Source organism: Lepisosteus platostomus, chromosome 14, assembly GCF_059453375.1.
Source record: "Lepisosteus platostomus isolate fLepPlt1 chromosome 14, fLepPlt1.hap1, whole genome shotgun sequence".
Taxonomy (NCBI): Eukaryota; Metazoa; Chordata; class Actinopteri; order Semionotiformes; family Lepisosteidae; genus Lepisosteus; species Lepisosteus platostomus.
The window spans coordinates 40,854,994-40,958,171 of NC_142624.1; the positions used below are offsets into that span (position 1 = coordinate 40,854,994).

Below are 103,178 nucleotides of genomic sequence, written 5' to 3' on the forward strand. Positions count from 1 at the left end.
GACCCATTGATTCAATCCTGTAGATGTTAAATGACGCCATTGTAAATGTAAGAATAAAAGTTTAAAGCAAACTGAATTTCATAGAATCTGTAAAGGAATCTGATTAAGGTGACTTTGACCTACATCAAGACCCAATTCTGGGTCAATGTTGAAATGATGCAGTCATTTCAGCTTTTCATCATTTTAATTGCTTCCAATCACTCATCGAACTAATCCCCTAGGGCTGGCTAATTACTCCCTTGCCAAAGGAAAAGACTAAAGGCCTTGCAAGAAATAAGGACTCATATCAGCTTTCATATATTGCATTTGTTGCTCTTGTGCCTCCCTTGCTTGGACAAACTACCAACCATGTGCCTCTGATATTCATTCTACCTGTTATTCTGTTTCAGCTGAAGGAAATGTCCCATCTGGAAAGGCTTATTAAATGTCCACCAGCCGCAGCTTTTGAAATGCTTCTGTTTCCAAAACACAAACCTAACATCAAAGGCTGAAGGAAATGTTTTTGTATCACTACAGTTAGCATAACCATTCACAGCAGCAATTGCAAGGAAGCCCAAGCTCATTTTATGATAAGCATAAACAAAACCAATGTAGTTTTGCCATTTCTTATTGAGTTATCTGAAATGATTAGATTTTTCTAACAAGAGATAATAGATTCAAGACAGCTGGGGGAGAGTTTGGGTTAGTTGGTCTTACAACTTCCAGTGAAGCAGAGACTCCTATAAGATCAGGGAAATCTGCAAGCTTGAGGTAATGACATAAGTATTGTGTCCATCAGTGCCGAACCTGTTATGTTATACCAATATTGTGTAATGCACTAGGAAGGCCTCATTTAGAAGAGAGCATACAATTTTGTCTGCCATGTTATAGGAAAGATATTTCTGCTGTGGAATCAGCCCAGATACAGTACGTTATAGGATTTAAAAGGGAACTGCAGTCCCAATTTCTCAGACCAGTTTTAAATCTTGGTAACAAAATAAATTAATTGACGGTATCACAGAATTTGACTAATTCAGAATAAGCACAAAATTGTGGACTTTGGAAGGGTACTGTATGGTCGTCATTTTGTCTTAAACCACTGGTCTCGCTAGAGGTGAGAGAGAGAGCTCATGAGAATTATTACATAAAACCAGCCCTTCCTGCTCACTTGTAATGACTAAGGTGCTGCGATGTACAAGCAAATAAGTACAGGTTGTGTGTCAGACATTTCACTGCAGAAATGTTTCAATGTAATCTGCATGCAGAGTTAACAAGTAGTATTTGTCTGTAAAACCATCTCAAAGTCGATTAATATGTTGAATTCAATTAAATTGCACAAATTGGCAGTCTAGTTAAAGTATCTAAAAAATGTGTCCCTTGTATAACATGAATAACATTCTATATAAATAAATACAGTAGCAAAATTTTCTTGGTCTAAAGCATGTGCTGTATTGCAACAGAAATAGATTGTTTTCAAATATTGTTAATTTGGGATAGGACATGTGTATTGAAATTACTCTGCTTTGGTGTTTATATGATTATGAAGTTTCACAGTTCATAATATGAAATATATTTTCATTTCAGATACCAAACCAAAACTTGTGCTCAAAACAAGTGCCATTTCTACCATTTTTGTAATCGATGAAAAGAGGATGATATCAGTGGGTAATAGATAAATAGAAAAAAATCTGTCTTCACGATTTAATGGATCCTTTTTATCATAATTATGTTTAAGACCTAAGCTAGGGTGTGTATTAAATATGGTTTTATGACAAAGATCAATATCCAAATTCCTATTTGGTTGAAAGAGATGTCTTCACAAGCCTGCTTGATTACAGTGTAATAAGGCCGGTACGTGTCACTGGAAGTTTTGTTGCCTTGTTCTAAATTGCAGACAATGACAGAAATATGATGCTGCGCATACCCAAAATGTTAATCTATTTTGTGATGTAAATTTACTGTGTTTTGTGTACATTTTACTTCCATTTTGGTTTGAAATTCTTTCTTACCCCAAAATATAAAAATAGCGCTGAAGTTCCTCTTTAAGGGAATGTCGTACACTGATAGACTGAAGAATTTGAACCTTTTTAGTCTTGAACATAAGAGACTATGAGTGGACCTGATACTGGTAATCAGTATTGTCAGTCATTGATCAAGTCAACCCAGGACTGTTTCAGAATAAACCACGCAACACAAACTAGAGGACACAAGCAGAAACCATGTGGAAGTTCGTTTAAACCAAGGACAGGAGGGACTTCTTTACCCAAAGCATTGTGCTCATCAGGAACAAGCTACCCAGCTACAGTATGTTGTCAAAGTCAATATCTTGACTTCCTACAGGCAATGGCTGCATAAGACCTTTGGATCAACTAGCCTCTAACTAAAAACCAACCTAGATTAGACAAAGGGACTCTTTTTTGTAATATATTCTCCTGTTCTCAGGGGACATCGCTATGAGCCAAGTGCAAAGACACAAAACCTAGACAGAATGTTGTTCCTGCTGTTCTCCCTTCACTCTCTTGAGACCTCTAACACACAAATCCCAGCTGACCAACTGAATACAAGCAGCACAAAATGTTGCTCAGTGACATTTTGTCAAAATTCATTTGAGGGTTTTGTGACAGCTTCATTTGCACAAATAGTTGTTTATTCAGTTAGAGCCAAATAATAAAAGTGAACAGCACTCAATCATTTTTTTTACGTTGGCAATAGAAACCCATGAGAAAACACTTTTTTTTCCTGCACATGAAGAAATTAAAAGAATATAGTTTTTTTATATCAAGTCTGCCACACAATTACTTTATCCATGAAATTATGCATTGCTGGGAGTAATCCTAAAGGTTTATCTCATATAAAGTTATCAGAATCCAGCTAACGTTTCACAGGGAGAAATATATCCTTTCATCACCTGCCGAGAATACATTCCCTGTGAAGTTCAAGCAAGCAGAAAGGAAAAAGAAAACAAGAGGAGTCCCTTGTCAACGGATCTCAGCATCAGAAAGTCTGTTCAGGATACAGACTATTCAAATGCATGTCTGTAGCTATCAGGGTCTTATTATTCTACAAAGATGACATTTATCTGAGTACAAAGGCAATGCCATGGCAAAGCAGTCTAGTTTAAAATAAATTAGTAGAGACGTACTTTTCAACTCTTATTTAGCTTCCTTTATACAGCATCAGTTTGTGCAGGGAACAGAGCTTCAACAATGTCTGTTTTTATACTGCAATTTCTAAAAACAGAGGACAAAATTACAAGACAAAGCTTCAAATAAAAGGAACACATAAATAACTAATTGAGAAAGTAACACCTGTACATTCAGACAATAATTATGTCCCTTTGTTGTGAAAATCTCTTAGATGTTCCCTTAGGTTCCATGTAGTTAAATGTAAAATTACCGTGCACTGAGTTATGTAAAAATAGATTGTGTTTACTAAATAGTCAGATAGCTGCATTTTAATAAGAAATGTACAATTTGGGAAGATCACTAAGGTGTCTCAATCATAATACACCCTTCTGGGGGTATAAAATCCACATGTTCTTGTAATCTCTTGCCATTGTTTTTGTCCTGTTTGTACTTTGGGTGGTGATGTAAATTGGATGAATGTTTCCCAACAGTTAGCCATGTTTCAGTCACGAATTATTTAGGTAGTGAGAAAAAGGCTGTAAGGCTTCCTAGTTCACCAGTGATTTATAACTTATTCCTCCTGTAGTTGGGAGCTGTGAAAGGCCTTAGCAGAATGACAAACACATAAGAAAACAAATGACTTGGGCAATCAAAGAACAAGCCCATTTAAAAGCTTCGAGACATTTAAAAGCACGTCAATTTCAGTTTTATCGCAATGTAATTATTTTCACTTTAATTTATTAAAGGGAGTACGGCTTTAGATGTAGAAGATAAACTGACAGCTGAAAAGCAAATTCTTTTTATTCAAGCACAGGGGAATTCTAGGAATTTGTATTATTCCTGTTCCTGCCAAAAATGCAAAAGAAATGGCCTGCTGGGTTAAACACCACTGATCATATAGTTGCAATTGATTTTAATTGGCTTTTAGAACAGGAAAATGCTAATGCTAATGGATTTGCCACCATTCATTTGAGAGGACCAGATATGAGCTTTTTAAGGGCAAACTCCTCCCAGCCTTGATCCAAAAACATCGTTTTGAAAAGATTACCTTACATTTTAAGTAATGCACTTTTAAATAATCCTAAGAGCAGCAATGTTATTTTATTCATGGAGATCATTTACAAGACTCTTTGCAGATTCGTCTAGAGAGGCTACCATCACATCTGAGACCTCTGTGGAAACTTGAGTGACAATTATTAATTGTCAGGGAACAGGATTTCTTTTTAATTAGAGATCCTATATTGGAACTTAGATGATGAGAAGTCTTGGTGTGCACTCGCTGGTGACAAATTCAAAAACTCAAGCTTGCAGTTTTTCAGCAGCACCAATAGAGTTTGTACAGTAAACTGTGAATTAATTGTAAATTAGAGACAGGCCATTTAATATAAATAAATACATACTTTTGATAATCTAGTAAGCAAAGGTTTCAGACTAAAAATATTATTTTTACAGTATTTTGTTTGACATGAAGGGAAAATTTAGAAAGTATTGTATAATCCTTTTAAAAATATATATTTAGAATACCATTTAAAATAAACTCCTTACTGCATGACAATGTGCAAAATGTGTTTCTTCATACATCTCAGATGTATAAATTGTTGGAATGTTAGAGCTCTTCCATTAAATTTATTGTGGAGTAGGTGGCATATCCTTGACTCTCTGCTGCTTTTCCATAGTGCTCCAAAAATAAATGTCTCACACTTACATATTGCTACTGTATATACAGTACCATTCCGTGTCCTTACAGTAACCTTAACTTTGTTGACTGAACTTAACTGTTGTTTAAGTGAGTTTATTTTACTGAAAGATGTGCATTATCATGTGAAATTGCATAATGTAAAACTTAATGATATTGTTTATAGCCACTTTGATACTTTAAACTTTCAGATTACAACTAAACTTTTATAGTTCTAACATGACCCATTACCACCATGAATTTTTCTCAATTCTAAAATTTATAAAGGATAACATTCCATGCTTAAAGTGTTGTGAGAGATAAAAATGATTTAATGATTACATTAAAATGGTAATCATTTCATTAACATATCATCACTAGAGAATATAAATAAAGAAAAGAAAAGGACCCAAGATAGAGCCTTGTGGGACCCCCTTAATAAATGATTTTACACACTGTATAGAGGTTATACATATGAAACTATGCAGGAGTTTCAGAGCAAGACCAATACTTCAAGACTATGTTAAAGGGACTGAGTGATCCACAGTATCAACAAGTGGAGTAAAAGTGTGATGGTGATTCTCTGGAACCAAAATCAGTATATGAATGTAAGGTATTATTATTACTACTGTATAAGGGAAATAATTTAGGATGGAGAACAAATGGTGCATCTTTGAAGAGCAAGTTATGGGTTTGTGGAACAAACTTTCCAGCAACAAGGTTGAAATATAAGCTCTGGGAAACGTCAAGCTATGGATGAGTGAAATCTTAGATTCACTTAGCTGCTAAAAAAAACTACAGTATCAATGGAGGGCTGAATGGCTTTCTCTCATCAGCAGATGTTCTTGTGTTATGTATTTAGAGATACTGACATGTTTATTACTGATGGTTAGAAATGAATGTGCCAGATATGATTTGCATTAGCTCTTCAAACCTTTAGATTGTTTGACATGTTGTGAGTAAAACTATTTAATTAAAATTTGACAGAACATCATTAGATATTTGCTTTTTGGAACAGGGTTATCTTATTGTGTTTGTTCAGAACACAAAAAAATATATATTTGCCTGTGGGACATGGTGCAGACTGAGTTTCACATGTTTAAAGCTAGGCTACCATTATTACGGTACTGAAACAAAAGTTTTTTTTTTGTTTATCAGCCAATGTAAATGCCAGATGAGGTCCCTTTGGCTGACAGTGTGCCTGTGATGTTAAGGGATATAAGTAAATCCGCATATAAATCCTACTTAATTCCACTGTATAATCAATACTTCGTGAAGCTTGTTTCCATCCAAATTCTGTTCTCTGTTCTGTTAATCCCTTAATACGTATTAAACATCTCACAAGTAAAACTCCTTGCTCTTTCATATGTGGATTGCATAAGCAATAGACTTTCAAATGAAATAAATCTTTAACTTTATGTGGATATCACACTAGATACCTGCAATATTTCCAAATCACTCCGATTCAGAAACACTACCAAGATAATGCATTTAAAAAAAAAAAAGAACGCACTCAAATTATATATTATCCAGTGTATGATCTGTAAAACATTCACATTTATTGTCAAAACAAAAAAACCCTGCTGTGGAACTGTACTTGTCACAGGTAAAGGTGTATTTCATGCTGAAAGGAAAAGAAAAGAGAATTTCATTTCGGCTCTGGAGCCTTCTTCAGGTTTGAGGGAGGGAGAGAAAAGAGCAGATAAAGGAAGCTAGGGAGAACAAAAGACAGTAGTTACAGAAGGGACAGGGAGCTTATGGTCATAAAGCAGGTGAGAATGAGTATTTTAATGCTCCTTGTCTTCCCTGATGCAGTTGGACAGTTTTCACAGTGAACTGTTTGATTAAAGATGGTATAACTCAATTTAATAAAAAGGAAATTGTATCAATTTGCATTAGATGTCTGTCTTATTTTTGTAATTAAACAACATCTTACAAATTATATATGTAAACAGTATAATAATGACACAATATACAGGTATTGTATGTCTCACTTTATAAGCAAAATGTTTTTACATACTTTTTCTTTAATTGTCTTCTGAATTTGTAAACAAAATTACTTACACGAAAACTATTACTTAGACATTGAATAAGAAATTGCTTTTACCAGTATAGTTAAGGAAGAAATTGATATGCCTGATAATGTAATGTGATCTTTAATGTTGTAATGACCAAGGAGTCCGGACCTAAATGTATCTTCCAATGCAAGGTACTGGACCTCAACAGTGTGGTGTCCCTGATCACTATACTGGGGCATTGGATTACAAATTCTGACCCAGAATCAAAAGCATCATCTACTGATCCACCAGTATCACCAGGAAACGGTCATCCCTTACAGATCTCCTATTCAAGTGCTTGCTTACATCCGGGATTTGATTACTTCAGGCAGCAGGCTAATTGGCTATAGCACCTGCTATCTGAATACTAGTAACATCCCTAATCCTGACTACAGTCTGAATCTTATAATATGAAATTAATTCATAGTAAATAATGCAACTGTTTTTATAGCTGACCAGTACCATTACTAGATGCTTTATAGACTAGCCAACCAATGCTTTTTTAGGATTACTGTATAACATTGAGAATTTGTTGTTAGCATTTTTTAGTAAACATGTAGCTATAGCCTTGCAAAGGCAGTTAAAAATACTCAACATTATCATTTTTTCAGTGACTTTTGAGAAAGAAGGTGATAGGTTGCTCTCTACAAGCAGCATTCCACAATTCAGAGCAGCCTTGCACAATTCAGAATTGTTCCCAAGAAGCAAATAAAGATGTTTTGCTAACTTCTGCAATGCTGTATAAACAGTACACACAAGAAACATCTGAGTAATCTCATAAGTACTGTATGATCAAGTATGAAAAGCTTTTGCATTTGTTATGTCCTCTTTTTTGTAAAGGATAACATTTATAATTTGATTTAAATGTTTTACTTCCTTCTTATTTTTTCCAATTACAATCTTCATTACAGAAGCATCATCACAGCACATACTGTACATTTTATTTCCCAATGCACATTTTCAAAAAAAAAACACAGCCTCACTGTAATTTCTCTGTCTCATAAAATACTGGCAAATGGCTGTGCTCTTTTATTAATTAATGACTATTTAATTAGGCAACTAGACTCCACCATAAGATCTCTTCAAAAGCTCATCTCTAAGGCACAATTTGTACACCACATTCTTCATGTACCAGAGAACAGCTTTTCTGTAACAACCATGTATTATTTGAGACAGGACTTGTAAAATATAAAACAAAGGGATGGGTGTCTAAGAGAAATATTTATGCTATTTCAGTTCTTTCTGCTCTCCTGAGTACATCTGTCTTGAAAGTGAGTGCTATTCTACTAATTTAACTGTCCACAGCAAGATGTATCAACTATTTAAGATGCATGTAAATTGTAAAGAACAACCGGAAAACTCACAGAAATTCCTTTATTAGACTAAGGATTTCTTCACGGGCCAGTGCATGGGCACTTGATCAGCATTCACACAAAACTGCTCTTTTCATTTTGATTTCAGTTTTTTGTGCCATTCCTGCTTTACTAAATGGAGTTTAAACATGTCTCGGCTCTACTGCCATTAAATCAAACATACATATCAGGCACTTCCAGGGTGTGAGAGAGGAATTTGGGTGAATCAAAGTCAATATCTGTCACTCAGATTGCAGATTTAGTTTATTCTGAAAAGTGGCCAGCCCTGCCCCATTGTGGGTTTTCCTGTCTGTCTCTGACAACGATCCACAAGTACAACGATCCACATGGCCCTCAGACAGCAAGTGATAAATTAGCGGCATGCCATTCCTGATGGCGTAGCCTCCCACGTCTATGCTTCCCACAATGCCTGGCTCACGAGCGTGCTGCCCTGCCAGGCAGCACACTGTGTTCATTGGCTTGGTTAATTTCAGTCAACCCTCCCAACACGCACAGCACCCAGCCCCCAGCTTTAGGAACTTAAAATGAGATCCAAACTATTTCAGTTTGCACACAAGAAAAGGGCTATCATCTTTTATGCATTAATCCAATAGAGCTCGCAGTGTTATTATACAGAGATTTCAGGGGATTACTGAAGCGGACATTTTAAATTAATGATTCAATTGCAAACCCATCTGTGACCTGAAAGCATTCCAAGAAGATGTATTCCTAAAAGACGGGGAAAGGACAGAGTTACTTCGCTGCATGGCTGGTGGAATTCCAGGCTGTCTTTGCTTGATGAACATGTGTTTTAAAATGCCTTGGAGCAAAACAGACCATGTGCTTCACAAATCTCCTTTCTAATCTTCCCATTGTATCTGTTTCCCTTAAATATAACATAACAGATACCATGTCTTGGAAATACAGGTGGTAGGTTTTATTGAGATTTCAAGAGAGTTATATTTAGACATCCTCCACCAGAATTAATATAGTCAAGAAATTCCTAAATGATAATAGTCAGAAACACAATGTCTAATCACTCCTTAAAAGAAACACGAATGTCAATGAACTATACTATATTATTATAGTAGGTTTACTATATAATATAAGAAGGTACTGTAGCTGCCTCAGCATGCGTAAGCTGCAAAGGAATTTTCAGCATGGATAAACCTTTTACCTATTCCTATACTATATTATTGTTCAGTACTTATGGAGTTTGTACTTATATGATTAATATCACAGAATATTTCCATCATTTTAATTGCAGCAGCAATAAAAGCAACTATGCTCAGATTCGGCTGCATGCTGGAGCAGTGGTTAGCATTACTGTGCTGCAGTGATTTCCTCTGGGTGCTCCTGTTTCCCCACAGTCCAAAGACATACTGGTACTGTAGGTTATGGCTTGTGGGAAAGATGGCCCTGGTGTGAGTGTGCGTGTGTCTGTGCGTGCCTCGTGAATAGACCGACAGCCAGTCCAGGGTGTATCCTGCCTTGCGCCCGTTGTTGGCCGGGATAGGCCCCAGCTCCACCACAGCCCTGAATTGGATGGAGCAGTAAGAAAATGGGTGGATGGATTTGCCGAGTGTAAATTAAGAAAAAGCAACATCTGGGATTACCTGGAGACGACCAGACTCATTCCATCCGCCTTGTCCTTTCCTGTAGCACATCGTTTTCACGTGTCCACTCTCTGCACGGCCCATGACTTCCCCAGACTTACAGTATTGCCCTCTGCGGGGACCTGACTGGAGTGCTCTTGAGACATGGCTTCAAATCATTAATGGCAGGGACACTGGGCACAGTATGTTGGTTTAGTGAATTGTTTTTATCGCAGTGGCCACAGTTGCAGTATTTCTTCCCCAGCCCGAGTCCTCTCGGTGTCTGCCAGAGTGTGTACAGCATATGGGAGTACATAAGCTTTGTTTGCTGGTTTTCAGTAAGCTGCTGATGCTAATCGCCATGGGTGTGAGCACAAGGATAAGTTCTCTCTGCCACTGTCCAAAAACATGCTGAATAAAAGACGCATAGGTATCCTAGCTGTGATTTCCATGCTACGTGTACAATACAAATTGCAACACCCTTCTCCAAAAAGCTTTTACATTTTGTGTAAACGCTAGTAGTGCATATACAGTATATGGCCAATAATAAGGTTAAAAACAAGTCTAGTATATAATAATGAAAAGCCTGCTTAGAACCAAATTCTCTATATGCCACACCGGACCTCTTGAGTTCATTTGTTTTCGATAAACCGTTCTTGATGCCGGTCTCTAATTTTGCTGCAGAATTTAGAGTCTAAAATAGCAACAGGTTCTCAACAGGCTTGTGTTGCAGATGTAAGGAAGGCTCCAAAACTTTTGTGGTGCCGTCACTCTAGCGACTGTGAGCTCTTATTACACAGGGTACAACTACTAATTCAGATAATTAGCGCCTAGGGAAACAACGCGCTTTTATTTTCTGTCCGGGGCTGTCTGCGGTCTGTTCTGGGCATTATCAAACAGAGGGGCTTCAAATTCCTACAAACTAAACTTATAATAATATGCAAAAGGAAACATCCACAGCGCTCTGCAGGATAGCAGCACACCGCTAATACCACACAAGCATTGTGCGCAGACCGTGCGGGTTCTCTGACTTTTTAAAAAAAATAAGTTTCAAATGGGACACTATACTTTCAATCAACGCATGTCATCAGTAAATAAAAACTAAAAAAGTCGTATAATGGAACAACATCTTTCTGACTTGTTGCGGTTTTTACTTTTTGGATATTCATGCATTTTGCGGATATTTTGGATGCAAATAAATACGTCGCAGGCACAGCTGGGTAAGTATTTGAATTACAACACTATCCTGTAGACACGAAACCGGTAATGCAGGGGATCAATTATTTTATTGTTGCTTTCATTTCAAGATTATCCTGAACTCTTGCGAGTTAAATATGCATGGAACTGGACAATGTTTCAGTTTCTTGGCAAAATGGCTAAGTTATGATTGAGATCTCACAGGGAAAGATTTGGAAATTTATTTTATGGAGAAGGACTGTGCTCAATATTGTCTGTTTACTTAAGTAACTGAGTACGGCGAGTTCCAGCTTCTCTCAAGTGCTGTTGCACTCATTGCCAAATGGCGATTCCCCCCAAATTCTACCACGACACTAAAACATAATTTTACATTTTCATTGCTGTACTTACGCTGGTGTATTAGCTCCGTTTCACTGTGCTATACTGGACACGACACCTAATTATATAGATATAAGCAATTTCGTAATTAATCGGTCCACAGGTGAATGGTAAATGAGTATTTGCCTAAATCTGTTAATTGATAACACGTGTAGTTCGGTCAGGTGTATGCGTTCTGAATGGCAGAATTCAGGTGAAACGCGTGACATCATTAAGATGCGGAACAAGCATTCACAGTATCTGCATTTCAAACAAAACCAGCTCACTCGCCGGAGTCAAGGCGGCGTGGCGGTTTCAAAGCTTTTGGGTCCTTTTTCCACAATCATGTAGTATTAGAAACGGAGGCATTAATATTACTGTAACTCCTTAAAACATAAATGCGTTATACCGTGTTAGTATCATTAACTTTTACCAGAAAAGGGATAGAATACTGTGGCGAGGGCTGTTGCACCTCGATACAGTTGGCTCAGGCGGTGAGCTGCAGAAACAAATAGGCTCTTCGTCTGTTTTTATTACAGTGATGTCTCATGGAGTTATCCTGCTGAATTCCTTATTATTTCCACCGCTGACCTGTGTCAATTTCCTACAAGGCTGGTCTGAACGGCATTCAAAGAATAATAAACTAAGCGTAATGAGCGATCTTAAAAGGATGTACAGTACAGTCTATTCTTCGGCTGCCATCAAGGGGTAATCTGCCATCCTACTGTTCATAAACAGCTGTATACCTCTCACAGTGAGAACGTTTTAACTCAATAAAGCCCACTTTCCCGCGGTGCTGTCCCCCCACAGACACTTTGAAAAGCAGGAGCAGAACAAGCGGGCAGCCCCGGAAACGGATGCCGATGTGCCAGGGGCATTATTAGGGGTAGTGAGGCACGCAGGGTGCGCCTGATTAGTGGCGCTGCGCTAATGTCAAGCAGGCACGGTTTCCCAGATTGAAACATCAAACGCGGTGGAGCAAAAGGTTTGTGGTGGAGGTGGTACTGACCACAACCTGCTGCGCTAAAATAAATTGCTGCAGGATCTCTGCAAACTGCTGATGCCGAAGAATTGCTGAGAATCAGTGTACTTTAGCTACATTTTTAAATTGAATTACGAAAACCTACACCAGTTCTCACATTTTTATGCTATTCAAAAAGCAATTATTTTTGCTGCTTATTGCTCATACCAATTAAATTAATAACGAAGACCCGACAAAAAAAATAACCATGAAAAAAATCATCGCAGAGGAATTTGTATTACTTTTAATTAAAGCCTATCCCTTATCTTGCGTTTTAGCTGGTGGAACAGGAAATTTATTTTCTTTCCGCTGTGGAAGGCTATTGAAACAGCGCACTAGAAACTCCCCATACTGACCTCTCATGCTGTTCTCTAAAGTCTTTACTTTATTTTTAGTTATTTGCTATAATCTTTTTAACTCTAAACTCGATTTATAAACTTACTGTAGAAACATTAGTAAAATCCTTTATCCTGATATACTTTTTTAGGACAACAATAACACTTTATTTTGCGTAAAATTGCTTATTTCCCCTTTTTCTTGCTAAGTAAGATGGTACTAATTACAGTACATGCAGGGGAAATAAAGAGCGGGAAGAGTTGAGTCAGAAAGGTATTAGCTCTGCCCTTTGACGAAAGGGGAAACATGCTGCCTTTAAAAAAACTGATCTTTTTAACTTTGACATTCACCAGCAACTACAGCAACTCTTGAACACGGTCTGATAGGAACCACAGGCTGTTTTTTGTTTTAAAAAAAGGCATTTCCCTTTCTATTATTATCTACATCTGATTCCAGGCAGATTCAGTTTGTCTGACAAGAAAAAAGAAGCTTAACTAATGAATATTGGAGTTAGGTCTACATGTACAGTATATTAATAAATATATATATTTTATATCTTCTAGAGATCTCAAAATAATGATGCAGCATTCCAGACCTTGACAACTACATGTTCTTGGTGTAAATATATTCATTTCATTCAGTAAATCGGTATTACTTGACTGCAGTGCCAGTATGTTGAGCTTCAAGAAAACCTTGATAAGCTTTATGGTTGAAACAGAAGGGCTATGTCATGTGAAACGTGTCTGAACGACTCTGGTCAGTGCAGACTGGACCAAGGACAAGAATGTTTCCCATTTTTATTAAATGATTGTTAAAAAATTAAAAGTGTGAACCTGTCAAGAGACATCGTAGGTTTAGAGAAACAGAAATGGGGAGACCTTCAAACACATATACACTTCTTCAGCGGGATACTGTCTGGAAAGAAACACTGGAGTAGCATGTACACTAAAAGCCATCAAACGTCTTTGTTATTGTAGCTCTGACGCTCCTATCCCCAGGCCAGGGGTCTGATATGGATTTATAGCCTGTAGAGAAACAGAGGCACCTTATTCCCAACTTTGCCATTTCAGCAGTAACTGGCTTCACATCACAAGCCCAGGCCTGCTCTGTCCTGAGGTGAGATTAAGTTCTGAAAACCTGGTTAATTTATTTACAACTGCCAGCATACTGCCAGGAAAACAGTTTTTGTGTGTGTGTGTGTTTGAGATCGTGATGATAATGACTAATTAAAATTTTTGCTTCCTTTAGAGTACTGTGGGGAGAAAAGCAAAATAAGGGACTGATTCATATTACACAGTTATTTCCATTTTTTAATTTGCGTTAAATTCTCATGGCATTTTCTGTTTCTTATGATTACCTTAGAATGTGGCAACGATGATCTCGGGTACAGGCAACACTGACAGTCTTAACGGTCGCAGAAGTTGGGGAAATGTGCTTGCAAGTAGATGTCTGTGCTCGGGTGACAGGCTGAGATTCAGTGCAGGTGTGCTGTTGCTCTGTTGTTTTGAAGCTGTGTGGTTGAAGTGCCAGAGAACGACTGGGGGTGAATTTCCCTTCAGCAATGCAGACCTAAGGCTGTTCAGTTCCCACTGAAAAATGCAAACAGACCTTGCCAAATCTCAGCATAATATTGCTGGCTGCCAGGAGAAGATAACGTGATTAATTTTACAAAGGGGGGAAATTAAAGCATTATTGCATAATTTTACATATGGTTTTCTTTTGGATAGTAAAATACAGCTTTGTAAGTTGGCTGAAGTCATACAAATCAATTAAAGCACCCCCTTGTTTAGATGTGCAAATGTTTTGTACAGTTTAATTTTTGCAAGACCGCATAAATGCATAGTTGTTTGAGATCTTTATTTAAGTATTGGGGGGCGAGGGGGCGAGGGGGCGATGGATAATACAGCAACAAGAAAAATGCAAAAAAAACAATCACATTATCTCCCCTCCCGTCTCCTGTGCTCCTCGAAAGCTTCCCCAGGAGGTAATTTATCCCCTCCGTCACGACTCACACTGGACCTCTGAGTCCTCAGGCTCCCCCCTCAGGGGGGGTTTGATAACCTCCCCCATCAGGCTCGGACAGCCCAGCCCCAGGTTCCGCAGTGATGCGCAGTGAAGAGTCTTGGTGTATATGGCAGCGAGAAAGGAAAGAGTCCACCAGGACGCTGTCCTCATGTTTGTCTAGTGTTTTTGCAGTGCGTCTTTAATTAGTCACACCATGGCATTCAGGATCTCCCAAAATAATTAGTTACACACATCCGTGCTTTAGAGAGGAACCTTATGTTAGAGAACTTATTAAGGTTTATTTGTTTTATTCACGAATGTCAAACATGATATAATCAGCATGGTAATTGTTTTGGCGTAAAAACTCATGTTGCAACAGTACTAGCGGACAGAGTGTTTAGGATTATCGACACACACGGCTCCAGAGTCGTATTACCACACAACTTCAAATCATCTTTCAGCATAGATGTGAACAGAGTTCTTGCACAGTGTGCTGACAGCTGAACTGCAATTGTTTTTCTCAAGATGAATCAAATATAACTGAAATTATCTGAAGATACTCTCATTGAAGGTGAGAAAGAGACGGAGTGAGACCGGCCGAACGGAAACAACTGGGTGAGGAGCTTCTACTGGTTTGGGGGCTGTAACGGGAGTTAAACGGGCAGAAGAAGAAAGATCACTGGGGAGTCTAGGGACAGTAACATCGGGGTAGTTCCCTGGGCCTTTTAATCTCCCTTACCATTGGGTTGGGTTTATGTGCAGATCTCCTTGCTATGCTACCATCAAGGGGACTCTGTTACAGAGGGATAACGATAGACAAAGCCAATCCCACCCAGCTGTTTTAAAGCACAATCATTACTGACTTTTGCTTCATACTATATATATTTCTTGCACACACGTCTTCTTGCATCTTTGTCCCACTCATCCCACCTCCACCCCATGTCCACTGTAGCTGCTCCCCCTTGGTTAATTCCTCTATGTGAGTGGGGGTGGAGGCTCCTTGATCCTGAGGCCTGGAGGCTGCCTCTTAGCTAAGTGGGTCAAGCCAGAACTTAATGTACTTAAATACTCAATAAACATTCCCAGAATATCAGATTCTTGAATGTTTTTATTGCTCGTGAAGTGCGTTTTGCGAAAATTCTAAAATTGTCTGGAGTGGGACCTCTGGGATATTGTTGCAATTGGATCAGGATGACAACGTGCTTAAATCTAAAGAACACTATTCACATTTAAAGAATGAATTCTGAGGAAATCAGTCTGGTCAGTTTTGAGTGAATACAAATATTTTGCATTTCACCTTTTGTATCACACATATAAAATCAAAATGATCATCTAAATGGCATTAGTAAATGATAATAGAAAATCTCTAATACAGTAGTCGCACATTTCAAACTTTTGTTGGATAACTTTTGTTCAACAGAAGTCTGTAATAGAAGACAGATATTCACCAATTGCGGTATCTTCTGTTTTGACACAAAGCGGAAAATGTTGCTCTCCTAAAGCATGCAAACAGCAATGGAGATATGAAACACGTGGGCAAGTAATTCAAGGATACGTTCAAGTACATAGAAACTTGCAACCGCTGTTTTTTTGTTCACATCTGAAATCCACAAACCTCTCTTCCAGGAGTTTGTTCATCCTTGAACATGTTCTCTGACCAAGCTGTCAAGGCAGAGATGATCAATACAAAGTTATCGCCTCGAGTCAGTTCTTTTTTTCCCTTTAGACTTGTTTCCCAAACCCACGAAGTACACCAGACAGAGGTCCTGTCTTCTGTACAGGAGAAGGACTGTTTCAGGTCATTCCACACCCACTCAGCCAGAAAGGAACATTTCTTTGCCTGACTATCTCAGCTTTTGCTAGAAAAAAACACCTGTATGTTTTTAGGGGTGCCAAGTCTGGAAACGCTAGACACTATGTTCTGAAAATAATCCCATCAGCTCCTGACCTGGCAAAGGTCAGCATAAAGTAAGAAGGTCATCTTGACCACAAAATTCACCCTGGTCTTAGTGTAGATGCTGCCATCATACTGTATGTAACACCTCGTTAAACCTGAAATGACCCTTAACTCTCATTTGTTAAGTTGCCAGAGAGTATTCTCAGTCTGAGACGGCTGGGCTACAACTCTTCCTGAATTAGTTTGAAGTGATTCAAAACAGAATTGAAGTGTTTATTTTCTGAATTAATGCTCAGGGGTTCTGTATCCCTGTATGCTTTTAACATGATGGATTTCTTGTGATAGTGCTATTGCTATTAACAACAACACAATACACCTCTGGACCAAATTCTTAAAAAGGCACAGAATTTCACATTTTTTAAAATATTTTTTAAATACTTGCTTCCACCTGTGACGTCATTATAGTCATATTTCTGTGAATACATACTGTACCTTTCATGTATTTTTTTATCAGGAACTAAATGCTTGCTTTCATCAGGTAGAGAAACATGCCATGAAGGACCCCCAGCAGGTACCTGCGCTGGTACTGTAATAGTGCCTCTGATGCAGTGCTCGGTGCAGTCTGCCCTACACCGCTTCAATACAAGACAGCTCATTATGGTTCCATTCTGTTCAACATATGCACTATACTTTGTGTCTTCATCACCTCCCCTCAGCTGAAACCAGAGATTTGCCATTGTCTAGATTCAATTTAAAAACAGCATAATCTTCGTGTTTTATACAAGTAAGGAAGTTAGACATCTCAGTGTGGGAAGAACTGTAAATATTGTATTTTATTTTCAGTATTCAAATCAATCTTGACAGGTTTTCATCAACTGCCGTCTATTGTTCTTACTTATACAGGGCACCAGTTCCAGATAGTGTTGAAAGGACATGTCCATGAGATGGCTGTCCCTCCAATGCCACTCATATAAACTGGAAAAGCAGCAATTGCAGGTACTTCTGTTGATTCAGATGAGAGAGAGCTAACAGAAAGCAGCCTTAAATGACAAGCCCTGCTGTTCTGGCTTTCTGAATAAACAGGAGATAAAAAGGTCAAGCATGTCCCACAATTAGATGATTCATAAATCTGTCATTTTTCTTATCAGAAAAATATGCCCCAATCCTATAAAATCTCTACAATATGCTGGTAATTCTATTCCAGAACTATTAATAAATATTTATTATGTTTAGGAAAAAATATTATTGTGCGAATTATATTATTATATAATTTATATTATTTATCAAAATGTTGAAAAATCTTTTGAGTACGTATCCATGTCATGGAGTCCAACTTATTAATAATTTTCCACAAACTGTAAATATGAGTTTTTTAAACAATTTTTAGTTGTTGTTAATGATGGAACTGATCTCCACAGCATTTATTTTAAAAGACTTGTGATTTAAGACATTACCCATTTTCCAGCTGTTTTGATGATTGAAAGTCTTTAAAACATTTCCTCATAGCTTACCTCTGGCTTGCTTGAATCCCGGATCTCAGCTTGATTGAATTAACCTTGATTCAGAGCCTTCATGTGTTTATATCAAAACTGGATGTAAATAGGTTATTGTATGTTTTATAAACATTTTATACTTCCAAATTAATGTTGGTGGGATCATATCTAAGTGACATTGGCAGGACAGTTATTTTCCAGGGGACTTTATGTTAATTTTGTTTTGTTAAAATACCTTGGAAACTTTAGAAAACGAGACAATTCTGCTTCATACTGTAGAAAGTTTTGTAGCATGGATGAGACAAAAACAAAATCAGTATTTCAGTTTCAGTTTTAATTAGTAACGTAGTCATCGAATTTAATGTCTCAAGTATTTAAATGCATCAAGGAACATTCGATGAAAAGTTTATTAAAATAAAATATTGGAAACATATAAGAACACTTTTGACCAAGTCAGATGGGAAATAATGTTTGAAATTCCACAAGTTAAGTAATGGAGCACTAAATATTCAACGTTGCTGAATTACACGTAACTTGCAATTTTGGATTAATTTGACAAAATACAACAGACTGCTCCGGGCCTGTAGTTACATGGTAATGTTTTTGGCAGGAAGAAACATCTTGTAGAATTTTTTGCATCCTGCAACACAATGTAGCTGTAAGAACATGCAGGATCACTTTGGATCAAGTAATTTTTTGTTTCTGAATTGCGGATTAGTACCCAATTACTGCACATTGTTCTCATCCGAAGTGTATACCGTTTGTAGTAACTTCTGTTTTATATAGTATACTTCTGTGTTACTCTCTTCCTGTGTTTCTGACAGCAGTGGTCTGGCCGTGCCTAATGACAGACCTGTTGTGCGCTGGTCACGTAGCTACAAAGTTTTAGAAACATGCACTTTCACAATATTTATTTAATCAGTTTTTCCTCTGAAGTCAGACTGCCAAAATGTTTTCTAATGTATTAATATGTTTTAATTTAAAAATACAGTATGATTTCTTCCTTCTTTATTCCTATATTCTTTGCATTGTTTTTTTTTCAGTTGCAGGAATTTATGCCAGTGCATTTGTGTATGGCCTATCTTTGCATTTTATAAAGGAAAAAAGCATATCTGGGACATGGAAATCTGTGTCTAAAGGTTCTTATATTAGTGAAAGAATCTGGATTCTGGATTACATCATCCAGTTCTAATGTGTGGTTCATGTCTGTTGCTTTCTGTCAGTTGCTCTTGTCTCATATTGCTGTGAGCCATTCTCCTCTATGATGTTGAGCTTGTAGCACCGACAGGTGCTCAGCCCCTTCCCACAGGCTCCAGTCGAGTGCACCAAGTGCACTGAGGAGCTGCAGAAACAGCAGAGCCTTAGAGGAACTTTAAATAATTACTGTCTTGTCATATATAGATTTGTGTCTTGGCATCCATTAAACATGAAGTGCAAACATATCATATAGGTTCAACAATAAAAATAAATCATATCCCAGAGAACAAAAGCACAGAAATGCTTTTTAAAGAAAAATAATTTCCTTGTGGAACTTTTAGTAGTATAGAGTTGTGTTTCACTGTTGTAATGGTAAATTCAGATTACCATTCAGATTGTAATGTGCAATTACAGATCCACATTAAATAGCATTTAGCAAGTATTCAAGGGGACTGTGGTTACTAGAGAGTATTATTTTTCTACAGTTTCTTGATCTGTCTGATCTGTGATTATTTGTGACAAGGTTCTACAAAGTTGGCAAACTGTATCCTCTGAAAAGTAAGCGACGTTATAAGGCTCGGTTTTATTCTCGCCAATCCACAACCTCTTAAACTGTGTACAAACTGTTTGCACTATCACATCATAGATTCATATCTGCCCCAGATTCTGCACTGAAACCTCACCAGTTGAAATATAAGAGCAATGACAAGTCACACCTCTCACCACCAGGGTTTAGAATATTTTGTCAACATATGAAAAGTAATTAACACTTCTTGTGGAATTCTGTTTTTCTTCTAACTCATATTGCATATCACCCATACATCCATATTCTGTATAATAAGCAAATCACAAGGGATTATACGGGCACAAGAAGCATTCTTAATGAGAATTCATTCATTAGTGAGATAAATAAACTACCACAATCTGTTCCAAATGTTTTGAAATTCCACTGTGATATCATGGCTAAATACTTAAACATCATCCCTCTCATTTTGGCAGTTTTCATGAGGGGAAGTACAATTCAGTACTGTACATGTTGTCAAATTATGGGTCCTGATATAAGGCACATTTAGTAGGTACTGTACAGTAGATAATACCTGAACTACTGTAGCTTTTAAAGCAAAATGAAACAAAAGTACTTGTTATGATTCTCATGGGATATTTCAAAGACTACTTGGAGTGTTGAATCCGGGAAGGTATTTTAATGTGCGATTAGAATATGTAGATAGGGGGTCTTGAGTTGATGATTACTAGTTAGAAGCTTACTGTTTAAAAAGTTTAAAGCTTGTATTGTGGTTCCCTCTTTCCTGTGCCTTGGCACACGATCACAAGCGGCAAGACAAATGGCCTCCAACTACCTTGTTACTGCACTACATCAGTGGATAACAGGACAGCAGCATCTAATGTCTTGGAAATCTGTTTGATTATACAATAGAATTCCCTGAAGACTAGCTGAATTATGTATAAAGGTAACTCCTGACTGAGGCCAATGATTTTGAGTAAAAGGTGTTCGGCCCAGTATTTTGACATACACTTCTAGAGGAAGTGACAAGCAAGAAAGGCTTTTGTCTGTAAAATCAGGTTTCTATTTTTGGTCTTATTCCTTCAGTGAGTCTCATAAGGAAAACGTCATACACCACTGCCTATGGTGACCTTTGCTGAGAGCAGCTTCAGGGAAGAAGGGGTTATCTGTATGTATTGTACTGTTCAACAGCTCATTCCAGAGTCCTCCTTCTCAGTGTTGACTTCATCATCGTCTCTGCCTGAATGGAACTAATGACAGTTGGCAGAGTTTAACTTCATGCTTCCGCAGTCTTTGTGCTTATTAGCATTTTTTAATCTGTGGTTTATTTTCCAAGTCTCTATTTTTATCACACATTTGAATCCAGCAAAAGTTAAGACACTCGATGAGTTAATTTTAGAAAATAATTAGAATAATTTGAGAAGATAGAATTCTACTTCAGAGTGTTTCTAAAAATAGCAATAAAAGATTGTGTGCCGGGGTGTTCAGATTGTAACTGTAGAATTAGCGGTTGCAGCTTTCTTTGAAGAGAAAGGTATTTTCAAGATTTAAAAACTATTTTTAGTGTTACATTTCACAATTGATACACAGTCAAATAAATTGGATATTTATTACTCCTGTCTGTACTAGAAAATAACTTATTGTTTCATATGTTTTAGTAAAAAAAATATTTGTTTAATAATGTAAAAGCCCCTCTTATATTTTTTGTGTTTGTCCTGCTAGGAGCTAGGAGCTTTCTTATGAGACATTGCTGTGCTGAGAGATGTTTCCATGTGGGAAGACTTCCTGTGTTGTTCTTTTGGAATTTCTGCTGGCTCTTCACTCAGTTCATCCACACATTGAGGAGTCAGAACTAGGTGGAAAACCAGGGAACTGTATTCCTTAAATCTCTCTTATTTTGGCCCTTGAAGCAACACACTTTCAATTCACCCTCTGTTTCCTGAAAAAATTATTATAGAACAGACACACACTCATCTCCATTCCTCTTCATGTTGCCTCTGCTGCTGTTGTTAATGATACTATTTGTTCATCAGAACCCATTATCTCAGCATTTCTGTTACTGTGGGTTTCATTTTTCTATCACAAGAACAGCAAGGCAAATTCTTTTAGCAATAATGTACAGTATGTTTTGTTTAGCTCAGATGAACTAGGTTCAGATGTTTAGATACACCAAAATTATTAAAATAGGGAAATAGTTTCTGTTCAAGTCCTACATTTATTCCCCTATGCAAATAGAGAGGAAATTAAAACATTTTGTTTAATTTTAGTAGCTGTTGTCTTTGTATTACCATATACTGAATGATATTAACTCAGTTAAACGCAGGGTTTCAGATCCCTGGAGCAATATTTTGTTAATAATTGTAACAAAGTGTTTCATAATCATTTTAGAAGTATTGTTAAACAAATAGGCAATAACAGAACAGATAATATATTAGATTAAAGATCAAATGGTACCTTTAACACAAACGTAAAGAAATTATGTTGTATCTTCAGAGATGACTGATTTTAAAACCTTTTTACACTGATTTAATCAAAAGAATAACAATCCCATTAAGGCTATTAAGAATGAGCAATAAAACTGTTTTTCATTAAGAAGAACAGAATGGTTGGGAAGTCAGCTCTCTTTCAGTGATCATGGAATGAAGATGCAAGATGCTTTGTCATTATAGGCAATTTATAAACATAATGGTCTTCCTTTTTAATGTCTTTACTGTAGGGATGTGCCATTGTGTGTGTGAACATTATACACATCTAGGTATCTACACATGTAGGGTACAATTTTAACATTTCACACTAAAGATTTACAGCGTTATATGCACTCTTGCATGTCTTTTTTCTGCAGTTGCATATTAAATGTTTATAATGTTTAGTTTGTCATATTCTGCCGCTCTCTGTTTTAGTTCTGAATAAGTGACACAGGTTGCTCATTCCCAGGATTTCACTGTGAATCATTGTAGTGTGTTTTGAATTGTTTTCCAGATTAAAGCTAAAGTTCTGTATTAAAGAACACAGTTAAAAAAACATGATATACACTGTAACCAAACTTTATTTTACTATTCAATGGCAGTTAGCTGTAGGAGTATGTCAGCAGCTTTTATAATTTTATTTGAAGTTTGACATTTTATTTGGAAAACATACATTTTCTATAACCTGCTGGTACAGTATATATTCACTTTTTTCAGTGAATAATTGCATTTAGCAATTTACATTACCAGCTTGAAAAATGATCACATTAGGGCAGTTTGGCATGAGCGATTTTGAAGGATGTAGCCGAGAGTTGAGAGATCACAGGTGCCGTCTAACAGATGAGTCTCATGCAGGTGCTGAAAGGAGGTCAAGGTCTGAGCAGTTCTGATTTCTGACGGTAGATATTTGACCCCTGAGTGGCACTGGTGGGGAATGGATGTACTGTGGAAGAGTGAGAGGGTGAGAGGGAGTGCAGGGAAAGAGAAAGACAAGACAGACTGACTGAGAAAATGGTAGGAGATATCTAGGATCTTGATGTGGACAGGACAGAGGAAAACAAGAGACAAGCAAGGAAGACAAGGCAGGGTCATCATAGATAGTATCATTAGGGGTCCAGTAAAGAGTAGGGTTCAATAGTCTGGGTGGAAGAGTACCAGGGCCTGCATTAGGAGTTGTGTAGAATAGCTGGTAGGGAAGGGCTGGCTTCTGGGAATGTGGCTCAGGAAGAAGTGGCTGGATCATGCCGTAGTAGAAATGTGCTGGAACTGGGGGAGAAAGAAGTCAGGAGAGAGGAATACAAACAGAGAGATGTCCACAGAGGGGAGCAAAGAGGAAGTTCAGTATACAAATGCAGTTCAATGATGTGTGCCCTTGAAGCAGTATGACATTTCTGGAGACAATTATATACAATATGACAATCTGTTTATGCAGATTTTTGTTTTGGATGTAACATTATTTTCCTTTTTTTTGAAAGCTATATCAGTATATGCGAATGTAGTATGAAATAAACCCAGCAGGAACGGTTTAACATGTGAACTTCACTGAATTTAGAGCACTGCCAGCCAGACTACAGTACATAACAGCGTGAGGCTGAATCTAGGTGTACTTCCTGTAGAGAAAACATGTGATTGATTGTTTTTTGAATCATTACAGATGCATAAACGTATAAAGGCACACTCAACAGACTTTACAGATATTATATTCAAGTACAATCAGCATTTCTGAACCAAACATTTTACCCCTGTTAATCCACAAGATTGTTTATTCAGGCACTAAAACACATGTATTGTACAATATATTCAATTACAATAGTAAAAAGTCTTAATCCTGTTCTGCTTATTATTTTTTTTTAAGATAAAGTTGTAGGAATGTTGTGACTGTTTTTAAACTTCACGTGTGGTTAACAATTAGTAAAATAAAAGTTCCCTACAATGTTTATCAGAGCAGAACTGTTTTTTTTCTGTAAATATTAAAATTGATTTATAAAATAGCACTGATTTTCTCTTAAGAGCAAAATATAAACCTCCCACAAGTACCTCTTGAAATGAGAAAAGAGGAGTGTGCGAGACCATTAATCAAAACCAAGCTTGAGTTAACGAATCATTTCTACAAAAAGCAATAATTTCACGAAACGATGTCCTTATTTAGAGAAGGCCCGTGATTGCAGTTTTAACCGAGTGTTTTCTATGGTTTGCACTTCAGCTCCAGAGTGTTACCCAAGTGGCCATCAGGTCTTGGAGAACCCCTACCGCAGCGTCAGCTTTGATTCCGTTCAGCTCCAGCGCACTGCGATCCAGGACCTGATCTGTGACCACTCTCTGTCAGCTGGGTGGTACCGTTTCATGATCGATAAGAGGCCGGCAGAGATGCCAACTACATGTGTAGAAGTAAGTTCAGAATCCCAAGACGTTTTCCAGAAGAGATGTGCAGAAGTCCAAGGTGTCAATCTGTCCTTGAAACTCCATTCAGCAGCAAAGGCCCACCATGGCCTCCTGTCATTGTTTTCTGCTTATTAGGCTATTTAATCCCCAATTATTTAATTATTTAATTGGAATTCCATAGATAGGCACACTCCACACTTTTACAGAATACCATTATTGTCTTGCATCATTTTGGCCAGTCACTGTATCTGCCTTAATTAGGCCCCTAGACCTGCTGGAGGGTTTTTTAAATGAAATAAATCATTTAATAGTGTTCAGAAATTTTTAATGCTTGGAAAGTACAGTTCACTCCAGGACTTTGTCTGTCATCTCGGTTAAACTTAAAGGCCTGTTATGATTGTGGAAACCTACATCACCTACCTAACCAATCACTCAAATGCTTGAGGCGAGGGGGGGTTTAGTGTTAAAAACCAATGTTGTCCAAAAATAGAGGATGTTAGAAAGGTACCTTAGGACAATATATGTGCATATTTAAACTTGAAGGAATCGCTGATTTATTTTCTTTGAGAAACTGGATTCCCTCTAGAGAATTTCTAGATATAGAGTGTGGTCTTGGAGTAACTTTGAGGTGAGGAAGTCTCAGATTTTGTGTCTGGCTTATGAATAAATTACTCAGTAATGCATTATAGTGTGATCACTGTTGGGGTTTAAATCTTTCCAGTGACTGCACTTTGCTGATGGTTAAAATGAAAATACACTTCTCAAAAAGAGCCATGACCTGAAGTGGTCTGATATATAATGAGCAGCTTACACAGTCATTCTGTGCTGCTTTTTAACTACATAAAACTGGTGTGGTAAGAAGTGTTAATGTGATTGTTAATTATGAAATAACTTTTGATCATTTGTATTTTCCACTGTCTGTTAGCTTGCCTTCTGCCTGACGTTTTTGAAAGGATTAATAAACTTGGTTATTAGTAGAAAGGTGTGGAATGGAGTATTCTCTTCTTCTCAGATGAACAAGTGTGGGACACAGGCACCTGTGTGGCTTTCAGCCCAGGAAGCTTCCCTGCCTCGCCGAGGGGAAGTGAAACAGCTGTCTGCCTGTGGCACCTGGCAGTTTTTTCTGGGGAGCAAGAAAGACTGTTGTCTGTTCAGAATCCCGGTGTCGGTCCGAAACTGTGGGGATTTCTTTGTTTACTATTTACAGCCAACTCAAGGATGCATGGGTTACTGCGCTAAAGGTAAGGCCATTCAACCTGATGAGACACTAGACATTTTATATTCGAGTGGTTAGAACTAACTTTCTACTATCTGCTTAGAATGGAATGCAAAGTAAATTTTTCCTTTGATTTTTTTCATTTGATACCTATTTGAAATACTGTATAACATAATCACATAAAAAAAACACATACAAATGTAAACACCACAGGCACTATAGTTAAAACATGCAAACATTTAAAACTCCTCAGGGAGCAGTGTAAGCACATGAGTCAGAAAATAACCACCATCCTTTTGGCTTATTCTGTTCTTATTCACAACACAATTGCTTTCAAGACCAGGTGTGACAGTGTGGGAAAGTTGTAGAGGCACGTTTATTAACCATATTAAGAACTGAACTCCACAATTGCAAAAAACAACATTTGCATGTAATAGTCGAATATCCTAGGAAAGTTTTATACTTTATTTCATTTTCATATTCGATTAATTTGCACTCCAATATTCTTTTTCCTTGTTCTCAAATATACATTTTGTATGTATAAAAGCACAATCAGTAAAAGTGTTTTGTGTATGTCTTAGGGAATTAAATAGAATTACATACAGTACCTGAAAGACACCCAACAGTGTTAATATTTATGAACTGAGATGCTGTGGCGGCCTTCGTTACCAGATTTATAATTTCCAAGTGGCTGTCATTAACAGAAGGACAGAAAATGTTTTCTGACAGGTGCGAAGATCCTTAAGACGGTGTAGCTGATTTGAAAGGAAGAAAAGGGCAGTTACATACTGTAAAACTGAACTGCTGATTTCCTAATATAAAATTGCAAGTACCATGATACTGGAATCATCTTCAGAACACAGAGATTAGACAAAGATTATTAAACATTTAATGCAACACAAAGCATAACTAGTGCATTGTCCCTTTATGTATAAGACACAATTGGATTTGAAGAAGCTATACTACTTAAAGTGAAAGCTTCTGAGGCATCCCTAGGAGTGGGATATAAACTTTTGTTTAAAGCATTATTTCATAATCTTACAAATCTCAACCTTTTTTATGCAAGCAGCAACACTAATGGACTCGCACAGAGGATACTATATAGTGTATTTAGATTTTAAGAAGATTTTTGATGAAGGGGGTAGTGAAAATGTTCACATTGAGAACTGGTTAATAGAAAATGGCGAAAACAGAGAAGGGGTGAAGACTTTGTAGAGTACAGTAATTATTAGTGAAGTACCACAGGAGTCTGTACTAGGACCACTCTTCCTGATTTATATCGGCAGTCTAGATTCTGGTATAGTTAGCTTATACCAAAATATGAAGATTTGCAAATACTATAGAATCATAAAATGAAATTCAAAAGGATTTAGAAAAAATCTAGACTGGGCAAACAGCTGGCAGATAACATTTTATGTAGACAAGTGCAGTGTATTATATGCAGATAGCAATGCAAGAAGGTAAAGATATGAGGCATCAATATAGTTTGGGAAACACTGATATTGGGAGAGAAAACTTGTGTAGAAAAATTGTGCATACTGGCACATTCTTCTAGACAATATGGGAAAGCAATGAAAAGAAATGTTAGGATTTGTAGAGTAAAACATACAATTTATATCAAGAGATGTTGTGTTGAAACTGGACAAGTGCAATGGAGCACCTGTCTCTCTGAGTGGTCTTTTTTGATTTAGTGGTCTAGGGAGCAGCTTAAAGGTTATGCTATGGATGATTTAAAGAGAAAGTGGTCTGTTTGAACGCAAGTTGAGTGCAGGTGTTTGTTTGAGGTGATGACAGAGTGATCTACTGCAGCTGGTTTTAATAAAAGTTCTCTTTAAACATTTTAAAGAAACCTTGGGTTAGATCATTGTTCATTCAGCCTTTGGTAAGGAGTTGGTTTATATTAGAGAAATGTATTTGGAGAAGCACATTTCACTTTCCCTGGGTAGACTCCATGGTTTGGAGTGATAGTAATTTCCTTTATGTTACTGCTGGTGGTAGACTGGTGTTTCCAGTATAGTTTGTTCTTTTAGGAGGGAAGTCTAAGATGGTGAGAAGCAAGGTTCACTCTCTCAGGGAACGCTAAGAAGTTAGGAGTGTTGGTATGTTGTCGTGTCCCAGGGGAAGATAGACATCGGTGCACTGGTCTATCATCAGTCTAGAAAACAGCAACCGGGTGCTTTTTGGTGCTTAACGCATGTCCTGCACTAAGAGGATCAAGGAAATCAACCTTTTTTAGTTTAAAACAGATAATACAAGAGGTTTTGATACATTTATTCAAAATAATGAAAGGCATTGACAAAGTCAACACAATAGACTTTAAATCAAAACAGTGTGTTAAAAACTGAGTACAGTTTTAGTTATGTCTGACACTTAAAATTTCAAAATGTTGAAAGAGAAATTGCTGCTATACTGAGTGTAACAGCACAGAAACATTAAATTTTTTAAATCATGAATAATTATATACTGTAATTACAACATTTTGTGTTAAGTTTAAAATAAAACAACTCTTTTGTCACTCTAGTGTGACAGTATAGAGGACATACTAGCTGCCTCTACTAATATTGTGTATGAAAAGTAAAACTATAGAAATATAGTTAAAAATATATAATATATAATAATTTGTTCTGCCTTACTTTATCAACTGCCAGTTTTCCTCTCTCTCTCACACCTAAAGAAGGCTCCACAGCCAATGAAATAAACCCTTACTTGTTCCTTTGCAGCCTACGCATGCAAATGCAGCTCCCTACTTCATTTTAAAAATGTAGAACTGTTCAGGCAATAGATGTAACCAGAAGAATGATTACACTTGATTGATCATGAGAATCATTTCATCCCGTGAGCTACAGAAACCTGCCATGTGACTTTCCCGTCAGCTCCACAGCCCAGAAGGAGGGGATCCCAGATCACAGGGATCAGTCACTGGCGAACACTGGAGACAAGCAGGCATCTTGTCTTTACAGACAAGCTTAACAGATGACTCTGCATTGGAATGTACAGACATACAATAAACTAATGTACAGACAATAAGTTTCCCTGGGTCAGAATCAAAGTCATGAAGGTACTAAAGAATAATGAATTTAACTTCGGCTTCCATAATGGGACTGAAACAAGAAGCACTTTACAAATTCACAAAGGAATTCTAAAATGATAGCAATTTCACTATGCATATACTGTAATATCACCTGCAATTTTCATTGCTCGCCTTGTTGTGCAGTGTGTTAAGGAATGCAGAAAATGGAAAATTCACATTCATCAGACACTGTAGAATTCTGCTAACAATTTTAACAGGTTCATACTCATGTTCAAAATACTATTGCAACTGGTTAGAAAAAAGCATGTATTATGTACAGCCAAAGCAGAGATTTAATAAAATGTGGAATTAATTTGAGTCTGTTATTTTAATCTGAGTTTACCCCCCAGCCTGCTGTACTGTCCTGCAATATTCTGTCAGCAGAGAGCAGGGAAAGTGTGTCTGCTCATTAGCAGAAAATGCTTAATAGTTTATTGTAGGAGCCAGATTTGTTTGGACATCACATCCTATTCATCTTATACTGAAGGTTCACCGCCTGGGTGTGTATAACATCAGGATATGGTTGCTTTATGTGTAAGGTATAAAAAATGTTTTGAAATGTTGCTGTTATTAAAAAAAAAACAGTGTACCTGAAAACAATGAATCTCTTCTTATTTTACCAACATTAAAGATGACATATTTTCAGTTCTAAGATAAGGAAGTATCTTGAATGTATTATTATTATTGTCTTTAGTGGTAACTGAATTAAAACCCAAAGGATGCCTTGCCAGCGAGGTGGAGGTTAACGGCATATGTCAAGGTAAAACAGCAAATCTTTATTCCCTGTTCTTTCCCATTCACTCCAAGTTCACTTTTGTAATAGGGATTTATTTTCAGTAAAGCACATGTGGATGCTTAATGCAAAGCACCCAAGAAATGCCTGTTTTGTAGTTCATGTACTGTATATCTGTCGAATTAATGGTAAATATTGTTTGCACAGGTTTTAGAAGATAAGTTAAAAGTAATCTTGGAGTGTCTGACAAAAACTTATTAGGTCATGTTTTCAAAACACTTAGGTTGGTTCTTATGGGGATTTTAAGCTCTTGAGTATTTCAAATACTAGGACCCCTTTGATTTTATCAGAGCTGTAAAATAATGTATCTATCATGATTTCATTTGCAGTGAGTTTTGTTTTCATGCCTCAATAGTTCACGCACACTGTTTTCATTTTATAGAAAGACTTGCAGCCATACCTTTGAAGCCAGCCATTACCCCCGAGCTAATGGGCAACACTGTTCACCTGAAATGTACCTATGAAAGTGTGATACACGCTTCGCCCCTGGCCTACCTGGTGACCTGGTCACGGCACCTGTCTCTAAATAGGAAGGAGGAAATCAGAAGAGACTCATCCCTGCAGACGTTCTCCCTTGTTGAGATGGATGGAGTGTATTTTAAACTTGGGGACACGGTATGCTCAAACATTCTGAAGGAGTGAGATATAGTACAGGGCAGACTGGTTATGGCTTTCATTAGCCTTCACGATTTACAGATCTACAGGTATATTAAACGAAAGAGTACACAAAACTTAAAAAGTGACAAGTTGGGTCAAGTAAAAGGTACTTATGTTTCCTTAAATTCAATGAGATTATAGGTTCTTCAGGTTTATGACTTGTTTTCTTTTGGTGTGAGTAATTTAACATTTTAAATGTGAGTATTATTAATTTGGTGAAACTTAATACAGTATTTGTCTCAGTGGCTTTAGCTACATATTGCTAGTCTTTGTGTTAAATTCATAGTCTTCAGTTTCATATTTCTCCACTTTTTAAGAATCAACAAGCAAGCAACAATACCAGCTATCACGTAGTGGAAAAAAGTGAAAAACATTGTTTTTCTTATTTGAAGAGATTCACGTGGATTTCTTTTGAAGACAGAAAAAGTCAAATGAGCGTATTTCATAGTGCAGCCAAAGCTTTCGAAATGTTTTTGATATTTAATTCTAGTAAATCTTTGATCACCAGCAACCTTCAAGGTTTTATAATAATGCAGTGCTGCAGATACCTTTAGAATTTGCTGTCTTTGCAAAGTGTGCCAACAATACCAAGTTCACATTTTTGTTTACATGCAAGTGTGTTTTTGCAAACGAAAGGGAGATTCAGAGTATATACAGTATACAGTATATGAGAATACAGTATATACTGTGTGGTAACTGGAGTACTGGACACTGTGATGATTGGGGTTCTGTACACTGTGTGTATTGACAAGAGTACTCTATTTGGGGATACCATATTCTGTATGTGGTGACAGCAGTACCGCATGTAGTAATATACAGTGTATTGTATGTGATGACATGACTGACAGCTCACAATAATGGTAAAACGCCCGTTATATCTTGCAAGTACCTGTGGGTCTGACTTTTTCATACTTATCTGTTAAACCTCAGCATATAGAAAATCAGTAATCATGAGTAAAAAATTTCCACTGTCCCTTTAGAAAATACTACACCTTGTTCATCTGGAAATAATTGACATTAGTCTCTTTGAATTAATTTAATATGATTATGCAAGTCATAGACTTCAGAGACTAACATGAAAATATGTCTAATAACACAGGGGTAAAGATTAAAAATGTACTTTCGTGGTACTGTATTACATCTGTTATTTTTTAGTTAAAGTTAATACAAAGTATTACACAGTACAGAATATTCACCAAGAGACATCCTGATACAGCTGGGTCCTACAGAGTCTGGCCAGGGTAGGGTGCTTTTGGTGACCCCTGTGTTTCTAGAAGGTGCGTGTGTCTGTGGGTTCTCCCCCTCTCAGTGTTGTACGGGAGTCATTATCAGAAAGACAAGTCTTAAACAGCTGGCAAATAAGAAAACAAATATCTGATGACTCCCAGCAAAAAATGAGATGGTCCCATTGTTCTATTGTTTCATGAAACAATTTACTACTGACTTATGAAAATGTAAATGTGACAGGACTATCACTAATGTACACACACATTGCTGTGTGCATGTCAGATTTCTGCACAATGTATACGTAATTCTTTATTAATAACTAGGCTCATCTCTTAGGGCTGGATCATATCTACTGTATGAGTTGCCATGCATGTCAATGAATCAAGTCAAGCATAGAGTGTTTAGTTTGGAGTGAAGTGCAACTTTGTTAGCTTGTGCTCCATCAAATGTAAAATACATTTCAGAGTAGGAATCGCAGCCTGCAGTTAGTGTATTAGGACATATCGTACTCTGAATGATTTAATGTAACTTACTTATTACAGTATATACTGTAGCTCAGAACACCACAGGTGCAGTATCTGCTACAGAAATGCAGTTGAGTAAATATATAAAAAGATATTAACATGTTTCTTAATTTATATTAAACTAATTTTTAGTTTTATATAAAAAACAAAAGCATATTATTATTTCTCCAGATATTGTTAGACAAGCTTGGCTTATGTCTTGGATTGGGATTTCGAACATCTGTGTAGTTAATAAAATGTCTGCATTCATTCATAGATTTCCTGTAGTGTCTCCAGATTTTTAAGAGATCATCCTGAAATGCAATCTCTACCCCGAGAAAGTGATGTGTTCTTTGCTGGGATTAAGGTATGTATGAAGTATTATTATATATATAATATAATGTTATACATTAGTGTTATTGTTATAAATTGTGATCGTAAATAAATATTTTAAAGCATTTGCCTTTCAATTTCATGGATCTACGGCTTCACATGGGATTTCTGTGTCTGTACCTTGATGTGTACTGCACGAATATAGGACTGTTTTTAAATTAACTGTGCTTAAAAATCTAGGATGTCCATTCCTGTTTGTAAATATGCATTATGTCGATTTTTTCTTCTGTCCCTAGTTTGTGCCGGAGTCTTTGCAGATTGCGGAGGACAGTCGGGAGCACCTGGTGACGATTCACAGCACTGTGCCCATCCCCTGTCCCACCAGCAGGGGGCCCCTGGAGTGCCGAGTCAGACTCCACCTGAGCACAGACGGTTCAGGTCGGGTTTCCATCATGCGATCAGTCTCTGTGTGGCCAAGTGTGAATGGGCTTTTATATTGGACTTTATTTTTAATAAGAAGCATGGGAAAAGGATGGAAACTGAAAAAAGAATTCTCACAGAACTGTTTTTAGTTTTTAGTTTGTACTTTACTTTTGGGCGGAACGGTGGCACTGCGGATCTGCGCCTGTGGCTGGGAGGTTGCCAGTTCAAATCTCGTAGCCAGCAGAGGAATCCTATTCCGTTGGGCCCCTGAGCAAGGCCCTTAACCCCAGTTGCTCCCGGGGCACCCTTAATAAATGGCTGTCCGTGCACTCTGACCCCAAGCTTCTCTCCCTGTCTGTGTGTCTCATGGAGAGCAAGCTGGGATATGCGAAAAGACAAATTCCTAATGCAAGAAATTGTATATGGCTAATAAAGTGATCTTATCTCATCTCTTATGCATGTGTTACTTTAACAAATATCTAAATTTGTTTTGTAAGTGAAAAAATACTTTTCACTACCTCTTCTTTGGTTTTAAAATTGGTTCATAGTAAAATTGGCAGTGAGGCTTTATGATAACTGTAAATTGCATGCGTTCTTATTTTTATCATCTTTAAAAAATCATTCTGGTGCTTTTTACAGCTGTTATACTGAGTGCAAAACTATTCAACAAGTTGCCAAGCACACCACAAGACCGTGACGCGGATTTGTTCTTGTGAGCCCTCACAACTGGAGCTGGGGTTCCTGCAGGGTAGGTTGCCTTCAGCTGTTTTGTGTCTCTTAACAAGGTCTGTGCTGCTGATGTTTCAGACAGCCTGGGTCTGGAAGCCCCAAACATTGCTCTCTCAGCGTGCCAGGTGGATCTGGAGCAAACCCCATGTAAGGCCGACAGCTGTGCTCGTGCCTCTCTGCTGCTGACGGCTGTGACAGACTTCACTCGAGACGGGAACTGCGCCAGTCATGTCAGAGCAGAGCCTGACCAGAGAAGTCCCGATCTCTGGAGGAACTACACTCCAAACCCTTTGAAGGTCAAATTACCAGCATTGTCTGGGCTGCTTTTTTGTGGTTTTCCTGTAATGACAGTGTTCCTTTAGGTTTGTGTTCTGTTCATGCAGTTGTTTAGTATGTGATAATGAAGAGAATCATATACTGGGGAAAAGCTGACAGGGAAATACAGCAGGGTGAGTCATGTACTGTACCTGATTTCCCAATGCGTTCTTTACGCCGGTGAAAACCCATTCATTACCACGTAACAAATAGCTGGCACAGATTTAAAAGTGTCTTGTCCTGTGTTACAGCTGTTTAGCACTGCTTAAAAGCTCATTTACTGTGCTTCTGCCAATGTTTTCCCATCACCTGTTTCAATTGAACAAGAACAAACCGCTGTCAACCTCTGATTAATCAGCCCCATTATCTTCCGTGTGTTTCTTATCCTGTAATGAGGAAACACTTCTCTCTGCAACACTAATTGAAAAACACATCCCAGTGCAAGGAATGAAATACGGTACCAAGTCTGAATTACATCCCACCACATGTCAGTTGATCACACCTGTATTTTGTGAAAACATTAAAGCCTTTGAGTAGCCACAGCCTGTCCTTTAATCTTGACAGTGATGTTATGTTAAGCTGTGTTTTTCTCCTTCTCAGGTAATGGTCCAGGACATTCCAACTGGAAATTGCTACTCTTTAACTGATCCCCATATCATTACGTTTGATGGCAGGTAATGTGAGGCTACTGGCTAAAGTATTATAGGCTTTAGATGTATAGGGTTTGTCCACAATATATATGTGTTTGTTTATTTATCGGCTTTCCCTTGAGTGATTGCTTTACTGCAATCGATTTATAATACTAATCACATGAGAATATAATTCACTCTACAGCTGAACTGTCCCCATAAAAATGGATAGAGCTCAGTGGTTTAAAGTAATAAACATCAGAACCTAGAGATTTTCCTTATCGTTAAGTCTATCATTAATAATTCCACCATTAATAATAAGTCCACCATTCTTTGTTTTTTCATAAATAGTACAATAAATCTAAATAAATTTGATCATGTATGTTCCTGAGTCACACCCATGTGAAATTTAAACTTTCACATATCCACCAATAACAAATTGTGAGCCCGCGCCTTGGTTATGGTCTTGGTTATGGTCTCCATTCTGCCCAAATTAATTCCAAAGGTTAGTTTCATAGTCAGGTACAGTATCAGTTTTGACTTCTTCCAGAGCTGCATGTGCCCCCAGAACAAAGCTTTAGGTAATCCATCATTTTGAGTACTAGCCGTGCTCAGTGTTCCCATCCTTCTCCCAGATTTACTGTACATTTGACAGGTTGCCAACTTGGGTTTTGGGTCATTCACTATTTTTACAATTACCTTTTACAATTAATTTTTTCAGGAACACTATGCTAAAATAACTCTTTTAGGGAGGTATTTACTGTGCCTTTCAAAGGTATTCATTCACCCTTTCAACAGATTTGTTGATTGTAAATTATATATACAGTACACATTTTTCTAAAGTGAAACTTTTACATCAAAACCTGAAAGCTCAAACTGAAAACTCCTATGTGTGAAAGAACTTAAATGTCAGTAATAGCTAGAAAGTAAAAAAAAAACTACAATATATTAATTGATTAAGTATTGACCTCCATGAGTGAATATTTGGTGGTGAGACTTTTGGCTACAAGTCTTTGTGGATAAGGTTGTGTCACCTTTGCACAGTGGGATGGTATAATTGGTTCCAATATATTTTTGAAAACTTGCACAAACTGTCAGATGGTTTAGGGATTGTTGATGGATGGACAGCATTTTTTAAGTTTTGCCACAGCTTTTCTATTGGATTCAAAGCCAGGACTTTGACTGGGCTGCTCAAGGTTATTCACATTCTTCCTGTGAAGCCACTCCAGTGTGGATTTGGTCTTGTGCTTTGAGTCATAGTCCTGTTGAACGGTGAATTTTTATCTCTGTTTTAGGTATGTAGCGCACTAAAGATTTGCCTGTACTTTGCTCCTTCTGTTTTGCCTTTACTTTGCTTCCCAGTCCCTTCTGATGTGAAGCAACCACATATTATGCTACTATAATACTGGATTTGATGTTAGCAGATGTTACACTTTGCATTTAGATCCTTACTTTTGGTATGATGTTATTGTATAGTAACCTGAATATAAAGAGTAAAGGAGAAATGGCCAGAATGGTTTATATTCCTAGCAAAGTAATTAGTCAAACACAGAAACAGCTTATTACACTGGAGTTCAAAGGTTAATTCAGCTTATTGTTGTATTCTTCATTCCCATTTCCACCTGCTACCTTTAGGGGGGCAGTTTAGAAAGCCTGTGGTCAAGAAAAATGTCTATAAGATTGTTCGCTCTGCAATAAGTATATTAAACACAGCTACAGTATGTGACTGTTTCCTATATGGAGCTTTCTGATTATGCGTAATGGTAGTATAATATGGGCCTAGCGAGTGTGCACATATGTAAGGTTGTATGTCTAGGACTATTATTTGTTTTTAATGTGTATTTATTTCATGGTGTGTTATTTGTTTTTTGTAGTTTTGTATGGTGACGCCAAAGACAAATTTCTACCCTTTTGGATGGGCGATAAGTTTATTTCTTATATAGGTCACCTTTGTGGAGTAACCGGGATGTTGGTGACTCATTTACTTTTTTTCCTATCTTAGCTGCTGAGCTCCATGGTTCTTTCATAGAGGCCTCCCTAACCAGTTTTTCTTCTTGCCTGGGTGTCTGAATGGTTTGATACACTTCTTAATGATCTTCACCAAGCTCAAAAGGGTGTTCATTATCTTTGAATGTTTTCATATACTGTTCTCCTAACTTTCTCCTGATCTCTGCCTTTCTGCAACTTTACTTCTGAGCTGGTTTGAAAACTCCTTGATCTTCATGGTTGAAGGTTGAGTTCAAGTTTATTGTTACATGTACTGTACCCGAGTACAATGAAATGCTTACTTGCGTGTTTTCCTCACATGACAAATGACATAACAGATGACATAAAATATTACACAACATTGATAAAGAAAATGAATAAGAAATTACATCACAATTCTTTGAGTCAGGAACAGGGTGGTAGCAATAATTTTAACCAGCATTAAGACAGCAGCTTTGTGCAAAATTCAGCAATGGCAGTATTTTCAGTTCAGTGCAAAACAGAGGGGTGTCAGTGGGGGCGGGAGGATTTAAGAGGTGGAGTTTAGGAGATATATGGCTGCGGAGTAGAATCTTTCTTTGAACCTAGAGGTCTGGGCTTTTATACTCCTACAGTACATCATCTGCCAGAGGAAGAAGAGAAAGGTGCATTCCCAGGGTGCTTTTGGTCTTTGATGATATTGTTTTCCCTTCTAAACAAGCGTGTGTTGATGGAAAGGAGTTCTGTACCAGTGATGGGCTCAGCTGTCTCCACCACATTCTGTATGACAATTGACTATTTAACTTCAACGGCCCTTACAGAGACATCATGTAAATCGCTATTGTTTCTCATAGACGCAATTCAACGTATTGTGTGATTTATCAAAGTCATTGTATTCACCTGAACTATTTAAGGTTTGTCACTTTTTTTAGTTTTTGAATTTTCTTTTCAGTTTTTGCTGATTTATTCCAAAAACGATAAAAGATAAGAGATGAAAAGATACTCCCCTTCCGGGGGTGGCCCTGCTCGTCCCGTCGGGGGGTGTCCAGTGTGCCTTTATAGGACCCCCCCAGCTGGGGCTCATCCTCTCGGAGCCGGGACAGCTGGGGCCACACAGGCGAGGCGTCGCCCTGCCTCCAGGGCTCCGCCTCCACACTGGACACGCCCCCGCGTGATGTCACACCTCCCATAAGTGTTCACTTTGAGCATTCAGGTTTTCCTTAAAAATATTTTCATCATTCGGAACTTAACAAACTAGGACATCTTTGGAATGTTGTGTGTAATTTTGAAAGGCACTGTATATTTTGTAATATATGCATTTCTAAAATATTCTACAGTAAGTGGATCAGTGAATCTTAGCCTTCCTTATGATAATATTAATGTCCTGTTTTCTTGCAAACCTGAGATGGACTGCATCTGATTTAATGGTCTGGAAAAAATAACTTAAAGCAAGTCCCCTTTAATGTTAACACCCCTTTTACACTTGCAATACAGTTAAAGCTAATTTGCATTTTCAGCTGTGCTATTGTATTAATTATAATTTTTTGTGGCCTTGGAGTTCAAGTATTCCTGTCAGATAACATTTCCGGCATAGTGATAATATTCCTTGATATAGTGTTTCATCTGAGGTCACCGTTTAGAGCTGTTTCAGCTAAATCACGCTTAATTTTTTTCCTTTTCTAATCAAAGTAAAGACCATCCAGACAAAGTTAATGAACACTTTTCCTACCTGTCTTGCAGTCAACGATTTTTGGCAGAAATTGCTGGTTAAGATTTGTTTAATGAGCCTGTGGTTAAAAAAATAAAAAAATTTAGCACACTAACTTAAGTTGACATAAATAAAAAAAATGTTCAGCACATCTTGCTCGCAAAATTGCATTGTGGGAGTTCTGTAAAAAACATACAGTGAAGCCTAAAATGTGAATGTACAGCCTGGAATCATGCATTTGCTGTTTCAATATCTTAGTAATGTTTGTCTGTGAGACTGGCTTGTTAATTATATATTCTTCTATGAATGTATAAACAAACAAGTGTACGGGTTAGTAAGAGCTCATTAACAGAGAAGTAATTCAGAGTAACATCTGAGGCATATATTTCAACAGAAAATGGATGTTAGGAAAGAAAATTTGTCATCTGAATTCTTATATTGATTCTTATAAATCTAAAACTGGATTAATTTTAACAAGTATGAAATATTAATTTACACAATTTCTATGTGAAAAATATTTGTTTTTTTAACTAGTCTGTTCAGCCCCCCTGACACACTCAACAAGGACTAAGTAATACATGAGAAGGTTTTTTAACAGTGTAATTATTCATACAGCTCTCTGGTAACATTTTGAAACTTGACTCTTTCTGCAGCCTTTGAAGACTTGTGTTTTTTTTTTCCTACTGTAAGTTTGAATGGACCTTTCTCAAGCCTTTATGACATTTGAATACAGAAAACAAGAGGGAATGCTGCAGAAATGTTTCATCACTGATTGAATTTCCTCTGCTTTTCTTTCTGGATATTATTATTGACTGTTTTCAGAAAGAAGGGATCTTTCTACAGATGCAATAATAGACCAAAAAAATGACATTTGAAAAGCACTTGTGGAGCATCAGAAGAGAAAAGGCTCTATCATTTAGCTTCCCTCACTGTAGGTCAATATTACAATGCAAAGAGATCTCTGACCCTTGGGTTCTTATCTCAGCTAAACAAATATGAGCTTTTGATTATTATATTTTTGTTAATACCATGAGATGGACCTATGTCAGATTTCTATAACAGATTTTTAAAAAATCAAGCAACATTTCATGCCATATATCTGGAAAACTTGAGTATAAGTCTTTCTAAACACCCTGTCATTTTGTTTGTTTCTGCAAGGAAAACTTGATTGGGCTGAGCAGTGTGACTTTTATCTTTTGTTTCGGCTAAGCTTAGATTCTAAAGGGAGAGTAATACTGTACCTTCAGATCAAGTCATTCTGAAGTATTCATGTATTTTCTAAAATATATACACAGCATCAAAAACAGAAGTCATAACTGCAAATGGCATAATTCACATATATATTATCAGGAAAATAAGAAATTATTTTAGTGAGGTGTACTGACATTTTAAAAAACAGACAAGACATAAGTAAATCCATTATATAGTTTAGCTTATGTCATCACCAGGGCTGACTAACAAGGAGTCCTACTGTGAAAGTCATAGGCCGGTAGTGTTCATGGCCATTATTGGAAGTAATACAAACTTCCAAGAAGGATTGTTGATGTACAGAAAGCTGGATATGTGCAATGTATGATTTACCTCAGGATGTCTTGTAGGATTCTGCCCCTTTCCTCTCATAAAGCCTGGACGAGCATGTGAGTGTTCACTGGTATCTGAGCCTTACACGCCACATGTTATCCCAGCTCATCTTATGAATGTTCAGCAGAGCTCGTGTCTGGCAGGTAGGGCTTCCATGACATACAGTATTATAACTATCACGTTCCTGTCTCACAAAAAATACCTTCTTTCACTTGCAGCACAAGGATGTGCCCAACATACTGGTAGCACAAAAGCATTATTCTCCTGATATACTGGGCATATTGGCTGAAATACTTCTGTGGCTTTTCTTAATTCTTACCAGGGTTGACTCAGCAGATCACCTTTGTCAAATCATGTCACTCACTAATGATTGGTTTAGTAATTATGGTCAGTCACTGGTCAGTCATGAATGAGGTGGGACCCAGAGTGTGATCCAGGCATGTCAGAGAACCCAAGTGCTAGGCGAGAGGTAGCTGAGTTGGGGAGCCTGCAAACAGCATGCAGGGAATCGCCCAGAGTTGTGCGTTACTGAGACCGGAGGGAGCAAGGATCATACGCTCTAGAGATGGGGAGCAGGCTACTTGGAGACTTCCGAGAAGCCACGCACACAGGCAAATGTGGTCCTGCAGCTAGCAGGGGAACCAGAGCATGGTGCAGGCAAACAGATTAAATATTCCTAGTCCAAGACAGGCAAAGCTTCGTGGCTCCATTCCAGTGACAAAGCACAGGGCTTATCTGGGAGTAGTGATCAAGTTCCATTCCGAGTTCAAAGCCAGAGAGACACACAGTTAACAAAGCCAAGGGAGCGATCCCGGAACATGCCCGGGAAACAAAGCATGGGTCCAAGAACAAGCAAGGTGTGATGTTTTCAGGGCTTACTGGGTAACAACTAACTGGGATCTCAACGTTGTACTACCAGAGAAGACAATGTTGCATGGCAGGCGAAATACATCTGTAATGAGAACAAAAACTGCGGAAAAACAAAAAAGCGCCACTCGCGGGGTCAGAAGGAGGCTCAGCGTTCTGCCACGGATGTCAGAAGGGCCGAACCGTGGAATAGCAGGAGAGCGGAAAAAGAACTTATGCGTAGCGGCGGAACGGGGGTTTAGCCCGGGCTCAGCAGTTCAGGAGACGTATAGAAACCAATGGACTCAGGCAGTAGATGTGGGGCGACCTGGATGTTAGGTGGGTCTTAGGACATCCGAACGTCAATGCTGAGCGAAGAGGAATGAGTGACCTGGAAATATATAGCCCCAGAGAGAGAGACACCAGAAGGACAGCAAAGCACAGGAAACTAGGGACAGGACAGAGTAGGACCGCCCTCTGGCTGAAGAGGGTGTGATAGTGGCCTTGCAATGCTGTGATGAATTCAAACACTGCATTTGGTCCTGCTATTTACACCAATTAAGAGGAGACTCTTCGCCTTGTTATATCCCTCTCAATTCTAAATAGGCATCTAAAAATAATCCTGTTTTGTGGATTTCGTGGTTGCATGGGGAATACATTGTTATAGAAAAGGTTAAAATAATGAATGTATCAGTGTTAATAGCGCACGGCCTGCTTCCAGAGTGTTGACAGGGTCCCATCTGAGTGAAGTTACCTGCGGTTGCCTTGGGGTTAGTGCCTCTAACCACACTGATCGGCAATGACTCAATTACAGGGTGTGGTTTTCACATGTTTGCAGTTATGAATGATGGCCCTCTCTTGAGAATACCTGTCTGTTGCCCTAGACTAAATCATATTTACCAGTTCTTTATTTTTTTATTGGAATTAGTTAAACTTTCATTTTTCTTATCAAAGGAGAACATTGCTCGGACTTGTCATTGCATTTAATTTGGTCTGAAGATGTCACATCACATGTCCTCTTTGCAGGCGCTATGACAACTACAAGACAGGAACATTTGTGCTGTACAGAAGTTTGGCCCGTGAGTTTGAAGTTCAGGCCCGCCAGTGGGACTGTGGGAGTCGCCATTATGCTGTGTCCTGTAACTGTGGAGTGGTGGCAAGAGAAGGCAATGACATCGTGGTTTTCGACATGTGCAATGGACAGCTGCAAGAGAGCAGGCCTCACCTGTCAGTGAAGAGGGCAGGTGCAGCCGCGTCCGACAAAATCAAGATCCTGGAGGCTCATCAGGGGAAAAAAATAACTGTATGTACTTAGCTGAAGATTGTATAGATATATAGTACTAAGATGTATTTCAGAAAAACATGACTGAAGCTTATAAAAGAGGTCTATGTGAAAGCTACGTGGTAGTTACCCATTTTAATTTTTTAAATAATCTGATAAATGCAGAAACAAAGATCACATTCTGAAATGTCACAACTAATAGCACAGTATTTTTTCTATTATCATTGATCTTACCTGACTAGTCCCTTTCACAGTAGCCATTACTTAGATCACTGAGGTTAATGAAAGTTGGTCATAATCTTTTTATGTAGGAGTTTACAAATAAGTTTTGATGAGGAGATAATTTATTTTTGTGTACATATATTACAGTACACATCCATTCAAAGCAAACATGGAGTAAGTTACCAGTTAAATGCCCAGGACATTGTAAAATGTGTTACTTATGGTGTCCTTATTAAACCCATAAGAAGCTTGACATCATTGCACCAAAAACATTTTGAATGATATCTGTGTTTTGTTGATTTGTTATAGGGATAAATATTGAGAAACATTTTCAACATAGATTTTTTCTGAATCTATGACAGTTATAATGAAAGATGTTGAAGACATTTTAAAGTTATCAGCATTTACCTAAAACTAAAGTTTTATGTCCAGAGGTGTCAAACATGAACACATATGGTGCAGTACTAGTTATAGCCTTATTGTACATAGCTTTTGTGGTTTTAAATCATGGACATTTTATGTGTAAAGTTCAGAGAGAAATGCAGCTTTCATAGCTATGGAATTAACATTTGAAATTCTCAACTTTGAAGATATTCCTTTGGTAATCAATATGAAAAGTTTATTTTAATGAACTATTAAAATAACTATTTATTTTTAATAATCTGCTGCATTATTATTGCTTGTGAAAAACATGGCATGCTTACAATGATGGGTATTGTGTTTAGTTCCATTGATAGATATTCTTTACACTCCGTGTTTCCAATTGCTATACACGTGCTATCTTTGTGTTCCCGTGTCCAGATTGTCTTCCCCTCTGGTGCCTTTGTCCGGGCAGATGTGAGTGACTGGGGCATGAGCCTGTCACTGAGAGCTCCCAGCCTGGACTTCAACAATACCAGAGGCCTGTGTGGCATCTTTGACAGAAACAGTCAGAATGACTTCCACAGTATTCATGGCACTACATTCCCAGGTTCACATAGAAGTAAATACCCTGAGGAATTCATAGAGGAATGGAGGTAATTGACTCTCATAAGTAATAAAAGTGAGTTTGGATACACAGTAGGAAATCACAAATCATCGCATCTAAAAAGATCCACAGCAATAGGAAGTGGTGAATTGCTGGTCACCCGCTGCTGTCTGACCTTCTGATGGAGCTGTGTCTTTGAGTTTAAGCTGCCAAGAGGAAGACATCATGAAAAACACAGAAACTATTTGTCTAAGATTAAGAACAAAACCTTGTGTAATAGCAGGCTGTGGTAGCAGTTTGCCGAGCAAACACTCCTATTTGTTTGTATTGCTCTTTTGTTTATGTGAAGTTCTGGAGAATCTGAAAAAGCAGGAGATGTTAAGAGCAGTGATGGAATTGCTATCAAAAGTGGAGCAGTAAGGTTTCATTTTGAGCATAAAATCTCATGTATACTATTAAAAACTATTATTGTTTTTTTACCAGCTATAAGCTATCAATATGAAATATTAACAATAAAATGAGTAACTGAAAATCTGCCATTTGTAGAATCCTGAAACAATGGATGAGATGTCTCTATATTTATGTTAGAAGCTCATGTAGTGGCTTACTTTTTGAAATCTAATTCACGTTGTGCTTTTGTCAGGATACCGCCTGGAGAGAGCTTATTTGACATGATGCCACAAGCTGTTGAAGCAGAGATAAAGAAAAATTTCTGCAAGTGTCAGAAGGAAAACAGCATGTCTCTCCATGCCGTGAATACAACAGCTGGTCTAAATGACCGCTCACCTGTAGCATCCTGCTTCTCTAATGATAATGTGGATTACACATCAGTCTTTCCCTCTCTCGATGTTTCCTCAGAGTACATCTTTAGCCCTAACAGGGAGCGTAGCCTCAAGAAGCGTGGGACACTGCAGACTGTGAAAGAGCCTGGGAACCAAATGCAGGTCCCTGAAAGTCAAAAGAGTCAAGGTGAACTTTTAACCCCAAAGGTTGACAGCCTAGATTTTTCTTCCGAGAAGGCTCAGCTGTACTTCAAAAGAGACTTCAAACAATCAGCGACAATCAGCAGTGCTCAGGAAAATCAAACATTCAGCAGACAGAGGAGACAAGGCTATCAGGAGCATTTGCCAATCTTCACATTCCAAAGTCTGAGCCAAGCAGATTTGCAGGGCCTCACATATTTCTTTCCAGAGGATCACTTATCACAGAGCCGGCCTGAGGTGCAGCCGTTGTGGCCGACTCCCAGTGGTCTGACATCTGTTAAAGCCTTAGAAATCTGCCAGGAAGTCCTTGGCAACTCCACCATCGGTGTTGTTTGTAAAGACCTCCTGGGAAGAAGACTAGAGGAGGCCATTGACATGTGCATTTCAGACCTGCAGCTGAAAGATGACCTTGCATGGGAAGCTGGCATGTTACCTTTTCTCGAAAATGAGTGCGAGAGAAGGGTTCTGGAGAACAGGACGAGAAAATCCCAGATCTCAGGGCAATACACAGGCCATCCGGAAGAAATCATCACTGCACTGAGGTGCCCTAATTTCTGCAGTGGAAATGGACATTGCACTGAATGGGGCTGCAAGTGTTTCTTTGGCCACACTTTTCATGACTGCAGTCTTACTATTAGTAAGTATTAAAGGCCTTTCTATCCTTCTACACTGACAGTTGTGATTGAAATCTTATTCCTAACAATATCACTTAATTGTTCTAGTTGTTTAAAAAAGCTACATAACAGAATATTGCTTCTAAACACATTTTGCCTTTTAGTGATTTATATCAGTATGAACATATTATATCAAGAAATGTACTGTACTGTATATCCAAGACCTTGCTGTTACAGTGGTGATATTAGTGCATGGCTAACATTAGTGCAACTGTACAGTATATTTCTGATTTAGATGAATAGGGATATACTTCAGAAACTTTATTAAACAGCATATGTGGTGTCACTGCTTTTGTGTGCCATGGATCAAGACTTTATGGGATACCATTTGCTTGGCTGAAGGTCCTTTTATTTTTAAATACTTAATTCAATTAAACCCATTTTTAGTATAGCACATCATAAGACCATAACTGCCATTTCTATGTAATTATCTGTAGAAGCGAAGCCAAATACTACTTTTTCATGCTGTCACATTTGTGTATACTATGTAATGTCCCACAGCATGTTTTCTGTCTTGAGAGGAAACAGATGTGATAATATATTGTTCTTCACAGGTTCTAACTTTAGTTAGAATTTAGCTTCTTGTGGAAGTTGTAATTCAGGTTGAACAAATCTGGCTCTCAGCCCAATGAATTCAATCATCTGCTTATTAGCATTAAATAAAGTGGAAACAAGCTCTGAGCTTGCATCCTTTTCAAGGTGTTAACTGCCTGAGGTGCATCTCTGCTGACTATAGTTTAACACATATCAAAGATGAGATTAACACTACTGTAGCTTTGAGTTTGGTTTATCATTGTGTTCTCATGTATGACCTTTCTATGGTTTATGATTTATGCAAGCTACTGTATATAGAGATCAGAACTGGGGACTGAACAAGAGGCACATGCATAAATCTGCATAATACCTTAACACATCAGAAGCTAACAGTGATTTCAATTTTCTGGCTAGGTTTGGCAGAGATCTCTGTTAAATCGCCAAAAGGACGTTAGTGTCTCTCTTTCTTTGCATTTTTCTGTATTTTAAATTATATCTGTATTAAACTTGCTTTCACTACAAAATATTTTTCATTTTCTCAGTACTGCATGGCTTGTATGGCTAATATTGATTCAAGTATACAGAACAGTCCTAGTGCTGATTTCTGTCTGGTAGCACCACCTATTGATATATCCAAATACATCAATGTTTTGAAACCTACAGGAAGAGAAATAAATATTTTTCATCCTCTCAAATTCTGATTTGAAAAATGTGGAGTTAATTTTCTAATATGCAGAAGGATTAATTGATTTAGTTATTCTATGTGTACTGTAATCTCCCTGGTACAAGGGATGCATGAAATATACAAATATATGACCACACTGAAGAGTGAAAAGAAAGAACAGAAAAGAGAAGCCTCCACAACCTGAGGAAGGTTCCTCAGCTGAATCATTGTGTTTATATTATTATATAATTTTTTAATAATATGCAATTATTTTTTCTATAAAAACCCAGTCTAGAGGACAAACTATATAAACTATAGTGGACTATAATTTTTAGGGTGATATACAGTATATATGTCACCCTATCACTCTATAGTTAAATACTGTACTGTATACAGTATAACCCTATAACCGTATAGTGGATGTGACAGTGTCTGGCAGGGCATTATGCTGGAGCCTAGCACAGCAGGCAAAGGTCACTGGGCAGAACTATAGCCAGTCCATTGCACAGTGAACACATACAGTACATATACAGGCTACCATTAACCTACTGTGTCTAGCTTCTTTTTAGAAAGAAACCAGAGCACTGAGGGAAAATCCATATGAGCATGTTGAGAACACACAAACTCAGTTTGAACCTAGGACCCAAGAGCTGTGAGGTGGCAGCGCTAACTGCAATGCCACCATGTGGCTTCCTTGAAAATTAGTGGCCCAAATTTACAGACATCTCGTTATCAAAATTCTAAGGACATTATGGCTAATGCAGCCATTGTACTATTGAAAAACCGCCTCAGTAGCAACCAAGGGCTTATGGCCATTTGCAATTCTGTATGACTTCTTACTGAGAAGGACATGTTTGAATCTGTAGAATGTGTAACATGTCCTTCGATCTCAGAGCAAATGCAGGTATCATTGTTTTTTATCATCAGACAGCAAGACATCTCTCTCTACTGTCTGATAGTAGAAAACTGTGTGCTGGCTTGTAGAGATATGGAAATGTGATGGTCAAACATCAGCAGCTTTGGGGCCTTCCTTGTAAATACATAGAAACCCTCTTCACAGCTTCACAGGCATTTATCTGCGTATAGTTAAAACCCTAACACATATAGGTCAACACTTTAAACTCTGTGGGAAAGGAAACTGTGATAGGAGGCAGATCTTGTTACAGTGCTTAATGGTGTAAAGAAGTGAGACACGGAATGCATGGAAAATGTTACAGGGAGTGAGGCTGAGAATTACAATTGCAGCCTCTTTTCACTATCTGCCTCCCAGCAGCCCTGATTCTTTAAATGAGAAGCTGGTGAGGAGACTCTGCGTCTTCATATCAGATGCCACTTTTCTTGAAGGTCTGTTCCACCATTCCTACTCTTTCTCTTTTTTTCTGGAGATAAGAACTTCTGAATGAAGGTTTCTTTCAAAACGTCAGTGTTTCACGGTTTAACAGGAAAAGGTGGTTTTAAGTGTGTGAAGCATGCAATTTCCTGACTGTGGCGCAACATTATAGAATGAAACAGTTACCCCTGGCATTGACAAAGTTAGCCTCATTCTCACACAGCTGCCCAGCACTGGACAAAGGTCTCTGAAAATCCCTATATTAGAAATTAGGTTGGATGGCAATGGTTATTTGGGAAAATATGAAAACAATAAAAAATATTTTGTTCATCTGACAAATGAGGAGTTATGCAATTTCATTTGGATGCCATATTCTTCATCAGAGAGGAAACTGTTTTTGCTTATTTATTTCCTAGATGTCCTTGGCTGTCACATTAAAAACCCAACAGTCATTATGTGCATGTATTCTGTCTCACCTTGGAACAGAGGTGGAGAAACAATACTTGCCTCTTCACACAGTGTGAAATACCACACAGTGATGTTCTGGAGAGCACTGCTTTATGACCCTGGTTTGATGATATGACTTGACTCAGATGTTCTCACTGCTTGAGCAGAAAGTTCTGTTTTTTATTTCCTTTTGTTATTGAACACATGTGCTCTAAGTCTGCCTTTTACATTTATTTTAATAGGGAGATGCACTTAGAATACAAATAACACTTAGAGTAAGAATAACAATGAGGACACTTTACTGTTGTAGAAAATGGAAATGTTTAAAAGAAGTATAATGATATCCTTGACAACTTTAAAACTACTTACATTTACAATAACGCTGACATCACTTCATTTAAGTCATGCATGGAAGTAATTGCCTCTTTAATCTTTTTCTTTGTATAGGATATTGCAGAATAAATTAGGAGTTTTATGTCAATTTAAAGCCATTGAAGAACATATCCAGCAAAATATGCCTATGAAAATCCTATAATCCTGTGTATTATTTATGTCAGGTGGATAGCTGCGTCAGCATGCGTAGGCTGCAAAGGAACAAGTAATAGGTTTATTCCATGCTGGGTAAATGGAATAAACTCTTTTTTTCAGCATGGAATAAACCTATTACTTATTATTTATGTCATCTTGTTGATTTTAAATTTAGCCACTTTGACTAATCTGCGTATGGTGTTACTTTTTATGGTGTTATTGACCAAGTGCACAAGGAGGAGAGGAAAACAACTCCCAGTGGGAGTGAAGAAACCTCCGTGGAACAGGCCTGATGGTTGCTCCCCCTCCAGGCAATGAGTTCATGGTTCATCAATCATAACAATCTCTGTAAAGCTTTGGATCCCTGCTGTCCTATGTCTACCATCAGGGGTAGCTGAATAAAGTAGCTGAGGTTCTGTGGATCTGCCATCTTGGATTCAGTGTTCCAGGTTCTGATGTCGCATACCATTGAGACCTGCATGATCAATGTTGGATCCTAGTTCTGGGGTCTGAGCAATAGGAGTAACTGTGTTACAGTAACTGGGTGGAAGATCATAGTTTCGGGTGAATACAATTATATAACCCAATCTGAACGTTGGCAGCTCTTTCAAGAAATTCCTATGAAAAAAACAGAGACTAAAGAATTATCCTACATGTTTTGGGAAGTTGATTTGCAATTTTTGGGTCCTGTAGCCAAATGCCCTGCCCCCAGCAGTTGTTTTGGTGATTCTTGGGACTACTAGCTGATTGCCATCCTTAAATTGGAGTGCTCTGCTTGGTGTGTATGTTGTCAGCAGTTCATTTAAATATAGAGGAGACAGACTTTGTAGGTCAGAAGCAATAGTTTGTAGTCTGTCACATTACAAACTGGAAGCTATTGTAAAAAATCTAAAATTGGAGTTCTATGCTCCATTTGTTTTTGTTTTGTTAAGTGATATGCAGCAGCATTTTGAAGAAACCGAAGTCTGGATAAGGTGCAGATAGTAGCCCATTAGAATAGTCCATTCTGGATATACAGTAACAAATGTGTTTAGCAGTTTTGGAAATATGTCTGAGATAGAGAAAAACTGTTTTAGACAAGTTTTTTATGTGTGAATCAAAAAGGAGTTCTTGATAAAACTGTATGCCTATATTACTGTACATATTGAGGCATTGGGGCTGAACCTACTGTAGAGCCATCTATGTGCAGATGGATCAGGCCAAGTTCTTGTTTCCTGAATTTCAGACTAATGATCCAATCTTTAACATCGGTAAGGCAGGAGAATAAATTATTTATAATGACATGGATTTCCAGAACCAAACACTCAAGATGTATTATTTTTTCATCAACATAGGATACCCCACCCATGTTACCGATAGGGCCCTCACCCGGGTCAAAAACCGCCCTCGGATCATCAACTCGACCAGTATCTCCCGGTTTCACAACCGCATTCCTTTGTTGCTTCCCTACCACTCTAACACACTTTCTATCCCCAGGACCATTATTAACAACTACTCCATTTTACAGGGCAATTCCTCCATCGGTGCCCTTTTTTCTGACCGCCCAATCATCTCTTACCACCAACCACCCAGTCTACGTAAACTTCTGGTTCAAAGCTCCCTTGACTGCACTCTGGCAATCATCCCCACCAGGCACTTCCCTTGCAACAGAGTTTGCTGCATCACCTGCAAATACATATCTAACAACATGCTCATTCAGGGCCCCTCAGGTCAATTCCAGATCACCCAGACGACATCCTGTATCTCTAGCAACTTGTTTACTGTATCTCCTACAAAAAATGCCCAGCTATCTACGTTGGGGAAACCAGAAGACTGGGGAGACTAGGAGACCACTTCAGAGAACATGCTAGGGCTGTGAGGATTAAAGATTTCTCCAAGCCCTTAGTTTCTAATTTCACCTCAGACAGCCATGATCACATTGATCTCTCTGTCTCTGTTCTCAAAGAAGGGTTTTTCAACACCCATAGCAGAAAGACAACGAACCTCATCCTGAAACTAGGTTCACACCGTCCCCCTTCTCTCAATGATCAACTTATTTTGGTGTAATCTTCTCTACTCTCATGCAGGTTTTGACTTCACACCTTTCTTCACCCCTCTCCACTTTGTACTACCTGAGTGGCCTCTCTGCCTCTCTGTCCCTCCTACCTCCTCCCCTCTCCCAGCTTTTGCTCTTCTGTGCTACTTAATCTTTGCTATCTGCCCGGTCTTTCTCACACCTGAAGAAGGCTTCACAGCCGAAACATTGTTTTTTCTCTCTTCTCTTTTCAGCATGGGATAAACCTATTACTTGTTCCTTTGCAGACTACGCATGCTGACGCAGCTACCCACCTAAACTAAATTATTTATAGCTGAGGAATCTTGGGGTTTTATAGACAAATACAGCTGTGTGCCCGGACATGTAACTAGTGATAAATATGAAGATGCTTCAGTTCTTTAAATGTATCGGGGTACAATTTGACCCAGGAGAGGACACAAACCTGGGTGATATTTATTTTCATTCATTGTGCTTGTGCATCGCGATGTAGCACCATTTGGTTTGGACTGAATTATACTTTGTTTGAAATAGATATGATCTTGACACATTGTGTTGTGCCTCTACCAAGAAGACACCATACTGTAATTGTCTATTTAATTTTATTTCCACTCACTTATAGTACATAGCCGCTTATATTGTGATAGGCTACAATTAACTTGTATACTGTATACTGGCAATACATACAGTACTTTCAGCGTTACTGCTAGATTCAGACAAAAATCTTTGTCTTTCTCTAACCCAAAGATCTTAAATGGATAGAATGAGGACTGAATATGTGATGAAAAACATGTTTTAAGATGAGGCTCTGTAGCCACAGTTGCTTTGTGTATTAATCATCCCTAACACTGACAGGCTGCTGTAATTTCCATGCTATCGGTAAAACTCAGGAATACATTTTGCTTTCAATGGCCCTAGAGTAGTAGAGGAATCCCTTTCGGATTCACATTACCCAATATGTAATGCAAAATTACAGACAAAGAAAACCCACATTTTTCAAAGTATACAAGTAATAACTATATGCAGAAGATGTGTTATTTGATTACTTGATTACAGAGGTTCTAAAACAAATTGCTGTGCTAGAAATTATTTGCCAAAACAAAGTATCAAATTTACACTTTTCATTGTTTTGTTAATTTTATGCTATTTTTGTATAATTTCCTTTTTATTTTTTGGAATTGAAAACCCATATACAACGGAATACAACATCAGGAATGCTATTATTCCTGAATACATCGGGTATAATATTGAATTTGGGTCTATTTCATTACCAATTAAACTTTCGTGAATTAGGGTCTGTTTCAATTGTGAATATTGTACTGATTCATGTCTTATATGCAGAAACTATCCTACATTTTAGCTTTATATTGCTTCCCAGTAGGGACTTTGTTGGTTTAGTTTACTTTTGGTTGCTTACTGGTGTTAGATAACTAATTCCCTCTAGTTATCAGAGTATAAGTAGGGCAATTAAATACACTCCCTATTAGAGAACCCTTTCTCACTTGCCTGAAGGAAGAGCAATTTGTTACCACGCATTCCCTAAGGTTAGACCACTCAGAAATCAATTTTGATTCAATATTACTTGTTTTTTCTTTTGCATACTAAAATCTACGTAACTGTGAAAAAAAGGCTTCCATGGGTCAAATGATATTTTACTGCACCTGAATCATTCTGACACCCTCCAATTAATGCTCTGAAGCACTTTAAAATATTACATGATTTGCAAAAGGTGAGGAATGATGGAACTGGTTTCCTGTTGGCGCATAGCATCAGAAAATAATTATCTTTTCTGATTGCTGTTCCGCTAATTAAACATGCTTGTTCCTCTGCACAGATGCTTCTCTGGTGAAACATGAGTTCTGTTTTAACCAGCGGCCACATCTGCAGCAGGTAAATTATGTTGGCAATTCAATGAATCAGGTGATTTTTAAGCTCCAGGCTTATATGCAACCTTTACAACCGCATTTTTGTGGCGACACCTGAGTCTTTACAAAATGGCCAGCTGATCCAGTCTATCCTAGCCTAAGGTATGCTCATTTAGGAATAAAAACAAATACGAATTTTTTTAAAATTAAATGATTTAATTTTTAAACTGCTGTTTAAATATTATATGTGCTATATATAAATGCCTATTGAAAGCTTTTGATTTATTTTAATAATTAAGGAATGTTTTTGATTAAAGGTCAGCCTCCTGAGATAACAGACCTGGAGAACAGTGGCCTCTGTGATATACGAGCTTATGAATGCAACAATATTCGAGCTTTTGGACTGGGCTTCATAGACACCCCAGACCTGCACTGTCAAGTTACTAGATTGATGGTAAGGTCCTTTAAGGCGTGGCATTCATTATATTCATATACTCTGTATCCACTATTTTAAATATTGTAAAACATTTACTGGTCCACACTGAAGCTTTTCCTTTAACATAATGGTTTAACATAATGTGTGTAAAAATATACATCTGTTTATATGTAGTTATAGCAAAACTCAATCATTTATGCAAAGAAATTGGACATTTTTGGCTGCATGTCCCACTCTATTAATAATAATCCCATATGCACACTAAAGCACATTACCACTGTAGAATTGCATGAGAATTCATTATACAGAATTATACACATTTGTTACATTAAATCTTTTTAGAATTCTAGAATGAGATTGTACCATTGTTCGTTCTGTAATCTTCTGTGCCTTCCATATGCTCAGTCACATAATTAAGAGTGTATTAAAATATAACTTTCTTTAAACAAATGTAGAATTTTACAAAAAATGAACTCCTAATGAATACTGCAAATATGGATCATACAGGGGTGTCATTACAATAGTTTCACTCTTTCGTGTTTAACAGAATCATGTTTCTGAGGGGATGGTGGTCATTTAAACTGCATTTTCTCATTTACAACTATTTAATTCTGCCCCTGTGGTGATCTTCAATACTAAAAAGCATTTTCCATGTCTCAGCAGCTTCCTGGTGGCACATATAGACATTTCGTACAGAAGCCCTGTGGTGAACCTGTAGTTCACCAGCTTGGTGCAGGCATTTAGTTAGTGTGGGGCACTCATACAGCCTTCAGAGGCTCTGACTTCACTTCAACACTTTACAGGCAGCAAGCTTTCAATTAAAAGTATTCTCTGAACTTTGCAGTGGCACTGCCCTGTTGAATTTCCAATGCTGCTTCTTGAGGCTTATGTCTGGCAACAATGTCAGATAATCTTGTTGCTCTGAAACGTTCATTTTCCCCTCTGCAAAATAATTTAATGGATTGCATTGGGATATCTGTAAGTTTTTTTTAACTCTTGAGATCATTTACCCATAATCAGGAAATTCATACAACAACAGTATACTACAGTATATGCTTTACCGTCCTTTGCTGATTTTATCTGCCGCTTTTCATGTCATCAGAAAACTGCAGTTATAGTTCTGTAGCAGTCTTCCGCTTTCAATAGATGTTCTTTGTCGTACACAGTATACCAACAGTGAGTGGGTACATGGAGGTCGAGAGGTGACAAAAGCTACATTCCTCAGCTCTAAGGCAGTGGACTGTGTGGTTCCTCCTTTGCACAGCATGACCATGGAAACGGTGGACTTTATGGTAGATGACAAGCCTTTTGCAAGATGGGAAATACAGGTAAATATTGTGTTGCTCTAAAGGAGATTTAATTTGGGGGGAATTGGTTCACAAAGTAAAAAAAGTGGTAACACAAATGTGGGTTATACTGTATAGCATCAGTCAAACCTAAATCATTTTCCAATATCCCATTTTAGCTTTTCACCCCTTATCACTTACAGTAAGTTGCTCTTTTGGCCTGAATAAGATGAATGACAGTAAATGATGACTCATTTTCTGTGTTCTTGAAAAAAGTTTAATAAAATATGACAATAAAAAACAATAGAAAGACCATTATAGTAAACCTGAGTTTTTCTAAATCTACACTCAAATCCCACAAGCCCCAAAACAAGCTATAATATTTTTCTTTATATTTCTTGATGTTGCGGTGGTATTAAAACTTACTTAGCAATGACTGATGTTTGTGAGTCTCACCTTTACAGAGTATAAAATAAGGTTGTTTGTGGAGATGATTACTCACAGTTCTTTTCCCAGGAACCAGTGTTCACTATTAAAGATTTAAGAGGGTCTCCTTCCCTATTAGAATGTGGACCTCATTGTACTAAAGTAATGGCATAATCAGCACAATCAAAGAATCTTTTTCTGTTCTTTAATTTTCTAGTTCCATTTCTACATGCTTACACTTGCCAGTGGTGTTATCCATTCCACGCTGTCCATTATGGCCTTTATCAGCATTGTAGGTTTATCTCAATGAAGGCGTTATCACCCAGAAGAATTCTGATCTAGAAGGTGACCTCATTATTTGTGAGTGAAGAAGTATTTAATAAAACTAGATAAAATATGAAAGTATTTTTCTTCTTTGCATAGTACTCTCGAGTTTTAAAGTCAAATGTTTAGTTTTTTTTCACTGATACTTTAGTACTTTTAACTAGACTGATGCTATGCTATTAATTTATTTTAAGGGGTACTTACACTTAAAGAAAAAGGTAGATCTTAAATATGTTTGAATCTGGTATTGTTTACCTTACTGCATTGTCTTGAAAAGATCAGTTTACATTCTTCCTTTTAACTAGCAACAGGAGAATCCTGGCAAGCCCTTGCAACAGGAGAAAGCAGTAGCCATTAGAATGCTCTTTCTGTGCTTGACACCCTCTTTTGCATCAATACGTGCTGCATGTTTATCGAATGTAAACTTGGGCGGCAGAGAGCTTTCCTGATAGTAAAACTCATTAACATAAATCTCAGGGCTGTACTGCAAAAAACTATACAGCATACCTCAAGGTTATCTGAAGGTAAAATCAGACTGCCTTGCAAAAGTGATTATGTGAGCTTTACATTTGCGTCCTGTCTGTGAGACCAATTTCATATCTACTCCTGCTTAATCTGAAAAGCATGTGGACTTGCACGCCATAAAATATTTCCAGTCCATGCATAAAGAAGAAAGATAAATCATCTGCTAGACCTCTGTATACTGTTGTTGTATGGTTGAATGGTAAATGTATTTTTATGACTTATTTTTCTGTTTCAATCCTTTTATTAATATTGTTCTGCTTTTGCAGCTGGTGACAAAAGAGCATTTCAGTGTCTTGACTTTCAAATGCCTCATTCAAACTCAAGGGTCTTGAATTACTGTATCTCAAACAAACATTAACCCAACTGGTCCAAAAATATTAGAATGTCTTAACAACCAGCACTTTTCAGTTAAGGAAGATCCTTAAGCATTAAGAGTTGAACACATTACTTTATTGATCATGACATTTATGGATTTTCTTTATAAAGTACAACAATAGATCATTACATCTTTCTCTTATTGTCCAATTGAAAAATTAAAAGAATAAGTGCTAGCACCTATTCTTATTGTATCTCGATAGCTTCTACTGCAGATCCCAGTTTTGAATTTTGTATATTCTGTGATATTCTTTTTAATTGCATATAATTTACATTTTTGTTTATTGCACAATATCTTATTACACAACATATTTTCTAAAAACACCATCATGCTTTGATAATTACCTTTGTGATATTATCAGAATATCTTATTATATCATTTTATATTATCATTATTTCTGTTTCTTTTATATTTGAATAGAACGTTAAATCACACTTGGATGACTTTCTAAAATACCATCCAAATTACCTGTTTGTTTCTGTCATGTTTTATGGGTTGCATTTTGGGTATTTAGTGGGTGTTAGTTTGCCCTGAATAATGTACAAATGTGTCCTTTTTCATAAGCAGCTCAGCTCAGCTCGGTATGTATCGAATATCCAAGCTTAACCTTCTACTGTACACTGTGTTTGTATGGAAATTCTGACCTCAATACAAGGTTTTTCTGTTGTTGTCTTTTTAGATAACTAATGATGGTTCCTTGTACAGCGACCCTAAGGTTTTGACTTTATATGATGGTGTGTGCCAAGTCTGCGAGTCCTCTCTCAATGGGCTTTGTAAGTTAAAGGTAATTTAAAAGGGAGAAGATAAAACCACTGGCTGTTTTTGCCCTTTCATGTTAGAAGGATTGTGCATACAATATGCAGTAAGTGTGTCTTGTTTGTCTTTTGTCTGTTTTCAGGATCACACTAAACATGTATATCACATTAAAACTGTAACTGCTGCATTCCATTTCCTAAGGGATGTCAAAGGCAATAGTGCAGTGAAGCTGCTGGTATCGGTTTCTCATCCCTTGTTCCAGGGTGGCCTTAGAATCAAACTAAATGTCTTGCTAGCTATTACAGGAAGGGGCTTGCACTACTAAGCATGAAAGTAGTGTAGAGAAAAGCATGTGAAAAACTGGACTTTGTTGTCAAAGCTGTTGTCTTACAGCTGCATACCAAATGACATAAGTGTTTCAGAGCATCTGTTTGTACTTGCCAGAATACAGTATGTACATATAGCATATGAGAAACTGGGGAAAGCAAAAAAAAGCCATTTCCTGTTTCACTAAAAAAACATCAGTTCTAAAGATTTTAACAGGTCCCTTGGTTACAGTCTGTTTATAAAACACAAAAGGCTGAAGATGCTTTTTGGTACAAGTCATTCAGCCAGGGAGCTTAAACAAGAGGATGAGGCCTCTGCACTTGTTCCCAGCCCAGATGATCTTTGGGTCAATATTAACTGAATCTGGAGCAGTATTTTGTTGTTGTTCATACATGTTTTTTATCACTGGTATTTTTCCAGAAGAAATCAAAGAGAGAGGTATTATTCATAGAATGAGAAAGAGAAAACCCAAAACCTGTCCTGGCCTAATCATTCCTGTAGATTATTACCCTATTTTCCTATCTTCCGATGAAGAAGTTGTGTCCCAAAGCTCTTAGGTGATTGTAAGGGGTGAGTCCCTGTTATTTTGAATGTTTGTGAACAACCTCTTTCCTTCCCTGCAGGAGAAAACCTGCAACATTGATGGGTTGTGTTTTGTGGAAGGGGATTCCAGTCCCAGCAGCCCTTGCCTGCGGTGTGACCCCAGAAGTTCAAAGTTCACATGGTCTGTAAATGAAAGTAAGGCAACTTTATTGTCTCCTTGTCTCCCCGCAGTTCCTGATCCCAAGGGCTACTTGTGTCTTCTCTTTTGTTATTCTGGCTTTGGAAGTCAGACACGTTTCTCCTCAGTTTGCAAAAATCAGCTGTTTGGATCCCAAAAGTTCAGAATCGATTGAAAGATTTATACAGAATTGTCATTACCCTTTGGGAAACTGTAATTTACAATTAGTTTTTACTGTAGAATGAGTGGTTTTTGTGACAGTCTCAAGATTATGAAGCAATATGTTTGCAAAGAACATGAATAAATACGTCAAAGATTTTTTATAGTTAAAATAGACAGAATCTGATAGAATACAGTATGACCCCCCAAGGCACAAACTCGGTTTTCCTGCTTTTAGCATCATTTCATGAATCATCTAAATAGCGACCGTTTAAAGTGATTTCCTAAATGAGTTTTCCATATGTAATAATAAATCTTAATGGTTCAGTTTCTTTTTAGCAGCTTGTACATAAAGGCAAAGTACACACATGAGTTTTAATATACTTCACTTCATGTATTAACTGCTCACTACAAAAATATAATTTTATTTCATAGTAAAATGTGTGAATTAAAATAATATCTGTGTCTATTTATCATTGCTCTGTACAGCATAATTATTAGTAGTAGTATTATTACAAAGGTTATAAATATTTAATATAAAATTATTTTTGTATTTTATGTATCCTGATTAATATATTTAAATATAATTGTAGAAGCTGAAATGTATATAAATCTTTTTTTATATATTTATGCTTAACAACAATCTCTGTGATAAACTGCAGTATGTGTTAGGCAGCCAGTTATCAAATTTCACAGTGCCTGGAATAATGAATTATTTCTGACTGAGAAATAGCTCTTAGCATCATGGGATGTCATCAATAGAGTTGACACAACAAAGTCTTGTTTGTAATGAATAAAAAGATGAAAAACAGTATGAAAATGCATTGCAGCTGTTAAGACGTCTTGTGTTTTTGCAATACTGTTATAATAATTTGTGTCTCTTTTTGTCTCTAAATAAGATGCTTGATTTCACTGTAGCTGCTTGTTTTCTCAGCCTGTACACAATTGATGATGTCAGCTATGCCAATAGTGTCTCTTTTTCTCTAATGAAAGCCTTTGACAAGTTTTGAATGCCATGTGAACAACATTCATTAAACTGAATGCGCTTAAAAAGCTACAAAGCAATTCAGCCACACATATAAATCCAGGCCAAGATTAAGAAAGGTAGAGTTAGTGCACATCTGGCTCTTTATTGGGAATTGTAATGTACTGCAGACTGGACTCACTTTGATTGTAAACTATAGCAAATAACTGATACCGTAAAATATAAATGATATATTTTAAAAATATAAACATATAATTCTGTGGATATTTCTTCCATTAGCTAACAGGGTGGTTTGAACAATTAAAAATAAATGTGTTTTTACTCTGGCACTAAATGGCAAGACGAATTTAAATAAAGATCCCTTAGGATACCTTGATATTTTTGTTAAACACTGCATCATTTTAATGTTCCACATTCATGTTTTGAATACTTGCCTCCTAGTCATACTAAATAGTTTCCTCTATTTTTCATCAGCTGCTTTCTGGGGTGTCTCAGTCACCTCGCATCTTATTCTGCGCACAGTAATAATTCTCATTCCCTATCACCAATGTGGTGCAGCTTGGGAACAACTGGCATTGTTGTATCTCATCTGTCTCTGACATATCAGGGCTGTCAGGGTGTATTTGTTGTTTATTATCTCCGTGCTATACCAGGTATTTCTGTTGTAATCACTGCTGCTCTGATTCTTCTTAAGTTGTAATAATTTTATTTGTCCAGGTAAGTTAATGATTTTGATTTAATAATTGGATTTTTCTTATATATTTTGTATATGTATTTGATGGAGAAAACGCAAGCAGATCATTAGGTATAATATGTATGATTCATGTAGGACCTGACACCATTATGGCAACAGTGTTTACAGTAACTTATGTATCATGTATTAATAGTGCCTCATAAATATGATAATAACCCAAAATCCCTGTAGATTAATATCAATATGGTGTATTGTTTGAACACAAATTCTGTAACATATATAATTGTTAGGGTTGTACTGTGTGTGTTTTCATTTTTTTTCTAACTGTTTGTAACATCATTAAAAATCTTGCTATTATTTTGAGATCTTAACCACAGTGTGACCATGTTTCCTGTATTGTGCTTAAGTTCTGAATTGGTTTATATGTACAGGCATGTGTGTTGGTTGGACAATAGAGCCAGGTCACTAGTACTACTGTACATAGCCAGTTTCTCTGATAGCTTTATATTTTGGCTTGAGTTTCCATACACTTCAAAAAGATTTTACTCAGTACAATATTTCAAATAATATATTTTTTCCACAAACCGTATTTATATATTTTCTGATGATAGTCACAGTGCAATATTTATTTATCCTCACATGATCTAACATTCAACATCCATGCATGACAAGGTACAGTATGTAAACCTTTAGATTTAGTACATGGGGAACAGCAATGACTGCAACTACATGTTTCCTGTAACATGGATTAGTTCAGTTTCGAGGACCTTTGGCCCATTCCTGCTTGCAGAACTCCTCTGTGACATTTGAGGGCTGCTGTACATGCATGCCTGTTACAATATTTCGATGGGATTTACTTTGGTAAAACATGGCATTCCTTTGGTATTCTGTGGTATGCTGGCTTGTGTCATTGTCCCGCTATTAAACCCATTTTGAGTCCAGCTTCAGGTCCCCCATGGATGGCCTGACATTCTCCTCTAGAATCTTCTGCTACAATGTAGAACCCATGGTTGTGTCAATCAAGACATGCCTTCCAGGTCCTGAGGCTGCAAAGCAGCTCCAAACCTTCACACTCCCTCTACAACGATGGAAGTCCTTCAGTTCATAAACTATATTTGATTTGTGCCAAAGATTATGTTTTTCATTAATGCCAAAGAGTTCTACCTTTGACTCATCTGTTAAGAGGATATTATTTCAAATGCTCTGTAGATTATGTTTGTGCTTTTTGGCAAATATTAGACAGACGGTAACATTATTTTAGGAAAGCAGTGATTTTCTCCATGTTATCCTTTAATTAACAGCTTTCTGTTTTAATCAGTTTGTGATAGTTGACAGTCACATTAACATAGGCAAGAGTGGCCTGCGGTTCCTTGGATGTTACTTTCAGTGTTTTTGTAACTTCCTTGATGACTTTCTGGTTTGTTTCTGGAGAGACTTTGGTTGGACTACCACCCCTCTGAAACAGTTTCGTAACCCTTTTCATGCTGATGAGCATCAATATCTCTTTTTCAGATGTCCTCGAAGACTTCCTTTGATTGTGGCATGACTTGTTTCCACACACTTGTATCGTGAAGACCAAACTAACAATGTTTATGATCTTTATACTGTGTGTGTCCTTCCAACCTCAGTCCCCAAGATCTGTTTTTTTAAACACCTGATTCTAGTTATCCCCTTAATCAAGCTAATGAAACTTACTTTTTCACATCCCCTGTACCTAAATTACTCATTGTTTGTTTAATTCAAACATAATTTTGTTTTAAAAAAATGGACTTGGTTACTATAAACCCTATTGTGTATTTACATAATAAAGAGTAGTTTTGATGCAAGAAGGCTATTGTGGTAAAACTTTGAAATTTCTAGTACTGTATGTTCTTGGCATTGTAGCTTTGCAATCTGTAGTTTATTATATTTAATTATTTCTTTGTGTGATGTGTGTTCTCCAACACTAGTTTCCTAATGTGAATATTTATTCCAGATCTGCCGGTGTTCATTTCACACTCATTGCATTGCACTTGAGCATCTATAGGAGCAGCATATAGTCTGAGCTATGAGACTGAACTTTCCCATTTAGGCAATCAGATATACTTTGGTAATATGAAGATGAAAGTTTTTTTTTTCTTGAGGCTGGTCTACAATGTTTCATCTCTTTCTTCTTCTTAGACAATCAGCCCCCTGTGCTGCAGGAACCAACTGGCAAACTGCAGACATTCTCTGGCGAGAATTTCATCTACCAGTTCTCGGCAGTGGACCCTGAGGGCTCTGCCATGCTGTTCCTGCTGGAGTCAGGCCCACGGGATGCGTCTCTCTCTCCAGCAGGTCTTCTCATCTGGAAAGTCCATTCAGAAGAAGCCCAAACCTTTGAATTTACAGTATCAGATGAATGTAACGCACAAAACAGATATATAGTGGAGGTAAAAGCAGAGTGTGTTTTATATATCTCCTTATGGAAAACTTTCTATATGGCTGGCAGCCTGGTTTTTCGCCCCACACTGAAAAATAGTTGCTTTGTTACGTTAATCATTAGGACATCATAGTACTGAACTGAAAAACAAAAAACTTTTCTCCATTTTTCTTTTTAAAACTAATTTTAAATGGTCTTTAATTTTATTTTTAATTTTTCAGATATCCTTTATATATCAATTTAAGAAATGAAAATTGGAAAACTGCAGGAGTTTCTACCCGCTTTCCAAAAACATGCTGCTTAGGCTAACTGGTGTCTCTAAGTAATCTGTGTGTTTGTATATTTGCCCTGTGATGGACTGGTATCGTGTCCGTGCTGAATGCATGACTTGTGTTTTATGCCTCTGTAATAGGAAGAATAGGTGGCTTTCACCTTTAATTGGAATAAATACACATATTTTCGTATGTGCATTTATGTTATTTTTTTTGTAACTGATTTTTTAAATTGCATACATTGTATAGTTTACCTCCAGGTACACCATACTGTATCTTTGATCATTTGCACAAGTATACATCCTCCTTAAGAATGTGTTTTGTTGCATGTTTTTGTACCTGTCCTGAGTATCTCTGAGTGCTTAAGTACCAAGGTATATTGAAGTGACTAGAACATAATTTGTTTGACTGTATTTGCAGATTTAATTGTACTGGTATTTGATGAATAACAATAGATGTAGTGTAGTGTTATACTGTAAGTAAGGTGTAAGTTACATTTTAATACTATTATCATGTGATTTGTTGTTCCAAGTTAATGATATCATAAAATACAGTTTATTTGTTCTTATTTATTGAGCAGGATTTGTTTTCATTGAAAATGGAACATTTAAAGAAAAGACACCTCTTAAAATTTTGTCAGAACAATTGTAAAATAGTGCCCATCTAATCATATATTCAAATGTGCATTATATTTATACAAAAAAATCATATACCATTTAAATTTGTAAGGATGTCCTTATATTGTACATGCATGCAAATATATGAAGGTGTTAATCTTACAGTGTTTAAGGAATAAAAATTCACAATACAATTTCACATCACACATGGTAAATGTCACTATGCAGCAAGATTTATTTTATCATAGACAAGAGTCACTGTTAATACAAAGATGGATGCTTGCATTTACTCTCACTTTAGCCTCCAGATGGGAGGCAAGCAGCTGCTTTAAGCCTACTAACAATTATTAGATGGGATTCAGTTATAATATTCCCAGTGATGTTGGGAGGTGAACATGTCGGGAAAGAGTAATTATCAACATTAGATCAGTTCATTTTTTTTACAGTCAAGTGAGTCCGGGGTTAATGAGATGAATTTTTGGGTTTTATTGCCTGGCTTCTGATTTAATGACCTAAACATTATACGAATTAACAACCACCACTTTTAAATCTTACATGAAACCTGCTGTTTTCTTGCCACAGGGAATTAATTACCTTAAGAAAGCACCCTGAGATTAACAATAGAATTCTATGACAGGGATGCTGAGACACAGAGGGATTAAGCCTGTTGTGGCAGATCATTCAGGTGGACTCAATGTAGAACTATAGGATGTTGGACTGGCAGCTCAATGGTATTTGTTGTTTCGTTCTGTATTGCAGGTTTCAGTGAAGCCTTGTGGTTGTCACAATGGAGGGACTTGTGTTACAAACATCAACTTTCCCCCGGGAAGTGGCAGATATCTGTGTGTGTGTGCCCCTGGCTTCAAAGGAGATCTTTGCCAAGAAAACGTCGATGAGTGTCAATCAAACCCTTGCGGTGCAGGCATTTGTGTTGATGGAGTCAACGGCTTCTCGTGTCAGTGCCCAGTTGGTCTCAGAGGTACTGCACCTTTTCCTCCATACTAGGATGTTAGTAATCTTAAAGGGTCAGCTGGGTAGAGGATGAGCTATACTTTACTTTCCAAAGGCATTTCATACAGTATGTGAACCAGGCCTAGATTTGACTCATTTACTAATCATTCCAAATTGCATAGCCTTTTTTATTATGTTTCTAGAATTGACAGCCATGTGTAAATCTAACATGTCTAGGTAAACAGTCACTTTCTGTTAACTTTATTCTGTTACTGTAAAATAGGATTTTTTACAGTATTATAACGGTCACTTCTGAATCACTGGTTTAAAAGACATATCTTCAGTATTGCAAAAGTATATGAACTTCAATGATTTTTGTATTTTGTGGCGCTCACTCCTGTGTCTTTCTCCAGGATAACAGGCGTATACTGTAGCAGGAGTTTAAGAAAACTGCTTTCAAATCTCATTCAAATCTCTCAACATCCCTGCTACAGCTCAGTTAATAAGTACCATTAAGCTGAAGTGAATTCTTTCCTTGATTTTAATTTTATGATGTAAGGTAAACTGTAATGGTCTTCAGAAAATCAGAAAGACATGGAAAGTCTTTTTGATATTGTTGTCAGGATTTCAGTGCCAGTAAGTTCAGAAAATAAACAATTTTTAAAAACTTTTTAGTAAAAGTATCAGTTTTATGTTAAGCAAATGTAAAATCTATTTCTTAGATTTCCAGAATAGGTGATATTTATACTGTAGTACTGTATATACACTAGAGACCACAGCTGGTTAAATATTGAGAAAATAAAAACACATGTGTTGTCCCTCATAGGCAAGTTCATCACCATGCAGAGAAATTGCCCCCAGCCTAGATAATATTTCAGTTCAGTCTCATTTATTATTTGATCATTTAAGGCATTAACTCTCATTTTTTCATTGTTACATGGAAAGAAAAAGATTCTTCTGCTCAGAGCAATATTTCTTTCTGATGGTACTTACCTGTGTTAGACTCCTTCAGCACTTGAAATTCAAGCAGCATTCTGATTTTTCGCATGAAGGGAACTAGACATACAATACAGCCCACAGCAGAAACTCAGTTATTAATCTGCATCATAAATCCCTACAAGGGAGGATTCTTCTAGTTATCTGGCTCCTGGTTTCAGAGAGCTGTCACTTGTCCTCTAAAACTGCCAGAGGTTGCATACATCCATAGCCTGGTTTAACTCTACACAGTGATATACAAAATGCCTATAAATGGGTAGATGGTTTTCATTGAATATAAACGGCCTGATTTTTGTTCCAGTGTAGGGAAGACGTTCATACCATTTGAGAGCAGGCTTGCAATGGCCATATTAAAGGAAGAACACTTATATTGTAAATATGGTGTCTCTTTTGATTGTGATTTAATATTCTGTACATGCAATCCATGGATGACCACTTATCAAAATGTGGGCATGTTTGGATTTATTAATAATTAGAAATATAGGAATGTTTTTCTTGTAAATTGTAAACAAAAATTATATTGTTTATTTCCTTTTTAAAAGGTTTTTTGCAGTGTGCAGAGGACCTCATTAATTGGTGTGAAATTTTGAATAACCAGCAAAGTAATTTCCATCTCCAGAGACAGCCTGCCCTTTGACTCTGTTTTGCATTTTTAAAACGAAAAGGCTGTCTTACTGTATCACTATGTTACAGTACAGAGGAGCTAAGAAAAGAAAAACCACAATAAAGTGATCAGTTGTTTGTTTGCTTGAAATGGATTTATGTGTTGCAAAGTAATCACACAGTAAAGATGGTGTGCTTCACTGAGGCTGACCACTGTTTTGAAGAAAGTGTGTTGGAAACAAAATGGAGATCCAGCTGACTACCTCTTCCTACAGGTACCACATGCCACGAGGATTTGAATGAGTGTGAGAAGACGCCATGCTTTCCAGGAGCTCCCTGCATCAACAGCTTTGGCTCCTTCAGATGTGGAAGCTGTCCACCAGGCATGCTGGGAGATGGGAGGTCATGTGAATGTCAGTGTTATATACAGAACTTTTTTATGGGCACCCAGCTGGGGTACACAGAATACATAGAGCTCTTCCAGCTAAACCTCCCCTGCACCAGACACGCCCACACAAAATAAACTAATATTCTTAAGTACACTATGTCTCAGTTCCCCTGATTGTTTTCACCTGCTACTTTGTTAGTTTATTTTTGTTCAACTCCAATTTCAATAGTTTACAAAATATGCAAATTTGTCTGCCTAATGTAATTTGAGTTTGTACTTAAAAGGTTAGAAATGTCCTATGCACTTCTCTTGGCAGGATGAATATTTACCCCTGTATGTTCATCTGAATGTTAAAATACATCACTCTCATGATCTCTTTAATCCCTATGATTTAGTTACACCACCTGTGAGAAGCTACAGTAGTTGTTTTAAGTGAAAGTAGATGAGCTGAGCAGTTTCAGATTACAGCAGACTGGCACAGAGAACTGGAGATTCTGTGGTTTGAGTTTCAGCAATGCCAATGCAATTAGAGAAAGTAGAGTGATGTGGTACAGTTGCTAAAGTAAGCCTCCTTCAGAATGGGCCCTGGGAGGTGGACGTTCATGAGTTAGTTTCACAATGATGCTCAGTTTTTGTTGTGTTGCAACTGTTTATTCACTACATGTCCACATTTCACTTCACAGGTCGTGCCATTCCTCTGCTTAAAGCACCCACATTGCTGAAAAGATTAAATAATGACTCTCTGTAGGAGATCACTAATTTAAAGACTTTGATTGACATACATTTTTGCTGTGTTGGAGGCTTCCTTGAATAACACAGAATTATCTCTTGCTCACAATTTTTAATACACGAAAATGTAAACTGATGTTGTGAGTTTTTTTCTATCAAAAATGCAATCCTGTTGTCATTTGACAGAGAACTCTAGATTCAGACTCTAAAATGATACATGCTTCACGGTGTACACAGCGGTCACTTGTTTGTTGATGAAACAGAAAGCAGGCTATAATATGAAACCATGCTCAATTAAATGATTGGAGCTCCAGAGCAGTGCTACTCTGATTGATTTGTGCAAGACTTGCTTTGTCATTACTTTATTTTCAAGTAGCTGGGGTGCATGTTCATATTATCTGCAGCTTTGCTTCTGTTTTTTTTTTTGTACTTTAGACCTCCGTGGTTTCTGATGAGTTTCAGCTGACTGATTTTGTGCTTTGCTTATTTCAGTTTCATGGTTGGTTTCCAACACATACACTTTCAGGTTTATTTGAGTTGCCATTTTTGCTGGTTGCTGTCATCAATCACAGCTTCACTCCATCTTCGTGGATTCCTGCATTTCAGTTTCGCTCCCTAAAACCCTATTGTGGAGCTGTGAGTGCAAAACACACTCCTCTATCCTGGAAACTGTTTTCTCGGTTCCTAAAAGCCACAAGGGAATTACACTTATGTATTTTTTCTCTATGAAGCTGTATAACAAATTCCCAGTTAAAGTACAGTATAACACAACAAACATCTGATCTTTCATTTCAGTTCAGTAACGTCACACATTTGTAATGATCAACTACATTTTTAATAAACTGGAAAAATAGCTATCCGTTTGCCCTGTGTGTATAATGCAACAGGAAAGTGATATTATGATGGACATAGTGGCTGATTTGTTTTGTATTAAAATAAAAGCTCTGTATGGAAAGAACTTGTGCATATGGTACAGAATGGTATGAACACCACCAGGTGGCCAAGAGGTGTAATTTGTAATAGAGAAATGAAAGACAAGTCTTTGTGAAACACACCTATGTACTGCAGGGGTAGTTTCCTATTATTTTTTAGATGCAGGGGTAAAAAAGGTTTCTATAACACCTCCAAGGAAACCACATTTCCACATTCCTACATTTTCAGTGTGGAATTAACTTAATCTTGTCTATATTTCTATGTTTGTTTAACCTGTGTTGTAAATTACAAAATGTTCAGGACAACATATCTACAGTATTAACTGTATCATCAAATGCTTGCAGGTAAAGGCCCAGTGATGACAAGGAAGTTATTATTACCAATTAATTCACACTTTGGATATACTTATAACTTTTTTGAGAGGTTTTACAGTATATATATATATTTCTTTAAAATTATTTTGTTATTTATGTTCAGCTAATATTTCAATCTAGTCATTGAAAAACTAGACAATTTTGCCGCAATGTTACCATAACACAATCATGTGCTTTACATGAAAATATACATTCTTATACAGTACATGCTGTATACTATACAGTATATTATAGAGTGCTGCACATACAGTATGTTTGTGAATGGGCTAAAGTAGATCATTATATTGTAGAAGGTGTAGGGATAAAATGTATCTGAAGTGCAATTTCAGATTAATAGTTGTAAAGCTCATATCCTAGTTCTGCTTCTTTTTCTCTTCTCTATTACCCTGGGCAGTTCATAGCTTTCTGCTGCGTATTCCATGTTTTCTGAATTGACTGGGTAGTTAAGCTAAGCTCAGTTCTGTCAGCAGTCCGGAGTGCCACATGCTCGATGAATAATTGAGTTGCTGCTGCACCTTTTTCTGTCTTTGTTGCCTTATTTCAGCTCAGAGACGTGTGGACATCATAGACACGGCTGCTCCTGACACTCAGAGTGTGCCAGATCAGTTATCCAGGATGGAAAGTGTCAGGCTTCAGCCTCCAGAGACCCCAAAAGAGGCTGAAAAAGGTCCATTTGTAGTTAATGCACTCAGCGATAGTGGAAATACAGGCAAGTACATCCCAAGTGTTATCATTATTTTGAACAAAATGTTTATGTGGGATTTCAAATATACTTACTGTAAGCTAAAAACAAAGGGTTGGAGATACAGAATAGTAAAACATAATTGCCCTTTTTCTTTGACAATGACACTCCTTAAACTCATTGTTCAAAACCAGCTCCTTATTTATTTTTCCCTGTGGAAATATAGATATATTCCCCTACAGTTTCAACCATGTTTGATTTTATGTAGTAACTTTAATGATTAAAACTGGCTGTATTTTTAAAATTGCACTAGTTAATTGGACAGAGCAGTCTCTTCCCAAAACTGACCTCAATATAATAAGGTTAAGTAAAGGACAACTTGCTCTTAGAAAATGATTAAGGCTTTCTAATTTGCCATTGACATCTCTGCCTTTTTGTGTGAGCTCAGTTCACTATTAAATACACAGACTAGTTAATCAGTGTCCTCCATAACAATACTGCAAGCTTACTCATGAAATAAAAAATATGTTCCATATTATTACGCTATTATAAGGTTTCAGTTTGCACAGAATATATGGAAATTCATTCCAAGCCTCTGCAGTATGTTCTTTCCTACTGTAGAAAATAAAATGCATATTCGTATGTGTTGGGAAAACCGTCTCACAGTCGATGAATGTGTTGAATTCAATTCAATTGCACTTATTCAAATCAACAGTCTAGTTAAAGTATCTAAAACATGTCCCAGTTTAATAACATAATATTTAAATTAATACAGTTACAAAACTTGCTTGGTCTAAAGCATGTACTTTATTTCAACAGAAATAGAATAGTTTTCAAATATTGTCAATTCAGGAAAGAACATGTGTATTGACATTTCTTTGGTTTGGAGAAAACCAGGTGCCATTCCTACCATTTTTGCCAATAAAAGGCAACAGATGAAAAGAGAATGCAGTGAGAGAGTGATATCAGTGGCTGATAAAAAAAATAGAAAAAAATCAATCTTCACAATTTAAGTGGTCCTTTCTGTCATAATTATGTTTAAGACCTAAGTTAAAATGTGTGTTAAATATGGTTTTACAACGAATAGCAGTATTTCTATTGGATTAAAAGAGATGTATTCACAAACCTGCTTGTTTACAATGTAATAGGGCCGTTTTCAAGTCACCAGAAGTTTTGTTGCCTTGTTCTGAATTGCAGACAATGACGGCAAATTGGCACCAATTTAATCTATTTTGTGATGTAAATTGTGGTTTCAAATGCACTCATCAACGCCAATTCTTTATAACTCTGTAATGTACAAATAGTGCTGCAGTTCCCCTTAAAGGAGGTCCAGAAGCAGATAGCTTAAATGGACTTGATGAGTGCGTGTTTTTCCCAAGGTGTAGCGTGAGTGTTGAGTCTATTTTCAGATGTGATTGTGTGCTGACACCCCCAGTGCCACAATCTTTAGAAAACCCGATTCTAAGTGGTATTACAGGATTTCTGCGGTACAAAATGTTGTCTATAAGCAACAATAATAATAATATAGACTTATTTTTAACTGAGAAACAATTTGAAAATTATTAGGAATGGTTGATTTTTTTAAATTCTTGTGCCATAATAAATCCATATACTAAGCATTGCATCCTTTGGCGGTGGTCCCCTGCCCTACAGTATATCATCCTATCAACATTGTAGTGTTTTCCAATGTTTCACAGGAGCTATTAGAAGTGCCAACAGCCAACTTCCAGAGACACAGTGAGGGCTCAAGGGTGTGTGATGAGATGTCCTATATGCTGACCGTCAGAGTTTACTGAATTCTTTATTCATATCAGTAGCAATATTAATATAGACGCTCATCCCCACAAATTGCCTGTCATCACACTCAGAAGTCTAGATGAAATGTAAATGCAGATAACACAATATGTCATTCCTCCGCTCCATAAATCTGCCGGTTTTCTGGAGTATTTGTGCTGACCTTGTTGAAATGGCACAAAAATCAGTTTTAAATGTGTAATTATAAGCTCAATAAATCTCTTTTTAATAAAAAAACAGCTGTTAGGAAATTGTCTTGCCACAGGCAGCCTTTGCGTTTGCCGTAAAGCAAAATGAATTGTCTTTTGCAATAGAAGTGACTGCTATGAAAAACACATCAGTGTTTACATCTGTTTGTTTCAGCTACACGCAGGCAAATATGTGTCTGAAGTTTGAGTTTTAATTCTCCAAAACAGATGCTGAAGTGGAGCCTTTTATAATGTAGGACGGACATGATGACTGTTATCTTAGATCTGATGTATTAAAGCATGAATTGATAAGGGGAAGTGAACAGAGTTACAAAAGTCTTAGCTCAGTTTTTCTGACAGCACTCCAAATCAAAAAACCATCAGTGCAGTTGTCTCTAATGGACATTTCATGATTTTTGAGTAATGAGGCAATTTACCTAATTTTTCACTCTTGTCTCTGATGCCCCTAAAAGGAAAGGAGGATTTTTTAGAGGAGATGGGATGCTGAAACAGCAGGTTGTTCAGCAGAGGTTAAGCTAGAGGTGAAATACAGAAGAGCTGTTGGAATTCTTCACATCCATTCCTCTTAGGAGCTAACCTTCATTGCCCCTCCATTATTGTATCTGGAATTCAGTCCTGCAGTAGCATAATTAGCATTCCCCCAAAAAAGTAAAAAATATATCAAAAAGTATACTTTTTTTTATTGTTTTTTGGTATTTAAAAAACATACCAAGAGGACAGTTATTACTACATGCAGTATGTCATCTGAAGCTCCTTCATAATTAGTATGTGCAGCTATGCCTTTAATTCAGCATTTTCTGAAGAGTTTCAGGAGCATTGAGGTCATAGGGAGTATGATTTAAATGCACAGATCTACTCTGTTTGAATGAATGTAAATTATGTTGTCATAAAAAATAATTATACAGGAATAATCTAAAAAAATGGTCTACCTCTGAAAATGTAAAATAATTGTATTTTATTAAAAAGCAGAAGTGTTTTTTAATGGTTTGACATTCAAAGAACTGTCATTCAAAGTGTATGGTATCTTGATATTTATAGATTCCTAATTTCTAAGGGTGAGTGGCATGAATAGCTAATAAATTCCACTTACTTTGCATCAGAATCTCGCACAAATGGACTGTTAATGTGCTTATTGTAGCTTAAAATGATTAATCTGACTCTTTAATGATGTTTGTCATAATAGCAATTTTGCTAAACGTCTGACATGGTATTTTCTGAGATTCGAGATCAGTGAGAGCGAAGAGATAAAAAGTTACTGCACTTCCGTTAACCTAACAGCCATTTCCCTTCCTCTTGTTCTGCATATATATTTTCTCAATTATGGCACTTTCAAATCAGTGCAATATGATCAAAGCAATATGGATATCCATATGTTTAGATAATTCAGATGTTAAGATTTTTCAGACACTCTCTGCTACAAACTTGTAGAATGTGATTTATAAAAATGCATAGGAATCAGTAAATAGAGCAGTAGTTGAACAATAGCAGCAACACTTCCCATTAATGTGGTTTATTTTATATGCCTGAATTGCTATTGCCTAAAATGTTGTTTTCCTTAAAATGCACAGAAAATGTTCTCAAGCAAATAAATACAGTTATTCAGGTGGGTAGCTGCAAAGGAACAAGTAATAGGTTTATTCCATGGTGAAAAGAGAAGAAAGAAAACTCAATGTTTCAGCCGTGGAGCCTTCTTCAGGTGTGAGCCTCCAGCACCAGCTTGCTGCCTACCTGGTGCCATTTCTATGTCTAAAGAGATGAGCCAATCACATCCCTCTGAGGGCCTTATGTTGTGTTTACTGTATGTGCAGTAATGTAGTATTATAATTAAGTAATCTAAACATTTTATGCTGATATTCATGTTTTTGACAATATGTGAATCAGTAATAATAACCCCATTCATTCTTCTGACAAAAGTGCTGGGTGAGGACTGGACTTCAAGGGCCACCATAGTATTGATTCTCAATCTGTCCTCAATGTGTCCTGTGACGAAGTCAGAGTGATACTGTAGAGATTAGAACAGGAGGCGTTACTTTGGAAAACATTGGTCGCACCCTCAGAGGGATGTGATTGACTCATCTCCTTAGACATAGAAATAGACATAGGTAGACTGCAAGCTAGTGCTGGAGCTATATGTAATTGTTTTTACATAAAAAGTCAAGAACTGTAATAACACTGGCTACATCTTATATTGCTTCCACAAACTTTGAATATAGCAACTTTTTTACGCCACTTAAAGGTGACCTTGAAATCTTTGTGAATTAATGTGTGTGAGATGAGTGCAAAACTCCACGTATTTATAGAAGCAATAACATTCTCATTTACAGAAATGAAAACACTGTAATCATACAGTCAAGTTAAAATGTAATCTCCTAGGTCCAGTGGCAGCTGTGCACATGATTTAATTGCTGCCCACTCTGCATTTTGGAACTACAACGTGTGTTAAAAATGGCGCTGTTGGCTGCAGGTTTTGTGCTACTGTGCATATTGTGATCCTTTCCTCCTAATGAAAACCCTTGCTCTCCCAGGGCCCTCCCCTCCAGTGGACAGCAAGACCAGGTGTGCGAGCAGGCCGTGTTTCCCAGGTGTGCAGTGCATTGACCGGAGGCCTCCATACGGTGGCTATGTTTGTGGCCGCTGTCCTCCAGGGCTCTTTGGTAATGGCCACACGTGTGTGAAGCCCAGTGGAGCAGGTGAGAGTGTATTCACTGTTTTTTTTGTGATTCTTCAGGGAATTGTGGAGAAGTGTTCGTTTACAAAAAGGAAAATCAGATTCCATCTCCTGATGGGCATCTTTCCTGTTTGCACTGAAAAGAATCGACACTAAAGTATTTAAAGTACATTTTCTTGTAAACCTTTTTTTTATTGAAGGGTAAAAATAACGCAGAGGGTACTTTTAGTGGAAATAAGTGATGAATCGTGACCAAAAATCAGCTGTAAACCTTAAGTAAAGATAAGGAAAAAATAAGCAGGATGATACATAAAGCAGGGCTTGAGCAGATCTTATGATAGCCTGGTACAGCCTGGTAATCCATATTCACCCATACATTTTTTTCCCTGACCCTAAATGTGCTATACTGAATAGTGAATATAAAACGTGTTATTTTATGGTTCAGGTTCCACATTGAAAAAAATATTACTTGCAGACACATTAAATATAATAATAATAATTGATAATTGCTTACACTTATGTAGCGGTTTTCTGGACACTCCACTCAAAGCGCATTACAGGTCATGGGGATGCCCTCCACCACCACCAATGTGCAGCATCCACCTGGATGCTCAAATATGTACCATACGATCTGCTCAAATATGTACACCACTATCATTATCACAGATCCTACCTAGAAATAACATATCATGGATATGCAAATTCAGTATAACAGCTCTAAATACGGTACTCTTGTACAGTATAAATGGGAATACCAAGTGCTTTAAGCTCTTTGGGACCGCTCAGAAATGTAAATCTTAAAAAAGATGAAAAACTCGTTATCACTTTACATTCTGGATTTTATCAGAAGTACAGTAAAATATTCACGTGGGATTATCACCAGTGGGCTTATATTGTCAGAACCTTCCTGGAATGTACATTGCCTATTTTTAGTCCTGTAACATACTGTTCCAGATGATAAATTAGTCCTGTAAAAAATATATTCAGTTTATTTTTCGCGACCTGAAAAAAGCTAAAGTATTATTCCAGCTTAGTTGAGATGGCCACTTCCCTTCAGTCACACAGCTGTTAAGACTGTCCCGGCCAGTAAATGCTCATGCAGTTTGAGATTAAATATGCATTAAATTAAAGGACATTATGTTTGGGCCTATTTACTTTTGTGTAGTGTTTATTTCATTGTTAAAATACAAGCTGGTGATTCTTTCATCTGCTTTCCTGTATTATAAAATAGTTTGTGACATGCATAGCTTGCTGTGCTGCTATGTGTTATCATTCTATTCTAAGTTCTATTTCTCAAACATATAATTTCATAACCATGTCCTATTTATTTCTTCAACAATGATCCCTGTCCATTTCTGTGTGAATGGTACTTGGTATAATACCAGTGACACTCTCAAAAGGGACTTTTTCTAATGCTGTAAATGCATTGTAATGTGGGGAATAGAGCATCTTCGTTTTTCTCAAAGTTTGAACATGCCCAAAATAATCATGCTAAAGTGCGTGGCTCTTTTTTTCAGCCATTTCTATACAATTCTAATGCCTATATTGTGAAGAAACATGATTATAGAAGACATATTTGTTTTCATTTACAAAGCTGTTATTCCTTATGTTTAATGTGTTTGTTTGCTACGGTTTAGACACCCTTTCTTATATCAGTGATGGCAAATAAATCACAGCCTGTTAGCTGGCTATTGAATAGCCTTTGCATCTGTTTTCAAAACCATTGCTTTTCCATGTGTTTACTCAGCCTATGCCGAACTGAAGCAATTTCACTCAAATTGCTTTGAATGCGTGATTAAGAAAAAGCTCTGCATTTCCAAAGATTAAACAACTTTGTTTGGCAGACTTACAGATTTTTTGTTCTCATTGTTAAAACTGCAGTAGTAATTTTAGAAGTAAAACTCTAAAGAAATGTTTAGCAGATTATGAAATGACAACGGGCAACATTCTGCTAAGCTTTTACATGATGCAAGGATCTCCTTATTTCCTTCAGAATGGAATCTAAAACTCCCATTGACATTCTGATTACAAAGCTATTCAAATGCAAAAAACTAGTTTAGCATCAATATATCTCCATTTAATAAATGACCTTTTTATGTGATGTTGAAAAATGGTGAAAACTTTTCTTGGGAAAGAATTTACCATTTTGTTTTTGTTTTTGCACTGTATATTTTAGTTAACTCTCCAATGTATACATTTCTTGCAGTTCCTCCTCATCATGCCACAAGACTAACACAGCTAAAGAATTCTCAAATACACTACATCACGAATAAAGTTTCTCAACCTCTTTTACCTGTTGTACCCTCAAGAAATGTGGAAAAGAAAGTTTCCAGGCCTAAAATGATGACAAATAATGCCACAACAAGATATCTCCAAGCTCAGGATCCTGGATATAAGAATGAGAATAAAGAGACAATTGTTCTACCAGAACAACTTGTTACACAAACTAACTCTCCAGACAAACCTCATCATTATTATGACCAGCTCCCAACTCCCACTCATTTTCCAAACACCACCCTTAGGACAAACACTAAAAGCAACAGTTCTTCTCAAGATACAAAATATCTTCATGTGACAGCTAGAAGTCAACAGCACAATGATTCCTCCTGGAGATTTGTCGGTATTACAATACAGCCCTTGCAGGAACATACACCTGCGCACAGCGGAGATGTCAGGATAACAAAGCCTCAGAATTCTGCTAAACATGCCAGAACCAGGTCTTCAGCAACTTTAAGAAAATACACTGAAATTTCATTAACTAGAACAAGAGCACAGTCCTCTACAAAGTCATACCTCCAATGGTCATCTGCTCTGACCGCTGCTCTTACATCTTCATCCTCTGCCATGTCAGAAACAGAATTTGCAGATGATAGTGTCTTTGGAAAGCAGATATCCAAGACCTCTGTTCATCATGTGCCTAAGACCCAGACCACAACAGCTAGAAGACCTTACACCTCTTCCTTTAATGTAGCGACCCCTCTGCACACATACCTCACCTCTCAGATAAGCAACCACCTTTTCATGGTGGAAAAGAAGCTCACCTGCGCTGACATGCCATGCTTCAATGGAGTCCAGTGTGAACCCACCCAAGATGGAGGCTTTAAGTGCGGGCGATGTCCTAATGGATACACTGGAGATGGAAGAGTGTGTAAAGGTACAGCACTTGTTTCTTGAACCAAATACTTTCAAGGTCTTTGTCAAAAAGCAAGTTTGCAAATGCTATCCTCAATGTAACTAGGATACAAGGTATAATGTAAATGGGCCAAGTAACCTGTTTTTAAATAGGTGTAGCTTTGAGTAATAAATATCTCATTTGTGTCTACTAGCTGTTTGTAGACACCCTTGCGGAAGGAACATGGAGTGTGCTGCTCCGAACACATGCCGCTGTAAACCGGGGTACACTGGTCACATCTGTCATCTGGGTAAGAGTCTGCAGTAACAACAAAGGGTTTGCATTGTTATTGAAGGCTAGTTCTTTATGAACAGATGCCAAACCATTGCCAATAAAAACAAATGCTTTGTCAGCCAGGGCAAGTTTATGACAAATACTTAAATATTAAGTATGCCATGCCTTTATATTATATTCATTGCCTTGTCTCATCATGTAACCAAGCTACTAAAGTAATTGATAATCACATATACAGGACTCAACTGTCTTCATGTGCTGTATTACTTGATTTAACAAAGAATGGGAACAAATTCCCACAACTGTGTCACAAACTGCACGCAGGCACGCAGACACCGCTGCATTCCCACAAGCACCCGATCACTCACTAATTAACTTCACTCCCCTTGTCTATTTAAACTTCCGCTCTGCAACCTGTCCTCACTCACTATTGAGCTTTCCTCAGCCTGAGCTACGTGTCCAGTTAGAGACTTGCTCCGACTCCTCGTTCGTTATTGTGACCACCTGGATTTCTGACCCACCATTTCCGATCTCCGACCTCGCTCTAGCCTCATGATTTGGAATACATTCGCTTGGGAATTCAGTTTTCTCTCTCTGACTCCGCACAGGGTCTTTATTCCTCAGCATACATGACAAACTGATTGCAGTCTACCAATTATTTGTGTAATTTCAGCAATCTGCAGACCAGACTGTAAAAATGGTGGAAAGTGTATTGCACCAGATGTCTGTGACTGTCCAAAAGGATACCATGGAGAGACGTGTGAAGCTGGTAATTTGCTTTTCCTTGGTACAAATACTTGTGGATAAGTGTATTGTTATACAACTGACTTCAACAAGGACATACTACTGTAGTTTTACAAAACAAAGTCTGCTCCTTCATGTGTAGGAACAGACCCATAAAATACCAAAACTACTCTGTTAAGAAAAAAGCGGTAAAAGACAGACTTCCTGAAAGTTTAAGGAGTATAATATTGAGGTGAGCTGGGCTGTCAACAAAGTGACCCCAAAGTGAAAGAATGTGTTTCTGTAGCAGGTGTGTAGGAGTGGAAAATAACATGACAGATCACTGAAGCAAAGCTAACATGTGACTTGATGACCCATCATATTATTCTACACTATATCTCTGGGAGTTTTTCTCAACATTTGTAAAATAGTAGTGCCATCTAGAGTAGAGTCTCAGTGTCTGTATTCAGAACAGCAGTCAAAGGCATTGCCCTGCAATGAGTGGGGTTCACTACATATTATGGTTATTTCAAATATTGTATTTGCTGAGCAATGTCAGAAAACAGCTGTCAAAAGACATGTCGTGCTTCACCCAGATTAACAGGATGAGAGCAGTTACAGATACCAAACACCAGAACAATTTTGTTCAATTTTCAAGAACTTCCCAACACGACCTTTAACATAATAATGAACTTTACCAACCAATTCTTATTTACTGTAAATCTACTTAAGGAATACATTAATAATGCATTTCAATGATGTATCAGGAATTTGCATATCATGCATGTGATAGGAACAGAAATGATCATTTCTGGCCTTTATTCAGCTCTGTGCAGTCTGCCCTGTGAACACGGAGGCACATGTGTGGCCCAGAACACCTGCTCCTGCCCATATGGATTCGTTGGTCCAAGATGTGAAACCAGTATGTTTCTGGGTTTTTTTCTAAAAGCTGAGTAAACGGAAATGTTAATTAACAATTTTTATACTAAAACACTGTATGTGTTTCATTGTATGGCTTTTGTGTTTTGTGCCCCTGCACTGGATCATTATCCTTAATGAGAGTAGGTTCTCAATGGGCTTATCTGGTTTCATAAAAGATTATACTGTAATTATAATTATAATGGGTGTCCTTTCCCCTGTCAGTGGTGTGTAACAGGCATTGTCAGAATGGAGGCATGTGTGTTTCACCAGATGAGTGCCAGTGCAGGCCAGGTTGGAGTGGTCCATCCTGCGAGACAGGTAACTTCGCCCAGTCATTAATTAAAACACAGTAAAATGTGCTGTATGAATGCACACATGTGAAAAAGGTGTAATAAGAATATAAGCAACCTCAAAATGTGAACCACTGTATTTCTCAGCTTGATGGTGAGATATGGCTTTTTTCTGCTTGTTCTTTGAAGTCAGAAAGCATTTGTCTGTTTCTGATGACATATTCATATTTTTTTGCTGCTGTATGTGTTTTCTGCAGCCACCTGTAGTCCTGTCTGTCTAAATGGAGGCACCTGCATTCGCCCAAATACCTGCTCCTGTCCTCATGGATTTTACGGATCACAGTGCCAGAATGGTGAATGGAAATGCAGACTTTGTTTATCGTTGACACCATACATAGGCTGCAAAGGACACCTGACACCTGAAGAAGGCTCCACAGCTGAAACACTGCGTCTCTTTTCTTTTCAGCATGGAATAAACCTTTACTTGTTCCTTTAAATAATTAAGCAGACATCTTTATCCAGGGTGACTTATATGAAATAATAACAGTTTATGCAACAAGTGTCACAAATGTATAATCAACTGTAACCAAGTCTACTTACTAGTAGACAACTGACAACTGTAATACAATAAAACTAATATAAGATAACATTCTAAAATATGAGATATAACTCATAACAACTTATATAATATAAGAACTTGCAAGGGCATTAATTTAAAGATGTACAGGCAAGATTAAGAAGGGATTGAAAAAGTGAGTAGGATTGGGAAGGATCAAAGATAATGCCAAGGTTTTGAGCTGAGTTAATGAAGATGATGAGAAGGAAACAGATCAGTACAGGGATAGAACGGAAGGGAGCAGAGTTATTTGATTACTCAGTTTGAGATAATGTACCTGTATACAGGACAAGAAGGATGAGAAGCAGAGTTATATATTTGTGAGAAAATATCATAGATATATTAGAGGAAAAGGAGGAAATCTGTGTTTCATCAGTATAGATGCCATAAGAAAATACATGAAGGGAATTTAGGTGGTGGTTCAGAGAGAAGAGAACTACAAGTACTGACCCTTGCTGAACATCTATAATAAAGTAAACGAAGTGAAGTGAGAAAAGAGTCTTACCAAAAAGATCAATGAGATGGAAAAGGCATCAGGCAAAAATAGTACCAGAATTCACAAGCTCAGAGAGAGAACAGAGAACTGTGGTGTGGTTATCATTGTCAAAGCTGATGAAGATCCGAGGAGAATTAGGATGACGGAGAGTGAGTCAGTAAGTCAGTATGAACAGAATGAATGTCTGTAAGTGGTTTCTGTGTAATATACAAGATAAAAACCAGACTGCAAAGAATTAGTTTAGTGAAAAAGATAAAACACCTGACATTTAATTGTTCTCTCTGGAGCTTTGGAGAGAAAAGGAAGTAAATAAGTAGAGATTTTTTAACAGAAGGATGAAAGGAGAACATTTTGAAAATGGACATTCTGTTATCCTTTGTAAACTCAAAAGGAAAATAGACATGGAATAAATGGAAGGGAAACATGCAGGAGCAAATGTCTGAAAGTACTAAGTACTAATGTACTAAGCAGGATGGAGTTTTCAGTACTAGCAAGGAACAATGATTAAAGAGCAAATAACAAATGCCTGAACCAGAAGGAGGGCTAAAAAAGAGGGGGAGGCTGAGAGAGGAAAAAAAGAGGGAATGCCTTTTGCAAAGGTAAGAGAATGAAGTTGAGGGAAAGAAGCAGTCAATGAAAGCTGTGCCAACTACATTGTGGGGTGGAAATTCTAAAAGCTCAATTTGGCTTAAGGTCTGGCATCCAGTTAAAGTTAATTTAACATGCATGGTGTATAGGTGCAATAATCCTTTTGTGTGAGATAGAATAATGATTCTGAAGTCACAGAACAACTCCTGAAAGAGGTGGTCATTCATAGTTTAGTTAAAATGTTTGATCTTGCAAAATTATTTGTCATGGAAAATAATAGAGAACTAAACATCTTTTCATTTCCATTTTTTCAGTTTTTCAAACGTAAGCTCTCTGATACTTTACAGTAGATAGGTAATGTCCAGAAACTGTTCCCATCCTCTCAGCTTATTGCTCTTTGATAAGATGTTCAATAACCATACAGTATGTCGGTCTATAGCTGTAGAGCTCCCTGTAAGCATATGCTGCTGTTTTCCAGCTGTATGTAGTCCACCATGTAAAAATGGTGGCCACTGCATGAGGAATAATGTGTGCTCCTGTCCCGAGGGATATACAGGAAGCCGCTGTGAGAAAAGTAAGTTCTGCTGTAAATTTACACATTATCATCCATTATGTCCCATATGTTTACTGAAGTCAGCCAATATTTGTGCATGCCCAGAAGATACAATATTTCATTGTGCTGCTACTATAGAACATATTGTGATTTAAGATGCACCATATGGATATGAAAAACAGCTGACAGATATTCTGAGATAGTCGCTGAGACATTAAAACATTTATTTTGTATTATTCAGGGGAATATAGTGCCTTATAATGGAAAGACTTTTATAAACAGATACTACAGTTTGTAGGATTCTTATCCATTACGTTTTATCACACATTGCATGGTAAAAGGTGACTGAACCAAATCAGTGCACTGTGGCCCAATCCATTGAATTTGCATTCATTCGCCGTTTTCCACTTGAAGCAGAATCTGGAATCGTTCTTGTGCTTCTTAGGCATTTGTGATCCGATGTGTCTGAACAGTGGAAGGTGTGTCAGTCCTAATGTGTGTGATTGTCCATCTGGTTGGAAAGGAAAGCGATGCCATAAACGTAAGTAGAGCCCCGAGATGTTTCAGGCTCCGATGCCAGTAAGCGTGGTGGATGTCATGGATAAATCCCACAAGACTTAGGAAAAAGAGAATGTTTAATTTTACAGGTTAAATATTAAAGTTTCTGGCTTATTGAGTTTTTTTTTTAATCTTGTAGCCGTCTGTCTGCAAAGGTGTCTGAATGGAGGGGAATGTATAGGTCCAAATACCTGCCACTGTACCTCTGGATGGGAAGGAATGTTGTGCCAAATCCGTAAGTATCTGTTTAACATAAATACAGCACTCCATAATACAAGTGTACCGGGCCTGTACAACTAGAAACTGAATCTGTATATATCTCTAGAGAAGATGCCAGTGTCAGCCTCACTTTTTAGTCTTTAAAATGCAGTCTATCTCTCATGTTTTTCTAAACATCTAAACTGCATCCTTTTGTTTTCTACTTGCATGAAAGAGCTGACTGATTAGGTCAGTCCTTGCAAACGTGGCTCGTGCCCAGCCCGCATCTGAAATTTCATTGCTAAAGTTGCTCCAGACACTGCTGTCTTGGCCCATTTATAGGAGGTAGTAACCTGCTGATAAGCCGGTTGTTAAAGCTGACAATTGAATTATTTGTTACAGTTTTTAGATTTCCTGACCCAGTTATTGCAGTGAACTTTTGATTCCATAACGTTATCCAATATGCAATTATTCTCATTCATAATGAATATTTGTGTAGCAATGTTGCATCAGTGTGGTCTTCTGACTAATACAGAGGGTATAGTATGTGGTCCTAAAAAGAAACTGCAAGGCAAATATGGAATTTATATAAGCATATCACCCAGTTAATTTCTTCTGTTGATACATTGTACAGTATGTACTGCAACCAACACATCTTCAAATGCAAACTGGTGATGAAGGACAGCATTCAAGCATGACAAGTTACAAATTCCTTGAATTACCCACGCAAAATGTAGATTCAGTTTATTAATTGGGAAACATGCCATTTAAGAAATCATGTTAAGGAACCATCAATTCATAACACGATAGTTTCTGTGAATTGAAAACCACAATAATGTAGTATAGCAGCAAGGCTGTAATTATTATGCTTCGAATTAAGCCTTCAGAAAAAGTATAATAATGTTTCTCTTGCCTTGAATGGAAAATCACTTGGGGACCTTTTAACCCCATTTAGTCAGCTTCTTAGGAGTGCTGAGGAGATAGGAGACTTACAGTTCAGATGGGCATGTTTGTGAAACAGGGCATCATAAATTATTTTGGCATCTCCAGTGATGAAGTGCCCATGTATATCTGGACTTCAACCCGAGCAGGAGGTCATGTGTTATAAGTGGGGACAGACAGGCTACCTGATGATGACATGACTAGTCACCACCAGTGACGTCTCAACTTAAAAAAACTCACCAGCAATTTGGAATGCTCTTGCTTTAGCAACTAGACAGCAAAAATAATCACGTCTGTGTCCACTACTGTCCAGCCTGCAACTGAAACTAATGTTGAACTGAGAGACTGTATGCAAATACATATCCTGTCCAGGACAATTCTGCAACAAGTGATATTTTGTGAAGATCCCCAGTTGTTTAAGCCTGATAGGAGATTTTTGTCAATATCACTGAATATCATCACATAACATTTACACAATCTGGGTGATAAAAAAACACTCTTTCCTATACAAATATTTTTGTTCACTTAAAAACAGTTCCTGTTCTTCACTGAAAATTGGGAGTGGCAATAAAAATGATTTATGTTTTATTTTGTAAGGCTTGTTGCTGCTTATTACAGTAATTTATTTTAAGTCTGTTAAGCTTACAGCAGAAAATCCTAAACTATTTGCCCTCATAAAATTATAATTAAAAACAACTAAAAAACATTTAAACAGGAATAGCCTTAGTTCAATCCCTGAGTACAATAAAGTCATTTTTCATTAACTGAAAGAATGCATTCTACACTACCAAATTCATTTAGTAAATGACTGTAATAGGAGCTCCCAAAGCGATGATAATTTTAACTGTAGCAGCCATAGCACTTCAAATACGGTGCAATAGAGACTACTCCAAGCCTTGTTGAAATCCCCCTGTTCCTGAAGTGGAATTAGAGCAACAGTAAGATGTGTAATGTGTTTCTGTCACAGTGATGAGCCATGTGTCTTGTCTTCGTGTTCGTGCTTTTGCTTTCTATGCACAGCTGTCTGTGAGCAGAAGTGCTTGTATGGGAGCCGCTGCATCAGGCCCAATGTCTGTGCCTGCAGGAGAGGATATGCTGGGACATCCTGTGGCAGGAAGGTAAGTCAGCAAAAAACCTCCATGTGATTAAATAACAAATTCTAATACTGCTGCATGTACTGTACAGAACAGCAGCTTGGCTGAATACTTGGAGCACCCAACAGTGCCTAATAGCATGTCGGGCCTCTGTGAACAGCAGGAAGCAGGAACAAGGTGTGGCCTGTATTCAGCAGGATGGTGAAAATGTGACTGTATAATTCTGGGAAAAAAATGATTGCCAATGACAACATAAAAACTTAATAAAGGACTTATAATTACTGTATATGTTAATTCTAAAATTAAAATACATTTTATATGAAATATATAATTAATTATTAAATACAGAGAATGCCAGTTATTCATCAGGTCCTGTTTTGTGGAAGAAGTGTAGAGCTCACTGATTGGGTGCTGCAGTGTTCAGTCTTGGCTACAGTGATGAAGAGCTCTTAAGATAAAATTGCACCTTCATTGCAGCTTCCAATAGGAAGAGGCTGATACACTGAATGTAAACTGTGCACTGAAGACACTGGCTTCCAGCCCTACAGCATCTGCCGTCTGCCTTTTCGCCAGTGGTATAAGGAGAAAATCAACAGGAGCAGCAGTGGTTTCCAGTGAGGGATTCAGCAGAGTTTGGACATTTTTATTATGAGCAGTTGTATAATGTATGGACTTTGTCATGTGGACTTGACATGTATTGTAATATAATTTTAAATGATTATATTTTATACATAAAGGGTATAAAATTATATATATATATCACTAGAAGTGCAATTGTCCATACTATATCTTTGTTAAGTTGTGTGTTCATGTTACACAATCTCCTTATTATCAGTGGGCTGGTGTTATTAAAACATGGCAGAGTCAGATCATTTTTCATGCCCTTTGGTGCCAAGCTGTACAAGATTCTTCCATTTCTTCTGAGGCTTGAATTGCTGATGAATTTCAGAACGCCATTCAACACTTCTGCTAGAACACATCTGGGCACTTGAAGTAATGAGTGTGGTAAAACATGAGTCATTAACATATCAAAGAGACCGGAAATGTTTAGCCACATAAACATAAGCGTTTGTAGAAAAGGTACTATGGGAACAATGGTTTACTCAACAGACTCTGACTCTTTTAAGGTAAAGATTCCACATGTATTTTCCAAATTGAAGCACTGTACTCTTTGTTAACCTTCTCTGATTACAGTATTAGAACCGTCACTGCCTGTGTTGTTAACTCTAAAGTGTATAGCAGATTACACCAGGGAGGACTTCCCACTAGTCCAGAATACATTTAAGCATGTAAATTAATCATGGTGTTCACAATTCTTAAAATAAGTTTAGAATTTTCTGTTTATTTAAACTTAAACTTTAAAATAATAAAGGTGTATTCATTTTAAACCTATTCCCAGATGTGATGGTTTAAAGCTTAGTTTGGTGACCACAACAATAACTTCAACTACGAAAAAACATTTTGTAGTATTGTGGAGTTTTCAAGGACCAGTTTATACCAAGAGTAATTCCAATGGATGATTTTGTAGTATATTGTTTGAAAATTGACCCTGACAGAAGTAAATAGTTTTTTTATAACTCAGACTGATAATCTTTGCAATAAGCATTCACTACAAAACCCAGATTGCTCTTTTTGTATTGGTAATGTTTTACAATACTTGCAGAAATCAATTCCAAAGAGCATCTGTGGCTCCAGTTTTTTTCCTATAAATTACATGTTTTTTTACTGAACTTTAAGACACATTTAAAACAGTGATCAAGTTTCCATGCTGCATAATGGCAAAATCTCAAAACAATCATGGTCTTGTTGCCAAATAACTATTTCGTTTTGATGTTTCTTTGGAAACTAGGTACACAGATGTGCTTTGTTTAGAGTTTAGAGCCTCAGTTCACCAGACCTTAATAAGTTTATATGATTAGTAAAATCAGCCAAGCAGAACCCTTTAATATACTGTAATTCACCAGTTGAAGTGTATCTTAATGTAAACAAACAGGGTACAAAATTCACTTTCAATTTACATTCATTACTGATTTACTTCAAAAACACCTCTGATGTAATAAAGCAGGATTAGTCTCACAGCTGTTCGTATTAATGTCATTGGAAAATACAATGCGTTAGCTTTCTGTACGTACTGTAGACACACTGTACTATCCAGCCTTAAGAATTAAGGCTGACATTTCTCTGCTGTTTGGTTTTCAAAATGGGACTCTGACTTAAATTATAGTCGTACAATGGTTCAATACTTTTGTACTGCAGACTGTGATTTTGTATATAATAAACATTTTATATACTGTATGTATATGCGTATCGTTTTAGCATTTTAGGATTTTTTGTTTTTTTCTTTCCAAATAAAGAATGTTTGTTTCTAAACGCTATCCCATTGCATTGGAAATTGTTATTCCACTAGCACCATAGCAAAAGCCTGCTACCTGTTTCCCTGCAGCGCTGCTTCCTTTGCACAGAAGACCTGGGAAAGACTGGCAGATACTGTATCCCTCTTGCATATTCCTGATGCTTTAAGCAGATGCTATGATACTCTAATGGAATAGAGGGCCACAGTCTGCACTGCCCAAGTGAAAAGGGTCACTAGATAAGAACTCCACATAGTTCTTGCATAACCCTAAAACTTTAAAGGCTTAAAGGACAATAAAAACCTTTAAGGTATTATGAGGTATTATAATAAAAAGCTTTAAGGTATTATATTTTTGAGGTGGGGGGGAGGGCAGAGTTCTTGGAGGTTGAGACTGTGTGATTCTTGTTCTTGTTCTTGTAATGGTTTTCTTTGATATTGTCTACCATGAACCGTGTGTCAAGATAAGAAAACTGCATTTGTTTGGATTAAAAAATATTTTTTTTTGTTTTAAAAGTTCCATACATTCTGTTGAGGATATAAAAATATCATTACCATCATCTTTTACAGCTTAGATATGGTGAACTTGGTATTTTCTGAAACAAAGACCTTTTTTTTTCCTTCATGAAGACAACTGGGTTATTATGGACTTAATACCTTTGTGTTTGCATAGGATCATTTTGGTTCATAGAGGTACAGTACAGTATGTTTCACTGAAAAAAGATTCCATTGTACACAACTCACACTGAAGTATTACAGTTGGCTCACAAAAAACTAATTGGTATAAATGAATGCAAGGTTCAAAGTCCAGGTGAGATTTAAGGACATGTTCATTAGCACCGTTTGCGTGATCTGCCTCTGATGAGCTCAGATGGGTAGTTAGTGTGTTTGGCACACAGCTGGATGCCGGATAACTCAAGAGGCTGGAGAGCAGGAGTGCAATTAGAAGAGAGGCAGAAACAGTAAGAGGGAGATGTGGGGTCAACTGCTGAACACTGGAGAAGGAGGCATGAAATTGATTTTAATCATATTGCTGTACACTTCTCTGCTTCAGTGTAGACAGTGAACAACAATTAAAGGAAAACACTGTATTGTTCCATTATCAGAAGGTCACTTATACCTTGTAAGTGTCGCAGCCACCCAGAGCCTATTGTGGAGATACAGATTGCAAGGCTGGACCAATCAAATCAAAGTTTATTTATCAAATGCACAACAATACGGCGTGTAGCAGTAGTTGCTGGCAATGAAATGTCTTTTTCTGCGAGCTCACAAAAATTACAAGAATCACAAAAATCACAAAAATTCACAAAAACACAAAAACCACAAAATTGAGGTTACATTTTTTAAATTGAATAAAACTCAATTTTAGCTGTGATGTGTCCATGGTGTATGCAATATATACATGTATATATGTATACAATACTCTGGACAGGATGTCAGTCCATCGCAGAGCAGAGCCCACAAACAGGGATGTCCAAACTCCAATAAGCTCATAGAGTGCTCTCAGAAGCACAGCGAGCATTGGCTTTCACGATAAGCCAGACCAAGTCAAGCCTTAGTCCCTTGACATAAAATCAAGAGAAAAGTAGATAAAATGCACCATTGACACCAACTCATGAAAGACTTGGCCTGGATGTCCTCAAGGACTTGGAACCACACAAAGATAATGGGAAATTAAAGAGCAGGGATGACAGATGCAGTTTGTAGTTAATCAATGATGATTAAAACCCAAGATTCCGGAATTCCATTTAACTGGGGAACACATCTGCACAGCTACTGACTCTGCCGCAAACTGGCCCCCATCAGCCAGCTCCAGACGCAACGATAAGATGATCCTGAAGAAAGTTATTCTCTACCACAAGGGATTGCTGAACAACTGATTCCCAGTACTATGAAATGCCCAGCCTGTTGCACTTCTGAAGGGGAGGGAAATAAAGATAATTTTTTGTAAAAGTTCACATTAATCAAGTTGAAATTCAATGAGCTTTATTGTCATGACAGATTTATTACATATACAGTAATAAGCAGACATTTAAAAAAAAATTATTAGTAGAGGGTTACTTTTTGAGACAGTAGATCACATACTAGACTGCAGCTCTATTTGGTTTTCCTGCCTCACACCCCAGTAGCGTTGGAAGCAATTCTGACTCTGACAGGTGTGGGAATTTTGGGATTAGATTGTTTCAGGGAAGAATGTTTATGCCAGTATTTAAAAGTCCATCTACCACACACTCTCTTGTTTTCTTGTTTAAGAATGTGAGTCATTTAACATGTGTTTGACCAAAAGGTCTGTTAAACTTACATTAAATTGGAAACACCTTGTACAATGTATCACGTAATAAAACAGCAATTCAACATGCTTATTTTTTTAAAGCATTCTTTCCAAAATCACAGGAAAGATCTGGAAATCACTGTTTAAAACACTCTTCAAACATTACCTTATGGTAATGTGTGTACTAAATTATGAAAGTCTCCATGTTGTAATAAAAATATGCATGAGACAAAGAAGCCAGAAATGTCTCAGTTATGGGAATACAGGCTCCAGTATGTCTGTGTAATTTTTTAAAGAAAACAAAATACATGTGTGCAAATAAAATATGCTATATAAATGAAATGTCATTTGCTGATAATAATGGAAATAACATGCACATATAAAGTGACTCATACATACTCTAGTTAGTCAGATAGAACGTACATCAAAGAAAATAGCTTGGTACAGAAGTTAGTTCACTCATAACCAAACTAGTGTTTTTAAGTTAGATTTTGAGAGATTTAATATATATATATAGATTTGTATAGATACAAAATCTATAAACATTTAGTATCTGCATTTCTTTTGATTTTTTTGATTGTGCTGATGCCATTCTCTAAGGCAGAACTGTATTAGATCATTGTACTTACATGTACCCAAGAACAGGAGGCAGGCTACAAATGAGAGGCAGCTTTCTGGCCCATCTAGCTCATTAGTTGCTAGTAGCTAAATGATCTAAGCCATTTATTGAAAGAAACCAGGGTGTTTTGGGGGGAACAATTTTGTATCTGAAATTAAGTACAGAACAAAAAGAAGTTCTGTACTTCTGCAGTAGGATCCTTTTAAGCAGCACTATTTTTCTTCTCTTCTGCCCTGCTCAAGGGGCAGGACGTGCAAGACTCAAAAGATAAGTCATCAGAAAGTTGACTTATTTCCATAACAAAGTTTTGATTTTCAAAGCCTTATATATCAGTGAAAACACTACCCGGGGCCACTGTTGGACGTGGTCTGTTACCAAAACTCATCTTAAACTGTCAAAGCCTCTTGGCATTTCAGCATTTGCAAAATAATTGATCTTATGCATTTCCCGAAAGCAGTAGTAATTGGCACACTTCCATTGGTATTATAGTAGCTGACAAAATTTTCAGAAAGGTGGATGCAGTGCAGAGTTAGCAGACAGAAACAGGGATAAAAGTAAAATAATAGTATGAGAATGGCTTGCTACATTAAACATACTACATTACAAGCATTAATGCAGTCTACCGTCTTCAACAACATGTGTTCCAGACACAACACTTTAAGTAAAGTAGTAATGCTTTTAAAGAGTTTTGGCTGTTTGGGTCAGAAACCCTCATAGCATTCTCTGTTCAAGGCTAAAATGATCTATTTCTAGTAGAACTAATGTCAGTTTAGGACATTACTTTTAGCCTGTACTGTATGTGGTTACTTGACTGATTCCCATGGAGCAATGTTTATTTTGTAGTGTGGTGATCAAAATTGCACACAAGATTCTAAATATGGTGTTACTGGTATATTCTATTACTTTAACATCATGTACTTTTATTTAAATTATATCCTTTTTGCTATACTGTAAATCCTAAAACTATTTTTATTGTCCCCTCAGAATAGAAGATGCAAATTATATGTCAACAGTCTTTTCCATGAATAGTTGCCTTTTACTCTGTGCTGACCATTTTATTTATTCATTGTTTAATTTTACAATACCTGAGAATCCCATTGCTCTTCAAATGATCCTCCAGATTAGTTCTAGTCTTTGTACAACCGGTAGACAACCCTCAGGCCCTGCAAATTTATTTTCTATATTTCCACCTCTTCTACACTGATTTTATTTATTATGGAACTTAGAATGAGTATGTTGTTGGGTTTTTTTCCTTGATGAACAATGTAATGAAATATTAAATTAAGACAACAGTCATTTTCCTTTCATTGTCCTCAGGTTTTCCCATGGTTATCTGAGACACTTCATCTTTTATTAGTCTTATACACTTCTTCATAGCACCGATATAAAAACGAAAAATATACTATGCCCTCAAGATTTATAAATATACCAGATGAAATAGGAATAAAAAAATATCTTTACACAAAGATTTACAAATTGGATAATGTTTCCTGCTGATTCCAGAAAGCATGAGGGTCGCATTTATTCACACATTTACTGTACTCATAATATTTTGTAAATCTTCTTCTGGCATGAATTACACTGACATGACACTCTGCGACAACTTATTGTGAAGGATGCTATACAACAATTTAAACTGATTGACAAAGACTCCTCCTGTAGTGCACTGTAAGGTTCTGACACAGGAGGAATCTCTAATTATTCCTCCAGGAGGCACTGCTCTTTCTTCAGGTCCTTTGATTTCCATTTGTGAGCTGCCTTCTTGAGTTTCAACCAAAAATGTTCAATTGGATCAAAGTCTCCCAAACCACTTGTCTCACAGCCTGTGGTCTTAAGATATAGTTGTGCTCTTCCTGGCGGGGTTGTTTTACATTTCTGAATATCTTAATAAAAGCTTCAATAACCTTAAGTAAAACTACAGTAGAAACTAGTAGGCATACTGTACTGTATATGTAGCCAGTCCCCAACATGTAAACAATGACCATTTGCCTACAGTCTTCAAACAGCCTTCTGATCAAGATGAATGACTTCTGTGCTACTAACTTTTGTTGCCTAGGGAAACAGGAAATCTTCAGAGGCCTCTGTGTGGTTGTGGAGGTTTCAATTGCACTTCTAAACAGCTGAATGTTAATGTAGATTTGTTTTTGTTGAATTGCTTTTAATTTAAATAGCTAGAAATAACTAGAAATTAATAAATGTGGACTTTGTGTTTTTTTTTATTCATTTATGACAGTGATGACTTTGTTCTGCATAACACTATAATGATTACAGTAATACATTTGAACATAGTTTTAACCAAGGCATATTCTCCAACCTGTAACTCATTCAATGTGTTTTTTTTTTCAATTTCATGATGAGTATGAATACCTGTACATCTGGAAGGTACAATAGGACCATTCTTGGCTGAACTCCCTTTTTTCAATAATTAAATAATCAGGTGTTCTTTTTCCTTTTACCTTTACCTTTTACTCTGTACAGGTTACAGTGCATCTGACAATCATGAATTTTGAATATGACATGCTTGTCAATTACATATTAAAAGTTTAGTAAGGTCTAACGGACAAACTTGGTAAAGAAAGCATTGTCACTGCTATTGATAAAACAAGACTCTTTGACTACTTACAGTATGGTATGTCCGCCTAATGAAAGTAGGATGGTGTAAACTGAGGCTTGGTTGAAGCCTCTTCCTGATAGATTCAATTGGACACACCTGCTTTAATTGACTGATTTGCCTCCTGTGGATGAAATTCCACAGGCAGAAGAGGGGTTTATTTGACTGTCCCTTTGCGTGAAGGAACATTCCACAGGATCAGCAGTTAGGATATAACAGCAGTCAGATGGACAGGGCTGGGTCTCTGTCTAGGTTCCTACAGGGAGAGACTGCGTAGTTGCTAGACTGCAAAAATAGGTTAGATAGTGAAGGGCTAAATATTTTACCTCTGTGCTTTGCCATCAGCAGACCAGCCTGCAGTCTTAATACCAGGGAATATTTGAACGGCTTGCAGGTGATAATAAACTTGCAAGTATTTTATGGATTACATTTAATTAAAGCTGGGTACATTCTGCAGAATGCCTTGCAGAATGGTCAAAACCATATCTCATGAGTCATCATTCTCAAAGTGCAGGATATGTCAATTCCCACAGTACACTGCTAGCTTGCCTAACATAGCAACATAATGGTAGACCCCTTATGTTGAGCTACTACAGTACTTGTCAAGAGCAAAAACATTTGGTGACCATACTACGTTTACTTTGAAGAGAGGAAAATCTCTAAGTCAAGCACAGACCTATTATACAGTTGGTGTCTTCTGGAGTGGTAACACACTTTAGACCATTTGGTCTCCTAAACCAGAGTCATGCATTTACAATGTATTAGCCATCTCTTCCTTTCCGCTGGAAAGCTACTGCTTACTATAACTCACAGAAAGTTATTATCAAAAGACCACTTTGGAAGCTTTTAAAAGCTACTTGTGATGCACAGTGGCATTCCAGGACAGAAGCAGGAGAGTCCAGCATGAGGTAAGTCATCCTCATCACCAGTTTGTTGTCTGGAGAGTTCTTCCTATAATTTCAATATCTGAAATACTGTTGAAGCTCCTTTCTTTTCTTCTTAGAGCTTACCATAGATTCAAATCAGCAACACGTATATCCAGAAGATAGCAAAATTTTTTTTTAAATCAGATGCACCGTCTAGTGACCAAAAAGTACTTAACAGTACTTAATACAGTGTTGACTATAGCATATAAATGCCATTCTTTCTGTGTTTAATGTATTCAGAACACATACACATGGCAAGTGGACAACAATCACTGCAGTCAGCATTTTAAAGATTAATACACAAAATATCAGTACAGAGCTGTGGTGTCTTCTTTGCGGTATACGCTTAAAATATATACAGTGTACTGTATGTATACATAAGTATACTTATATATTTAAGTATAAACTTAAATGATATACTTGAAACCTGGCTGCACAAAACAAAACCACAATGCTTTTTGCAAATTAATTTCAAGATGTTGAAATTTCATGTTGAAGTTTATTTCAAGTTCCAAGCATCAAAAGGTCTGCGTTTTTTTCCTTCCAATGATAAAACACTTCGACAAGGAATTTACTAACTTCAGATTAGACCTGTTAATATCACCCAAGAAAAGGTCTTGGCATATCAGAGTGGTTTGACAACCCCAGTATTATATTACAAATTATTTAAAAAAAAACAATGCAGCCTTTATTACAAGCAGCGCAGATATGCAATATGGGAATTTTCACTGATTCATGGTTTTGCACATTTACTGTCTTCTGTTGAGCACCACACACTGTAGGAGAGAGTTGGCAACCTACAGCAGACTGGTCATATTCGACGCACAAAGGGATTTTTAACTGCATGTGCAATAACAGTCTAATATGCCACTAAGAAATTAAGTTAAAAAACATTAAAAACTGTGCTTGACTGTTCTGTAATTCTGTACAACATTTTACCCAATGAAAGCTCTTTGGCAGAGAAAGAAAATTGTTTATGTAATAGGGTTAGCCTATTGTTGTCACAGTAAAGCTTGCAGTCTGTGCTGCTGAGTACATTTTTCAAACTAAACAGTAAAGTCAAACATTGTAAAGCCACAGGAAGGTTTTGGCAGGCTTTTTGTCAGGAAAAGGTCAAAACTACTCTGAACTGCATAATGAAAAATGGGTCTCATTTTGTCAGATTTCAGGATTTCCATTGTTTTGGCCCGAGGTTTTGGAACCAGCGACATGGATTTCTCAGTGTTTCAGTGGATGGGCATTAAGGATTTTGAAATGCACCACAGGCTCTAAGAGCTCCAATTCTAAGTGCAAAATTTGCTCAATTTTAATTTTTTGGAACTTCAATAGCATCTTAACAAAACCACCTGGAGATATCAAACTTCTTGCATTTTGTTGAGGGTGATATGTGAATTTTTCCACAACTCTCACTTCCTCATTTAAATGCCTATTTTTTGAGAGAATGTTTTGATTGTCAGAGGTTTTGAACCGCTGATGTTTAAGAGATCACAGTTTGGGTTTCTCACATGAAGGCAGTTCCCTCCCTTAGCCAGTTATCAACTGCACACTCAGGCCTGCTTGCAGTGTCAGGAATAACACTAAATGGTGAGAGGTGCACATCCATTTATCAATTTTAGATATCTTTACTTATTTATATAAGTTTTATTTATAGCTATTTTATTATTTATTGATGTAAATATAATTATTGACAAAAGGATCAATGGCACATGGATGTGTAAGAACAAGAGCACTCTTGGCACTCCCCTTCTGTAAGGATGAGGACTCTTGCTGTAGGAGGTTCTGTTACCAACGTTTTCTCTCTCTCTCTTTCCTAGCGTTAATCCCGCATCAGCAGGGTCCGCTGGTCGGCACACCCGTCTCCATTTGGTGGTTTGAACCAAATCTTTGAGCTGACGTTGCCATTAACTGTGACCGAGAAATACTCCAACCGGCACGTCGCTCCGCCTGCCGTCGGAGTGGGAAAGGGGGGGGAGGAGAACAAAGTAATGTAGCCAATTCATAGAGGGGGATTATTAGGAGCCCATGATTGGTAAGGGCCAATGGGAAATTTGGCCAGGATGCCGGGGTTACACCCCTACTCTTTTTGAGAAAACACCACAGAGAGTCAGGACCTTGGTTTTACATCTCATCTGCAGGACGGCACTTATTTACAGTATAGTGTCCTCGTCACTACACTGGAGCATTAGGACCCACATGGACCGCAGGGTGAGCGCCCCCTGCTGGCCCCACTAACACCTCTTCTAGCCGCAACCTTAGTTTTTCCCAGGAGGTCTTCTATCCAGGTACTGACCAGGCTCACACCTGCTTAGCTTCAGTGGGTTGCCAGTTGTGAGTTGCAGGGTGATATGGCTGCTGGCTGTTACCAACGTTTTCTAACAGAGATTAATTAAAAACATAATAATTTAAAAAATCAAACAGGTGACCATTTCTACAAGCCCTATATCTTGTTTTCTCTGAGGGCTGCATGCATCCTACAAACCTAAAGTTTTCCATCACCAGTTTAAACCCTAAACTATTTCTGATGGGAAAGTATGTCCATGAGTTAGGCTGGGATCTTTGTTCTCTGGATATTAACTGCAGGTTACTGTACACATTGTACTGTTTATACTGTTCAGAGTAAGGACACCCATGGATAGCAGACTTAGTGAAAAGGAGTACCACATGAAGATATATGTATGAAAAAGTATGCCCTTGAAAAGACTGAGCTGTAATTTAATTTCTATCTAACTAGCATGTTTCACTGAATAAATAAACACATTTTGCTTCAAGCAAGTGGATTATGGTGTCAGTATCTTATCATTAATGAAGACACATTATTCAAATCGAAAGCCTAGAAATTTGGAGCGAGTTGCTTGAAATGTAATGAAGCACCAGGTAAGACTTAATCATATGACCTGCTGTCACACAGTTCCAATAAAAATATCCAAGAATGAAAAAGGGATTTGCATAGGTCTCCTGTGAATAGAAGATCGAGCAAAGCTGTTTCATTTCTCAAGTATGAATAAAGTGATTTTAGATTTATTTCTTTTTCTTCATTTCTTCCTAATGTTATTTCCTTATAATTGTGTGTATATAAACATGTATACAATTTCTGTCACATTGTGGTGCAAAAGTCTCAGACATAACACATGTACAGATGTTATGAATAAACTACAGTATTTACTCTGAGCCTCCACTAATGATTTCTCAATTTCTAACTTTATTTTAATTATACTTAGATTACTTCATTTCAAGTAAAAAGCAGTGTGTTTCTCTTATTGTCCTCATTAATCACCTTTGGGTGATCCTCAACCATGAGGGACAGCCAATGAATGATTCTCACACAAGCTCACAGTGTTTGCAAAGGTAGTCTATTTAAGCATGTTTTGTGTAACTATGCATCATGTAAAACATGGAATTTAGCACACATATGAAAGGAACTTGTGTGTGCCCGTTTCCTTCAGTGCAGTTGGCTAACTGTATCTTATACTTGTGTGTACATACAGTTCATGTACAATATACTGTACACAGGGATGATAGCAATTAATCAAATAAAGAGGAAAAAGAAACAACTTGTCTCTGGCTACCATTGTTAACCAATTCAAGGTCATTTCTATTTTTTGGCTATTTTGTATGATATACTATAAATCATTGGCTAGGAAGAAATGTCTAAAGAAACACCAAACCAAAATCTTAGTTCAATATTGAGCCCCTCTTTCTCAGTTCATCAGGATTACAAATTGCTGATTCACAGAAAAACAAATAGGCAAGTGTTTGGCTAGAACAGAGAAAGAGCTGTGAGGAATCACATATACATGTGCATTAAATGTGTTTCAATAAATGTCCCTTTGGTAGGATCCTAAAAAGCTGAAAATAATTACCTTCCTGGCTGTGTCCTCCTGACCAGCCTGAGGGATACAAGCATTTGGGATCTTCTTGGAAACAGACACACAGACCTCCATTTACACAGATGCCTTGTGGGAGAAATGCTGCCGCCGATAATGAGAAAAAATAAACTACCAAGATATTTCTTTTTTTCAGCGTTCTTAAAATATGAAAAGACCTTACAGAAGAAAAATATTGTATTTTTATCAACCATTATCCAGTTCAATTGTTGTTGACATTCAGACGGATATCTTTGTTTACTCAAAAGCATCTTTTGATTTAGATATGTGATGCCTAATCAGTAATTAAATTACTAGTCTTACACCTGCTGTGTTAATGAATCCATGTTTGAATGTACTGCACTTGCAAACATTAACAATCCAAGATTTCAGCTTTTGAAAACTTCATTTCAACTGTTTCTTAGTCACAATCAAGTAGAGTAATGAGATCAGCTGGGAATTATCCAATGGCTGATGGAGGAAAATATGTCTTGTTTTCTTTAAACACAAAGATGTCTGGTCATAGAGGAGAAATTATAACTGATACTAATTAAGCACTTCCTTTGGCGCAAGCTCTTTCTCATGGACAGACCCGAGTGACATTAATAAGATGGTTCAAAGCATTGTGTTAGTCTGTCTGAAATCCATTACAATGTTCATTATGAACCTCCAAAAGCAGTTACACCTTTATGAATTTTTATGTGGCATGTCAAATTTAATTCACAAAGCTGCTTCATAATGAATGGTTTTCTTATAATTGGACATCATTTTACCATAGAATTTCCTTGGAAGCTTCAATAATATAAATTAACGAAGCACAGGTTCTCCAAAATAATTAAACATAATAAAGGTAGGAATATTTTGACCTTGCTATGAACTGTGAAATGTCACAGTCTCCTTGATTTAATGTGATCCTAAGTCCACTTGGAAGAAATGCTTTTGCCAGAGGCAGTAAGGCTCCTTGTCTGGGCCATCACTTGGTCAGTCTTGTTAATACCAGATCAGATATAAAAGCTGTGTCAATAACTGTACCGCTATGAGCTCTGTCATTTGACATTTCCTGGTTTTGTGTTGCTGGGAAAATAATTTCTAATGGAAATATTCTCAGTTTTAATGGTGTACCAGCTTCCATCTTAACAGCTTGATATTTTCTCTCAGATAAAACTATTTTGTTTACCATAAGCTATCTTTATGTAAAACTAAACTTTAACCTCGGACATCACTCATGTAACAAAGAACAATTTCCAATGAAAGGAATTAAAATAGTTCTAAGCATAATTATCCTGTTTTAACCTGAATTTAATGTATTTTTCAATTTTGTTACTAAAAAGGGTTCATTTGAAATGAGAGCAAAACAATTGAACTCATCTATGACTGACAGCTTTAAATTATATTTTGATGTCTGTAAATGAAAAGCTCTGTCTGGATTTTGTACATGTACAGTATATTGGTGCAAAATAAACCATGGGTGTGTTCTGTAGCAGGACACATCGCAGTTTGCTAAAGCTCATTACCTAATGGTTCATATGTGCTGGCTCTGTCCTGTGGGTGCCACTTCACTGCTCCCTGTTCCTGAAGGAAATGAGACACTGCGGTGGAAATGCTCTTTGCTCCCAGCCTACCACTGACACAGGCTCTCAGCGATACAGGTAAGAACACTCACCAGGAGCAGCACAAACAATGTACACAGACAGGGCCCTTGCATCTTCAGGGGTTCAAGTCTGTTTACCATTACCCACTCACTCATTATGGAGTCTGACTTCGTATTAATCAGGTAATCAGAGATGCTCACTTATCACCATCCTTGTTATTTGTAAGTATGTGGACGTGCAATCCATATAGTGTACCTGCAAATAACAACAATCACTTCATGATTGAAGTACTGAACTTTATACTGGGTAATGATTTCTAATAGAAATACTGTTCATCATAATGTTCAGTTTCTTGAGTTAAGGGAATAAGCAATACTATCTCAACTTGGAAATGTGCATAGCTGAGGTTACAAGAATAGCCCTGAAATATAAAGTCAGGAAATTATATTGCTAATCAAATGCAAATGGACAAGAGACATAAGACTGGTTATGATGTTCCATTATAGTAATCAAACTGCAGTGTTCACATAGTGAAATCATGATGGATAGAAGAACAATGCACTTTATTACTCTTAAGGTAACAAGTGCTTCTACCAATATATTCCATCCATCCGTTTTCTAACCACTTTAGCCAATGCAGAGCTGTGGGGAGCTGGAACCTATCCTGACAAGCAGGTGAAAGTCAGGACTCACCCTGGATGGGCTGCCAGTCAATCAGAAGGCACATAGAGACACACACTCTCACCAGGACCAATTTTCCCAGAGGCCAATTAACCTACCAGTATGTCTTTGGACATTAGAAGGAAAATGGAGCACCCAAAGGAAACCCACATGAACATGGGGAGAACATACAAAGTCCACAGGATAACTGAATTATTATTATTGGAACTGAATCCAGAGTCCTTTCACTGCAAGGCAGCAATGCTTACCACTACAGCACCAAATTCTTTTTACGATAAAGGTTTTTTTCTTCAAAGTGCTGTGAACTCCCCAGCAGTCCTTAAGTTTTCCTGTCGAATGGATGGCAGTTCTATTATACTGCATAACTTAAAATCAAACAAAAATATTAGGATAATTCATCCTGTAGGTCAACCAAGATACATGGCCAATCAATCACAGCTTACAAAACACTAGAAGAAAAAACTGCAATTATTCTTCAAACCAAAAGGCTAACAACCTAACAACTAAAAACAATACATTACATTCCAAGATGTGCAAGTGTTATTAGAAAAACAAACTTGAATATGAATTATCTTTTGTAATTAAAATAAATGTTACATTTATAAAAGAAAATAGACAAACCTACTTTTAAAGACACTGTGCTGTAATAACACTCGAAATAATATATTGTAGTAACACTCATAATAATTGTTTTCTCATGACTTTAAATACTTAGACATGCAGGTCAAATGACAACATTGGTGATTTTTTCTACTTGACCTACTTTCCACACAAAAAATAATAAATCTCTGTTCCTGCTCAGTAAAACGATTGATAAACATTTGATTGGCTTTCAAATAAGGTAAAATTAATCAAAATGTCATTTATGTCATGCAACAGTCAGGTACATCTATCTTATTGTTTATAAAAGTGCAGTTCTCAGATCAAACGAAGTGAAATTTAATATACATATAGAGTACTATATGAGTGTATTTCCATCTTTCAATCAAACTGAAATGCCAATTTTAAACCATTCACAGAGTAAAGCAGTGCATTTTTAACATCGTGGCAGTAAATCTTGACTTTTTAAACTATTTTTATAAATGTATGCAATGCATGAAATTCACTTCTATAAAAGGACCACATATTAATCTTATATCCACATTTCCACTACCGTTTAAAAGCAATTGATATTTTAAACTTTTAGTATAAAGTTCTAAAATAATCTTTCATACATAATACATAATCTGATGTATGTATCTTTTGTGCATCTTTTTCTGTTACATTATTCATTAATTTTAAGAAGAAATGCTTCAAAAAACAACAACCTGTCAACTAAAATAAACATTTAGTAATCAAGACAGATCACTATTTTTCAGTTAAAGAATATTTATGTAAAATATCTTTGGGAGATTTAAAGACATGCTCAAAACAGTAGAGCTGGCAGAGAGGTGCTGCTCAGAAAATTCCAGGTTTCCAATTAGCAGAGGAGCCTGTAAGCCCTACTAGAGTGCTGCAGGGAAAACACAGAGAGGTGGCAATGTGGCTCCTGCTTGTGATGAGCAGTTGGATGCAAGTGAGAGCCGACAGGCTGGGGAGTGTGCTGATATATGCTGCGTGGAAGTCGATCACTCTGTGTGAATTATTTGTTCATGGTACACAAAAGATTACTAATGGTTTCTGAAATCTCCAAAAACAGTCAAAAGTCTGTCTCTGCCATGGTAATTTGAGTATTGTTAAAAAGCAAGCAGTCAGCAGAGTGCTTCCACTGGCTGCAGACCGAGGTTGTTTTGTCCTTCAGAAGTCCAGGTTCTAACAAGCTAGATGCACTGAATTTCAGTTGCGATGTGATGGATATGTTAATAATGTCAGAGAAGTTAGCTCTGATTTTTTAATGAGATAACTGCAAGTTGTTAAAAGTCAGGACTGTGGTGATTATGCTTATAAAGGTTTTACGAGGGTGCAATTTTAACTGCGATCTTGTCAACAGACTCTCCTCCCTTCCGTCCTCTCACAGGAAAACTGTTAACTGTAATGGGGAAAAACTGTCAACTTTTTAGGATGCATTCCCCAGAAATGGTTGAGAGTCTCTGCCTTTTGTCAATCAAATGAAAATTCTTCCCATTTGGGAAAAAAACAAATAGTGGGAAACCTGCAGGAGTCCCAGTGGAAAGATACTGCAAATGCACTTGGGGTCTGTTTTAATGATATGATTCACTTAGTGTCTAGATTCTGAAAATATCCTTTTTACAATTCTAAACAAACTCTGCTCTACAGCTTTTTTTTTGGTAGTGATAATGAATAGGATAAATCGCTGCAAAGATCATTAATATAGATTATGCTAGTCTCTTTTCAGCCAGCTAGGGAGCACAGATGATTGTTTGAAAAGATATGGAGGATTCTAAAACATTTTGGCCTTTTATGAAATACAAATTTCTTCTCACTGTGGAAATAATGCATGAGAAGCAGAGCTGTGGAAGACAGTCTGAAGGTGAGAAGCAATAAGACTTGAATTCTGTACCGAGGGGATTGACTGCAGTCAGTCACAGAGGAGGAAGAATAATGAAGTGAAGTTTCAGAACGACTATTTAAATAGAAAAACACTAAAGCTAATGGAAAACAAAATAAAAAATCTTTAAGAAATTATAGTATTTACATAGTTTATGTTTTTTCCCATGAGGTGACATTCTTACCACGTACAGTAGTGTTACAATGCTTAATCACCTCTGTAGAAAATAAACAAAACTGTCCTTGTGCTTTGCAGTTTGATGGTTCCCAAATTACCACCTTAAGAGTTTAACTCCTTAAGAGTTTTTTACAAAAAGTTGTAACCGCTGTGCGGTATTATAATCGCAATATAATCATAATGAGTTTATGATTGCCTTCTGCACTTGTAGCACTAATTAAAGAATATTTAGATCTGCTAAATGTCCAGATTTGGAAAGTGAATGAATAGTTGAAGGATAACATAGTGGTCTTAATGGTGGTTGCATATCACCAGACACCCATAAGAGTGCTGCACAGTAGTGGATGATACCACTATGTAAATATGTAAATAAAGCACCACTATGTAAAGCGCATTTCTGATCCTTTAGGCTGCAAAGTGCCATATAAAAGCAATAAATTATTATTAGTAGTAGTAAGAGGTTTTAGCCTATGACCACAATCAGCACTACATATTAGTCCCTTGGCTGTGACCAAATTTGTTTTATGCATTGGTGCCATCTACTGTCCATCCAGGAATTACATAGTGGCGATTTCTGCACTCTCCCTGCTAGTCTGCATTGGAATGACACTACCCTAATAACCTGTAGCTTCATCTGAAAGGCTGAAGGTACTTAAATCAAAGGAGGCATCACAGATCAGCAGCTCTCTGGTTACAGATGTAGTCTGTGCAAACACCTTTCAGTTTCGGATGATTTTGCATGCTTGAATTTAGGCCTGGTTGGATAAAAGTTACATACCAACATTGCGAAGTTTAATAAACACCTTCCAGTAACAAAGAAAGAACTGTTTTTTTTTGTTTATGGGTGATTACTGTATATCAAGTTCTGGGGTTATTCTTCCCCATGTGTCTTAGGATAACCCTAACTTTCTCCACCTATGTGGAGGAACTCAGTCCAGTCCTACAAGGCTGCAGACTGCTCTTGGGTGAGAGCAGCCCTGGGCAGCAGGGTGAATGGGACTTCTCCCTGGCACTGGCTGAAGAAGCCCACATTTACAGTGCACACAGGCAGTGTGGAGTCTGCATCCATCGATCTGCAGGGCAGGACCAACTCACATTGGGTCAGTGAAAACAATAATAATTGCTTACATTTATATAGTGCTTTTCTGGACACTCCACCCAAAGCGCTTTTTCGGTAATGGGGATCCCCTCCACCAGTGTGTAGCCCCACCTGGAACACTCCCCACACACCAGCTCTCAGTGGGGAGGAGAACAGAGTGATGGAGCCAGTTCAGAGATGGGGATTATTAGGAGGCCATGACTGGTAAGGGCCATTGGGAAATTTGGCCAGGATGCAGGGTTATGCCGGGTTAACACCCCTACTCTTCTCAAGAAACAGCCTGTGATTTTTAATGACCACAGAGGGTCAGGACTTCTGTTTTATGTCTCATCCGAAGGACGGTGCCTTTTTACAGTATAGTGTCTCCATCACTATACGGGGGCATTAGGACCCACGCTCACCATAGGGTGAGCGCCCCCTACTGGCCCCACTTACACCTTTTCCAGTAGCAACCTTAGTTTTTCCCAGGAGGTCTCCCATCCAGGTACTGACCAGGGTCACACCTGCTGAGCTTCAGTGGGTTGCCAGCTGTGAATTGCAGGGTGATATGGCTGCTGGCATAAATACCTTGAAAGTGCTGGATAGAGTCTTAGACAGCCAGGACCTCAGCCTGAGCTGACAAAAGCAGGCCTCTCCAAGAAAACGTGACCATCTTCTGATGATCACATGGCCACCTCAATTAGTTTCCCCACAGAGGACACGTCAGGACTCAGGAGTAAACAGGGCTTGGATGGTCTAGTGTCAGGAGAAGAACATCATCTCGTGCAATTTGTGATTTGCAAGTTAAAATGAAAATACTGTATAATTAGTGAAGTGATTCACAACACTTAATGATTATTCACTTTTAAGACAAGAAAAACAACTATGAAGTATGACTAACACATTTTTTCACATCTGGCATTTTGTCTGCCAGTATATCCATCCCACTCACTTTGCTCTTAGGATCATGAAGAGTTACAGAAAATACAAAATGAAACATTCTAACAAACATAGCAAAGCCCCTTCAGTAGTAAATAATTAAGAGGCTTTGGGGTAAAAAAACGTGGTCACCTCTTGAGTGCACTGCATATTCTCCACAACCAGGTACTAGGCGGGTCTCAGGACATCCGAACATCAATGCTGAGCGAGGACAGAGTGCAAGACCCGGAAATATATAGCCCAAGGGAAAGAGAGGGACAGGAAGGACAGCAGACCGGAAACTAGGGACAGGACAGAGAAGGAGCGCCCTCTGGCTGCAGAGGGCGTGACAGGTACCTGTAGACACTGTGCACACCTTTGTGTAGTACACCTTTACAGCATGTGTTA

General features: G+C 37.3%; 1 protein-coding gene across 2 annotated transcripts; it reads left to right on the forward strand.

The window, feature by feature from the left end:
- The first annotated feature begins 10,359 nt into the window (after positions 1-10,359).
- On the forward strand, positions 10,360-85,570 carry LOC148649506 (von Willebrand factor D and EGF domain-containing protein). Of its 2 annotated transcripts, none has more exons than XM_088606297.1 (32): positions 10,360-11,003; positions 24,477-24,661; positions 25,668-25,896; positions 29,636-29,701; positions 30,117-30,349; positions 32,399-32,488; positions 32,751-32,892; positions 33,685-33,902; positions 34,522-34,595; positions 41,677-41,953; positions 42,956-43,170; positions 43,765-44,741; positions 52,496-52,632; positions 53,781-53,942; positions 56,231-56,335; positions 57,258-57,372; positions 61,354-61,604; positions 63,243-63,462; positions 65,309-65,446; positions 68,002-68,166; positions 72,668-72,832; positions 75,017-75,964; positions 76,137-76,232; positions 76,890-76,985; positions 77,766-77,861; positions 78,083-78,178; positions 78,408-78,503; positions 80,329-80,424; positions 80,849-80,944; positions 81,101-81,196; positions 83,122-83,219; positions 83,673-85,570. In XM_088606297.1, exons 1-32 carry the CDS (start codon positions 10,901-10,903, stop codon positions 83,691-83,693), a joined length of 6,102 nt encoding a protein of 2,033 aa, XP_088462423.1. In that variant the 5' UTR covers positions 10,360-10,900; the 3' UTR covers positions 83,694-85,570. The 2 variants fall into 2 exon arrangements, with proteins under 2 accessions (XP_088462423.1, XP_088462424.1); XM_088606298.1 differs by having other exon boundaries at positions 78,131-78,178.
- Positions 85,571-103,178: the final 17,608 nt, after the last annotated feature.

Coding starts and splice junctions, on each gene's coding strand:
- LOC148649506 (XM_088606297.1), top strand. CDS start 10,901: ATGGAACAACATCTTTCTGACTTGTTGCGGTTTTTACTTTTTGGATAT. Junction 61,605..63,242: donor AAAACAGATATATAGTGGAG/GTAAAAGCAGAG, acceptor TCTGTATTGCAG/GTTTCAGTGAAGCCTTGTGG. Junction 83,220..83,672: donor GGACATCCTGTGGCAGGAAG/GTAAGTCAGCAA, acceptor CCTTCATTGCAG/CTTCCAATAGGAAGAGGCTG.